The sequence below is a fragment of the Pavona decussata genome, unplaced genomic scaffold (genome assembly GCF_977016875.1).
Source record: "Pavona decussata unplaced genomic scaffold, jaPavDecu1.1 SCAFFOLD_324, whole genome shotgun sequence".
Lineage (NCBI taxonomy): Eukaryota > Metazoa > Cnidaria > Anthozoa > Scleractinia > Agariciidae > Pavona > Pavona decussata.
The window spans coordinates 1,993,675-2,137,244 of NW_028145713.1; the positions used below are offsets into that span (position 1 = coordinate 1,993,675).

Sequence of the window (143,570 nt, forward strand, 5' to 3'; positions counted from 1 at the left end):
GGCCTCCATAGCGTCGTTAATGGCTTGAATACGCCGGCGCTCCCTGTTGTTCGCCCTAATCCGGCGTAACCGCGGATCAAGGGTACAACTCCTCGTTGCCTTCCTCAGGGAGTTGTCAGTAATTCCGGTCTGGTAGAAATCTTCTTCACCGCAACCTGCCAAGGAAGACGTCCTAGGTATCCCCGCGTCATTTTCCATTTGCAATGATGACCCTTTTTCGTCACTAAAATGCCATTGTGTTTCCACTGCGATTTCCTTCTCCATGGAAAATTGACGCTTCCTTTATCTGATACAGCAGAGATGTCCAAATATGCGTACCTGCTGAATTGAAAGAAGGGGGAGCGTAATTAAATCTAAACTAATATAACCCCAAAAGGAAGTTCACTGAATTTAATCGAGTTCCTTAAAATTGGAAAGAGGGACCGTGCAATAACTCAAGAATACGTAAGTTCTCTTTAAAACTTGAGGAAAAAATGTCACCTTACAGTTGTGTGTTATAATTTGTTGAATCGAAGGTAATCCGAGAAAATACCTTGTAATATAAACACAAAGAAACTACGACTTACCCAAGCTTATTGGAAAACGGAATAGTGAGATGGCACCTCTTCTTGGATGACGGCAAATATTTGAATTGCGTATTTCAGGTTTGGATGTTTACACATTGTAAACCAATTTTTGAGTCTCGAGCGCTTTTATGGCGATCGGACAAAAACGGGCTCGTGCGGCCAATCAGAAATCTTTCTTTGTATCAAACTCGGCTCCAAGACACCGAGTTGCAGCGACTAAAGAATGACAGCCAAGTCAAAACATTTCATGGCGAGTGGCAAGCAATTGTCTTGAAGCATTTTTGTCTCCCTTTAATAAATTTTCTATTCGTCGTCTAGAGGCTTTATTCATTAAGACTGTATCGTCTATTGTTACCTGCCGCCACATGCAATGTAAATCAATTCTCAAGTGTATTCCAAATCACTTATCTTAGCAACCGCTAACGAAACAGCTCTATATATTAAAAAAAACCTGAGCTGCTTAGCTATTTCTTGTAATTCCTTTTAGACTAGAATTAAAAAGAGCCTGGGGGATTCGCTGATGTGTGAAATTTCATTTAACTGAAATTTTCAATGAAAAAGATTGACAACTTGCGGATTATAAAAAAATTACAAACAGCCGAACCCTTTTAGCCAGTAATAAGGCTGCAATAGTGCTTCTTTGGCCGGCGTTGTGTGTTTCGATATGCGAAAAGGTTACAGGCTTCTTTGTTGTGTCTCTACCGCATAACAAGGCAGTTTGATTTGAACAAAAGCAAGTTACAATCCCCGCAGCTTCGTAGCAGGCAGGTGGCGTCTTTGCTCCTGATTGGTCACTATCGAACGGCAAAGGGCTGTGGAAAATTTCCCACGGTTGATATAGAAGATCATTTTAAGACACATGGTCTGAACAAAGGATTCCAAATAAGCACATGCTTACGTTTATTTGACATGGAGCCTAGACAATGCTCCCAAACTCCTAAATAAGGATGGTGGCTCTTTTAAAAAAGGATGCGTTACGAATTCACGCTGTCACGGTTTGAGTGAATTTGCCAAACTTTGATTAGCGTTGGCAGGGCCATAGTCACGCTCTTTTCAGACTTGTGTTCTTTCTTTCACCCAATGGATATGCCTTTGTTTCAAACAAATGATACTACCTCAAAACACCAGTGGAAAAATGCCAAAAAGATGACTAAGGGACACACAAGAACAAGAATAGCTAAGATTAAGGCAGTTAAAAACAGCGACCTATACAATTCTGCTGGCATATTCCTTAATCTTTTCTCCAGTACACGCAGCTGATCTTCATAGTAGAGTCTTGTGATTTGGTTCGCCCTTGTGGATGAAACTCTACGGTGGAACCATGAATTCATTTCAAAGGTCTCCAGCAATCTTACCTATGTTGTTGTTTGTTTTAGTGTATTCTACATTATGAATACTGAAAGAGACCGCTGAATCCCCAGAAGAGCTTCGAGAATCACATAAATGTATTCCAAACGTTCCTGGTGTGTGCGAAAAAATAAATGGAATTCAAATTTAACAGCAAATGGCTTCAACAGCTTAACTAAAACAACTTCAGAAACAAACGCCATTTTACAAACAAAGGGCCAGTAAATTAAACAAAGAAACATCACAACAAAGTGAAGGACGAGAAAATATTAAAGCCTTGCCCATACAAAAGAGAACTTAAAAATAACCTCCACGATGAGTAATTATACGCTTCCTTACAATTTAAGCGAATTAAAATCCAATCAATCAAAATATGCATGCTACAGATTTTCCACAACTGTCAGAGACTGAATAGCCGTCTTGGTCAATATACCGGCAAATGATCAATTCAGTCAATCCTTTAAATTCTTATTATGTCTTTCCTATTCTTGTAGATCAAAAGCAACTTTTTTTTTTTACCTTGACAAAAATTTGATACGATTCATCGTCAAAATAAAACACTTAACCTTTGACTTAAGCTCATGAGGTGTGCATGTTATGGATGGAGGACAAAGGGTTTATTTTAGCACTAGACGAATGATGCCTTAAGGGAAAAGCAAGCTTAAAGAGTCTCTGTCAACCAGTGCGCTTTGCGGGCGTTGATTCGTTTGGCGGCCATTTTCGCTTATATCGAAATTGCAGTTCTCAGAGTCCTGGCTTTTTCTGAGGATCTTCTGCGCTATGTGAACGATTTACGGTCAGGTGTGTGAAGACATCATTACATCATAGAATTTCTATATATATTTGGGGTTTTTTTTATTGAATTAAGTTTGTGCCAAAAAAAACACCGATTTTGTTGTGGTCGGGCCAACTGTCGCGATCTCCGCCAAAACGTGGTAGGCCGCCAAAGAATGAAAAAAACAAAACGATTCTCTTGCGAGAGAGCACTTTCAACCTCAGGAACCAGAAGACGATTGATCTTGGTTTTCAGCGAAACACCAATAGCGAATTTGGGGAGGTTTCTTGTCTCCACGCTTGCAAGTTAAGTGGCATCGCAAACCTTCATCTCGACACGGACAGCCGCGGTATTTCCCAGATTTCTTTGAACACATTGTTGAACAGCTGCGAGTCTAAGAGGCAATTGCACAATAAACAAGCTTACATATTTAGGGATATTTTCGTTCAAGATGTCGTAAATAAATTTATCTAGTTCTCTACTCACCACGCGGTTTAGTGGGACCGAAATTGGCTGACTTGTCGCTGAATAAGTCGAAGCAGCTTGTAATCTTCGAGTTGCAATTGCAACCGGAGAGCCATAATCATTTTCCACCATCTCTTCCTCTGCCGAATCCTCCATTTCTACTTCACGACTTAGCTCCACCATCTTTGAAAGTGTACTCAACTGATCCTTTGACAAGAAGAACTTCGAGAGCTTCCAAACATGGCTGCCGCGTGGCGTAAACAATAACACACGCTCGCAAAGGCCTGTGGTTGGAAGAGACTCTTTAACGCTTTTAAGATTTACAGTCCTCCATTCTGTGTTACTCTGGATACCAAATCGCGCGAGTTTCAATATAAGCTTTTACACAGATGTATAGCTACGAATGCCTTTCTATGTAAAATCGGTATTTTATCATCACCAGCATGCTCGTTTTGTGGAGAAACAGATGAATCCCTCGAACATCTCTTTATATCTTGCCATTATACTAGCCAGTTCTGAGTGGAAGTTATCAAGTGGTTTAATATAAATAAGTTGTCATATAAAAACATAATGCTTGGTATTTTAGACTGTAAAGATGATTTATAATGGTAATTGAACTGAGTGGAGTGCAATTTGGTCTGAAATCATACGCGTGATTTCAAAATCGAACGAGCGCGCAGCGCGAGTTTGATTTGAAATCACAAGTAAAAGAAAGGATGCGATTTAGAGCAAAAACTGGTGCAATTTGGGAATAAATCGCACTGTTGAGAGCCAATCAGATTGCAAGGATCACCAATGATTTCAAAATGGGTGTAATAAATTTGTAAATCACATTTTGTTAATAGTATAATTGTGGAATTATCGAAGCCAGACATAGCTTTAGAGTATTTGTTGCGAGGGTTAAAATAGTTTATCAACTCGAAACTAAAATCGCTAAATCATCACGGGATAAATCACCAATTAACTTAGCTATTCATTTAAATAAATGGGGTACAGCAAACATCACGACTGATATTTGGTGCTCAAAAAAAAAAGAACAAAATAATTATGATAGCCATAATAATAACGCGTCGTGGCTCCCTAATTACTGTCCTTTGAAGATGGGCGTGCGTGTGTGTGTGTGTGTGTGTGCTGTACTAGTATTGTTTTCATTTGTGAATCTGTAACTTAATAAAATGGAATAAAAACTATTAAAATACAAAACAAGTTTAACGCTTAATGCTATAACGTATGCTAGACAAGACGCTTCTCATTTGCATTTAATACATTAAACAAATCATTCATCTTTGCAGGGCTCAGTCAAGCTTCAACACAGTTTTTACAGGTACTTGAGTCGTTCTTTTCCCTATTTGGGGCAACTTAATCAACTTTTGTACACAAGGTCCTAACCCCAAATCCACTGTGCTGCAACCACGCCTTCGAATTGTCGCATAGAACGTAACCGATGCTACATAATAACATTTGAGTCTACACATTGTTCGACTCAGTCCATTCAGGACTCGAAAAAAAGAGTATCATTTTGGCTTAGTGACTGCAATTCTTGCTGTGTTAGTGTGGCGAGTTAACTCCCTTCACGCCACTGAAACTTATGCAACGTATAAATTGGCTTCATTGAAGTTTTTGTTTTTGCCCTGACAATGTCTCAATAATATTATCTTCTTATCACCAAATTCAAAACGTTAAATTGACGTTCTTTTTTCAATTTAAAATGCAAAACAAAGATTACCTCCGAAGCGAGACTTTCGCATTTTATCCAAAACTAAAAGTCAGAACCAACCTGTACAGGCCTAACAAGCAGCATGAAAGCATTGCTCAGTTAGCTTTCATTTCAATAGTCACGCTTTGGGATTTCATCCACAGACTCAAAAGTTAGAGCCACCTTCTAATCATAACATAAACGGCACCATAGGAAAGTTCTACTCAGTAGCTTGCTTTCATTTGAATGGTCACACTTTAGGATTTCATCCACACACTTAAGTTAGAACCTCGGCTTGTACAGAATAAAAAAACAGCGTCACAGTAGTTTTCATTTGATTGGTCAAACCTTGGGATTTCATCCACAGATTTTAAAGGTGGAACCTTCTTTTGTAGAGTATTAAAAAAGGCATTAAAAAAATACTAATCAGTAGCTTTCATTTCAATGGTCAAACCTCAGTATTTTATCCACGGACTTAAAATTACGTTAAACCACTTTGGAGAGTATAATAAGCACCACCACAGGAAAGTACTGCTCGGTAGTTTTCATTCAAATGGTCACATTTATGCGTTTTATCCAGAGTATGAAAGTTAGACCATTCTCTGAAACGCAGCTTTCATTATCGAGGTGCCACAGTCTGGAACGCCCTCCCCTTTAAGACCAAAATTCAGTCCCCTCTGAATTCTTTCAAAGCTTGATTGCTAGCGCAGCCTTTGTCTTCAGACTTCCCTTGTTCTTAAATTATTGCGCAGCTTTCGCTAAATTTTATTGTAATTGCCTATTAGGAATAAATAGATGAATTAATACCGTGTTAGAATCAAGCTCGTGCACACGGCATAGTAAACAGCAGCACATGAAACTACTGAACATTATGGCTTCATCCACATATTGAGAAGTTTCATATACAAGGAGAAGTCAAGGTTAAATACGAAATATTTCATTTACTAAACACCATGCATTTCTTATAAACAGACTACCTCGAGGGTTCAACAACTGCTCTTTCTACATCACCAGTAACTTAACACAAGAAAGAGTTAAAAAAAACTATGAAGCGGGTGTTACTTGGCATGGCCTCGTGTACAAATTAAACGTTAAAACTTGAAAGAAATCCACGAGATTTGTTTGTTCTAAGACTTAACTCGCCTTGGGCGACCTGGCGTTTACAAAATGTCTACCCCATTCAAGTTCAGAATGATACCACTTGTCAGTGCAGCTATCCATTTTCACGGTTTTTGAATGCCGCCACACGTTTCCCCAGAATGAAGACTTCACTTTGGCAAGGTTCGAATGCGACGTAATTAGCGAACACTTTTAATTGAGTATCTTTTATTTTCTCTTGTGTTTTCGTTCAATATGCCTTTTGATTTTTGTACCTTGATCGCAATGAAGGCTTGGAACGGCGTTAACATTTACTGGGCCTATGTTGCACCGCTGTTACATTGGCGCCACGTTTGAGCAGCATCACTCCAATATTTTCCGAGATATTCTTGATTTTGTGATTTATCTTTGTAATTAAAACCATTTGTGACGTCATCAATTTTTGAACAAAAACGTTAATATCTCTGGAACAAGAGAAGATATGCATAAAAAGAAAACGCCATTCTTGTTTTCTTTGAAAGGCCTTTTAACGAACCTGTTTTCTAACATGAAATTGCTCTTACAACACCGGGAAGAAAACATTAAGGCTTTTCCCCCAGAAAGAACATTATAATCAATTTTTACCGACTTCACTAAAATACACAGGAAGAACTTGAAAAAATGCTGCAATCCAATTCCATCCTAGCCATCCACAGCCAAACGCAACTAGTAGGGTTATTGCTAAAAAAATCTGGACCATTATTTTAACGATTCCATTGAAATAAATTCGTTTTTTGGCTATTTTTAGTGACACTAAAAATAGGTGACACTGCCCCTTTAACAACCCCTGTGAAACAATTAACAAGAAACCTCCAGACGCCGCAACGCGCAAGCAATTTAAGAGCGAACACAAAGGCTTTTCGTACTTCATTGTGAAAACAGGCTCGATTCAAGTATGCACACGAGCCATTACGGATTACCTGATTTTTAGACCTTGTGTTGGCGTGCACGCCAAAAAGGAACAAAGCACAAGCTTGAGGAATAAGCAGCGACTCCGTGGTTATTTTGAAGATGTTGCGAGGAAAAGATTGCGTAGGTCAGAAAACCGTCTGTCGAAAATTATTTTTGAGCTTCTGTGCTGATCGTTGAAGGTTAAAATTTCGTTTACTGCAAATTGAAGGGTCACATTGCGAAAACTGTTAATTTTATGATCGAGCGAAAATCAAATTATTCAGACGCACAGGTTCCAATTTAAATAGTCACACCTTAGAATTGATTTTAAGAGCAAAAAGCTACCTTGCCTTGTTACTCAGGGCTCCTGGTTAACGAGGCTTCTTTTTTGGCTCTCTCCAACCTTCTGTGCGTTTTCGTCATCCAAAATGGCGGGTTGAACACACTGATTCACTCTCTCACTCTACACTGGGTCTGTCTTCGAACGCCACTTGCGGGTGTGGGGTGGGGGGATGACACAAACTGTTTGCGAGCATTCATAACTTTTTTAACATCACAGCAAACGCCACCAAATTTTGTGACTTGAACTAAAATTTACCTGGCAACAATCTAGTATAATAGTTCATTTCAGGTGTAACTTGATGTTTCCATGGCAACAATAGTTTGACTGTCAATTTTTCGAAATTTGGATTTTCTTTTTTAGTTTTAATAGGAATTTAAATTTTTTACGCTCTTTAGTAGCGTTCTTTTACTGGTTTTGATTACTTTTGAGTCAATTTTCTCGGTATTGTGCGCTTTGAGAGAAATCGAGAAATCCAACATGGCGGCACTTACAGTCCGTGAACTGAATAAACAAGAAACCCTTTGTAGTTTCAAAAGACCTCGTAGAACAAGCGTGTATTCGTAGCGGTTAAGAACTATAAATCCTGCCTTATTACGCCGGTTCTACGTGAATTACACTGGCTGCCCATCAGCCTAATTGATTATTAAAATACTCCTAATAATTTTTAGGGTCAGTTATTTAAAGACCACGTTCTAAGCCATTTTCAGTTTTGCCAACAGTCATATTTACAGCGGTTACCAATAACACACGACCTACGGCATTCAAAAGAGTCGGATAAAGTTGCGTTTTGTGGACGGCAATCAAAGAAAAGCCGTTGAAATTATTTTGAATTCTGACAAGGTTCCAAGGTAACCCGCGAAGTAACTAAGAATTTTACCTCGCTAAGAGAAGGTAAACTTTATTTAAATTGATTTTCGAGCCAGATCAAGCGCAAATAAAAGGTATTGTTGAATTAAGAATTTCAATTTTCACTGCACGTGATAATTTACTCACTTGCACGCATCGCTGATATATTATCAGGAGTAGCGATTTCAAATGTTTCATAAAAAAAATACGGTTTCGTCTAAACAATGCCCATTTTTTTAGATAATCTGGCTTGGAAATCAACTTTTATAAAGTTTACCATCCGTCAGCGGATAAAACTGTCAATTTCTTGGTTCTGTTGCCTTGAAATGGTCTCAGAATTCAAAATAATTTCAACGGCTTTTCTATGATTGACGTCCACCAAAACGCAACTTTATCGGAGTCTTTTGAAGGCGATAGGTCGCGTGTTATTGGTAACCGCTGTAAACACTGTCTGCTGCTGGCGGTAACAAAAATGCTTGCATCCCAGACTAGAGAACTATTTATCTACTTAAAATAAACCACTTATAAACAGATTTGAAGGCCCACTGCTTGTCTTAAGCCGCGGCCTAAGTTAGACTCTGTTAAATAACTGGCCCTTAAAGTTTTACATGATTTTGCACCTGCATACCTGTCAGACCACATTTCAGTTACTAAGGGTGCGTTCGTTTGGGAAAATCCAAATCCGGATTTTTGATCCAAGATCACCAGAATCATGGTGCATCAAAGGAACCGACGAACCCTTACCTTGAGTGGATTCGTCGGTTCCTTTGATGCACCATGATCCGAGTGATTTTGGATCAAAAATCCGAATTTGGATTTTCCCAAACGAACGCACCCTAAGTCGTCTTCACCTTAGTAACAGTGACGATGGAATTTTACATAGTATCCTCGAACAAAGTCGTATAAAGCTAAAGGTTATGGCGCATTTATGTTTGCCGCTCAATCCTAACTTGTGGAACGCTCTACCTTTGGTCATTCGGTCTGCCACAAGTCTCTCTTCCTTTCAAGTTAAAGTTGAGACTCTTTTATTTAGGAAAGCCTTCGACAGTGACTGATTTTACACTGAAAAGCTCATTAGAACATTTAATGGATAAAATGCGTTATATAAGTATTTTTTAAACGGGGTGGAGCGGACATGTGCGGAGATAAATGGGTGGCGGAAGCTTGTCCACAATGGCGCTACGAAAGCAGAATCAAGATGGCGGGTGAGAGGGCAACCACGCGGGGAACAGGCTTTCTTGGCGCGGACGGCTTGATCCCGGCCTTGGATCTGAGCGGCCTATATAAGTACTTTTAGATCTAGTTTTAGTTATGAAACTGTCAAACGACATTAACGAGAAAGTAATGGCAGAGCATGCCATGCTCAACTTATATGATGACTGAAGACCTTGATTTTGATTGCAGTTATCATTATTACACATCATGCGCGCAAAATACATGCAAGAATGAAGGAGCTCAGGGAAGCAAATGAAGAGCTGGATTTTAGCTTAGGTTGTTTATTATGCTGTCAGATCGCTTGATGGTTACCATCACTGACTGAGTGTTGCTCAGCAGCGCTCATTTGAATGGTCACGCTCAGTTTAGGATTTCAATCACAGCCTCACAAGTTAGACCCACCTTGTGCAGTATACGTAAACAACAGCGTGGGAAAGTACAGTTAACTGCTCAGTAGCTTTCATCTGAATGGTCACACTTTTCATCGGCCATAGCCGAAAAGGTTAGAACCACCTTTTACAGCATAATAAATAGCACCACAGGAAAGTACTTCTCAGTAGCTTTCATTTGAATGGTCACATTTTTCATCGGCCACAGCCGAAAAAGGTTAGAAACACCTTGTACAGCAAAATAAACAGCACCACAGGAAAGTACTGCTCAATAGCTTTTAATGGTCACACTTTAGGATTTCATCCACAAACTCAAACATAAGAATCACCTTGTACAACATGATAACAGTAGCACGGGAAAGTACTACTCAGTATTCTGGGAAAGAAGTGTGATAGACTAAGACGTTTGGTACTTCGCTACACAAGTTTGATTTATACTCATTGAATCTGTTCGACTATGGATCAAAATAGGCCTTATCACCATTTTTGACGCCATTTTAACGAGTAGGCAAACACGTCTGAAATAACAGTGTTTGTATGGAAATCCGATGTCAAAAAATTTTTATAAAACATCGCTTCTGAAAAATTCATGAATTGGAAACTTTTGGTACTAGGAAAATGATTTTACGCAAAACATTGGAGGGATGTAGCTGTGCCAGAAAGCGTCCAGTCGTGTTTTGAACTTTCCATACATTTCCCTGTATTTTTTCCCGCGAACTATTTTTAGCAGCAGTTCACGGCTGGTTCGCTATACAAGCCTGTTTGCCTACTCGTCAAAACGGCGTCCAAAACCGTGATAAGGCCTATCAGCTGAAAATATTGCATTCAAGAAAACAGCAAAGAGTCGTATGACTAATTTAAAACTTACTATAATTTAACGTTGTATAATTTCATTTCATAATGATTTTAATTAATTAAAACCCAACGAGAATATTGAAGCAACTGAAACACTTAAAATGCTATCTCCTTTATTTCCAGATCGTTTGGTGGCGTTTTAAAGGCATAATTGTGTGAAAGCTAATACAGTATTATCTGTTTGAATGATTTAGCTGAAAATGTGAGTCGCAAAACGGTTTAGGAAACTAATCTTACTTTCCGAATTTATGAGCTGTTGTTGACTTGACTAAAGCTTACTTTGCATTTTCATCGCGATATTTGCCCCTTCAGCCAATTGGTTTTCGGCAGTGTCAATTACGAGATTTTGAGCTCACAGTTTGCCGAACAGGAGAAAACTTAAGATTTTGTTTAAAACTAAATGCGAATTTCTAAGGCGATTAAGGCTAATTCCGAACACATATCCACCCAAATAAACCATTGGGTTCCCCTGATTATAGATGCACTATTTCAAATAATCTATTGTCAGTAGTTTTTGTGGCGATTTAAGGCGATTTATTGGTGATCAGTTTTGCGATTCTTTTTCGATCAGAGCAAATCCAGGCCACTTAAACGCAAAGGAAAAGTCAAAGCCTCCTTGGGAACCTTTCAGGCGACATCGCATGCCTGCACTCTGCTGTCAACCGCGCAACAAATCGTAGTGAAATCGCACCGAAAATCCGGCTTAGGAAGTTTTTACGCGGCGACATGTTATATTGCCTTACAAAAATCAACGCAAAAAATCGCCATCAGAGTTATGCAGAATGGCATTAAAAATGTAATTTGTATATAGCGGCACTTTACAAAGGCAAACTCACAAAGTTTGTTGTGTCGCTTTCTTTCATTTCAGCAGACTTCCAACTTATCCAAATCATTTCTATTACAATGCTTGGTTGATTTTGATGGATTAGTGGTCATGAAAATTATCTGAACAGGTTTTACCACTATTTTTATCACAGTTTAAGAAAAGAGTTCATTGTTGGTTTATAATTATCCAAGCCGATAAGAGTTCCTAGTGTAAAGCATTTTCAAATTTCTTTCCTTTTAAACTTCAGACCTCCTCATTGCATGTCATATCATTTCTTATCGGCACAGTTTTAAAAATTTGTAGCAGAAACTTAAAACAACAAAATTATGAAGGCCTCCTTTTTTTCCGTCTCCGCTCGAGTTTGTTTACCCATTTTACCTCCTATTGCGACCACGCGGGCAAATACAAAAACAGGGAGAAAATGATCAATTAGTTTATTATTATGATACATCTGAGCTAAAAGACACCGAACTGATTTTTAATTAGTAATCTTTGAAAATTTAATAACAACTGATCAAAAAAGAACCATGTAGAGCCATGACCTCATTGAAATCAGCGAGTGAGTTGTTTGACCTCATTAAGAAACGAAGATGGGTGATCGATCGACAAAACTATAAATAAAAGTGACAACGTATGAGAAAAAGTTTACTGTTTGTCTAAGGCACACCGTGTGCTTAATTTTGAGAAGAAGACAAAAGGAATGAACGTGGACAAAAGGCATAAGCATATACAGCAAGAAAGATTGCTTGTCTCGCGAGAACACCGTGGCTTGACACCGTCCATCATATTCTTAGCATCTTAAATAAAAATTTTCCCTTACCTTCGCTCCGATTCATTTCTTTAGTTTCCGCGCCTTCTCTTCGCTTTCACACTTTAAACCTATTGACGAATTTTATATCATCCAAGACCCCAACAAGATAATAATGGAAAAACGCTTAACGGTAAAAAGATTTATATAGAGGAACACTTTTAGGCGGGCGACGACCATATGTGGTCCAAACGGTCGGTCTCTTTAGCATGAAGTAACTGGGAAAATTAGTGCTTCCCTTCTGTATGAAATGTTAGCCCATCGCAGGGTTACCAATACGTCGCCAGTACCAATTTTTACACCTGGGTGAAGACAGACAACGTAGAGTAAAGTTTATTGTCTAAAGATTACAACGACAACTGCAGAGACCAACCCAGCCTCGAACCAACAACCCTCCGATCTTCAAACTGAAAAGTTCGATAGAAAGTCCAAAGTGCCAGCCATGACAACAGCGCGACTCCCAAATGCTTAACGGTAAAACGATCGTAAGGCCTGGTTCACACTTGTGAGAATAACACAAGCACAAGTACGTATACAAGCAAAAGAAAAATTGTGTGAGCCAGCATGAGACACGCAGTGCTTTTGATTTTCTTGAACCACCTTCGTTTGTGCTAAGCCCACACTGGTTCCCACTTATGAAATAAAAATAAATAAATAAATAACCTTTATTTACCCTCAACAGTGTTTATAGCACATTCAAGTGCATGTGGGACCGAGCATTAAACTTGTAGTTCACAAAGAAATAATTAAATTGAATATAACATGGTTGAAAATCTCAACTTGAAAGAGGCAGACCAGCTGGCCATTTACAATTACAAGCGCGGCCGAGGAGTTAAACTCGGGGATACCAAGAAACAAACAACTTTAGCTAGCAGTCAAAGCGGGACTTGAACCCGGGACCTCCAGATTTCAAGCGAGGCGCTAGAACCGCTCAGCTATGCTGTCTCCCTAAACACAAGCACACCGCGACATAGGCATGCGCAGTACTGCTGAGTGAGTCCTTCTGGTTTTCTGAAACCGGTTAACACTTGTCACATAAGCACAAGGGCTTCTGAAATAAGCACGAACATAACAAAACAAAAAAAACCAGTCTATTTTCTTGTGCTTGTGCATATGCCTGCACTTATCTCCCACCGGTTAGGACGCGTTTAAGACGAGTTTCAAAAGCGTTTGCAACGCGTCTTAAACGCGCTTCAAATACATTTGAAACGATTTTCTAAACAAACGCATTTCAAACGTGTTTAAGACGCGTTTCAAACGTATTTAAAGTGTTTGATACGCGTCTTAGACGCGTTTTAAACGCGTCTTAAACGCATTTAAGACGCGTTTGAAACGCGTTTAAAGCTTAAACGCGTCTTAGACGCGTTTGAAATGCGTTTTAAACGCGTCTAAAACTAAGTGTGAAAGTATGTGTCCGCTGATTTTCCCATACATTTTTATGATAAAATTTGTATATTTTCTTGCAAAACTCAACACGGTTTCAACCCACCAACTGGAGATATTTCACAAACATAGAAAAGTTACTCTCCTTTTAGTACAAGGGAATCTTTTTCGGCCCAAAGGTCGTAAATTCTCACTCTTTGCTGATGAACTTGAACCCCACCGTTTATAGAAGGAAAAGTATCATGAGAATTGGGAACCTCGCCTTCACTTTCCTGCCTCCCCATCCAAGATGACGTCGTTTTAATACTATGAAAAGCCTTTGCATATGTTTACAAAAGTAAAACGCCACCGCTTTGACAGAAAAGGTCTATTGGTTTTGGAAAGGCTACGCTTTAGAGCTGGCTCCAGTAATTATATAACACCTCACAACTTCAATGTCGGATAAAGTCGCAAGTCCTTCTATTGTAGTGGAATCTTATCTCCATATTCAAAACATCGCAGACATTTGAGCCCGTGAAAATGGGGTATTCCGATATCTTAGTGATGTAGTAAGAATAAGCTGTGCTAATACGTCCGCTGTCACTGTGGGTTCGCCTGTAGTGCAGTGGTTATCACGTCTGCCTTGAATGCAGGAGACCGGGGTTCGAATCCTCGCCGGTGAACCATATTTTCATGTATTTTACACGGTTACTTACTTGGTTCCTTTGATATAACAGATCATTACAGTGATCCTATGTGACAATATGGCTGATTATTCCCTGCTGGCTGTTTCATGTATTCCGATACCCACGAAGCAAAATGGCTAAAAAGAACCCGTATGAACGAAATGTATGGGCTAATAAATATAATTGTTCATTAATGTATTTCTGAACTCACCTGTGACACCTTGCAGAGATGGTTTTTACTTGTAGAGATGTTTTCACTCGATGGAAACATGTCCTGTTGACATGAGCCCGGGCCTCGCTGTAGCGTACAGCGGTGTACACCATTACAAAGGGATGTCGATGTAAGCCGCACAACAATTCCCTTCTGCCATCCTGCAAAATATTGCTCCCAAATCACGACAGTAAGTTTTTTCCGTTTGTAAAGTAATGTTAGTTTCTTTCCTGGCGTCTTAATCTTTCTAACTAATATCTTACAAAAATGCTCAAATTAGCAATCTTTGGTCGTTTCTATCTAGCTCTACCGACTGGGAAATTTTCCGAGATCTTTAAGCAAAATAGACATTGTCAAAGCAATAGGCCATTTTCACCCCGGCGACATTTTACTACCACTTACAGAATCCTTACGTTTTTTGCTTTCTTGTGTTAACAGAGGCCTTTTTTGTTATTTATAAACCTCACAGAAATTACAAGGAAAAACGAAATGAATTAAAATTGTAGTAAATGACGCTATCGTGAAAATGTGCTTATTTTCGAGGAGGTTCCGGGATATTAAAACGTTCCTTGTTAACAAAAAAATTACAAGGCTACTATAACCACGGAAATATTTCCGAAATCTGCTTTCTACTATCTGCAATATCTCTCGGCTCGATTACCAGCCGCTGTTCGGGAAATGAGCCCACGCTCACCCCCGAAGAGACTTGGGGAGGAAAAGCCGGACCCGAGGGGGCGGCGGAAATCGAGCCTACAATACCTTCGCCTTATAATTAAGCCGGGTTCTCATATGCCGCCGAAGTACCTGCGACAGAATCACAGGCAATTTCTAGTGTCTGTGAAGAGTCCCAGTAAAGAGCAATAAATACCCTTAGATAATATAAATTGATAAATACCCTGTAGAGAGCCACATACCGTGGATAAATTAAAAGTTGGCTTCACACCTTTTGAGGCCGTGCTCCATGATCTCAGATGCTTTCCCTCATTTTGGGATAGATTTTACGACTTAGGTATCGCAAACTACGGAAGAATCGGAAAAACTTCGCAGGAATCTCGGATGTCTTCTTATGTCGGCGTCTCATGTTCTCATATGCCGAAACAGTATTCCAGCTAGTATCGTTGCAGTTTTGTCGACGGCTGATGAGAACAAGGCTTTATGCCGTTTAAATCTTGTCGAAAAGGTTTGGATGAGGAGGTCTTCTCCTCGCGCCTTTCTGATAAGAAACAGCACTTTTACTCAGTGGCTTCTATTTTAATGGGAATAAACTTCATTGCGTTACCTCTCTATCCAATCTCGTACCCAGAGTTTACCCAGAGTCCTCTGGCTTTTTGATCAGCGGATGCTGGCGACCAACCGCTGACCAAAACGCCAGAGGACTCTGGGTACGAGATTGTCTCTCTATTTGTGACAGTGTATAGCGGTATCGACCTCTGAAAAGAGATCCCGATGTAAGCCACACGACAATTCCCTGTTATAATGCCCACGATTTCTTACCATGCGCTAACAGCCACCCTGTTCTTAAAGAATTTCCCCTGGCATTGACTGTCATTAATATTACGCTAAGTTTGAATGCATCATCTATCATAGAAACGTTAAATTAAATCTGTTGATTGATTCTGATCAGATTGCATGTGAGTAAGGTTGAGGCACTGTTGTCTTCAGAAAATAATTCACATTGTTGACAAATGCTTTTATTCGAAAGTCATTTTGGTTTAAAAATATATCAATTATCATGTTTCAGCACTTTACTCTCATGAATGAGTTCGGTGATCCACTCATTTTATCAATTATTTCTTGAGCAAACACAGAATTAAATAACGTAGCAAAATTCGACGAAATCCTATTGATACTTGAAATTCAGAGGAATGTTCTGCAGACTTGAGCAAGGGTGCTGAATGGGTAAAATCAGAGCTGGGATCTGCCCCTTTTCTAAATGGGAAAATGAGATTTGAACAAAATCCGGGAAATGGGATTGATAATGGGATTTTCAGTGTGAAATGGAAAGGCTTTGTTTCCATTCATTCCAAAATCGCAACGTTATTGGTTGATCAAAGATCTTACTTGATGATGCAATAATGCTGCAAGAAGAAAAGCAAAGCAAAGTAAATTTATTTGTACACGGTTTTATTTAAAGCTAGAAGCTAGTGGGGCCGTGTAATCAAACAAATATTTTAAACAGAACAGAAACTCTTTAAAAATCCCAACAGGCAGGGAGGCTTACCAGTTGGCTATTTACAAAGCATGGCCGAGGATTTAAACAGGGGACTACCACGAAACAAATCCAAGGTAGTGGTTAGAGAGGGGACTGGATCATGGGGCCCAGCGTCTCTAACCACTCGACCACGTCGCCCCGTGCAGAAGACATCAAGGTGGAAGCGAATATTTTGCGCAAATAGAACGGTAATTTACGTTCCGACTGGTTGGAACTGAAAAAGGTGGAGTACCTCCAAAGGTCGTCCGTTTGTTCCGGGAAATTTCTGTTTGATCTGCGCGTACTATTTGCATTTCAACTTGTTGAACCGAAAATTTTGGCCAAACGGAAAGCTCCCCTGATCGGATTAAAACACTAAGCTTACTAAGCTTAAATCTAAGCTTACTCCCTATTCCCTAGTACACTGAGGTAGCTTCCCAACTGTCACTACCTGATGTAAATATTTTTTTCACCACTGCCATCAAACCATGTAAAGAAAACGGCTGTAAGTCTTTTGTTGTATGTGTCGACTTTTTTTAATTAATGTTAGTTATGCCTGATGTAGTTGGTACTTGCTGATATTTTTGTAACACTGTTGGTTTGAAAATTAAAAAAATGCAGTTGCGAAAAATAAATAAATAAATTAAAAAAGAAAAAAGAATGATCGGATTAAAACACTGTGCTGTGTATATCAGTTAAACGTTAATAGATTGGCGCCATTTGTTGCCGGCATCACTTATAGGACGGGATAGGAATACTTTGTGTAACAGTGAGTCTTTAGCGGTATTAATTACGTTTGGGCGCCACATTATGATTAAATAAGAACAAAAATCGAAAGTGTCGAAAACTTTTTCCCCAAAAATGGTGGGGTGGAGGAAGGCTAGAAACACTATATCCCGGCCAAAATCTCTAAACGTTCCAACACAAATCTAAACACTCGTACTTTTCGTAATGGCATTTGTATACTTTTTATTTTGCTTTCTTGTGCCCAGTTTTCACTAGCGACGCCGCAAACACAGGCGCAAGTACAAACACAAACATAAGAGGTTTACGTCAAATGAGAACGAACGCGATGCAAACACAAGCAACAAGCAAAAGAAAAGGAAAAAATTGATCCTTGTGCTTATGCTTGCGTCGAGGCCGTTTTCACGGTGAAACAGGCACTCTATGCTTACGCCTGTGCTTGCGTCGCCAGAGAAAACCAGACTTTATATTACACGTGGACTTTGATCCTTTTGTCGGCCGATGAAACAGTGACCCAGGCCCTTTGCCCGTCTTGTAAACTTTTGTTTGTCCCGATTTGACCCGAGAAATCTTCGTCTCTTCCCTACCTTCTGCCCATGGCTCTCCGAGGATGGCGTTGGATGTACATTAAAAAGGTCGCCACCAAATTTTGCTAGCGAGAAAATTTGCTTATATTTAGTTAAGAGATCACCTCTTGCAGTTTATTGTAGCACAATCTTTTACAGTCGTACTAGTAAATCCATTTTTAACTGAGTTAAGCGAGGTTTTCATCTCACTCGTTGAAAAATCTTTAAAAGCTAATTTTAAACTACATTTTAAAGAAAAGTTTGAGTCAAAACTGAACGGGAAAATGTCTTTTGGAAAGATGTTGTAAAAACTGGTATGAAAGTTTCGCTTGTCCTAGTTTATAGCTTAATCGCGCTTTGAACAACTGGATGCAGAAGTGTTTCTTTCTCAATTTCTTAATAAATTGATGTTGCGACTGCTTTGTGAGGTTGGGTTTTTACTGAGCGTCGAGTATAGCATATTCACTGCCCAAAACAAGTGAAAACGATAACGTAGTGAAGCCACTAACATACATTTTAAACCAAACCTTTCCGACAGGAATCATCCCTAATGAATTTAAAATGGCAATTGTTACACCAGTATTTAAAACAAATGATAAGGAATCATTTTCAAACTATAGACCCATTTCCGTGCTCCCATGTTTTTCAAAAATATTAGAAAAGTTGATGTATAAGAGAATCATAAAGTTCCTAGACAAACATAATATTCTAAACGAACATCAGTATGGCTTCCGTAAAAAGCATTCAACAAATCATGCAATATTGGAACTAGTAACTAAGATAACAAATGCAATTGAAAACAATCAATACACGATGGGTGTATTTTTAGATCTGTCTAAAGCATTTGACACAGTGAATCATGCTATCTTGTTGCATAAACTAGAACACTATGGAATAAGAGGAATAGTGCTGGAATGGTTTAAAAATTATCTACAGTTTCGAAAACAAGCTGTTAAATATAAAACAACTTAATCAGATAGCTTAACAATCAGTTGTGGAGTGCCTCAAGGCTCTGTGCTGGGGCCTCTTTTGTTTCTAATCTACATCAATGATATATCCAAATGCTCCCAAATATTATCTTTTATACTATTTGCAGATGACACAAACTTATTCCTGATTCATCATGATCTAGAAACTCTTATCAGAATTATGAATGAAGAACTAAAAAAGGTAGCATTGTGGTTAACTGCCAACAAGTTATCACTTAATGTAAATAAAACACATTTAATGATATTCAAAACTAGGAAAAAGAGGCTAAATTATAATGCACATGTAATTTTAAATGAAAACCCCATTAAAAAAAGTCAAGTATACTAAATTCTTGGGAATAATCATTGATGAAGAACTCTCGTGGAAATATCATATTAATCATATTGCAACGAAAGTCTCAAAAATGGTCGGCATAACGGCAAAAGCAAGACATTATTTATCCCTCAAATTACTCTTAACACTTTATAACACCATGATTTATCCATATTTAATATATTGCAATGTTATTTGGGCAAATACCTATTCTACCAGGCTAAAGTCTATTTTCATGTTACAGAAGAAAATTGTTAGAATTATCACTTTCTCAAATTATACAGATGACTCGAGACATCTGTTCAAGTCTTTAAATATACTCGATATCTATGAATTAAACATATATTTAACTGGGATTTTCATGTATTGGTATTACCACGGTAATCTTCCAGCATATTTCACAAATTTTTTTACCAACAATGAAAGCATACATTCTTATAATACACGATCCGCGACAAAAATACATGTTGAATTTAAAAGAACAAATTATGCAAAATTTTCTCTCAGGTGTAAAGGAGCAACTATGTGGAACAGTCTACCTGATGATATCAAGAACATTGATTCTTTTGATCGTTTTAAAAAAGGCTTAAAATTATATATTCAAAATCAGCCGTGTAATTAATAGTAGAACAAATATGGTTAATTAGTAAAATTATACCTACAATGTAATTAGTTTACTTGTCATTAGTCCGCCTTCTGTAATTAGTCTTAGTAAATTGTGTTAATACTGCGGAGATCTTTTAAAAATTGCTGGATCTCCTGCCTTATCCGATACTACATGTATATGATTATGATGTATATGTTTGAATGAAAGAAGGCGAATAAAGAAACTGCGTATAATCATGCATTGATCACCATAAATGACAGACAAGTTGAGGATGGTACCATTTGATACAATATTACATTTCCTGATTTTTGCCTAAGCTGATAACATTTTGCGACAGATGCATGTCGAACTATATTTCTGCGAAAAAAAATGGTTTGCCAGAAATTTTAGAGATATGCCTTGTGCTTCTCACCCATGAGCCTTACTTTGTGCAAGCTTCGATTTAAGACGTCACAATATGAGACTTTTATGATGACGTCACAGTCACTACTATCAAGAAAATATTGAAACATGATCCCTAAATATCGTACCTGAATTGGACCATGGGATTGAATTAAATGGCTATACGGCATGTCGCGCTTAATCCCAGTCCTCAGTGAATCTTTCAAGGATTGTATTTTAAGGATGGTGCCTTCCTTTGCTACTACGCATACGTTTGGCGCATCTCGAGACGTGGCTGTTTTGCATGGTTTATGACTTTGCGGGGAAAGAAGGTATTAGTAAGGGCTATTGAAATCCTAAAATAAAATTTAATTAAACAAAAGCAATACAATGTGATGTATATTAAAGCTTTTAAGGACTGAAAAATGGCTAGTTACCCTCAATTTTCTTTTTTTATTCCAAAAAACCTTGCTACGACTCTGCTTTTCCCCAATAATAATAATAATAATAATAATAATAATAATAATAATAAAGTGTCAAATATATATTGCATAATCAAAGGAGGATGCTAATTGGGCAAAAAATACCTCTGCATTTAGGAAGAACCATAATTCTTAACACAGTTATGCTGAATAATTCCACAAATATAACTCAGGCAAGACAAGACACCTTAAGTTGATCAAATGAACAAGTGTATTTATATTTTTACATATGTACAATAATTGTTCCACCGCCTTTGAGCTACCAGAACTCTTCACCTATTAATTGATTGTTACATTTAAACACTGCTGGTTATAACGAAGTAGTGTCTATAATTCAAAATGGAGTCCCGTTCTCGCATTTCAGTGACCTATGTTTCCACTCTCAGTACACTCAAAGAATGCAGAAAAGCCATTGTTTACTTACACATTCTCACTTTCGGGAATAAACAACTGAGAGCACATACCACTACTCGAAAATCCATTCAAAGGATTTCGCTAACACAGTCACACTAACGAAAATTTTCTCTTTTCGTTTTCACTTTTTGCGCTCTCAAGAATTAATAAAAGGATTTCAAGTGAGTTGAAATCAATCATGATTTTCTGCTGTACAAAAATTTGATTTGGTTTTCTTTTGTACGCCATCGATCCTGACGAAAGAAGCTGTTCGGTTAAAGAATTAATCAAAGTAATGATCCTGAGCCCGGTCAATGTTCGAAAACCAAACAACCAAAGTAATGATCGTGAGCCCGGTCAATGTTCAAAAACCAAACAACCAAAGTAATGATCGTGAGCCCGGTCAATGTTCAAAAACCAAACAACCAACGCGAACCAGCTTTGCTTGTGTTCTTGTCCAAAAACGACCCTCACTTTTAAATTGAAGTTTTAGGTTTAGATAATAGTCAAGTCCAAAAAATAATACAAAATACTAATATACTTCCGCCAAATGTCTTCAGTGGGATCTAACGCTAACATCTCGCTTTTGCCTAAAGTAGGCGCCGCCGATGAGTCAGCGGTAATAGCGTAATTGTGCTTGGAACGGCCTAGTCCTATTTATAAGTCATCACCGATTAATACATTGCTTTAAAAAAAAAAGAAAATTTTTTCTTTGTTATGAATTGTTTCTTTTTGTTGAAAACCTCGTAAAAAAGTTTTGCAAAAAGGTAACTAAAGAAAAGGTTTTGAAAGCAAAACAAGTAAAAAAGGACTTGTAAATAAAATTAACAAAACTCATTCATACTTGTGAAACTCATGTATGAATGGAAAAATTGATGGTAAACTAGAATAAGACTAAGCTAATAACGAATAAAACGAGACAAACAAAGGAAATTCAATCCTTAGAGCCAACTTCGATCCCAGACTTTTTCGGGTTTCTAAGTGAGAAGGCCCTGGGAACGAGGCTGCGTTTGAGTTTTGTGACTATTTCTAACTTTTTTTTGCCAGTTAAGTCAGTATGCTATAAATACGAAGAAAATGAAACTGCTCTGGAATAAAACCAGAAAACGGAGAAAGTAAATAAATAATTGCTTGGCTTCGAATGTCATTCAGTCATAAGCTGTATGACTGTTAAGAGTTTCTCAGATCAGAAAAAGAAAACATTTTCGGTGTTTCTATCAATTAAACGTTTGTTAGGGTGAGAAGACCTCTGGGAATATTGTTGAAACACGAGTCTTTTCATTGTATAAAAACACAGAAAATCTATCTTCTGATTCCTTTGGGGAAATAAGCCCCGAAAAATTAACAATGTTCCGAAAGATTTATAGAAACACGGCACGACTTTTGACAATTCCAAGCACGTGTTTCATCAGCAGTTAGGTAATCAAGCAATGCCTGTCAGTTTTGCAATCCACTGATCTTGACCTTTTTTTCTCTGTCGTTGATCAAATGTCGTCATTTACCCTCGTGTTCAAGAGTTCACTGCCAAGTGTTGTTTGAATCTCTTGGGCGAATTTTTGTCCTCCGTTACGCATTATTCTTCCTTTGAACTCGAGAGCACCGTAGAGACGATCTAGCGCGTCATTTTGTCGTCATTTCATTCACCCACCATTTCACTTTCTCGTCTTTTTTGGCAGATGCATGCGTCTTTTCTCGATTGAGCCGATCCACAACTGTAGAAGAATTTCCACACACGTTCCACGCATTAAGCTGATTTAAACATATCAGAAAGGAGTCTTTCCATTGGTATGTTGTCCAGCGTACCACGGAAAAACATCTGTTCTATGCATTTTGAGGACAGCGCTCTCAATGAGGGCAGCATCAGCAGTAAACGTCCAAAGCGAACCTGTTGGCTGGGGTAAGTCTGACGGTCATACTCTCCCAGCATGCTTTGAGCTTGGTCCTGAAGTTGTTCCACTTGATGTGGTGCGCGCAGCCCTCTTGTATCTGGATGATTAGAGAACAAAGAGTCTGAAATTAATATAACGCTTCTTAATAGCCAGAGAAAGTGGAAATTCTATGTTTACAGACTTATTTGTTTGCTTAGTACCACCTTGTACAGCATGGTAAACAGTACCAAGGAAAATATTTCTCAATATCTAGCATTCACGCGTTACGGTTTCGTCCACAGCTACAAAGGTTAGAAACACGTTTGGAGAAAGCTGATTTTACCTTGCCGTGTAGTGTTATAAAACTTATCATGCAACTTTTCCCATTGTTTTATGTTCCTCGACATCACCACTCGGGAAAAAAGACGTACCGTATTTCTATTTTATTTTTTTAATATAATTCATTGCCCTAATGCTCAAACACCAACTTTGCATTTTCCACTTCTTAAGCTTTTCTGAAAGCAAGATTGAAATGATAGCTCAAATTAATCGTTTGTCTCACGATTGTGTCACATAGGTGTGATGTTTTGACCGCTACACTGCTGATCTTCATCAGGCGATGGTGTCGATTGGCTCTGTCTCAATATAAGTGGCACGATTCTAACATCTGCATGTATTGCGGACCTCTTAGATGTTCGTTTTAAGATCTAGCGTTTCCAATACAATGGATTTATTTACGAACAACAAGAGCTAGGGCACAGCCATGGGGAGCCCGCTCTTCACACTGATAGCAAACAACTACATGGAGGAATTTTGAGGAACAAATCTTTTCTTTTAATTTTTTTCAAAAAAAAGAATAACTCCAAATCTCACGTTTACCGTTTGCCGTAAATGCCTTTCTAAATTTCTTTATCATATTATCTGACAAGAGCGTTTGAGAAAGAAAAGTGTCATTGCATTTGCAAGAATTCCGGAAGAGCAAGACACTGAAAATGCTTATTTTGTTCCTACTGCCAAATCTTCAGAAATACTGCAGTTCAGCATTTTGGTAGGGGATCAGGAGTATGTCCCAGTGAGTCGCATTCTTACTTTTATGCTTAACAGGTGAATTGCGATTTACATAAAATAACAAACCTGGTTTAAAGAGGACAATGGCTTTCAGGCATGCGTATTCCGTCTGATCAATGTTCGCTGCTCGAAACCTCTCCACGATGTTTTTTAAAGTCTTGATTTCTCCCATCCCGCAAATCACCTTCTCTGACCCGTCCCGCTCCGGGTTCACGCCCGCGGTCGCCAGCAACGTACTCATCTCCACTGGCAAATTCCACTGCGCAATGCTCAGAAAAAACAGCTCGCTCCAGCCTTCCTCGAGCAGGATCGCCTGATCGCGAAATGGAAGATCAAAGAATGTCGGGATGTTGCGAACCCACTTCACGGTCATGAACAAGATTCGCACGGCTGACTCATGGAGCATTTCCGGAGAGCCGAGGTACATGATTGGGTAGGGTACCTGCTGTCCATGCTGAGGGGTGTGGGGTGGAGTCATCGTCGTTGCCACGGAAACCGACACCGAAACATCTTTTGGGCTCTCTGGATTGACGTACCCCACTAGGAACCTAGGGGGGCTGCTTCCATAGTAGACAGGCTCCGGCGTAACAGGGGATTCAATAATTTTTTCTTTCTTCGGAGTGACATGTATCTGGTTCTGTGGCATGTCAAGGTTGTCCTGCTCAAAGTTGTTTTGTTTCCTTTTCAACGGCTTACAACGGATCTCTTCGTTTGTTGCTTGCTTGAACTGGTTCGTGCGTGGAGCTCGCTCGTGTTGCACGGCTGAAAAAATAAATAACGATATTACCGTTGATACCAGGCTGAGAGTTTGCTATAAAAAAAAAAAAAGATGCAGTTTTATTATGTTTGTAAGTGTGGAGGCGGCGTGGTCCAGCGGTTTAGGGCACCGGACTCGCAATCCGGACGTCCTGGGTTCACAAGCCCCGTCCTCGGCCACGCTTGTAAATAAAATTAACCAGCTGGTCTGCCTCCCGCCAGTTGGGATTTTTAACATGTTGTGTTCAATTTGATTATTATTTGTTTCCTGTTATTTCTGAGTGGAATACCTGTAAACTAGTTTTGTGTAGCTCAGTGCATTTCCACTATAAAAAATACATTTTTTACGTACATGACGAAAAAGGTATCCCATTCGAATTATTTCCTATACTATCGTTAGTTTAACTGTCCAATCACACTTTGAAGGTAGTTTATAGAAAGAACTAGCGCGACACGAAGGACGTTTTTTTTTTCTTGGCTGCATAGGCGATATCATTTTTCGAAACATTTCGTCGCCAGCGCTACAAAAATAGCAGCAGCACAGGTGATGCGGCAAACCTGCTGCCTCATCTCCAGGCGCCAACGCATTTCGTGGAAAGAACAGGAAAACAGGGGCGCACGGCTTGATGGGAAGAACTCCAACTAGAACACCCTGCGCACCACGTTAGCAAACCTTTAGCATCTCGCAACTAATTTAACTCGTTGAATTTTTTGCCGAGCTTCTTCTTCGGCAACTTTTTAGCTACTCTGTCACCTTGATGAGGTCACATAAGCTTTGAAGTATTATTTAAAGCATTAATTAAAAGCTAGAATCTGGCGGCACCAAGCCAGATTTGACATTGGACTGAAATGATTAGATCTCAAGGTATAATTGATTGTAGAATTAATCTAAACAGACGTCAGTCAGTGGAACCTGATTCAGTCCAAGCTAAAATGAACCAATTGTTTTGTAACCTTTGTCAGAAAGACAACTAAGTTGACATCTTCTGACCGTTCTATGTTGCTTTGCTTTGTCCTCATAGTGTTCAGGTGAATGTTCAAGCTGACACGAATATTAACTTTTTCCTTGTTTATTAAAAAAAAGGCTGGCTTAATCTTTGTTTTTAGTTACAACTGAATGGACAATCAATGTTATTCAAATTTCTCGGCAGCCTTAACAGTTATATTTGTCAAAGGATTACTACTTATAAACCAAAAGTGTTTTTTTTTTTATGTATGTTTTCTTTTCTTTGCAGTGACTTGCGCACGGTGCATATGACAAAAATGGGCGAACTAAAACTTGATCACTTCTTCGATTTAAATTATTTCCGGTTCCTTTGTTTTTTCCGCAGTCGTTTGATCGGCCATCAATTGATTCAAACAAAGGTGGGCTTTGATCACAGTAATTCAATAACTTTAATGATATTCGTGTTTGCATTTCAAACACAAGAGCGTGCACTACGCAGAAGTAAGTTCCGCGGCGGTCAAAAATTGTCTACCATTGTTAAACGAAGTAATGTTTTAGAGCGTTACTATGAACGCTCCAAACGGGTGTTCAAATATGTGGCAAGATACTACACTCGTTTCGTTTCAATCGTAACTTCGAGCTTTGGAAATAATGTGGAGACAGGTTTGGCTGATAATCACATGTAGGCAATTTTTCTCAGAAAACGATACACGTATTCTTGTAAAGCTTCCATCTCTTTCCAGACTTAAATGGGTGAGCAGACTCAGTCCTGACGGGTAATCATAACCAATTTTCTTTGAATCGCTGTAACAAGAAGTAATAACACTCGGACAAGTTGAAAACAAATGTGGGTGGCAAAGACGAACTCTAATTGGTCAATAGCAACCCCAGCACTTATGAGATGACAATAGGGGCCCTGTTTAATGTACATATGCCCTAGGGACTTCGGTTATCGTGGTTTTGAACTGAGTCGAGTCAGCTGCCGTTCCTAGAGATTAAGTCAAAGCACGCCCTGATTGGTTGATTCGTTATTAAGTTTATATCGTGTATTGAAGACTTGATTTCAATCCCGGAGACAACGAGAGCATTGAAATGTTTTTGTTTCGGAAGCTAAACCATTTCTAAATTCCGCAGGATAGTTCGTTCTCATCTTGCCATACTTAACGATAAACTGGGAGATTGAAAAGCATGCGCGCTCGTTCGTCAAGCTTATAAAAGTTTGTTTGTTCAATTATCGTTAAGGTACAAAAGGTAACAGATTTCCAATGAAAGAAGTCGTGTGTGTATTGATGGAAAATGGATAAGAGGATACTTTCAAAAGCTAAAAAGGGATTCACAATAAAACACACAAGAAAAATAACACAAGAGTGCAAATTCTTCCCGATTTTCACACACTGTATATATTTGATTAGCTTCTACCCACTGAACGAAGTACAGAATGGTTAAAGATTTTCGTTAAATTGACAGACGTATGCAACTCTCTTTCAAAAAACCGCTCATTAACTTTTATTTGAATGGTTACACTCAAGAATTTCGCCCACAAACTTAAAAGTTAAAAGAACCTTCTACGGCATAATTAACAAGGCCAAAGAAGAGTACAGCAAAGCAATTTTTACTTGAATGATCACACTTTAGGATTTTCATGTCCAGAGTCTCAAAGAGAAACTGCAAAAATCATCGCTAAATGAATATCAGTTTTGAAGCAGAAATCGCAAAGGCTTCAAATTTTGTATCAATTAATTAAATTGATTTTATGCTTTGGAATCTAGTAACATTCAGTCACCTGTTAATTATTTGCTTTATATTTTTAAAATATACGCTAACGCAAACGAAAATGTTTATCTTACGGTCGGGCAATCGTCCAAGTGGCTAACGGCCAAAACAGGCCGGCATTGCTGACCAAGCATTGAAGATTATAATCGCGTCGACATTTAAATGATTTCTAATCTTATAAATGCTGCCCGGCATGCCAAAACAAGAAAACTTTTATTACAATGCTCAAGCTTTTAAGAGAAAAATAATCCAGAATTCATTGAAGCACATCATTATTATTCATGTGCAATGTAGTTTGCTGTTTGTTAAAAGCATGGGCAGTTAATTTTCGTTGTGGTGGAGAAAAATCACAGGGTTCTTTAACGTCAAACGATTCGGACAGGAAAACCGGTCCGTGGACGCAAACAAAAGCACGACACGGTATCCTTTTAGGTAGCACTCAAAACAAAACGCCTTTAAAGTAACTTCTTTGTATTGTATATACGATTTGTTTTACGGCCGGTCTTTTAAACACAAGAATGAATTATTAATCCCTAGGGTTCGTTACAACGCGCGCTTTGCATAAGACAGCTTCACGGAGGGTCTTTAAAACCTCCTTCCTCGCTTAGTAGGCAATTATAACCACATATCGCTTTTGGTGTTCCGAATACATCAGCCATATAAGCCCGACTAACCGTGCTGACATGAACTGTTGTTAACTTTATCGTTGGTACTGTTTGGGTTTAGTGGACATAATAAATAATAAATTACTTTCAAGCGAAGGGCAAAATCTTTTAGTTTTGCTCAAAGATTTCGTAAGACTCGAGCACTGAAAATTGAATCCAAATGAGAAAAAGGAGCGAAAATCATCAAAATAAAACATGCAAGCAGCAATTAATACGCTATAAGGAGCTAATATAGAATGATACGATACAAGATGGCCTGGGGCAGATTATATTTTTGGAAGGTTAGCTTGAAGCATGTGAGATCAGGTATTCTTCTCGGAACTTCATGGAATAAACAAAGTTGCGTTTCAACCACTTTTAAATCGATGATTTTCTTGACCGTTTCCGAGCATCCTCGAATAACTACAGTCACTGTGCTAAAAGTGTCTTCGTTTGATTGTGATTTCAATGGCACACAAAACAAGTCGCTACAACATAGGCTATCCTGCTGATCATTGAGAATACATTAAAGAATTTTTTTGATCTAGTAAGCTCTCTCACTTGGCGAAAGAACTTGATTTGAAGAAGACATTCCCAGCTTTGAGGCGTTTTCTTCAACTTTTTTGGCAAATTTTTCATCCTGCGGAATTGCGCTTAAGAAAACTGCTATGTACAAATTGTGCGATTCTTTTAAAGATATTCGCTTTCTGGGTGAGTCCAAATCTTATATGACAGGTGGCCGCGAATATTTAGCACCCCTCTAAACATTAAACGCTACAGAAATAAAACGTCTTGGAGTTTGGAAATTTCAGCTTGAGACCTAAATTCGCATATTTCCACGTCGATGAGAAATATAAAAGAACAGCGAGTTTTAATTTAGGTGTAATTACTCCAGCTTTTTAATAGCCCTATTGTCATGTAATTGTGCATTCTTTACGAGCAGAAGTTTCTCGCTTCCCATTTCAAGCGAGCTGAATTAAGATCTCTGCTCGCGTGCAGGTTTTCGCCATTTGAGTGTTCGCTGAACAAATTCATTATTTTAAAGTTATTTGCTTACCATCACGGTTCATTCGCACTTCGAAGCATTTTTTCAGTCTGCAGGCTTGGCACTGGTTACGCCTCGCGACGTCTATTGGGCAGGAATTGCTTTCTTTGCACTGATACGCCAGGTCTCTTCGAATGCTACGCTTGAAGAATCCCCGGCAGCCATCACATGTCAACACGCCGTAATGCTTTCCCGAAGCTCTGTCGCCGCAAACTTTGCAAAGAACATTTTGCTTGGCCTCTGTAGAAGGAATCAAAAGAAATGTGTTCGCGATTTTCCCTGTATGACTTTTCGACTTCGGCGATTCGGCAGATTAGCTTTGTTTGTGCCACGCGACTGCGCGAGCCAACTCAGTGAAAGAGATCCTCTTTTGATCGCAGAATTTTACAAAGCTAACAACCTTTCTTTTGCAGGATTTTACCGAGCAGGCGAGGTACTTTTTGTCCGCGTCTGTTCTTGTATAAACAATTTACTCTAACGCAATCTGTTAAACAAGGCGTAGTCTTTGCACCTGGTCTCAAATCTGCAGAGCATCATTTTATCCAATAACTTTTAAGTTTTTAATTGCACTTTACTGTTTTCTTTGCATTACAAAATAGTGCTGAGCTGCAAATATTTGCTGAGCATTTAACTCTCCAATTTCACTTCTCGTGAGTTAAAATCTCCGCACCTTTGCATCGAACCAAAAGCGTGGAACGTATGACGAAAACCCTCCGGGATCATTTTAATTCCAGTGTTTTAAACTTAAATTACCTGTCTTTCCTCGTCTTGCTGCAATGACATCCGCGTCTGACATTTCGCCGCGAGTTAACTAGTTGTAGCAACGGATCAACTTCTGACAGACAGGGGATGAAGGCGTCGCACTCTGCAGTGTCGAAAAGATTGCGCTCAGGTATTTAAGGCCGACAAAATCTTGTACGGCAAGTTGGTAGCCAATTTTGTACTTGCTGGTTGCGAACAGGTGCATTAATCAAGCGCGCTCTGATTGGTTGGCGGTCAAGGCGCCGGAATCTGATTGGTTTCGAAGTGATCGCCGATTCGCATGGGTAAGCACCTAATTAAATTAGATTCTTTTAAATGGGTTGGCGCGATCCTACATGTTCTGCTCAAGTGGGTTTTCTCATAGCAACTGACTAATGGGAGGGCAAAGAATGAAAAGTGCAAGCCATGTGTGTATTTACACGGTGTTTAAACAAGAACAATAGGAATCCACATTGCTTTACAATCCAATGGAATTAACGCTCTTTAAAACTAACATACCGCGGCACCGAATTAGAAGGAATCCAATTTAAGACCCGTTGCTATGGCAGTTCTCGTGCAATCACCAAAAATGAAATACACCGCAACTGCTAAATGGTCAACAAAGGCGCGTGCTTAGCTCACCTTCTTTCAGTTTGCTTTGCAGCAACCGGGATCGATAATTATCTCCCAAATTCTAGCCACCGACTAAGCACGTGGTTAAATTTATGTATGTTTTCATGCCTGAAAGACCCGCCTGCTTTAAAAAGATCCTCTCTCCTCTGAATACTGAGTATTAAATGGACTTTCTCTGAGTTTAATCAAAATTAAAAATTTTCGGTGTGGTTATCTTGTCGTGAGGAAGGAAGTAATGTCTTTCACACCGACCAGAGCTTCGTATAGGCTCCTTTGATCCGGACGCGAGCACGTACTCCAAGGACTTCATTAAATTATCCCGTTTTGTAATGGTAATATTTTAAGCAATTCAGGGAAACCGCAAGTGTGATCGTCTATAGAGCTTGTTTAATTATCTACAAAGCTTAGTTGGTCGAGATCACGCTTTACGCCATGAGCAAAGACTTGAGAAATGGTTTTTACTGATCTCATTGAACGTACGGGCGGCGAAGGATTGCAGTGGGAAACGCTAAGTAACACTAAAAGGCAAATTAATACGAGCTAAAGTTTGTTTTGTCTGATTGAACGGGTTGAAAGAAAACAATAAAATACCTGCAGTAACGAGGTTTTTACAAGCAATGTGTTCCTCACACGGAATCCACCCATTTCAATATTGTTTAGAAACCTTATAGCAGATAAAAAGAACAATTTTCTATGACCACTCAGACGAAAGCCTTTGCTTTATAAGCCCTCCGTGAGTCTGCTTGGCTTGACCTTTTTTCGGGTATTTATTTTATGGTTTTATCTCTTTGCATGCTACAGTGTTTGCACAGGCGACAGCTCGCCGTGTCAGCGGACTGTTTACCTGTTTGCTCAACAATTGTCTCTTAGGAAGTAATGACCGGCTGACATCACACCAGCAGATTTTGTTATGATTGCAGTTATTCATTCACAGCCATTCTTTTTCATTTCAAGATCAAACCCTTCAATACTGAATTGTCTTTCTCCAGACATTTTATTTTATTTTTTGAATGATAGATTGGTTCTGAAAATTTACAGGTACATTAACAAAGTTTCTTCTTTTCACTGCTCATCACAATTCCTGCCACCAGCTGCGGTTTTTCTCAGATGAATTAAATTTGTGTGGAGAAATTGAATTTGGATCTTTGCGGTGAAACCACAAATTAACGCGATTTTAAACCAAGCTAAATGTTAATTTTTTACTTCATTTACGTTTAAATGTTATGCTCTGGGTATCTTTTTAGATCCAACTTGTTGTGGTGCCAATTTATTGCATCTCATAACCGGTTTACCTAAGTTATCAGATGCCATGAGGCTCGAGCCATTTGAATTAAGCGTCGAAATGTTTGCTTAACAATTGTATCTTAGCGGTGGCCGTAATGTAGCAATTCCAACTGATTGGCTTTGGGAGGGATAGTACATTTAACGATGAATATTTATGTCTTTACGAGCCAAAAAAAAATCCTGTAAATTACTTTGTCATAAGGTAGCTTGGATTTCGGACAGCCAATGTCCAGTTGTAACGAGTTGTGCAATCACGGCTGGCAAGATTGATACCTCGCTTGCGATTCTCGAAATTAAAATGATAAATCAAAGCTTTTCCAGGACGCCTAGTAACTATTGTTTGAACATTTCCATTAACTGTCGGTTAAATAAATCGACAAATTAACTTCCAAAGAAAACGTTTTGACCCTGTGATAAAGAGAGTAATACCTTTTGTTTCAAGTCATTTGCACTCTTTGTTGAACGCCTTTTAAAACCTTAAGCTCATTCAAGCAAAAACTTTAGCTTTACCGCATTGTAATAACATTAAACAGGTAATCAAAATGGAAAGTAAATGGCCAACGACTTCTTCTATTTGGATGTCAAATCATCGTTCGTCCGCGAAAAAAAATTACTAGCTTCAGTTAAAGGTTCTCAGAAGAGGACTTTTATAGCAACTCTGACCCTTGGAGTTTCACATTGGCATTGTTTTTATTTTTATATGAAAGGATACAAAACAAAAGTCAAAAGTCAAAAATAAAATGAGTGAGTTCATTGGACGTTCATAAATAATCTGTGAATTTAAATTTGCCCACGAGGTGGGCGTCCTAAGTTATCTTACCCACGAGGCTACCTCACGTGTATAATTTACCGGTCCTACTTTGTTAAAATAATGACTATACTGATATATATAGCAGAAGTTTTGAAAATATGGCAGTTAAAAATTTGAATGCTTTCCGTGAAACGAGACCGATACACGGGTTTTATGGCCCAGAAAAGGTTTAGAATGATGTAATTGAGACTTTAAAAGAGAGAGGAAAAAGGATTATGCAACCTTTTGTTTTTATATTGGCAACTTTGGAGTAAAGAAACATTCGCACCGTAACGCCAAGGAAGCATGATTAGAGTGGACCGTTTTTAAAATCCGGGAAGATATATATACCTGCGCTAAAAGTATCTTTCACCAGAAGTTTCGATGATATGTATGTTGCGTTCTTCACCGGAACGTCTGGTAGAAAATTTTTCGGCGCAATTATTTAGTCAAAACTATTTTAATATCTTGAAGCTCTTACTCAAGCATTTGCGCTACGCGGCTTTGTTGATAGCCGATCACACGCGCGATCAATTTTGCGGATGAAATTATTAGTATGCTGAGTTCTTATTACAAGCCTGAGCATATGACGTCAGTATTTATGTTATGTGACTTCGTGTCGCCTCACAGCAAATATATTGGGGGCGTTTACAGAAATGATTACTGGGGCATGAATTTGGGGGGAAATTTTGAATCCCCTGTCACTTTATTACGAGGGATTTTCGTTGCGGTTTTAAAGAGGATTTAATGGCGATTCGGTCGCGGTTAATAATAATAATAATAATAATAATAATAATAATAATAATAATAATAATAACAATGGCTAAAAGCAGCTGGCCTCAAGGCAGAAACTGAGGGCTTTATCATCACAGCCCAAGATCAAAGCCTTCCAACCCCTTGGCACTAAAACAACATCCTAAAGAAGCCTGACGTGGGCCCAAAATGCAGACTTTGCGGCCGGTTCGACGAGACCATTGACCATCTTGTCTCTGGCTGCCCTGAACTAGCTAAAACTGAATACATCCTCCGTCACAACAGGGCAGCTGCACACATGCACTGGAAGCCTCTGGAAAGAGTTTGGTATCGAGGTGAAGGAACGATGGTATGAGCATGAACCCAAAACTGTCACCGAGAAGGACAGCGTCACCATTCTGTGGGATATGCCCATCCACACTGACAGGACCATCGCAGCTAATAGGCCTGGCATTGTGCTAAAGAACAAGAAGGACAAAACCTGTCTTCTTATTGGCATGACTATACCTCTTGACTCTAACACATCAGCCAAAACCATGGAAAAGCTTAACAATTAAATACAAAGACTTGGAAATCGAGGTTGGGCTCAAAACAATAACAGTCCCGGTGGTTATGTGAGCCCTTGGCACCATCAAAAGGACATGGAAAACTACACCTACAAAATCCCTGGCAACATCAATATTCACAAAATCCAGAAAATAACTCCTTTTTCTACAGCCCACCTTCTTAGGCGGGTCCTTTCCATCAAGTAGAAACCCTAAATCTGAATACATCCCTTGTCTCAACAAGGCAGCTGCACACATGCACTGAAAGATCTGCAAAGAGTTTAGTATTAAGTTGAAGGAACGATGGTATAAACATGAACCCAAAGCTGTCACCGAGAAGGACAGCGTCACCACTTTGTGGGATATGCCCTAGAGGACCATCGCAGCTAATAGGCCGGACATAGTGCTAAAGAACAAGAAGAACAAAACCCTGCCTTATCATTGACATGACTTAGGCCCGGTTCATACGTCGAATTTCTGCCGTGTCGAATTCAATTCAATTAAGTGCGGCAGAAATGCGACTGTTGATTCAGACGTCGCACTTGTGCCGCACTTAATTCAGAGTCGATACTGCAGTGTCTGTCGGTCAGCAGAAAATATGGCGGAGGAATATACGCGTGACCAAAATATTCTCCTTACTGCGCACTTCTTCATCAATGCTGCAATAGCTCTCCTGCAATACTTCCATGTAGTTTCCTGCGAAGATTTTCTCTACTTCAGATGAGCTTTCTTCTTCGATGGAATCGCGCGGGTGCCATGACGCCATTTTGGACGGTCAGTCTTGATTTACGCATGCTCAATGCATTAACATAATGTATGTAAATGGATGAATTCGATTCAACAAAGCAGAAATGCGACGTTTGAATCGGTGCCGCATTTCTGCCAGATAATGCGACAAGACCAGTCGAAGGTACGGCAGAAATTCGGCAGCTGATTCAGACGTCGAATTTTTGTCGAATTTAATTGAATTCGACACGGCAGAAATTCGACTTATTTTTTAACCTAGATGCATCAAATGTGCTGTTATATACGCTACGTTATGTACACTAGTTTACCATTAACCGTTTATGTTTACGTTCAAATTTAAACTTTTAAGAGCCGTTAGTTTTTCTCACTGTAACCCTGGCCCTGAAAAAGACTAGTTCTACTAGTCGAAATATTGCCCCAAATAAATAAGCCCTTTGCCGTAGTGTCAACCCTGCAATCAGTTTGGTTTATTTACTATTGTCATAGTACGTTATATCTTACTTTTACTCGTTTACTTAATTTCACAAATTAGTTTAATGATGCGCCGGGTAATGCACTTGTCAGCGGCTTCCCCGAGGGGGACCCCGGGCCATATGTGCCGGGGGGGGGGGGGAAGGGGAATTTGTTGGGACTTTGCAACAAATGCAAGTCCTTAAGGAAGGGGGAACAGTTGGGACCATATGATAAGTAGACAAATGAATGATGATCTTGATTGAATTCCGATCATCGAACCGATGAAGCGCGGAACGATTTCTGTGTCGATATTAACCCGTTCACTGTTGAACGGTACAGTATAAATTCCCATACATACGGCTGGTACTACCTGGTGCTGACCAAAAGGAAAGCGGGCTCTGGAGCTCAGGTTATGCTTACGAAGCATCTCTTGACAAAACAATGCGATAGCGCGGTGAAGGGACAAAGAGTGACCAAAATTATGTTGAATCGCTGAACTTTCGACGCAATTTGTCACTCCACAGTTGTAAAAAGTAAGTACAAATGCGATTTTCTGTTTTGTTTTCGTGCGAAAGGAAAAATTTGCAAAATGTTTGCGTAATGACGTGATGGTTCGAGTTAGATCGATGTCACAATAGGTCACATACGTGTTTAAAGAAAACCTCCCTCCAAAAGCTTTGGTTGATTCGGTAAGCCTTGGAGAATGCTTCTAGAATTGTTATTGTACTGGCATTTTACCGTGAGGTTATCAATTTAATTTCTCTAACAAGGCCTTCACATTTTCGATCGTAAACAGCATAAGCGCCGGTGGGAATTAATACAGCCGTTTGTGTCTGCATTCAGCTGACGTGTGTGTGAACGGCTGAACAAGAATCACGAGATCGTAAATGGACCGTGGTGTAAATTTACTAGCTAGATGAACTGCTTAGTCATGTAGACACCGCTCTATCCTACGCAAAACATCACATGCAGTTTTTAAACCCGCTCTCAAGGGTCACCATTTAAGGTTTTGTTTTCTACGACTACTTCCTTTAATATCAATTCTGGAAATCTGTGAACATCTTGAAACAAGTCTCTTCATAAATTCTGTTGTTTCGAACCACTAGATTACTAAATAGATCGTGAATTTTGTGTGTCAGGACCAGTCAGCAACTGAGGTCAGTTCTGAAGAAGGTAGAGATATGAATTTTTATTTGTTTGTAACAATTGCTACAAGAGTATTTCAGTAAGGCTCCTGTTCTTTAGGCATTTTATTCTAGGAGTAACTTAATCTGCTTTCGAAGCAACTTTCACCTCACATATAAAGTTTACTTCTCGAACCATTTCATTTTCTAGCTTCCATCACTGAAAAATGTGTGTATTCAGAAACCGAATATTCACATAACTCTTTCAGTTGATAGCCACCATACATTCAAGAAACCCATCTGAAAAGTTCTCAGTCAAACAGCAGTGAGTAACCCGTCTTTCTGAAATCCCGTTTGAATTATAATATTTCTCGATCTGAACACTGTCTTAAGAATTTCCTATCAGCGATCACGTTTATGAAATCTCGTTTGAATCAGTCCTTAGTCATAAACAGTCATGTTAGAATATTCTGTAAGTTTAAAGGCATGTTATTATATGAAATCCCATTTGAGTCAGTTCGTAGTATGTAGAATCTATCTCAAGCAACCATCCCCTGCAAGGTACGATTTTCCTTTTTCTGATGCCAGCGAGGGTGGTTGCTTGCGATAAATCTTGGTTTATTAATTTGCGGTGACAGGTTTGATGTAGCTGCATGAGTTTATTTTCACTGTTGTGCCATCTGTTGAGTTTGCATGCTCATTAGCAAAAGTACAAAGGTGTACTAATATGCAGACGCAAGCACAAACATGTTAGTAGAAAGTGAGAGGTTGATTAAGTCTTGGGCGGTTTGTCCCTTTTTTGGTTTAGATCTCAGCAGATGTGTTTTCCTGTTACGCTGAGTCTCGCTCTAGCCTCACTTCCTTGAATTCAAGGAACGCTTTAGGGTGCTCCAATTATGGAGTTACAACACTTGGTTCGGTAGCTTCTATTTGGGGAAGGTTTTGTTATACAAATTCGTAAAACAATGAAGTTCAACTCCATTTTCTTACATGGCACCAAAACTCCACCTTTCAATGTAACGAGGACTTCGAAACACTATTCTTTTCAATAATTTTGTCGCTCTTTTATCCGTAGCTTTTGTTTTAAAAATAGCTGAATCGCGATAAAAGTAGCCTGCGAACGCAGACGCATTTCCGGCTGTCGCTTCTCTTCGGCGGAGAGAAGCGACAGCCGGCTTTCGCAGGTTACGATAAAAAGGACCTTTACAGAAAAAAACTGAATTGTCAGAGTTGTTGAAAATTTCGAGTCATATGGCGAAGAGTATCCGTTGCAATAACATAGAGGAACTGTTTAAATTAGTTCGAGTACTTAAACGAGAAATCGAGTTATCGACGTTCTACTATTCAGCCGTACAACAACACTTTATGCCCAATTGATGCAAATGTGCTTACTCAGCTTTTGTTCTTGTCACGCAACACAGCTAAACATTAATACCAAAACTGATGGAAGGGAAGGCTCCAAGTGATCAAGCTCGCAGAAATAATGAACGAGAAAGAGGCCGAGTTCCTCCATATCAACAGCTAGCTGCAGACATAGCTCGACCTCTAGCTGACCTCCAAGTTCTCGGAAACACGGGAAACGATGATGAAAGAATAGAACGTGACGCTAGCATTAATGTCGATAGTACGACTGAAAATACGATGGATATTCGCCAAGAACCTCGCGAGGAAGCACAAGAGAGGAAGCAACGACAAGGCAAAGCCACCACATATCAACAGCTCGCAGAAGATATTGCTCAACCCCTGGCCGAACTTCAAGTTTCTGGGGCCAGTAATGAAAGAACTACTCAACACGAGGCTGGGCAAGAACCTAACGAGCAAGGACAAGAAAGGAATCAACTGCAACAAAGTGTTCCACCAAATCAACAGCTAGCTGAACGACGAGTTCCTGGGGACAACAATGCTAACCGCGAAGCTGCCACAACCGTAGATGGAAGAAATGAAAGTGAAATCGAAAGTCGTCATAGGTCAACAGAACGCAAAGAGGAAGTCCGAGGAAGCAAACATTACGCCGGCATAGCAACAGACATATCTGGCCAATTAAGAGTGCTTCGTGTACCGGGAATAAGCGACGAGAGAGATTTGCGTCGAGAGGTGAGGACGCAAGCACAGCGACAAGCTTCTGAGTCTATTCCACAACAGCAATCTCTCTCGGAATACGATCCCGACGCAACGTGCGGCTCAGGCTATGAATATGAAAGCTGTAGACGTTTGAGTGAATACAGTGCGGGAGAGATACAAAGCGAAAGTGATCAAGGCCTGCAATTGGCTTCAATTGGCGAAGGGGAGTCTACAAAGTCTTTTCCTCAGCAAGAGTCGGTTTCCGAATACAATCCAGATGCAACTTGTGGCTCAGGCTATGAATATGAGAGCTGTGGTCGTTTAAGTGAATACAGTGCGGGAGAGATGCAAAGTGAACGTGATCAAGGACTGCAATGGGCTTCAATTGGCGAAGGGGATTCGACAAAGTCTTTTCCTCAGCAAGAGTCGCTTTCCGAATACAACCCAGATGCAACTTGCGGCTCAGGATTTGAATATGAAAGCTGTGAACATTCAAGTACTCGCAGTGAGGAAGGGATGAGAATTGAAAGCGGTTATAAAGAAGGGTGGCCTTTGAGTAACCAAGGCGAAGCTACAAAGTCTGCACCACAACAAGAGTCGATCTCAGAATACAACCCAGATGCAACTTGCGGTTCAGGCATTGAATATGAGAGCTGTAGATACTCAAGCGGACAGCCAAGTGAAGCAGGAGAGTCGATTGCAGACCAAAAATCTTTTTCAGAATACAACGAAAACGCCACATACGATACGGGCAGTTACAGGGGTGAATTTGACACCTTCGCTGAGTATTCAAACGTTCAGCCAGAGACTGGGAGTTTTGAAAGTAGCGACCAAGGAACTGGTGGGAGTGGTGGCTTTTTGTCTAAGCTTCCAGTTGAAAGAGAGACAGATCTAGACGCATGCACTAAAGAAGAGAAAAACACGCAACTGGACAGCTGTTATTCTCAGCCAGATGGAGAACCTACCTCGAAACGAATTAAACCCAACCCGGAAATGACCGATCAACAACTTTCACTTTCTCGTCATGAAAGGAGCGATACACAAACGGTTCCCATTGATGGTGTTGAGTTTCCTCGGTCACACGGGTCTATTTCAGGGATGTCATCGGTAGAATCCGAGCATTACGAGCCTTTTGCTGAAGCAGAAAATCGAGAATCTGCGTTACAAAATAACGTGGTCCACGCAAGAACTAGAAATGATGAGGCTCTGAGTTCTGAATTTGAGCACATGAATCTAGAAGACAACAACAGTGTCGAAAGGAGTACAGTTTCCGATTATTCGATTGGCTCTCAATCTAATCAAGAGAGAGATCTGCGTGAAAGGACTCACACCCTTCCCAAAGATTTGGAAGATGGCCGTGAACGATCTAATGATGTAGGTTCTGACGAAAATGCTTCAATGGCTCGCAGATATCCTCAGGGCGCTAGACCAAAGACAAACGTAAAGTTACCAAAACGAAACAAACCCAAAATACCGAAACCGAACACCAAGAATGCTTATGCTGAGCTTGCTAAAGATGTTGCTGGAGACTTGTCCGCCATGAACGTACAGCTAGGGGATACAAAGCCTAGAGATCGCAGAGTGACTGATGAACAAAACGGACTAAGACATGAAGACATGGTCGATGGTAGCGCTGTTCAAGCTCAACATCAACAAGAAGACACACAACAACAACAACCGAGCTTGACAAACAGTGAGCGGATAACAAGAGATGTTCGCAGCGAGATGGAAGATACCTCGATGACGGACGGTACACAATCTGAGGACTCAAAGACGCGCGCAACCTTGCAACAAACGCATACCGCCTCGCGACGCACGCGAGAAACGCGGGAAGCCGCGGAGCGTCGAAGACAAGAACTCGAGGAGCAACAGAGATTGGTAGACAACATGGGACCTGAATTACAAGCATTGGTAATTCAGATGATGCTGCGTGACGAGGAAGAACTTGGAGGGGGTCATGTACTCCATGGCACAAACTTAAATCCTCCTGTTCCACCTAGACTGCAATATCAGAGACGTGGTGAAGGCAGAAATCAAGGGGGAAGTGTTCAAGGTGCTTCGCAACAACCTGGCGGCAGCAAATCTAAAAAGGGAAAGAAGAAGAGCAAGCGGCATTATGTAGACATAGCTGGTATAATAGCACCAGAGCTCGCGGCAGTTAATGAAGCGCTGATGAACGGGCACAGTGAAAAGCCGGAACAATCAACTGAGCTTGGAGAAAGAGAGGAAGATTCTAATGCAGCAAATCAACTCGCTGGCGGTCGTTCATTGAGCCAAGAAAGGGCCCCCCATCGCGGTGGCGCTCGTAACGTTGACGTTAATTCACGTGATCAACCGTTAGGCAATGGAAGGTCGTCACGTGACGAGTCTCGTAATCAAACGTCCTTACCTCCATCAGCGGCAAATCAGCGACAAAGACGAGGAAACGGCAATCGACAGCGTGGTAAGTGACCGTGTTAAGAACACAGACTTAAAATATGGTTGCTCTCTTTACTGGCGTCAAAGCTTAAGTAATGAAATACAGTACATGAAAGCAGTTATAACGTTTGCGACTGGAGCCTAGAACCCTAGAGCGTTAGCAACCTAGTCTGCGTAGTAGGCCCAATGAGGGAAGGGGAGGGGGAGCGAGAAAAAAAGGAGGACTGGGGAAAGGAGCTCTCTTTCTCTTTCCTCTCCCCTCCCCTTTCTCGCTCTCCCTCCCCTCCCTAGTTACGCCTGCTACGCAGGTTATCAGCATCCAAATGAAAGCTATATCGAGTTGACAAGTTCAAGTTTATTAAAACTCTCTCTGGCAGTTGAAAAAAACTGAATTAACAAGCTAAATTTACAAGAGATAATAAAATAAATAAACTAATCTAATAATACTAACAACTAACTAATTGAAATATTTAAATGTAAAAAATTCCTCCGCTCTCCTGGTTCTACAACTAATTAAGTTTTTGAACAAGTAAAATTGCTGCGGGGTTGTCCTTAAATCATAATGGCAGCTATCTATCTATCTAAGTCTCAGCCTCTGGGAAAATTATATTAAGCGCTCTTTTGTGGACTGTCTCGATTACATCAGACAGGTAACCCGGAATAGACTGCCACACTGGTACTGCATATTCCAGGACTGGTCTCGCTGTGGTTAAATATACCTTTTGGATGTTGGCATGATGAACACCTGCTCTACGCAATACCCTTGAGGAAAACAGTTTCTTACAAGCTTTCTTTTAAAAAAAAATGTACTCGACGTGGCTATTCCACTTGAGGTCACTGTCCATGAAAACTCCCAAAATCTTGTAACTTGTAACACGCTCTATCACATTATCGCCTATTATGACTGGTTTTAGCAAAAAAAATTGAGTAGTATTCACCTGCAGTGCATTCCTGTTAATATTGCTTACTGAAAACAAGCTAAAACCTTAGCTTTTGGCAGCCCCTGAAGAAGGTTAGTATTGTCTAACCGAAATATTGGGCAATAAAAATTGGGCAATAAAATTATTTTAGCTGTCCGATCAGCCTTGCGTTTGATTTTACGTTCTAGCTTTGGGGTCTGAATGAAATCTAAAATTGTGTCCTTTCAAATGGAGGTGCATTTCTGCGGTACAGTTACTATGCTGTGATGTTATGCCGTACAAGGTGGCTGTAACTTTTGAGTCTGTGGATGAAATACTTAAAACACACTTTCATGATTGGTCACACCCTGTGGTGCTGTTATTATGCTGCACAAAGTGGTCATATCTCTTGAGTCTGATTAAAATCCTACGGTGTGACCAGTCAAACGAAAGCTACCGACTGAGTAGAACTTTCTGTTGCAACTGTTTATTATGCTACACAAGGTGATCAGTTCTAACTTTTGAGTCTGTTAAATTCCTTGTTTCACCTGCCGAGCAGTGTTTTCCTGAGTTACCCTTCGTCTTATTGTATTTTCCAAAGCGAAATTTTGCGGGAAGTGTGTGCTGTTCCGAAAGTGTACGCCCTTTAGAACAGGACTTTCCCGGGGAGTAGATGACCTCGCAACTTATTTTCTGTTGCCTCGTTTTCAGGCGCTGGTGCCGCTGCCACAGGGCGGGGGCCTGGAAAGGAGAACCAAGGACAATCACGGAAGCAGAAAAAATCCAAAGAAGACGAAAACAAAAGCGGTTGGTCCCAGATGGCCGAAAACATGGCGGCATCTTTACAAGATTTAAACGCTCGTCTGGAAGAACAACAGCGCCAACAACGAGCTTCTATTAATGGAGCTGCCAGCAGTTCGCTCGAGGAAAGATCCGACGAATCCTTGACACGTAATGCGGCCAGTGTCGTTTCGGATGATGGTACTTCGTCACACACTCCCTCGAAGAATGGTTATAAGTAGCCCTCATACACATATTTACAGGGGTTATTATTAAATAGCGTTGTATTCTAACCTTACCTGCGATTACGTCCGATGTTTTTCTTTATGAGTCCCTCGAAAAAAGTGTGTCTCGAATTATAGCAAATGAAATAGAGTTCTCTATTCAACACGTCAGCGACCACCCATGTATTTGTAGTTTATCTAACTCATAGTTTTGATCTCAAAATCACTAAGAGTGTGAAACCGACCCTATGTACCCACACCGCATGCCATAGGCATCTGTCTGGTTTCGTCTAGAGTTCCTCACTGCCTTTCTTGTGTTTTTTTTGGTGATGGGTAACACCCCAACGCCTTCCCCTCCCCCTCCCACCCCGAAGCCACTCCTATACTAATCTTTGTGTGTAATTGCAAAAACAGCCGTGGAAGAGACTTTACTGCTTCTTTGGTTGGGTAGCTCCTTACGTAAGGAAATAATTTAGCTTAGTGTTTGGCATAGGAAAGACCACTGATCTTTATATCCAGTGAATAAAAACTCATTTCGGTGGCAAAAAGCGTGAAAACAAGGACGTTTTTGTGAAAAATAAACGACAACTCTGCCTTCAGGAGGCTTGCCTCTAGAGAGTATTCAATTCGTTTTATTTTCCATGTTTCTATGATGTTATGGCGACAAGAATGGACGTGTAGGAGAACAAAAAGTTGTTGTTTAGAAGCTATCCGTTGTCGAGTCTTTCCTCTGCTACTTCAAGTTCTCCCACTTTACTTAAGGAGTGGGTCACGAACTGTATAAAAACACGGGGAGAATGATTTCCCTTAGCATAGCCGAGGAGAAATTGACCTTGATTTTAGAGAGTTCTAGACAAACAGCTTTCAAAAGACCGCTCGACAGAGAACGCAATAGCTGGATTAAAAAGAAAGCCGATCAAAGTAAGCATTAGCAAACGAGTTCAGTCGTCTGTGAAACAGCTCTTCTGTTTTGGTTGTTTGTGAATGGTAGACGGAATTTTTTTAATGGAATGGGACGATGCGACACAGTACCACGTGCATTTTTAAAATTCTTCAAAACGTTGAAGTATGATAGTGAATTGAATTGTGTTAGTAAAAGTTATTCTACAAATTAGATTGCCGATTGACTGTCGTAAAGCCAAGACCACAGTAATCACTCTGGCCAATCAAAACAGATGCATACAGGGCAACGAACCAATCAGAATTCAAAACAAATACACGTAACCGGCGCCAAGCGCGGGAAAACACGTGCGAGTAAGTCACCACTGGTTTTGGTTTTTCTTCTCATTGGTTGAAAAAGTGGCTCGAGTTTACCTAACCAATCACAAACGCACAGCAAAGCAAACGTGAACATATTGAATACCGTCCCCCTCCCCTCCCCCCTCCTCAGTGTTACGGCAAAAAACTGAACAAAATGACTACGCCTTGCTAAAAATTAGTATTGTATTGAAACTGACTCAGTAAAAAAATATATATAAACGTTTATTGTATAAAAAGCTCTTATATTCGTTGGGTTCTGTTGAAGGAATAAGTTGCTGTTCGTCCTTTGCCTTCTTGCACGGCTAAAATTAGAGTATTTTAAACATTCGCCATGCATGTTGTCTCCGCTTGATGGCCCCCGGCTTTTATCGAGGCTGTTAAGAAGTTCTTGCACGTTTGAAATTTTAGCGTTAATTTTTGAGCTGAACTAGAATGCCTTTAGTGAATCTTTTTTGCAAATTGCAAAGCTTCTTGGAAAAGTAAAGAAGGTTGGCCATCGTATGTTCTTGAGATGGAAGTTTTGCTAAACTAAATTCATGTCGTACCGCAGTCGTAAGAATAGTAGTTCCATGCTTGTTTTTGACGTGATATAGCTTTATTATTATTACTGTTATCGTAATCATTATTATCACTATAGCGAAAATCTGATTGGCTATTAGCAGCCATGAGTTGAGCATTAATAGGACAGTGTACGCGTCATGCCTAAGCAATAGACCATTTCCGAGTTGCTTTGAACCTCATTTTGAAAGCGAGGCTAAGTGCAAAGTTTTTGTTATGAAAATTAGTTTTCATTCATATGCAAATATAACTAATTTTCAAATGAAAAGTTTTGCACTTAGCCTCGCATTCACAGTGACGTTCACGGCAACTCGCAAATGGCCTATTGACCAGCAGGCGCCATTGCGCGCGCTGTAATAGGACACTTACACTTCACGGCGTGAATTTGTTTTGTATATCACATCCATTTGTTCTCGGAAATTGTAAAGGCTTGTTATGATTAATTGGTAACAGGATTTGTTGTCGTCAAATTCAGTCTGTACGTAATCATACTTGAAACACTGGGAACAAATCGGACTATTATTAACATTATTATTAGCCTGGGTATCGAACGAGATTGATGGTTCACTTGCCGTCAGCAGATCAGGCTTTATATTACGAAGGGTAAAACATTTACTTTGCACCAATTTAACCCTCCTTGCTGTAAATACGCATGGTTCCGTTGTAATTATGTTATGTCTCGGTATCATTGAGTGACAAAACACGGCAAAAACCATGAACTGTTAGGCACATTATGTCTTATGTACTAGTAAAAACCCAAAGATTAGGTAGTGCGTCCCAGGCTCTCTCTCCTTTGCTAAGTTGGTGATGATGTCATCCGCCCCTGCAAAATCTGCGGGGGATGCCAGATACGTGTTCCAAGCGATTCATTTATTGTCCCATACAATCTGGACTCCAATCTGTATCAGGTGTGCGATCTTTCTACGTCGAACGCAATTAACTATGTAAAAAGGTTAAGTTTTGTAAACCTTGCAAATAAAAACTGTTTCCATTGGGAATAATAACCTAAAGCATATAAAATATACATGTAGCGGACGGTCTTTTAACCTGAAGGTCACTTATCAGTCGAAAACGTTCGCTTTTTTTTCTTTTAACTTTTTTAGCCTTGTTATATAGTATTGTAAATTTTAAGCGAATGTTATGGAGAAACCTCCCTTTGTTCTGAAAATAACAACAAAAAGAATAAAAACGATTTACCCTCCCATTTCCGTTATCTGTATCCCCGTTTCCCATCCTCGCAGTCCGATTTCGCCCGAAAATCTTCGTCCTCTCCCGACTATCTGTCCCTCGGCCTCCGAGGTTGCCCCTTTCCAATCATTTGCAATTGCATCCCAGTTTGCAGTATGACTAGTCCAAACGGGTCCTCATCAGCTCCAATTCTTTCTTCTTCAAAGCTTGTGGTTAGTGACTCAAAACTTGAAATCCAGAACTCTGTGTAAAAAGTGAAGCCGTCGATGCTCGTTGCTCACTTCTTAAAATATGGCGTCGCCCGTTTCTCATTTGTGGCAACGTTGGGCGTGTCACTCTGAACGGCCGCTACATTGGCTGGGAAACAAGGCGACGTCAGTGGAAGGTACATTAGTGAAGAAACTTTTGAAGTCCTTTAAAAGGCGACTGAATGTACTACATTGTGACTGGGATGCCATGACCGATTCAAGGGTTGCATGTACTCGGCTTTCTAGGGCTTAACCCGATTTATAAAATTAAAATCGTCAACTTGCTGTTGTTTGTTTCGTTTCATTTTCCGTTGTGTACCGTTAACATCAAGTTGCTGGATGGACGCTACTGGTTCCCTTTTCATTGCGACCTCGGTATTTTTCTTTACCCATGTCTGCAGCGTCCACAGCGGTGGATGACATTTGCAGACTGCAGACTGTAGACTGCAGACTGTTAATTGTAAAATAATACACATTGAAACATAAGAATAAAGGTGACGCCATCATAAATAAAGCAACGTCAAAAAAAAAAATGGAAATCAGCCTTGGCCTGGGGCCCTGGGTACGAGGTTGATTTTTCCCGCGTAAACTAGGAATGTCTTTTCCTTACTTAGTATGCTTCCTTCAGAAAACAATAGCTCGGGTTCCCGATGAGACAAAGAGAAACGAGCCATACCATCGCCATGTTTTCTTTTACTTTCTTAGAAGCCTGGGAATAAGGGTGCCACAGGTAACCACAGTCACAAAAGCCTCCTCGAAATAAGGATTTCTACGGGAATTAATCGTACGATTCATAAAACGTTGAAAATTCACGTAAACTGCCATTTAATATACATACCTCAGAAAGACATGTAAAAAACGTCATTTTTAGCAAGTTTTGATGTTTTATCGATAAACTCCGGTCCTCATACTAATCATATACGTAATTTAGCTTAGAGGCTGTTGTGAGTCTAGGTGCTCTGTACGCAAATTACAACTGGTGAAAACAATTTACAGTCTGCAGTCTGCAGTCTGCAGTCTACGGTCTGCAGTCTGCAGTCTGAAAATGTCATACACCGCGTCTACAGCCCGTTACCAGCGCAAAGAGCGCCCCCCCCCCCCCCCCCCCCCGCTTCCCACCCCAGACCTACCCTGGCAAGTTGAAAAGGGGGTTAATATATGTCAATATGGAATAACAGCGCTCATCTAAAATTTCGTTCAGTTTTCCTTACCCCTGATCTGAAGATACGGTAAATGGTCCACAAATACAAACTCTAAACGCTTAATGAAACACTTTTACAACTAAGAAAACGTAAGCGGCCCTCGAATAAAAACGTCCGCGCCCGCTCGTGTTCAGAGCTTCAGATACCAACTGTCCCCGCCTGTCTTACCCTGATTCTCCTCTCCTTCTCCCTGCTTGCCGTTCTCGGGTCGCTAAGTTCCATCATCATGTCGCAACCCCCGCGTTCCGACCTCCCACCTCCCCACATGGCTCCTGTCCTGTCCTCTTCCTAAAATCACAAGTCATTCCATCCGGGGCTTACCCTGTCCAAATATGGCATGTGTGACGTAACGCATCCCGAACTTTCGATGTCGTCATTTTTTGTTTTGGTGCAAGGAAGTGCTGACTTGCTTGTTTCTAGACGATTAGTCAGCGAGAATAGAGCTTTTTCTCTTTGTTGTCACTTTTAAAAGCGGATTTCAAGTTCTGGTAAAGACCCTAGCTATTCAAATGACCAGCACGGTCAAAGTGAAAGCGGGATCTACTTCAATCACTCGGCGATTCGAGATAAACTCGCGCTGTTCTTGGGAAGAGCTGAAATATCAAGTTAGTTGAACACAAGATTTCAGACTGTATTCTCGAATGATGTCTTTGGATCTTAGATTCACAATTATCTGCCTTGATTTTTTCTATGTTTAGATAAGAGAGTTTTTTGATTTGCAAGACGATTTCACTTTGAAGTACATCGATGACGAAGACGAATTGGTAAGCATGTTCTGTGTTTTGGAAGAACAATAAGCTTAAAGCATATTAAATCTCATGAAAATGCAATGCTTGTAGCTGCAATAGAACTATGCATTTAGCTATGAATTGAGTTTGTGCCGATGTGAACTTCAAAGTAAAACTAAAGATCCATGCTTGGCGTGTTAATGCTATAAAATATGAATGTTTCTGTTCGTTGCAAAATAAAGTTTACATGCGTTTACAGTATCATGACACCTTTTAAGCTTTGTGTTTCATTTCCCCCTAAACTTTAGGTCACATTGGGAACGCATGGTAAGCATTAGAATAACGAATAATATTTAAAATAAGCTTATTCCGTTATGAAATTTTAGTGTGCAGCTCCTAAAGAAACTCTTGTACTTCAACTGGATTTGATCCTCACAAGTTTTGTGTCCTCACTGTATTTTCATTTTCGTTCCATTTATTTGTTTACCGTTGAACTTCGAGGTGGTTGGCTTAATATCAAAAATAAGCACTGCTGTGGTTTTGTTTGGCTTTAACTACATTGTATCCTCGATCTTTTGCAGCGATATTGAGGTTTCTTAGAGCTTAAGACTTGTATGAGCTGAATGTTATAAAATTTATGATTTGATTCGATACTAAGAGATCACAGGAAAGATGCAAATTTTTGTGTACAATACTGTATCATAGACCCTTTGTGAAAATGGCTATATTAATATTCTTTTGTTTGCATTCAAATTAGCCCTGCTCACCTGATTCTCTAATTCAAAAATGGAAAGAATATTTTACCTTGAACGAGGCTAGTAGAGCTAATTTGAATGTACACAGCAGAAAATTATGTCAGCAATTTTTGCATAGGGTCTACGGATCTGACTTAACCACTGAGTTGGACAATGTACATACTAGAAAACTGTTAATTATAAATTTGTCTCAACTCATCAAAATAAAGCAATATGTGGCACAATTTTCAGGAAACATTGTGCATGCTAACATTAATCTTGACTAACAACAGATCCAGCGGAGTCAATCTTTGGCCATTATTGTTATGAGATAGTCAACAGCCATGTAGCCATTCTTAGAAAGTTGCACAAAATTTTAGCGCAGAGTCAAACCTGCTGTAACTCACTTCCATTGGTTTTCCCATCGTCTTGATGCATCATTGTTGATTAAAGAGCCAAATAAAAAGGACATAAAATTGTAGCTTTGTTGTAAGCTTAGAAGTGAAAGTATCAGTCCATGGTTTTGAGTCATTCTGTATTCTATTCAAGATGAAAATTACACTTTTCATTAGTTTATCATTATAATCATCGTCATCATTGTTAAATTACTAGTAAACATTAATGTGACAATTCCTTTTCTTGTTTAGGTGAACTAGAAGAAGCACTTAAGGTAAGCTATTAAGATGAAGGAATTGTTAGCTATTGAACAAGGTGATTTTGATTTTGTTGTTGTTGTTGTACACAGTATCAAAATCTACATGAAGAAAACAGTATAGAGTATTGTACGTATACATGTAATGTTATTATGAAAAATTATTTCATGTCATTGTTAGATACATGTACTTTAGTTAAAGAGGAGAGAAATACATTTTTTTGGTTTAAATCTAATTCAACAACTTGCTCATTGGTTTATACACTGTAATTTCTTTCTTTCCTTATTTCACTTCAGATTACACAGAAAACAGGGTTACTTAGATTGCTTGTGGAAAGGTCCTCTGATCAAACATCTTCAGCAGGAATTGAAAGTTTCCGGGACTTGTTAGCCGATTCTCCGAGAGAGACACCTGTCGTAAGTATTTATTACAGAAACACGTACTAAGTGTCAGAGGATAAGCAGTACTCCTGGTCACTTCATGCTGCGTAAAAACTTTCTATTCAAATGTGTACTAGGCTTTTTTTTCCATTTGTTTGTTCAAATTATTCCTTCTTTCCTTCCTTCCTTCCTTCCTTCCTTCCTTCCTTCCTTGTTCCTTCCTTCCTTCATGCAATCAGTCATTCATTTATGGTAATGTATCCATCCATCTATCCATCCATCCATCCATCCATCCATCCATCCATCCATCCATCCATCCATTCAACAATTTATTTTACTTTCTGTCTTCAGGCTCCAAAACGCAAATTTCTTTTCAACTCCCCTGCTCAGTCAGAGCCAAGAAGCACCTTCAAAACAGCAAGAATGGATGATGCAGATCCCTCAGCAGCAACCTCAGCCTCAAGTGAACCCCAAGAAGCTTCTATTGGTGCAGTGAGTTGTGATTTAGAATCACCATCCAAAAAGAACAGAATTCAAGAAGCAGAGAACAGTGCTGAAGTGAGTAATGAGGGTGCAGATGGCACAGATGTCATGCACATCACACAGAGTCCTTCCTCTTCTGGTCCAGCTCTTATTGATCAGCAAATTGACGAGGCCATGTCAGAGGGACAGTACATTCCTTTGGTACAACTGATGGTTCCACCACCATCTGGTCCACCACCGCGACCTCCACCGCCTTCCATTAAACCAAAGAATGTTCCCAAAGGTCGAACGGGCAAGAGCCATTACCATCAGCTGGCTGAGAATGTTGCAGTTGAACTAGCATCTATGAATGAAAGGCTACATCAGAAGTTGCGTAGCTCATTTGAAAAGCTGCAGGCGAAGGAAGAGCTGTCCAGTGATGTTCAGCCACTGGGTGAGATAGAAGAAGACTCCTATGTGTTTGTTAACCAACAAGGTAAGTAAAACTATTGATCTATCAATAAATTGGCACATTTTGATTTTTTTTGAAACTCCCTTCCATTTGTTAATCATAAAAAATGTTTTATTTCATTTGTTTATTTTTTGTTTTGTAACCTGTGATCTTGTGTTCAGGCAATTTGATGGCATCTGACGAAGACATGAAATTGGAGAATGCGATTCTCACTTCATCTCCTAATCAGTCTCAAGAAGCAGAAGAAGAAAGCGTTGACAACACTTCTGGTTCTCCAAAGAATTCCCTGACTTTTGATTGCAATAGCACCGATGGTCGTAATGTTGATCATGCAATGGTAGAAGAAGCTGTTCACCGCGTTGTGCAAGAGGTATGTACATGTAGGACAGATTATTTTTAACATTAATTTATAAACTAAGATAAACTAGTGTTAGATAAAGATTGAAGTATTTTCTTAAGAGCAGTACATGTACAAAAAAGTCATGTAACTACCTATTGTCCAGTTAATTTTACTGAGTCAGGGCTTGAGACTAACTTTTAAGCTTACCAGCCCAGTTGTTTCCTTTTAGCTGACTTATTGTTTATAATTAATTAAAGCAGTGAAGTAGGTCCATGAAATCCCCTTTTAACAATCTTTGTTTTAATTAGTTTCTCTTCTCTCCATTGCCATTATAAGCAATTGTTTATTTTTAGTTTAACTTGAAGTGCTTTTCAATTATTACTGGCCAAACTGCAGGTTAGTGAAAGGGCAAAACATTTTAGCCAAAACTGAATTTGTACAACAGTGTTGTCTGTGTTTAGTTGGCTACTGTTAGTTTCGAGCCCTGTCTGTGGTTAGCTGGCTACTGTTAGTTTCGAGCCCTGTCTGTGGTTAGCTGGCTACTGTTAGTTTCGAGCCCTGTCTGTGGTTAGCTGGCTACTGTTAGTCTCGAGCCCTGTCTGTGGTTAGCTGGCTACTGTTAGTCTCGAGCCCTGTCTGTGGTTAGCTGGCTACTGTTAGTTTCGAGCCCTGTCTGTGGTTAGCTGGCTACTGTTAGTCTCGAGCCCTGTCTGTGGTTAGCTGGCTACTGTTAGTCTCGAGCCCTGTCTGTGGTTAGCTGGCTACTGTTAGTCTCGAGCCCTGTCTGTGGTTAGCTGGCTACTGTTAGTCTCGAGCCCTGTGAGTGTAAAGATACAGTACATGTACATGTACTGTATCATGTACATGTAAAAGGGAACATTTTAGGAATTCTCTGACTTGTTTATTTAATTTAAGTTGTTGATATATATTAGCTGTCATATGTGTTTGGAGGGGGGGGGGGGGTTCCTACTGTAATTGTGTTTGATGTAGAAAGAATGCGCTCCTAATTGCATTTGGAATCAAGATTGTATGGGACAATGAATAGATCTAGTGGGACAGATTTTGCAGGGGCGGATGACATCATCAACAACTTGCCAAAGGAGAGAGAGCCTAGGATCAAGATCATTGAACTCACTCCCTTATCTCTTATTTACAGAGGTTATTTGTTTATTTCATTTCATTTTCTATTTTTTATTTTGATAGTCTCTACCACTCATGGTGGAGCAGACCTTGAAAAATCTTCAAGGACTTCATTTAGCTGATCAATCATCCAGTTCTTTGCCAGTTCAAATGCTAGGAAAGCAAGCCAACTCTAAAGGTGAATCATGAATTAAAACTAAGTTATTTCTTCAATTCTACTCCATGTTTTTACCTACATGTACCCAATTCTAAATATTACTGTAGTCCTGTGTATGTATTAATTAATATTAATTGAAGGGTCCAGTGGAAAGTGCGCTTAAGTGATGATTTGGCCTTGAGAATCCAAATTGGTTTCTCGGACAAAAATGCTCCACTTGTTATCACATTGGAACCTTTGTTTTGCTTTAAACGGAGGAAAGGGAAATCATTTCAAGCGTCACTTTACAGTTACCCCAGTATTTAGCCTAAGTCATAAGTTTGTTGGGGGGAATTCAAGCTGTTAGTAAATATTTTAAAATCACAACGTCAGTATCGATCTACAGTCATTTCTGAAACAACAACAAGCATGCAGTCTGCATGCATGCCAATTCAATTGGAGCAAATTTGTAGACTTTTCACTGGGTGCACATCAATTAAGTCTCTTTTTGGAGAATTTACAAAAATCTTGTCCCTTAAAATGACATACGTACATTATGGTAAATCTCAGCAGGAAAATAATTTTGAGCTATTTTATACCAGCCTGTTTCTTTCATAATATAGAGTTAGTTTTTCTTCATGTTTGTAAGTGTTATAAAATTACATTAATTTTATATTAATAGTGAAAAGCAGGCTTTTTGCCAGCATGCTAAATTGGAGAGAGGGGGTAGCACAATGGTGAGAGCACTCGCCTGGTACTAACTTTGATTCCCAGACTTGGCGTCACTTGTGGGTTGATTTTTTTTGTCCTTGCTCCACAAGGTTTTTCTCTAGACCTGTGTAAATGGTTTTCCCCTCCCCTCGAAGACCAACATTTCTGAATTCCAATTAAATTTGGAGAGTGTGACCCCAGTTAGTGCTCTGTGCTAAAGAAATGCATTTAACACTTGAATCAAGTGATTTTATTTTTTACATGTACCTTGAGCATTTAAATGGCCAGTTCGATTTTCTTTGAAAGGGTTCACATAAAAGATTTCCATTATTTTGGTTTGTACCCTCTGAGTACGTACAAGTCCCTCTGGCTACTGTGTAAGCTTGTTAAAAAAGAAAACAAACAATTTTGGAATTTCAGTAACAAAATGTTTTAAATTTGCTGGTATTCGTAAATGAAATGAAGAGCAGTTTGTTGATTGGCTGATGTCTAAAAATTCTCTGCTTGGATTTTTGTCAGGCTCAGTTGTTCACAAAGGGATCTTCTGTGCTGAATGCAATCAAGCTGTTATTGGAATCCGCTACAAATGCTGGTGAGGATTAAATAGTGATGTACATGTATAACTGTGTTCATAATTTTTATCTGTCATTCCTCGTAAATTGGTTTAAGGCCCATTATTGTTTAGGCTCCAGTATACATAATGGGTTATTCCAGAAAAAATCCACACACCCCCCCCCCCCCCCCGACGGATGGGGTCGTTTTTTAACCCCCCCTCTCACCTGGATTTCCTGAAGCACAAGACCCCCCTCCTGTCTGGATTTCCAAAACAAAAGATCCCCCACCCGCCTGGATTTCCGGAAAGAAAAATATTTCATTTCATTTATTTTAAATATAAAATACGCACAACCACGCCTAGAAGATGTTCTTTTTCAATTTCTAAAGCTTTTGCTAATATTAAAAACTCTATCGCGTGGAACTCAAAAAAAAAAGGAGGAACAATGCGAAAAAGCGAACGAGTTCATCCTTTGTGCCCAATGGACAACACCCATGGAATCTTAAAACGGCACGCAGAAAACGCACTGGCTGCTTGTTCAACTGTGCTACGGACGATGGGACTTCAGAGAGGTTACCACTGTATATGTTGCAGGAACCGTCCAAGAACTTTCTCCTTCTGTTGCTTTCGCAATAACTTACGTTTCCAAAAGTTTTTTCGAGGTACAGATGGCTACAAGTTCCTCTCGAGTATTTACGACGAAGAGGGAATGTTTGGACCAAAATTCTTTGGAATTATCTTCTTCAGCTAATAGCTCTGCATCCTTGCTTGCACAAGTAAAAAATTCTTCCGCCTGACGCAGTGGAATCCACGCTAAGAATGCAATGGCGGACGTGAAATTACACAACGGTGGCGTGCTGGGTCTGGTACGAGTAGAAATGTGTCAGGCGTTTCAAACTCTTCGTTGCAACAATGTTGCGATGGTTCCTTCTTTACTATCTTGTTGTTCGCGTTTTCTGCTATAAAAGGACCTGCGAAGGACCTTAGATTATCATTTATTTTAGGTGAGAAATATGTGAACAAAATATTTCTATTATTTTCAGGGTCTGAGAGCGCTGAAGTGTCACCGAACTAAACGTTCGAATTGCGAGAACTATCGGTCGAAATGACTCCTGCAGAAGACTTTCTTAAGTTCAACCCCCCCTCCCGCCTGGATTTCCAGAGTCTTTGACCCCCCCTCCAGTGAGAATTTCCAGAATCCCATCCGTCGGGGAGGTGTGGATTTTTTCTGGAATAACCCAATAATAATAATTAATAATAATTCAAACATATTCATACAGGATTGCTGTATCAGTTTTAAGAAGAAAACCACCATCAATGCAGGTCCTGTTTACTATATTTTATCCTGGTCAAAGGTCAAACAAACCGTGTCCCACAAAGGCCTGCATTCACATACTGTAGATAAGAATTAAACTCATCACCAATAGATGAGTGTGGAGAAGGTGCCTGTAAGGTCTGTGGGGGAGCTGCAAGCATGCGCGAAGGGTAACCAAGACAACCCTGTGAGCGGCAACCACCCAGGCACTGTCACACTGAATACTCAGTGGAGTATTGAATACTTACCAATACTTACCCAGAGGGAGGGGAGGGATGGGAGCACAGCTTTTTCCTGTGATTGTACATGCGGCACAACAGGAGCAAAACGGTTGACATCAACAGGGGAGCTGTAAATTTACTGAGGCCCTGCAAAACCCTTGGGCTGCCCCACCTAAATTAAGGGAATAGACCGCTGGCCAGCATTGTCTTGAGTTTAACCTTGCCTAAATTACATTTAGCCCCATATAAAATTGCCAAAAAATTAAGACCATTTCTCTCAATTATTTTATCTGCAGTTTTTGCACAGATTATGACCTTTGTGAAGGCTGTGAAGGAAAGGGTGGAATCCACAATCCAGATCATTTCTTCGCAAAACTGCGCAATCATGTGCCTGGCATTGGGCGGAAAAATGGGGAGATGGTACCAGTGCTGAAGAACTTTGTGTATCGGACAGCCCTTAAAGAAGAAAGCAAGAATGAAAAGAAGGAAGGGAAGAAGAGAGGGAAAGAGGAAAGAAAGGATGAGAAAAGAAGGGATAAAGAAGAAAGGAAGGAAGAAAAAAGAAGGGATAAAGAAGAAGGGAAAGAAGAGAAGAAGGAACGGAAAAAGGACAAGAAGCTCTCAAAGGTAGCTAGACAGGAAGAGAAGGACAAGAGAGAACTGAAGAGAAAACTTAGACAAATGTAAGTTCCTTCAAGAGCTCTGTAAATGTCACAAAGTGACATTTATTTATTTCTATTTAAGGATGGTGCCTACTAATACTGAAGTATTATTGCGCGGTTTATGACTATGCAGGAAAAGCAGATCTTAGCAAGGGCTATTGGAATCCAAAAAGACAAGTAGGGGTAACCATGCATTTTTTAGAAATAATTAAGCCACAATTATTCTAAAATGCCTTAAAATTCAAAGCAATGTATAGCGGTTTTTTTGTTGTTGTTGTTGTTGTTTTTTTTTTCCTTCGAATTGAAGCTCTATTATCTCTCAAAAATGCATGGTCACCCCCAATTTTCATTTTGGATACCAAGAGCACTTGCTGAGTTCTGCTTTTTCCGCGTAGTTTTAAACTGCGCAATTAGTAGGCATCACCCATAGGAAACCCGAGTATCTCGAGATGCACAGAACGTATGTGCAGTAACAAAAGTAGGCACCGTCCGTAATGAAGTACACTATACTTGTAGGTATTCCCTTACAACTACACAAAAATATTTTTAGCCTCCTAAACAGACACATGAACTTGGTTTTGTGGGTAACCACTTGCATCAACAGCGGGTTTGACTGTTCCCTTTTCAACTCTGTTAGTCAAAGAATGTTAATTTGAATTTGTTCCTTTTAGACATGCATGTAAATGTAAATTGATGGGTTTTGCTTCAGCCTTTTAGCCAGGAATTGACAGCTGGGCTTCCTAGAAGCATGTGTTCTGTAAAATTGTTAATTGATTTAGTGAAGATTCACTCACTATTTTGTTTCAAAAAGTGGACATCTACATGTACAGGACTCCTGGGCATTTAGCTGTTTTGCTTCCCCATTTTCATGTTGAAGGCAATGTTTTTGATTTGTACAGTAAGCGGTTTCTTTCTAAATGGAAACATTGTAGGTTTGAATGATTGGCATGATCATGCTGTACACTTCTCAACAAAAAACACGAATGATTTGAAAGGGACATGAAGTAAAAAAAGAAACCTGATTAAACATACATGTATTAGGACTTAAAATTAAGTTAAGGTAGTGATACATTGTATGCTCTTTTCCCTACAAAATCACAATTTCCTTCCCATTTCTTAACAGCCGCCATGAGAGAGAGTCGGCCACTGCCCTAGAGAGACTGCAGAACTGTCTGAATGCTGAGTTTATTGCCGATGCAAGCATACCTGATGGAACAGTGTTGAATGGAGGACAGAAGGTTAGTCAACAGAGAAACTTTTAAGGAAGCCCTTCAGAATTCAATAATGAAAAATCATGAATAACATTGTGATTTCTACCTTATTACTATTAAACATCCGTACACCTTTTAACTAACTTAATTATTTGAAGGCAATACTTGGGGAGGCCAGAATGACACTGTTTTCTTGTAACTATGAAAAATCATGAATGTTTCGGTTCAGCAATTCTCGCATGTGTCAAGGATCAAGTTAACATTTGAGCAGTTAAGTGTACTGTAAGCTTTCTTACAGCTGTACTAGTTTCTTTTCGGTCTCCACACCACTTTTTCTTTGTAACTTTATTTAAATTATTTGATTGTGTCTTGTTTGTAATTTCTTTGTGTGGCAAAATAATTAAAAAAGCGAGTTTCTATAATTATTGTGCTTGACATGTTGGGGCCCTTCATGCTTTAAAGAAGCTGCTTTCTAATCGGGAACATACATTGTAGTTAGTCATCAGGCCCCAGTTGTTCAAAAAGCGGATAACTTTATCCACTGGATACATGTAAGTTACTATCCAGCGGAGCAAATGTACTCCAACTAACGCTTTTGGCAAGTTTTCCACACAATCCCATACTTAAATTTGACATATGCTTCTACTCTATCCACAAACTATAGGGCTACCGTGAAAATCTTGCACACATTTCATTCTGCCAGATAGTGAACTATCCAGTGGATAAAATTATCCTGGCAGTGACCTAATCAAGAAAAGGCTTACCAGGATGATCCCTTGTAGCTGCATTCAAACTTCTATTTACGTGTTAACTAATGAAAGCTGGTGGTCAGATAACAGTTGGTTATAATCTGTCTAGTAATGAAAAGTAATATTCTTTTTTGATTCAGTTCTTAAAGCGCTGGATTGTGAAGAACAAAGGGCGTAGATGGAATGCTAGGACTGTGGTAAGTAGATGTCTTTTTTTCTAAACCTTTAAAACTATGAGTAAGTAGAAGTCTTTCCTCCCCTCAAAAAACATCGGTATTTCATTGTACAATGTATATGTATTATACACTTACCAAATTATGTTAATTCACCACAGCTGCAGTGTGTAGAGGGTAACATCATTGTAGCATCAGGAGAGAATGTGGTGGAGGTTCCTTCCCTCAAACCTAATGAGCAAGGTGAACTGGCTGTACCCTTCATTGCACCAGCGGCACCTGGCCATTATGAGAGGTGCGTGCATATGTATTTTTAATGAAAATTTTCTTTGTATTTGCCACTTCTAGACTCGTAGAAGGAATTTACAATAGGTGAAACAGTCGGACACCAAACGGTTCATAGACTTTCCTCAAGTCATCTTCTTATGCACCGAAAGATTCACCGACAAAAACAGACTTTACGAAATCTAAATGGTTCATTTCAGCGGAGATCTTTGTGGATGTCCTCAATCACCTCAGAAATGTCAGATTTACATGTAGTCGTAAAGGAAATCTACAGTTTTCTTGGGCAAAATGTCAGCTCAAGGGCAATACATCCTTAACGGTGCAAAAGGTCAGCTGTAGTAAATTTTGGGAATAAAATTCAATTTCCTAGAACTTTGTGCAACTTAAATTTTCAGCTAGGGTATCATCCAAACAGATCAAACTTTAAAAGGACGCAAAACAATCTGGAAATGTATACACAGGCTACAACATTTTAAATAATTATTTTGCTTAAAACACTCTTGTTGCTGAATAGTAATGTGCAGCTGGCCATTGATTGAAATGATATTGGGCCGTTTTCAATATTGTCTACTATACTGGATTAAGAAAAATGGATGAAATCCTAAGGCTACGATCTTGGTCAGTTAAAATGAAAAATTAACATCACCACCCCCCCCCCCTCCCAAACTGCGGGTAATTTTTTTTTTAATTCCCTCCAAGATAATCTTAGACAGTTGAAATGAAAAATTAACACCACCACCCCCCCCCCTTCCCCCCAATTTCAATGATGTAAAAATGGCACGTTTTGCTTTGCTCAGGAATTCATCATTGATTTTGGGGGTACTGGGGGGGGGGGGGGTTAATTTCTTTATTTATTCCGTCCAAGATTGTAGGCTCAGGTATTGAAAAGCACTGTTTTTGGTACTATTTGCATTGTTTTATGCTGTTGAAGGAAGTTGCTGGACAATTATTTGAAATGAAAACTTTGAAACTTTGTGAAACTTGAAAAACTCAGTGTTTAGAGGTGAAAATGACAATTGATTGCATTATGTACCCAAGTGGGTATGCTTTTTGCAAGTAAATTCTTATCATAATTTGTAAATTTGTTTGTAGCAAGTGGCAGTTGTGTCACCACAGTATTCCATTTGGTCCTTTGTTCTGGTGCCAGATTACAGTAGAAGGAGACAAGGTGCAATGTGAATTGGCACTGAAGGAGAAGTCACCAGGTATTGAAAGAACAGTGTAAACGTAAACTTATTACCGCTTATAAGCCAAATGAAACAAATACAAAACAATGGATAATTGAGTAAAAAGAGGAGCAGTGTTCAGTTCAACAAAGAGTTTCGCACAGTCAGAGTCAGCCTGTGTAACTAAGTTGACTTTATGACAGTAGCCTTCCTGTAGCGTTCCTCTTTAAGCCTAAACATGAATCTATCTTTTTTCCTGTTTAGAACCAGCAACGTATGACAACACCTCCCTGGTGAACAGCGCATTCACAGAACACAACACCTCCCCTGTCAGGAGACTTGTGGAGGATATAGTTCCCCAAGGGGTGGTGACTGAGGAGGCAGCTGATGCTTCAGGATCAGATGCGTACCTGAGTTCTGAAGATACCACGGAGTTTGAGAAGATCCCAATGCCATTGGAGCCTGTGCTGGTGGCAAGTCCAGCTATTCAGGTGGCGGACCTTGAGTGGGATATTACTGGGTGTGATCTGACTGCAGAGTCTAGTGACAAAGCTGAGATAGAAGAGCTTGTGGTTTGTGCAAATGAAGGTAACTGCCGGCTGTTGTGTTGTAGTACCAGGGGGGACTATCATTTAAAAATGACGGGTTGAGAGCACTGTTTGAAGAGGCCCACAAGGTCAGAAGCCGTGCAGTTAGGAGCCCAACGTGTGAAAATATTCTAGGCGCTGCTTCAAAAAAGGAGCAAAAGCTTTTGTGTCCCAAGGTTTCCGGGCTCCTTTTAGGGTTCATTGTCAAGCCTTTTAGGGGGTGAAATTTGTAAATTGGTACTCCTTAGGGTATTGATATGACCACCAACAGCCAGAAGTCAGTGGGATTTGCCATGTGCTGGGAAACAGGTAAAAACCATACATGTAGGTTAGAACAATCTATGCTGTCATTTTTGTATGGTAGCCCCTTTCCCACTCATTTCCCCAGTTGGGAAGTTGGCCCAACATGTAGATAATTGTGTGGGTAAATTTAACAGTACATCTATATCCCTAACTCAATATAATATTCTTGTTTGCAGATGGTGCAAGTGATGCTGAAAGTATTCTCAGTGATATGTCCGATGAATTCATGGTAGTTCCCGTCCCTCCCTGTTTTGATCCAGAGGCACCCCTGACTGCAGACCCTGCCCATGTGACTGTCAGCATGACAGAGTACAAGCAGATGACAGAGAGTCAACAAGGTTCTTTCTCGTTGAACCTGAGTGGTCACACCTCACTTGAAACTAATCTCAGGAGTGGCCCTGCCAGTGCTTCCTATGCTGACCAGAGTATTGTTACCAGTGTTGCGACAACATTAGAGGTTGATCCTGATGCAGTTGAAAGAGGTGCCACCAGTGTTGGGATAACATTGGAAGCTGTTTCTGGCTCTGATCAAAAGGGCATCTCCAGTACTGAGGCAACATTGGAGATGAATTCAAGAGCAAGTATGGAAGAGGAAAATCATGTTTTTGATCTGGCCAATGAAACAGTGCCGCTCCTTCCTGAACCGCTGATTCCTGAACCAGGACAGGACACCCCTGCATCAGTGGAATCACAGCCTGCTGACTTGAGCTGTAGCCCAGTAGAACCTCCCATCACCCATGAGCCACTTCCTGCTCCAGAGTCAACACTGGATGGTGGCAGTGATGATGACGATGACGATGATTATGATGACGACGACGACGATGACGATGATGATGATGATAACGATGGCCCAGCACAGCCAGAAGTGAGTCCACAGCCAATCGCAGTCCAGCCTGTGGCAGGACCAGATGAGCCGCCTCCAGTTGCCTTGCAACCGGAACCTTCAGCCGCAGTCAATGTAGTCCCAACCACCGTAAGGTCCAGTGTAGAGGTCTACCACGTCCCCAGCAGTAGCGGCGATTTTCCATCCAACGTTGTGTCTGATGTACTTTCCACTGCCATAGATGCTGTAGCTAGTGCTGGCAGAGCTGTCATGACCACCATGGAAAAAATGCTTGACAGTGGTCCAAAGCCCCAGACCACTGCCTCTTACAACCCCGATCAAGGCTGTGAGATTTCAGTGAGTTCGCCAGCAGAGAGTGACGAGGCTCAAACAAGGGTAAGTTGGTTTTTGCCAGCGCTTTTCTGCACCTCACAGTAAGAAATGTAAACTGTGAAGTGAACATTAGAATATAAGCGATGTAAGATTGTGGTGCTACATATGTTTGGTACTATTGTGTTACTTTGTACTGTTGAAAAGTTGAGAGTATCTGTGGCTGTCCACTTTTCTTTTTGGCATCTTCTCCAAATCTGTGTCTAATATAAGAACGTACAGTGTAGTGACGTTGCGGCAAAAGTTCCTACTTTATTAATTTTAATTTCACACTTCAGAATCAAGGGTATTTTTATAGACGTGGGGAGGTCACAGACTCCAATGCACCTAGGCAGGTTTTAGGGACCTGGAGACTGAGGGTTTCCTCTTTAACCGCAAACGTCGGTTTGGAGTTCGCCACTTGTACATAAACCGTACTTAAGATTGAGTGTTACTTTTTACCTATGCATCATGGAATACTCGCGGGAAAACAAGATGGCGGCTGCAAGGAGGATAGTATCGATGCATGCACTAATGAATCGGAGTCAAGTGACTTTTAGAGGTTTGCGGGAAACGAGGAAAAACTTCAATCTTAATGTCCCCTTTGATAACATTTTGCAAAAACTGAGCACCGTTTTTCACAGTAAAATCGGGCTTTCAGCCCATGCAAGAATTTTGTTTAGTCAAAACGGATAAACGTATGATGATCTAACTTGACTTGTGGAGAATTTGGGATGGTGCATGTTTCTCTCTCCAGCGTTCACTGTCCCTGAAGCTGTTAAATTGTGATTTTTAGGAACAAAAGAACAGTAGAATCTGGACGACTCGAACCGTCCGGGGAAACACAAAAGTATTCGTATTAGCAGAGAATCGGGTAAGAGAAGTTCAATTAAATTACCGTGACAAATCGATTAAGTGTTGTAGGGGCATTTTTACCTTGTTTTAGTGTCACCCTGAACATCAATACTTTACTGTTGCGTAGAAACTAGTTCATGTATAGATCATCTTTGGCTGTAGATAGTAAGGATGGAAATGGGTTGCAATTGAAAAATTGGTCATTTTTTGTCAAGTGTTTCCCTTGTGTAGTGGGCAAAAATCGCTAAAATTGACTTCGGTTTGTTGTTCCTTTAATCATTGATCAGTTCTGCTTCTTTTTTCATGTATTAGCAAAGTTACTTTGTGAAAGGTTTGTGTAGACTAATTTTGACGAAAACACAGCAAACTTCTCCGTGACAATGCTCTTTTAATCTGCAATAGAGTGAAGCAACGACACTAAGAACCTTCGACAGCATTCAAGAAAGTCATCATTTATTTACCACACTCCTTCATTGTGTTGCCTAAGACTGACATGTATCTGCTTAAGATGGCAATACATGCAAAGCGTTTGTTTGCCTTGCCGTTGTTTCCGGAGGGGGGTGGGTGGGGGTGAAGGATCTTGTTCATAGTTCAAAACAAGAGCGAAAGAAACAAACTCTATTAACAACTTAAGTTAGGGTTCGAGTTTTCAAGATTCTACTGTTATCACGATAGTTTTTTTGTGAAAAACATGCCCTTCCCATTAAAAGTGCTTGAACCAGTGTATATTTAAGCTGCATTGCACCCACAACAAGTGGATGGCTGTGTATTGCATGTACGGTACTTCCTTTCATCTAATGATGTTTCACCCCTCCCCTCCACAGGATTCCTCTGAGGTAGAGCCGGTAACCTGGCCTCCAGGTCGATCCCCAGCCACGTGCCTGGACTGTCTCATGGAGATGGGCTTCTGTGATCGCAAACTGAATGAAAAGCTACTTCAGAAACACAACAACAACGTGGCTCTTGTAGTCAACGAGCTTCTGTCTTTGACTGATAACGAGTGGTCCACAAGAAGGCACTAGTTACACGATTTGCTCGCTCTGGGAAACAGCTTGCAAAGCCAGCCGATCTCTCGCTGCATTTTGTCTCGAAAATTATATTGTCACGCAATTGTGTCACATCAAGTAACGTGTCGTGTATTTATCTGTTATGAAATTTTATCAATTGATGCTATTTGGTCACATCTTTTTGTCATGAAACCTGTTGCTTTATGTAATAAACACGAGGAAGAGTGTTTCCTCCGATTTCCAAACACCGAGAAATAGGTTGGAAAAGCGAGGCGCAGCCGAGATTTTTTCACCAACTTCGAGGCGTTTGGAAGTAGGAGGAAACACTCTTTCGAGTGTTTGATATAGCTTCTCAAACTATTGATAATTCTTGGAAAAAATTCGTAGCAAAAGTTCACAAAATGTTATGATAATTAAGATCGCATTTCCAAACCTCCTTCACGGTAGTGATTTGCTTTGTTTTGGCTTGATGAATTATTAATGATTTGAGAATCTGTTTTATTACACCTTGTATTCTGGGGTGACAAACCAGCGAGAAAGGAAAGGCTGTTTTGCATGTTGCTGTCTAAGTCTTTTTTCTTTACTTAAAGGTGTGGTGTTTTATTCCACTAGCTATCTTGAATTCGGTGTTCTTTTGGGGTGTGCATTTAAATTTTGTGGTTTTCATATGGAAACGTATCTGCAAGTAAAAGAAGTATCGAGAGATTTCAGACAAACATTCTTTCGAGTTTGGGTAGGAGAGATCGGGGAAAGCTGTCAACTGACTTGGCGCTATAAGAAAACCAGCGCTCTGTTTACACTCAAAATCGTTTGTTACCAAGTGTATGAAGTAAAATTCGCAGTAGTATGAATGGAGTTGTTTGTGGTGTGGGTGGTCTACTGACTTCCAACAGGTCAAAAGGTTTTCTCTTTTATTGCTTTACTTGCTATCGAATTAAGTATATTCACGATTTTAATTCAGTGTGCACGCTTTTCAGAACTTGATCTTAAATGTATTTAAAAGTAGATTCAAATATAAATCAATCAAAAAATATCATCTAGGCAATCTAAAAGGTGGGACGTCACTGCAGTTTAGAAACTGTGTATGTTTAAATGGGCCATGTTAATGGAAAATTGTAAATAAAGCTTAGAAATTTGGGAGTACTGTTTCTGTCTTCTGTGCTTAACAAAATCAAAGTGCACTCGTAGCGAAACCGCACTACCATTTTTTTTCCCTAAATCCTACATTTTGGACTGTGATGCATGTTCCTCCGTGTTGCCGGAGCACTTCCTAAAAAGAGCGACGAAACTTTGGTTTGATCCATTCGTGTGTATAAGCTAGGTGACTGTTTGAACATCTAAGGCTTCGTAACTTTGTACATGCCGTAATGACCATACAGCGGACAAAATTTATAAGAAATCAACGTTTACCTCTTGGTTGTTCACTGTCAATTTCCTTAGGATATCATGGTGTTAATTTCGTGGCAGATCATCCAAACGTGCTTCTTATGATTAAAGTCTCATAACTTTCAGAGCTATTGACAATGGCAATAGTTCCATTCCCTTTAGCAGACATTTCTGACTCACCAGTTTGTAGAAAGGAAAGGAGAATAAAATTTGAATCTCTGGTCATTCGTGCCCAATCACCATTGATTTATTGATCTTGATTTGAATGGTGCCATTAGCTGTTTCAACTGTGACGTTTTGATCAAGATGCATCTGAGCTGTCTTTGACTCCAGTGTATTTACCTTGGAATGGGTCAATATGGCACATTTTGTTGAGGCCGTCTCCACACTGTTTAACCACGACCTGGGTAGACAATCAGGATTCACATTTAAAGTTTTTGGTAAAATGCATCCTCAACACAAAACTTGTCCAGAAGAAACAGGATTTGTTCACTTTTTGGTCTGGTGTCCTCAACTAAGTTGCTGTACTTAGAGCCATTATTGGACGATTTCTCCTAGGGTTGCCCTCAAACCTTCAAATGATTGGTCACATCTGTGTCACATTCTCTGACACTGAGGGTATCCAAGACAATCCCAAAAGACCGCTAGAAAATTCTTTGTCAGGGCGTTATTTGCAATAAAAAAAAATGATTCCTTAGGGAGTTTTTCGACACGCGGAGATCCCTAGGGACATCAACGGGTGGAAAATGCCGAATTCAAAATTTGGTCATTTTTTACCAAAAACCCTGGACTTGCCCCTAGGAAAAAAGTCGACCTTTGGACCCCCGTCAAATATTATTTAAAAATGAATCAGTGTGTCCGAAAACGTCCCCCGAGACACTTTTTAGGCCTCCCAGGGGACCAGGGACAAAGAAATAGCCCACAAGAGATGAAGTCAGGGTGAGGGTTAAACAGAAAGTTCTTTGTCAGAGCGTATTTGCACCAAGAGAGGATGTACCTTCATCCTCTCTTGTTTGCACTTAAGAATGACTCTAAAGGGATTTTTCGACACGCCGAGATCCCTAGGGACATAAGCATGTGAAAAATGCCAACTTCACAATTTGGTCATTTTTAACCAAAAACCCTGGACTTACCCCTCGGAAAAAGGTCGATTTTAGGACGAAATACACATATTCTTTTAAAAGCTTTCAATCGAATCAGTTTGTCCGAAAACGTCCCATGAGAATCTTTTTAGGTTCCCAAGAGAGTTTAACGACACGCGGAGATCCCTGAGAACATAAACAAGTGAAAAATGCCGACTTCAAAATTTGCTCATTTTTGACAAAAAAAAACTGGACTTACCCCTTGGAAAAAAGTCGATTTTTTGACGACATACAAATATTATTTTAAAAGCTTCCAATCGAATCAGTGTGTCCAAAAACGTCCCCCGAGACGCTGTTTTGTTTCCCAAGGTACTTTTAGGACACGCGGAGATCCCAAGGGACTTAAAGGAATGGAAATGAAAACTTCAAAATTTGGTCATATTGACCAAAAACCCTGGACTAACCTCTTGGAAAAAAGTCGATTTTTGGGCGAAATACAAGCATTCTTTTAAAAGCTTCCAATCACATCAGTTTTTACGAAAACGCCCCCGGAGACACTCTTTAGTCCTCCCAAGGTACCAGGGACAAAAACATAGTCCACCAAAGATGAAGTCAGGGTGAGAGCTTAAAAGAAAATTCTTTGTCAGGAAGTTATTTGCACTTAAAAATGATTCCCAAGGCAGTTTTACGACAGACCGAGATCTCTAGGGACATAAACAAGTGAAAAATGCCAACTACAAAATTTGGTCATTTTTGACAAAACACCCTGGACTTACCCCTTGGAAAAAAGTCGATATTTGTACTAAATACAAATATTCTTTTAAAAGCTTCCTATCGAATCAGTTTGTCCGAAAACGTCCCCTGAGAAACCTTAACGGTTCCCAAGGGAGTTTTACGACACGCGGAGATCTCTGAGAACATAAACAAGTGAAAAATGCCGCCGGACTTCAAAATTTGCTCATTTTTGACCAAAAGGCCTCTCAAAAGAGTCGATTCCTGGACGAAATACAAATATTATTTTAAAACTTTCCAATCGAATCAGTGTGTCCAAAATCCTCCCCTGAGACACTCTTTAGGCCTCCCAAGCAACCAGGGACAAAGAAATAGCCCACAAAACATAAAGTCAGAGTGAGAGTTAAACAGAAAATTCTTTTTTAGGGCGTTATTTGCACTTTAAAATGATTCCCATGGCAGTGTTACGACAGACCGAGATCCCTTGGAAGATAAAGGAGTGAAAATTGAAAATTTCTAAATTTGGTCATTTTTAACCAAAAACCCTTGGAAAAAGGTCGATATTTGTACAAAATACAACTATTCTTTTAAAAGCTTCCAATCGAATCAGTTTGTCCGAAAATGTCCCCTGAGACTCTCTTTAGGCCTCCCAAGCAGCAGCGACAAAGAGATAAATGAAAGTGAAAAATGCCGACTTCAAAATTTGCTTCCAATCGAATCAGTGCTTCCAATCGAATCAGTGTGTCCAAAAACGTCCCCTGAGACGCTGTTTTGTTTCTCAAGGTACTTTTAGGACACCCGGAGATCCCAAGGGACTTAAAGGAATGAAAATGAAAACTTCAAAATTTGGTCATTTTTGACCAAAAACCCTGGACTAACCTCTTGGAATAAAGTCGATTTTTGGGTGAAACACAAGCATTCTTTTAAAAGCTTCCAATCACATCAGTTTGTACGAAAACGTCCCCTGAGACAGTCTTTAGGCCTCCCAAGGTACCAGGGACAAAGAAATAGCCCACAAAACATGAAGTCAGGGTAAGAGTAACACAGAAAATTCTTTTTTAGGGCGTTATTTGCACTTGAAAATGATTCCCATGGCAGTGTTACGACAGACCGAGATCCCTTGGGAGATAAAGGAGTGAAAATTGAAAATTTTAAAATTGGGTCATTTTTAACCAAAAACCCTGGACTTACCCCTTGGAAAAAGGTCGATATTTGTACGAAATACAACTATTCTTTTAAAAGCTTCCAATTGAATCAGTTTATCCGAAAACGTCCCCTGAGACTCTCTTTACGCCTTCCAAGCAGCCAGGGACAAAGAAATAGTCCACAAAACATGAACTCAGAGTGAGAGTTAAACAGAAGATTCTTTGTCAGGGCGTTATTTGCACTTAAAAATGATTCCCAAGGCAGTTTTACGACACGCCGAGATTCCTAGGGACATAAACAAGTGAAAAATGCCAAGTTCAAAATTTGATCATTTTTGCAAAAAAAAAAAAACCCTGGAGTTATGCCTTGGAAAAAAGTCGATTTTTGGACGAAATACAAATATTCTTTTAAGGTGACTCGGTCCAGTTATATTTTGGTGGTACCACCCTACTTTGAAGCTCTCTGGTATCCCCACCTTTACTTTTATCGTTAGTCTAACACATAGAATGTATAACATATAGATCAATCTACAATATAGCAAAAAAAATTTGGCGATCGGAGTAAATGTCACGTGGTTATAGTGCCACGCCCCTTTGAGGTCTGAGTCGAAATTCTGCTGTTGCCGGCTTTTTTTCCTGAGAATCTCTCGGCTACACATAGTGCGCATTAGTGCCTTGCACTGAACAAAGTTTCAACAAAATTGCAAAGATCCAATTCGAGAAATTTAGCGCTTTCCAAATTTAGGTCATAATTTATGTAAAAATGGTAAGCAAACTTTACACGATTATATCTAATCGGTATGAGATTTATTCCTTTATTTTGGGGATTTTTATAACAGGTGGACCCTTGCACGTCAGCAGAAAGCTTTAGGGTCTTGTAAATGCGCCCGATTTCGAGCAATGCAAACATATAGATATTATAGTTTTAGCTATTTGTTGACGCTTGTCAACGTTTCAGAGTCCTTCTCACAAAAAAAAGCATTTTCTTAAAAATTCGTAGTTTTTTTTCCTTCAAATTTTTTCAGGGCTACAATTGATTAACTAACTACCCGGATTCCGAAATTCATGGTCATTGAAAAACTGTGACATTATCTTCTATAAGCCCAAACTTGAGTAAACATTGAATATTTTTAGCGTTTTGGCTGAGACTGTGCTTTGGGAGTTTTCCATTGTTTCGAGTCTGTCATGATACAGCATTCTTGTTCAGCACGCGTGCAATGACCACGCTTGCCTGAGTTCCGAATGCACTCATTGGACATTGAACGCGTGCTGAGCAAGAATGCTGTATCATGACAGACTCGAAACAATAGAAAACTCCCAAAGCACAAACTCAGCCAAAACCCTAAAATCCTCAATGTTTACTCAAGTTTAGGCTTATAGAAGATAATGTCACAGTTTTTCAATGACAATGGAATTCAGAATCCGGGTAGTTAGTCAATCAATTGTGGCCCTGGAAAAATTTGAAGGAAAAAAACTACGAATTTTTAAGAAAATGCTTTTTTTGTGAGAAGGACTCTGAAAAGCTGACAAGCGTAGACAAGTAGCTAAAACTATAATTTCTATATGTTTGCATTGCTCGAAATGGCGCGCATTTAAAAGGCCCTAAAGGTTTTTGCTGATTTGCAAGGACCCATCTGCTATAAAAATCCCCAAAATAAAGGAATAAATCTCATAGTGTATTAGATATAATCGTGTAAAGTTTGCTTACCATTTTTACATAAATTATGACCTAAATTTGGAAAGCGCTAAATTTCTCGAATTGGGTCTTTGCGATTTTGTTGAAACTTTGTTCAGCGCAAGGCACTAATGCGCACTATGTGTAGCCGAGAGATCCCCACGAAAAAAAGCCGGCCGGTGATCTCTCCGTGGAACTGAAAAGGCTTTTTTTAGTGGCCATATTGTTTTAATGTTTTAGATTCAAATGTGCTGTTTACAGAAATAAAGTTAACCCTTTTGAAGCAGTAAATCAAAAGGATAAGTTCTAAGAAGTACTCGAGAGTTTAAATGATAGAAAATGGTATTGACTGGCCAAGTTGTGTTTTGCAATGCCGAGAGGAAAGGTCAAGCTTAAGCGTAAAACATTACCTGTGCTGCAGACTTTGTCGAACTGATGCCTAAACGTTACTGGAAATCCACTTCATTCAAAAATTTAAGGTTTGATTGTCAATTTCTACTTAAAGTTTTTGTGTTCATTTACGAAAGCTTTTTGTCTGTTTGTCTTTTTGTCCTCAACTATGATGATCTGCCCCGGGTCATGACGTTTTCCGAAAGCAATTTCCGGTACGTTCTCGAATAATGTAATGCAATAGATAAATAGGAAATATAGATAGCCCTGAATAGCGCGTGAGGCAGATACGTATCTGCCCCTGTCATGACGTTTTCAGAAAGAAATTTCCGCTATCTTCTTGTGTACCGTAACGCAATATTTCAATTGCGAAGGGAGGATGGCTTTCAAAATCTGCGAGGCGTGCAATGAAAATAAATCAGGCACAGCTTTTCGCGTAAATGCCAGTATAGGCACCTTGTTTTATTCGTAGCTTCAGAAAGCTTTCTTCCTTTGTGTGATGCTATGCCAATTTTCCCATCAAGGGTTTCGACATAGTTCTCAAGTTCCTTGTTTGATTTCTGAAGCTCGTCAGAAACTCTTCTGTCTCGATTTGGTGCCACAGCTTCAAACCTTTAACAGCTTTTTTTCTCCTCGTCCAGTTTTTGATGCTTGCTTTACCACTCCTCGATTTCTTGTCATAAATTCAATTTGATTATTTAATTAACAAGATGCCCCTAATGGCGTTTTCGCGGGATGCTTAATAAGGCCGCATTTATTCCCACTGTATGCTTCGCAGATTTTTAAAACAATCGTAGCCAATGGAATAGGTTGAGTCATAAAGATAGCTTGTGGCTTGTAAGCAAAGCTCTTCAACCAAGAGTCAGGGGAAGTGGTTGACAGACTGTGGTTTGGTAACCACCTTTTCTGTGGACTTGAGGGCAGTCTATAAGTTAGCTTTCCAATGCACAAGAATTATTAGTTTAATCGTTTTTCAGTTTAAGCTTCTACACAGAAGAATCGCGACAAATGATTTTTTATTTAAAATAGGTTTGCACGAAAACGACCATTGCAGCTTTTGCCAATCTGAGACAGAAAGTCTGATTCACCTTTTCTGGTTCTGCCGCAAAACTACTGCTTTTTGGCAAGTTTTTAGGAATAATTTGATCCAAGAAAAACTTATGGAAGAAGATTTCACCCTCTCCCCTGCAATGGTATTGGGAATGCAGCCAGACACTTTAACCTTTAAAGAACAACTGAACTTTGAATTTTTGGTAGCTAGGTTCTTTATATGGCACTGTAAAGTACGGAAGATGTATCCCACAATAGATTATTTCACGCGTTTCTTGGCCTACTTTAAAAACTGAACTCAATATGTACTGAATTTGCAGGAGGTTGGAGGCAAGGACCCTGTTCTTTTTATTTATTTATTTATTTATTTATTTATTTATTTATTTATTTATTTATTTATTTATTTATTTATTTAGTTAGTTAGTTATTTATCTATTTATTTATTTATTTATTTATCTATTTATTTATTTATTTATTTATTTATCTATTTATTTTTTTTTGATTAAATGTCTGTCATGTCCGCATATCTTTTTCTCATCTTTGTCTTTTTTTAAATTAATTAAACAATGTTTTTGAGACGTAGACGTAGCTGTAGCAGTAGTGGCGATGTAAGTAGTTGTAGACATAGTTTAAGTAGTAGCAAGATGTTGCTTTTAGTGTAGTAAGTGTAAGATTTGTAAGTGTAAGTGCTGGAATCAAATAAAAAAATAATAATAATAATAATAATAATAATAATAATAATAATAATAATAATAGAAATTGCATTACGATAACGTGGCCTGGCTCACGCTTTCTATTCTGGTTATGTAATTTCAATAAAAGTGTAAGATTACAAATTGTTCTAGTTTCACCAAAAAAACAGAAAGAAAAACAGACAAAAAGCTTTCCTAAATGAGAACTTTTATTAAAAATTGACAATCAAACCTTTAATCTTTTTGTGAAGTGGATTTTCAGAAGCGTGGCACCAATTCGACGAAGTGATGTGACGTGTGTTCTAGCTTATCAATGACCTTTCTTCCTCGCATTGTGGTTCTACAGCTGTCCAACAAAACATGATTCCTTCGCCAGGAACTCTCCACCGTTTTAACTGTCGAGTACTTCTTAGAAGTTATTCTTTCGATTAACCGCTTCAAAAAGGTTAATTTCCTTTTTTGAAAACGGCATAGTTGAGTGTGAAAGATGTAAACAATATGGTCACCACAATGGTGGACCAAACCATCCCTTCCAGAAGAGAGCAGAATTTAATCCAGGTTTAATGAGTAAATCGAATGATGATTACTTGACGTCAAACAGGTAGGGATGAGGGGGTCCCCTCCCTCGTGTTATACGCACCGATAATAGATTGTGATTGGGCCGTTTTGATGAAGACAATCAGAACAATAGATCCCTTCTAGGAGAGAGCAGAGTTTAATGAATAAATTATTGTGTAGATTTGAAGCAAACATGAATAAAAAAAAAACCCAGCCTAATTTTAGACACAGGCTGCCCTCAAAGCGTTGCGCTTAAAATATTTGCTGAAATCGTCCGACATTCTACTTGAAAGATATGGTATGACGTTACAATACGCAGACGTTCTTTGACTCGTCACGTCACGCACTCCTCTCGTGGGGAGGAGTGCGTGAAGTGAAGAGCCAAAGAACCTCCCGCGTGGGGTCCACGCAGGAGGTCAGTCAATAGGGAACTTAAGCGCAGACGTTTTTGGGCCACGGACGGCAACCGGAAATTGAATTTTTCTCTTTTTGGAGCGTTTTCACACCATTGCATTTGTAACTTCGAGCCACAGTCATCAACAAGAGCTTTTCCTTCCCGTGGTAAGGAGCAAAACCACGCCGTGCGTGGCTCGCGAAAGTCTGTGCTTTAGTTCCCTCGCTGACAAAAAAGCCAGGGGACTCCATGTACAAGATTAAAAGTTTATAGTATGGAAGAAGCCAGGCCCATTTTCAAGGCTATTTATAATTTACACGGCCTTGGATATTAGCCAAAACAGATTTTACACTTAAAGGGAGTTTCGGATGTAGACAAAGCCATTCAAAGAGATTTTTGGAAAAGACGTGAAAAGCTACGAGTACCTTCTATCTGGATCCGAGAACTAAAGGACCTTACTTTTGACAACATTGCGTGATGAAGACAAGCATGTATGGCGGAGTTGAAGCTTTTATTGCTCTCAAAAAGATCGAAGATGGGAACCGATTTCTTCGCTACGAAAGGATTTAACAACTACATTCATGAGGTAAAGGACATCTCAAACTTCATTTAAATTTTTTTAAAGCTCGATTTTCTGCTGTAACTAAGATATTCTGACGGAAAATACAACAAGGTAACTAAAACTTGCCCTTTCATTCACAACGTCGACGATCTTTTACAATCACTGATGGTGATTCATGCACCTACGCTGTGCTTTATCGGTTGCAGTTTCACTTCACTGCAGTTAAGTCGACTCGCTACATTTTAAAATTGACATATTCTCTAATATTTGAGCTTAATTTTCTCCTCTTGCAAACACTGTGAAACGCAGAAACAGCTAAGATAAGTTTTCACCCGAACTCACTATAATTAAGAACGTGGAATATTCACAATTTCGTACTTAACGGTGTAGCAAAACGATCGTGTAACGAAACTGCCGAATAACTACGCTGCTATTTGTATGTGTAATCGCGTGAGGCCCCGTAGAATTAAGGCTGGATTAATTTTTCACGCGTATTTTCAAAGTTTTCCCAAAATGCCCAGCGAAGAGTGTAATTTGCGAAAGCGTTAAAAGCACAAGTGAAAATGAATCCTTATTTCTTCGACGACTCATTGCGAATACGTGTTTATAACATACTTGGAGGACAACTGATTTTCTTAAAACCATCGAGGCACTTTATAAAACACAGCCCCAGAGTAAAAGCACTCACCCGTAAGCAAAGGGAACAAACAAATAATTGAATTGATTCGTAACGTACAAAACAAACAAAACTGAGGTGAAAAGTTTATTGTTATACACATGTAACCGAGAGAAAAGTAGAAGATAAAGTTCAGGCGCAAACGAACAACGATGGAACCAAATGTTAGGCATCAATAATTAATTGATTCACCAGCGCTGCGAAGCTTTCCACTGCTTGAAAATCACGAAAACACAGTTTGATAAAATTAGCAAACGGAGGGTCCAAAGAAGGAACTTGCAGAGTAATTTCTTCCCCTGAATTTGACCAGCTCCTTCCTCCCATCAAAAGGGCACTGTTATGTTCGGTTATCATTCGCTGGAAGAAGCCGTAGCGAGGTGAAAGCAGGTGGTCGCCATGACTGATTTCAGTCTTTACGTATGTAAAAATATGTAGAATACAAGTAAACAGTGAATACAAAATAGTTAAACATCGCATATGACTAACAACAGCAACTACGTCTTACAATCAACGATCAAAACTACTGGCACAAAATCTAGCAAAATGTTGGTTAAGAAGGTTCTTAAAATTAGAGAGCGACGTGGCTTCTTTTATTGTTTTTGGTAATTTATCAAAAAGGACCAAACCTGATTCCGGCCATGTTCATATATAAATGGTTACCAACCGTTTTTGATAAAGTTTCCGGGAAACGTTTTGTTGAACTTTAAGTATGCTTCATGCTGTATTACGCGTGCAAGTTAGTTGCAACTCTTGTATGAGTCGGCCAAGCAAAACGTTTTGTAAAACTTTGAACCCAGAACCAACGCTATAAAGTAAATTATGTTTATAAGAACTTGTCGTAGTCTAATAAAATGCTAAGAAACACTTTCATAGGAGGATAGAAGTGTGAAAAAGCATTATTAGAAGGCTTGCGTCTACCCTTGTGCAAAGCAAACGGTGAGCGACTTACATGGGGCCATTTTCATTGACCAAAAGTTTGAAGAACATGATGAACTTTAACTGTTGTTTTTCCGAAGGCAAGCATCTGAGTACGAAAAAAGCCCACCCGCTTGACTGTTTTTAAACTGAATGCTGGCAGTGTACTAGCTAAATCGCATGCCACTGCAAGTCAATTCCGATAATCAATAATTATTCAGTTAACCTGTTTTATTTTTTATTCAGGTGATCCAAGATCTGCTCTTTGTTGCTTAAAACCAATGATGGCCTTAAGGCGTTACAGGGATGAGGAGTTAAATTTCTTCAAGTTTTCTTCCCTCGTTTTAAATGACTTCCCAAACGCGTTACGTGGAGCTTTCAAAGTCATGTGGGACAACACCTTTGGACATCGCCCTGAATTCCAGCTCTGGGATGACTCCCTTGCTGTGAGAAATCTGTTTGTGTTCACAGAGGGCGGTACAACCAGAGTTCCTACAGACCTGTCATACAATGAATGGGATTGCACCGCCCTACTCCAGGCCACCATCTTTGCGCAGTCCTTCGCCTTACCAGATCGCTCAGGTCGCCACAGAACACTTAGTGATTTGTACGTAAAGCCCCGTGGTGAACCTCATGGTAGTTTCCATGCATCCGTAGTGAGCCCAGGTGGAATCGATGCTGAAACCTTCGCCCTTGCGATTGACCAACTTCGACTTCTAAGTAACTCGCTGTGCCATTCGACAAGCTCGGAGATGGACAAAATAACATTTCACCAACGTGTGCAACACGCTAAAGATGCATTCAAAGCTCTTGGAGTTACCACGGCTGTGATTGATGCCGTTGGAAGTCTGACCGAGTCAGATTTTCCAACAAATGAAGTGCATAAGTTGGAACAGCGTCAAAGGAAGGAGACCCAGGCGTACATCAAGTTTCTGGAAATTATAAGCGCAGATATCAGTGAGCTGGGAGCGTTGTCAACTGTCATAAAGCGTAGAGTTGAAAGAGACACTGCTGACGAAGAAGACATCGCTATGTTGGAGCAAAAGATCGATGAGTTAATAAAAGCGAAAGACGAAGCTGGTGAGAGGGATACTCGTGCAAACGTTACATGTTAGAAAAAAACTGTTTGGAGAAGAAAATGCAGACACAGCCGATAGTTACCATTCACTTGGGCTCACACAACATCAGCTTGGTGACTACACCTCTGCTCTCCAGTCACACCAGCAGGCGTTAGATGTTAGAAGAACACTGTTTGGAGAGGAACATGCAAAGACGGCTGATAGTTACCATGAGATAGGGATGACACAGTATGAACTTGGAGACCACACCTCCGCTCTTCAGTCACATCAGCATGCCTTAGATGTTAGAAGAAAACTGTTTCGAGAAGAACACCCAGACACAGCCGATAGTTACCATTCACTTGGGGACATACAACATCAGCTTGGAGACCACACCTCCGCTCTCCATTCACACCAGCACGCGTTAGATGTTAGAAGAAAACTGTTTGGAGAAGAACACCCAGACACAGCCGATAGTTACCATTCACTTGGGGTGACACAACGTAAGCTTGGAGACCACACCTCCGCTCTCCATTCACACCAGCACGTGTTAGATGTTAGAAGAAAACTGTTTGGAGAAGAGCACGTAGACACATCTGATAGTCACCATTTAGTTGGGGTAACACAGTATGAACTTGGTGACTACACCTCTTCTCTCCAGTCACACCAGCATGTGTTAGATGTTAGAAGAAAACTGTTTGGAGAAGAACATGCACGGACGGCTGATAGTTACCATGAGATAGGGATGACACAGTATGAGCTTGGAGACTACACCTCTGCTCTCCAGTCACACCAGCGCGCGTTAGATGTTACAAGAAAACTGTTTGGAGAAGAACATGCAAAGACGGCTATTAGTTACCGTGAGATAGAGATCACACAATATCATCTTAGTGACTACACCTCTGCTCTCCAGTCACACCAGCACGCGTTAGATATTAGAAGAAAACTGTTTGGAGAAGAACATGCAGAGACAGCTAATAGTCACCATTCACTTGGGCTCACACAATATCAGCTTGGTGACTACACCTCTGCTCTCCATTCACACCAGCGCGCGTTAGATGTAAGAAGGAAACTGTTTGGACAAGAGCACGCAGACACAGCTGATAGTCACCATTCACTTGGGGTCACCCAACATCAACTTGGTGACTATATCTCTGCTCTACAGTCACTCCAGCACGCGTTACATGTTATAAGAAAACTGTTTGGAGAAGAAAATGCATACACAGCTAATAGTCACCATTCACGTGGGGTAACACAGTATGAACTTGGTGACTACACCTCTTCTCTCCAGTCACACCAGCATGCGTTAGATCTTAGAAGAAAACTTTTTGGAGAACAACATGCAAAGACGGCTTGTAGTTACCGTGACATAGGGATGATACAGTATGAGCTTGATGACTACACCTCCGCTCTTCAATCATACCAGCGCGCGTTAGATGTTAGAAGGAAACTGTTTGGAGAAGAACATGCACAGACGGCTGATAGTTACCATGAGATAGGGATGTCACAGTATGAGCTTGGAGACTACACCTCTCCTCTCAAGTCACACCAGCGCGCGTTCGATGTTAGAAGAAAACTGTTTGGAGAAAGGCATGCAGACTTAGCCGATAGTTGCCTTGCACTTGGGTTCACACAACATCAGCTTGGTGACTGCACCTCTGCTCTCCTGTCACACCAGCACGCGTTAGATGTTAGAAGGAAACTGTTTGGAGAAGAGCATGCAGACACAGCTGATAGTCACTATTCACTTGGGGTAACACAGTATGAACTTGGTGACTACACCTCTTCTCTCCAGTCACACCAGCACGCGTTAGATCTTAGAAGAAGACTTTTTGGAGAACAACATGCAAAGACGGCTGGTAGTTATCGTGAGATAGGGCTAACACAGTATGAGCTTAATGACTACACCTCCGCTCTTCAGTCATTCCAGCGCGCGTTAGATTTTAGAAGAAAACTGTTTGGAGAGGAACATGCAGAGACGGCTGATAGTTACCATGAGATAGGGATGACACAGTATGCGCTTGGAGACTACACCTCTGCTCTCCAGTCACACCAGCGCGCGTTAGATGTTAGAAGACAACTGTTTGGAGAAGAGCACGCAGACTTAGCCGATAGTTACCTTGCACTTGGGTTCACACAACATCATCTTGGTGACTACACCTCTGCTCTACAGTCACACCAGCGCGCGTTAGATGTTAGAAGAAAACTGTTTGGAGAAGAGCACGCAGACTTAGCCGATAGTTACCTTGCACTTGGGTTCACACAACATCATCTTGGTGACTACACCTCTGCTCTACAGTCAAAACAGCACGCGTTAGCCGTTATAAGAAACTGTTTGGAGAAGAACATGCATACACAGCAAATAGCTACCATTCACTTGGGCTCACACAACATCAGCTTGGTGACTACACCTCTGCTCTACAGTCACTCCAGCACGCGTTAGATGTTAGAAAAAAACTGTTTGGAGACGAACATCCAGACACCGTCAAAAGTTACCATGTACTTGGGATGTCACAACATAAGCTTGGTTACTACACCTCTGCAATTCCAGTCACACCAGCGCGTGTTAGATGTTAGAAGGAAACTGTTTGGAGAAGAACATGCACGGACGGCTGATAGTTACCGTGAGGTAGGGATGACACAATACATGCTTGGTGACTACAGTTCTGCTCTCCAGTCACACCAGCGCGCGTTAGATGTTAGAAGAAAACTGTTTGGAGAAGAGCACGCAGACTTAGCCGATAGTTACCTTGCACTTGGGTTCGCACAAAATCAGCTTGGTGACTACAGTTCTGCTCTGCAGTCACTCCAGCACGCGTTAGATGAAGTAAAAAAACTTTTTGGAGAAGAACATGCAAACACAGCTGCCTGTTACCGTGACCTCGTGAACAATTTAGGTGACTTCCACTCGGAACGCCAATCACACTTGTGCGGAGGGTGTCTTCAATGTACACTGTTTTAAGAAGAACCTTTCAAAAGGACCAATGAGAGCCACTATTAAAACTTATGCGCTGTGTCTAAGAAACGACTGATGATATAAAAATCGCCTGATTCTTATCTCCCATGTAATGATTTTCTTTTCTTTCAGTTTCGCTTTACTAGATCCAAAAATATCAACCCTCAAAGTTCTGTTCTCTAGGGGCGGCCAAATCAGGTGTACAATACACCCTTTCGATAAGTGGTGCATAATTTATTATCGCAACGCATAATAATAACAAAGAATAGAAGAGCCTTTTAATCCAATATCATTCGATAATCATCGAAAAATTGCCGAAGGGAATGCACAATAAATAGTTAAATATTGCATTCTAAATTAGAGAGGGCGTTAGACTGAGCTGATGTTAAAACAATTATTTCTCAAACGGTCAACGCTATATAGGGCAATCATACTGAGAGATCGCACTCGTTGTAAGGCTTTCAGTGTGGGTGTAAAAAAAACTGTGCCGTTTACTTTAGCTTTGCTTAGCCTTACTAAGCTTTGCGAATTTAGAGAGAATAGGGAGCAGGTATGGCGCAGTGATGAGAGCACTCGCCTCCTACCAATGTGTCCGGGTTCGATTCCCGGACTCAGCGTCATATGTGGGTTGAGTTTGTTGTTGATTCTCGTCCTTGCTCCGAGATATTTTTCTCCGGGTACTCCGGTTTTCCTCTCTCCTCAAAAACCAACATTTCTTAATTCAAGTTCGACCTCGAGAATGTCCCCAAATAGAGCTCTGCGCTAAATATATTGACCCTTGAAATAAAGTGATTTATTTATTTTATTTCACAATTTTTTTTTTGGCATTCAACTAAAAAAGTGCTTGGTAGCTTTACTGTGTGAACATTTTAACCGCGTGTAATGGATTCCACTATAATCTGGATATCGTCGTGAGTCATGAGTAGTCATTTTAAGTTTTCGTTAGCAAAGCTGAAATGTAAAAACAAACACTAACTGTTCTGTTTACATGGAGAGTGGGTGAACCGTTTTTTTACCTCTGGCGTTCGCCCATTTGCTTACTAGGAGTAACGCTCAGCGGAAAACTCATTTGACATTTGACATTTTTTATTTATTCCTTCCACTCTTACCGTTACATAAGCGCAAAATACAAAAGTTGAAGGTATTAAAGACATAGACTAACACGCAGCTCAAAAATACAATTCAAATAGAGGAGAGGAGAGAAGAGGGGCACCTCCAGTAAAACGAATACTGTGCCCCCTTAATGGAAGTAAATTGATAAGAAAAGTAACTAATTAAGTAGTATAGAAAAAAATAAGAAAGATATAGGAGAAGCCGGAAAACAAAAAACAAAGGGAAACGAAAATAATTGGAATATAGTATCATTAATAATGAGGAAGGAAATGTATCATCAATATTGAGCAAGGTAATATTTATAGAGTGCTTTTCTAAACATTCTTTTAGAAAGTTTGGCTTAACTGTCTGAGGAATGTTGTTGCAAAAAAATTCCTATTACGGTTGGACAAAATCTCCTTAGATTTGTTCTGAAAGAAGTTATGAAAAGTTGATTGGAAGATGCTCTGCGGACATTATAATTATGAAGTTCAGATACTAGTGAAACAGGTAAAGTAGCAAATTTGTCGTTATTAAAATAATCATAAAAAAGCAAACACGAATAATAATACAATACAATAATGTTTATTTGTGCTTTTTTTCTATTTACATGTTGATTCTTACAATCTCTTAGTGGTGTTATATAAATTAAATTAATTATTAGTTAAATTAATGTGCAAAGCAAGGAAGCTAAATAAACCATTAGGTTGTCTTGTTAGCTCCCTGGCTAATTTAGGTTCTAGATCGCAGGCAAAAAAGAAAGAAAAAAAAATTAAAAAGCAAAAGGAAGGAAGAACTTATTAATTGTAAAAAGTTAACGTATGTTACGAGGTCAGCATAAAAGAAAATTAGTTCTTTTGTTGTTATGACAGTAAATAATGTATAATTTGTTTCGGAAAGGCAGACACACTTTGTATGAGTTTTTTTAAAGGAGTTGGAAGGTCTTTCCAAATATCGGTTGCCATGAAGGAGATTAATTGTTTACCTACATTAGTTCTTACGTTCGGCTTATAAAGATTATGCTTAGCTGCATATCTTGTGTTGCAGCCATGTATATTACTAGCATGTTGAAACATGTTGTCGAACACTTCAGGCAGGAGGCCTTTAGTTTAACAATATCAGGAAATTTCAGTAAACCTTAAGATCCATAGTGAGGGGTAATGGGTTCCATTAATGGAACATCATTAATTACGCGAACTGCCTTGTTCTGTATAATAGTGTTACTATTTGAGAGAGAGGAGCGCTGTAATTGTTACCCCAGATTATATTGTACAGCCATAAGTAATATAACGATAAATAAGAGAATAAATAAATACTAACTGAGTGACGTAGTTGATACATATTGCTTAAGCTCAACCATGATATTTAGGTTTTTACTGATTTTGCTACAAATAAAATCGGGAAACTTATGGGTTCACTTAGCACTTTTTTAACATACACCGCAGAGGCAATTCTCTGATCCATCATTTGCGACTCGGATGTCCTTGTTCGTCACAGCCGAGCTAATACATAGCACGCCTTTACACGTAAAATCTCAAGCCCGCATGGCTCTAGTATGGACTGGTGACGCAGTCTTACTGTGTAATAACTAGCAGTTCTCATTGAGAAGTGAGTACTGCCGTTAAAGGTGTTTTCGAATGCAAATACGACAATGAGAATTTCAACAAAAATATAACTTATTTTATTTGCAAAATGGCATGGTTACATGTATGTTCTTTGAGTATAACGTTAACAAGTAACTATTAGTGTGGCTAAGGTTTTTGTTGGGATTATGCTTGTAGTGATTGCTACAAGTGGAAAAGAAATATATTGGTTAACGAAAACGGATAACGAATAACACTGTCTAACGTAACATGTAATAATAAGGGCTTTTTAACCGATTCTTTAATAAAACAACAGCAGCTCCATTTTCATCAGGAATTCCCAGCGAATTTCGTGCATGTGAATCAAATAGGTACAAAAAATCTGATTTTTTGATAACAGCCATCACATAACCATCAAGCACTAACATTGCATTTGAACTATCCGAAAATGCATTAATCAAAACCTGCTTCAGTGAGCAAAATGGCCCATCGATACAAAATGAGCGATCAATGCGCCCTTAATAAAATTTGTTGTAGTTTAAACGGTACTCAACATTGTTCTGCGAGGTTGCCACCTTCGGCAACTCCTCTATTGAAAGACTATCGGCATCGAGCACCATTTTATTGATTAGTGCATGTAAATACATGCGATCTCCATGACATAAGATGTCATCTATATTTGTTTGTGTCCATAAATCGACCGGGTCGAATTCGATCGATTGAAAAGCAAAGCTGCAAGTGACAAAATGCACACTGTCGGTCTCTAGAATGCTCACTGAAAGCTTCCTGACCTTGATAAATGCTTCCTCGAATAGAAGTAATCATAATAGATCAGCGAAAAGTGCCAAAACTCAACAGCGAAACCTTGACTCTGATCAACTGTATTTATAACTTGCTGCGAGCACATGCGATTTTCCGCTGAGCAAGCACATGTCAATTTTTGTTGTAAGACAGCTGCTGATTGGCTAGAACTGGCTAGACTGCGCCATATAACAGGATAACTGATTGGCTGTTTCTTAATGCGAACGATGGGTCGAATCGTCGAACCAAAATTTCTCGATGGCTTCAAGAATATGAAGGCTGCCTATCGACAGCAATAATGATGATAATAATAATAATAATAATAATAATAATAATAATAATAATAATAATAATAATTTGTTAATTTATAGTGCGCTTTTAAACATGCAATGATCAAAACCGAATTACAATATTAGAATATACTAAAATGTACGTAAACTAAATTTAACAATAATAAAGTAATTTAAGCACTTAAATCCAAAAGCTAACTTAAAAAAATATGTTTTAAGACAAGATTTAAAAGTAAAAGTGATGTAAGTAAAAGTGATATGTAAAAGAAACATGTGTAAAGAAGCATTTTTCCCCTACTCTTGAGCGTGCAGTACCCTGAATATCCCACAATAGGTGGTTTACATTGTCACCATGTTGGTAGAAAAAACAAAATAAAATTTGCTTACATAGTTTGCATAAAAATGGAAGTAAATTCCCAGAGGAGAAAGTTCTTATTGTTCCTGTCCACCAACATGGCCGCCATGACGTCACATGCAAACCATCAATACTTATTTTATTTATTTAAAAATGTTTGGTTCCGGAAACGAGCACGATCAGGGTAACTAACAGGTCACGTGTCACGGTTTCAAACATAGAAATGACTCGCAAAATAAATCTGACGTTATAATTCAAGTCTGGTGAATAAATGATAGATTTTTTCATTCACTGGGCTTAATTAAAACATAACATCATATTTCTTTCACAAATACTACTCATCGATTTTCAAAACCCTACAACACTGGCCAAAATGTTCGGGACGAAGGCCACTTTGTTCCCCCCTCCCTCCTCCCTTACAATGTTGATTAACAATGACGAATCTACGCGTGTTACATGGGGGCGGCGCGGGGAGTTACATCAACGGAGCGACATATAGAAGGTAGTGACATATAGCGACATATAGCAAGATGTTGATTCTGTTGAGGTAAAGTTGAGTGGGAAAATCTTTCAAAAAGAGCCAAGTGTCCGTTACTCAATTGGCCAGGAGCGTAGCGGAATCACATGAACCTGTAGTTTAATAGCCAAGCTCCCTTGGGTCTTACGTAGCTTATGTAGCTTAGTGGTATAGCCTCAGAATTCCGTATTAATAATCGGAGGGTCATAAGTTTGACTCCTGTTAGGTCAACTAGGATATCCTTTTTCCGAGTATGACTTTTTTCAAAGCAGAGTTATTTTCTGTACTCCGTAGTAAAATCTGAAGCTAAGACTTTTTCGTCTTAGAAAATTCCGTAAGGCATCTTATTTTAAGAAGGAGCAATGTTACATTAATCTTAGATGATGGGGTCCTTTTTTAAGACGTGTTTTGACCTTGTAGAAATTTTAAGATGTTTAAGAAGGCTTTAAGATATTACCATCTTACATAAGATGCAATACATCTAAACTTTTTTGGCTGCTGCGCATACCTCCTGCGCATCTCGGGATGGTCCGGCGGTGCTTGGTAAAACAGAGATAGTTTTGCGTGATTTTTAACCGCGGTGGAAAAGCAGATGTTAGTAAGAGTTATTGGAATTCGAGAAGAGAAGAAAATTAGAGTAACCACGTTTTTTTCAGAGATGATTTTCAAACACATTGTTTAGTATTTAGCGCTTTTTAAAATTATTGTTAAAGGACATCCCGTGAAAAAAAAAAGAATTCAAATTTCAACTTGCGACTAGACGATAAAGAAAAACAAGGACAGGGGATCCCGCGTAATTAATTAAAAGAAATTATAACTATTGACTATGATGAAGAAAAACAAGAAAAATAAGATACTCGACCGAAATTTTGACGCGGTCTGCACAGGGCATTCCGCGTAAAAAAAAAAAGATACTCGACCGAAACCTTGACGCGGTCTTTAATGAGTTGGACCGCTGGGCATTTGATTGGCAGATAGTGATTAATAAAGATAAATGCACCATTTTAACAGTATCGCGTTCACATCAGCCGATAAGTTACCCATGTACAATCGGTGGCTCGCTAGCTTGTGCCAGTGCAACACCATAAATATCTAGGAATGAAACTGTCTAAGGTCCTCAAGTGGAACAATCATGTCACTAGCATAATCTGCAAGGCTAACCGCGCTCCCTGGGATTTACTAGAAGGATCCTGCTTCAATGTACCGAGGAGATAAAGAAAGAAGCCTACTATTCGTTAGTTAGATCCCCAACTTGAATATGCGAGTAGTGTATGCGATCCACATACACAAAAGCAGATTAATGACATCGAAGGAGTGCAATTCAACGAAGAGCCGCTCGTTTTGTTAAATATTGTCATGACTGCACACCAGAGTCTGTGACCCGTCTCTTAAACGAGTTACAGTGGCCGTCCCTGGAATGGCGTCGTAAGGAAGCAAGGCTTATCTTGTTTTATGAAGCTGTCAATGGGAAGATAGCCCCTCAGTTTCCTGGATATGTTATGACCAAAGCAGAAAATAACTAGAGAGATTCAAGAGATTCACACAATTAACCCCTGCGAGTAATACAACTGAAGTCAGTTTTTAGCAGAGCTCTGCGCGCCGGAGGCGCGCTGCGGAGCCCCATAGCTAAGAGAATTTGGTAACCCGTGAAAGCGAAAAATGTTGGTTTCGTTATGACGTCACTTCCGTCCATCCGACCGTCCGACCGTCCGTACGTCCGTACGCAATCCTACAATGCTAATGCGCCCGTGTTTGTTTGGCGGGAAGTTGCATGGCGAGGTGCGTTTACAACAGAAATGATAAAGAACACAAAATACAAAGTCAATTTATATGTTTTCGTTGGATATGTTGACAAACGTGGAAAGAAGAGAAAGAAAGAGTAAGTTTAAAGAAGCCTCACATTTGTCTATATCACCCGGTTTTGATCAGTTATGGCAACTTTCAGAACTCTAAGATAGCTTTACATAGACACTTTAATCGCTTTCGATATCACTAATTTTCGAGGAGAAGTTAAGTTTTGAAAAATATATTTCGTGGCCGTGTTTTTCATTTGCACCGCACGGTTCTCATGTGATTGTAAACACACACAAGTTTCAAAGTTCTTAAAATAATTCTACCAAACACCAAAGAGTATTTTTCTGTATTCTCCTTTTGTTAACGTTTATTTAGAGACTAGAATTATTAATAATTAGGAGCAGAACGGATACAGTCTTGAATTTCCAAACATTTTTCCCCTGCAGCTATTTTAATAACTTGCTCTCGCAAAAATACCATGTTTATACGTAATTCCGACGGCCGTTTAAACAGATCATTTGTAAATTAAAATAATTTCTTCCAGGCAAAAATCGATAATTTATTGTGCTAAGTGTTTCAAGCTTTACACAGATACTTTAGTCGTTTATTAAATTCTCGATACCTTTGATATTCGTATAGAAATTAATTTTTGAACATTTTGTTTCATGACCGTTTTTTTTTTTCATTCGCTCCGCACGGCTCTCATGCGTTTGTAAACATACACAAGTTTAAAAGCTCTGAAATAATTGTACCAAAAGCCAAAGACTATTTTCCCGTATTCTCCATTTGTTAACGTTTATTTAGATACTACAACTATTACTATAGGAGCAGAATTGACACAGTTTTGAATTTCCAAACATTTTTTCCCGGGAGCTACCTTCCTCTCGCAGAAAATATCATGTTTACGTGATTCGACGGCCGTTTACAGGTCATTTGCAAACGAAAATGCTTTCTTCCAGGCAACAATCGATAATTTTCCTTTATGTAAGGCTTTACTGACAGATGCTTCACTTGATATTTGTTTAGAAATTATAAATCAGTTTTGAAAAATGTTTTTTCGTGGTCGTGTTGTTTTCATGGCACCACACGGCTCTCATGTGTTCGCACGCAAGTTTAAAAGCTCTAAAATAATTCTACCAAACACCAAAGACTATTTTCCAATATTTTCCATTCGTTAAAGTTTATATAGAGACTAGAATCATTGCTACAGGAGCAGAATTGACACAGTTTTGAATTCCCAAACATTTTCCCCGGGTCGCTCAGTTGCTCAGTACACCAAAAATATTATCATAACGTGTAATTCGACGGTCGTTTACAAATCATTTGTAAACGAAAATGCTTTCTTCCAGGCATCAAACGATATTTTTTTCTTTATGTTATGTGCTTCAAGCTTTACACATTTTACCCGTGATACCACCAATATTCGCAGAGAAATTATTTTTTGAACATTTTGTTTTTGAGCCGTGTACATACAATGCATTTGCGCCGCTCTGCCTTCATGCGCTTGGACTGTATAAACACGCACAAGTTTTTTTTAAAAACGCTCTGATATTTCGTTCTATAACCAAGCGTTAAAGTGTTAAAATTTTTGTAAGGTCCAGAATTATTTTAGTAGGAGCGATATTGTTATGATTTTTCAAACATTTTTATCCGAGCGCCAAATAAGTCTGGGAACGCTGTTACATGTAAGCAACGACGACGGTAGCAACAACATTTGAACAAAAACAATCACTCCGCAATTAAATTTTGCTACATTTCTTTGCCGTCCTCCGCAAAACAACAACGTGAAATGACCTAATTTAAGGAATTTGTGGAGAACATGAGCAAACGACGGTGAATTTTTCTTTCTCTGTTAACATGAACGCAACACCTACCAATTTAGGTAACTTGCTCGCTGTTTACTAGTCTATTGCGTTTCTGAGCAACAATCAATGTTTTTCACTTTATTTTACGTGTTTCAAGCTTTACAAATATACTTCAATCGCCTCGATAGGATAAATATTCGTAGAGAAACTAATTTTTGAACATTTTGTTTCGGGGCAGTTTCGTTCGCACCGCACGGTTCTCATTCAGTTGTAAACACACTACTGAAAGATCTGTGCCAAGCAACCAAGAGTGATTTCCCCGTGTTCTCCTTTTCTTGGCGTTTATTTGGATTTCAGTAGAAGCAATATTGACTGAGTTGTAAATTTTACACATGCAATGAAGAGAGAATATAAGTTTAATTCAGGAGTAAACTAACAACGATAAAACTTAATGTCAGGCATAAATTTATTGTTCACCTGCGCTGTGAAGCTTCCTACCGCTTGAAAATCCGCGAAAATAGATCGGTAAAAATAGCAAACGGTGGATCTAAAGAAGGAACTTACGGAATAATTTCTTCCACTGAATTTGACCTGCTCTTTCTTCCCATCAAAAGGACATTGCTATTTTCGGTTATCATTCGTTGTAAGAAGTAGCGAGGTGAAAGCACTTGTTCGCCATGACTGATTTCAGGTTCTCAGCTAAACAAATGTCAATCCGATCAAAGTTTTTAGCTTTGACGCAAATGATATTTTGCTGTTTCTTGTAAGACACGAAAACTTAACGTTTAGGAATTTTCTTTCTAGCTGCAGCACTTGATTTCCATGTATTTCTGGTACAAACAACTCGGCTTAAACAGTCAAACTCCAAAGAACTTGAAAGAACTCGTTATTTTTGGACACAAAATGAAGAAACCAACGAAATGTAGAACAGGCGTGCTCAGCCAATCTGGAGCGAGTATTTTCGCCGCTCGACCTATCAGGAGTATGTAATTTTGCCCTCTGTAAATTACATTGCTGTTGTTATTGTTGATGGACAGTTTTTGCTGCATATGCACTAAAAATATATATAACTGCAGAAAGAATGAGGAAGTAGTAACGTTATTACGTTCATACGCTAAGCAGATTTCTATAAATGCTATGAAAAAAATTGGAGTTCCGCTTTTAGGCTTGGCTAAATATATATATTATGCAAGAAAGACTATACCAGGAGAACTCGCTTCCGAATGAAGTAATAGTCCAACCAAGCGTTGAGGCATTCAAGACCCATCTCACGTCTTTTTTTATCCCGGCAGTGATTTAGTTGGTTTAGACGTTGATTTTACTTAGTTAGTTAGGTTTTTTTTCCAGTTTTGTATTTGCAGTGATCGGCTTATCCCGTTGCGAATTATCCTTGAGGTTAATAGTATGACATAACTGCCAGGCCCATTTTCAGGGCTATTTATAATTTACACGGCCTTGGATATTAGCCAAAACAGATTTTACACCTAAAAGGGAGTTTCGGATGTCGACAAAGCAATTCAAGGAGATTTTTGGAAAAGACGTGAAAAGCTACGAATACCTTCCATCTGGATCCAAGAGCTAAAGGACTTTACTTTTGACAACATTGCGTGATGAAGAGAAGCATGTTTTGCGGAGCTGAAGCTTTTATTGCTCTTAAAAAGATCGAAGATGGAAACCGATTTCTTCACTACGAAAGGATTTAACAACTACATTCACGAGGTAAAGGACATGTCAAACTTCATTTAAATTTTTTTAAAGCTCAATTTTCTGCTGTGACTAAGATATAGTGACGGAATATACAACAAGGTAACTAAAACTTGCCCTTTCATTCACAACGTCGACGATCTATTACAATCACTGATCGTTTTACATGCACCTTCGCTGTGCTTTATCGGTCGCAGTTTCACCTCACTACAGTTTAATCAAATCGCTACATTTTAAAATTGACATATTCTCTAATATTTGAGCTCAATTTCCTCCTCTTGCAAACACTGTGAAACGCAGAAACAGCTAAGATAAGTTTTCACCCGAACTCACTTTAATTAAGAACGTGAAATGTTCACAATTTCGTACTTAACGGTGTAGCGAAACGATCGTGTAACGAAACGGCCGAATAACTACGCTGCTATTTGTCTATGTAATCACGTGAGGCCCCGTAGAATTAAGGCTGGATTAATTTTTTCACGCGTACTTTCAAAGTTTTCCCAACTTACCCAACGAAGAGTGTAATTTGCGAAAACTTTAAAAGTACAAGTGAAAATGAATCCTTCATTCTACGAGGACTCATAGCGATTCCGTGTTTATAGCATATTTGGAGGACAACAATTTCTTAAAACCATCGAGGCACTTCGTAAAACACAGCCCCAGAGTAAAAGCACTCACCCGTAAGCAAAGCGAACAAACAAATAATTGAATTGATTCGTAACGTACAAAACAAACAAAACTGATGTGAAAAGTTGATTGTTATACACATGTAACTGAGAGAAAAATAGAAGTTAAATTTCAGGCGCAAACTAACAACGATGAATCCAAATAATAGTCATCAATAATTAATTGATTCACCTGCGCTGCGAAGCTTTCTACCGCGAACACAGTTTGCTAAAAATAGCAAACGGTGGGTCCAAAGAAAGAACTTGCAGAGTAATTTCTTCTGCTGAATTTGACCAGCTCCTTCCTCCCATCAAGAGGACACTGTTATTTTCGGTTATCATTCGTTGGAAGAAGCCGTAGCGAGGTGAAAGCAGGTGGTCGCCATGACTGATTTCAGTCTTTACGTATTTAAAAAATATGTACAATACAAGTAAAAAGTAAATAAAAAATAGTTAAACATCACATATGACTAAAAACAACAACTACGTCTTATAATAAACGATCAAAACTAAGCAAAAAATCTAGCAAAATGTTGGTTAAGAAGGTTCTTAAAATTAGAGAGCGACGTGGCTTCTTTTATTATTTTTGGTAATTTATTAAAAAGGACCAAACCTGATTTCCGGCCATGTTCATATATAAATGGTTACTAACCGTTTTCGAGAAAGTTTCCGGGAAACGTTTTGTTGAACCTGAAGTACGCATCATGCTGTATTACGCGTTCAACTTAGTTGCAACTCTTGTATGTGTCAGCCAAGCAAAACGTTTCGTAAAAATTTGAGCCCAGAGGCAACGCTATAAAGTAAATCATTATGTTTAGAAGAACTTGTCGTGGTCTAATAAAATGCTAAGAAACACTTTCATAGGAGAATAGAAGTGTGAAGAAGCATTATTAGAAGGCTTGCGTCTACGCTTGTGCAAAGCAAACGGTCAGCGACTTACATGGGGCCATTTCCATTGACCAAAAGTTTGGAGAACGTGATCAACTTTACCTGGTGTTTTTCCGAAGGCAAACATCTGAGTACGAGACAAGCTCACCAGCTTGACTGTCACTAAAGTAAATGTTAGCAGTGCACTAGCTAAATCGCATGCATGCCGCTGCAAGTCAATTCCGATAATCAATAATTATTCCTTTTTGACCTATTTTATCTTTTATTCAGGTGATTCAAGACCTGGTCTTTGTTGCTTAAGACCAGTGATGGCTTTAAGGCCTTACAGGGATGAGGAGTTAAATTTCTTCAAGTTTTCTTCCCTAGTTTTAAATGAATTCCCCAACGTGTTACGTCGGACTTTCAAAATCATGTGGGACAACACCTTTGGACATCGCCCTGAATTCCAGCTCTGGGATGACTCCCCTGCTGTGAGAAATCTGTTTGTGTTCACAGAGGGTGGTACGACCAGAGTTCCTACACACCTGTCATACAATGAATGGGATTGCACCGCCCTACTCCTGGCCACCATCTTTGCGCAGTCCTTCGCCTTACCGGATAGCTCAGGTCGCCACGGAACACTCAGTGATTTGTACGTAAAGCCCCGCGGTGTACCTCATGGAAGTTTCCATGCATCCGTAGTGAGCCCAGGTGGAATCGATGCTGAAACCTTCGCCCTTGCGATTGACCAACTTCGACTTCTACGTAACTCGCTGTGCCATTCGACAAGCTCGGAGATGGACAAAATAACATATGACCAACGTGTGCAACACGCTAAAGATGCATTCAAAGCTCTTGGAGTTACCACGGCTGTGATTGATGCCGTTGGAAGTTTGACCAAGTCAGATTTTCCAACAAATGAAGTGCATAAGTTGGAACAGCGTCAAAGGAAGGAGACCCAGGCGTACATCAAGTTTCTGGAAGTTATGAGCGCAGATATCAGCGAGCAGAGAGCGTTGTCAACTGTCATAAAGCGTAGAGTTGAAAGCCACACTGCTGTCAAAGAAGACATCGCTATGTTGGAGCAAGAGATCGATGAGTTAATAAAAGCGAAAGACGAAGCTGGTGAGAGGGATACTCGTACAAACGAGATACTTCAAAATGGGAGTTCAGATATCAACAAGTTAAGGTCGAACTCAGCTGCGATAAAACAGAAAGTGGAAAGCGATGTTCCAAAAAAAGAACATGCAGACACAGCTAATAGTTATTATTCACTCGGGATCAAAAAACATAGGCTTGGTGACTACACCTCTGCTCTCCAGTCAAAGCAGCACTCGTTAGATGTTAGAAGAAAAGTGTTTGGAGAAGAGCACGCAGGCACGGCTGATAGTCACTATTCAGTTGGGGTCACACAGTATGAACTCGGTGACTACACCTCTGCTCTCCAGTCACACCAGCGTGCGTCAGATGTTAGAAGAAAACGTTTTGGAGAACAACATGCAAAAACAGCTGAAAGTTACCATTCACTCGGGGTCGTACAACGTAAGCAAGGTTACTGCACCTCCGCTCTCCAGTCACACCAGCACGCGTTAAATGTTAGAAGAAAACTGTTTGGAGAGGAGCATGCAAGGACGGCTGATAGTTACCATGAGATAGGGATGACGCAGTATAAGCTTGGTGACTACACCTCTGCTCTCCAGTCACACCAGCATGCGTTAGATGTTAGAAGAAAACTGTTTGAAGACGATCATGCAAACTCAGCTGATAGTCACTATTCAGTTGGGGTCACACAGTATGAACTTGGTGACTACACCTCTTCTCGCCAGTCACTCCAGCGCGCGTTAGATGTTCGAAGAAAACGTTTTGGAGACCAACATAAGAAAACAACAGAAAGTTACTATTCACTCGGAGTCGCACAACGTAAGCAAGGAGACTACACCTCCGCCTTTCAGTCACATCAGCACGCGTTAGATGTTAGAAGAAAACTGTTTGGAGAGGAGCATGCGAGGACGGCTGATAGTTACCATGAGATAGGGATAACACTGCATGAGCTTGGAGACTACACCTCTGCTCTCCAGGCACACCAGCACGAGTTAGATGTTACAAGAAAACTGTTTGGAGAAGAACATGCAAGGACGGCTGATACTTATGATTTACTTGGAGTCACACAACATCAGCTTGGTGACTACACTTCTGCTCTCCAGTCAAAGCAGCACGCGTTAAATGTTAGAAGAAAACGGTTTGGAGAAGAACACGCAAATACAGCCTATAGTTACCATTCCCTCGCGATCACACAACGTAAGCTTGGTGACTATAGATCTGCTCTACAGTCACTCCAGCACGCGTTAGATATTAGAAAAACACTTTTTGGAGAAGAACACCCAGAGACCGCCGATAGTTATCATGTACTTGGGATGACACAACTAAAGCTTGGTGACTACACTTCTGCTCTGCAGTCACACCAGCATTCGTTAGATGTTAGAAGAAAACTGTTTGGAGAAGTACATGCACAGACAGCTGAAAGTTACCGTGAGATAGGGATCACGCAACATCAGCTTGGTGACTACACCTCTGCTCTACGGTCACACAAGCACTCGTTAGATGTTAGAAGAAAACTGTTTGGAGAAGAACATGCAAACACAGCCTATAGCTACCATTCACTCGCGATCACACAACATCAGCTTGGTGACTACAATTCTGCACTCCAGTCACACCAGCACGCGTTAGATGTTAGAAGAAAACTGTTCGGAGAAGAAGATGCAAACACAGCCTATAGTTACCATTCACTCGCGGTGACACAACATCAGCTTGGTGACTACACCTCTGCTCTCCAGTCAAAGCAGCACGCGTTAGATGTTAGAAGAAAACTGTTTGGAGAAGAACATGCAAACACAGCTGATAGTCACCATTCAGTTGGGGTCACACAGTATGAACTTGGTGACTTCACCTCTTCTCTCCAGTCACATCAGCGTGCGTTAGATGTTAGAAGAAAACGTTTTGGAGACCAACATACGAAAACAGCTGAAAGTTACTATTCACTCGGAATCGCACAACGTAAGCAAGGTGACTACACCTCCGCTTTCCAGTCACACCAGCACGCGTTAGATGTTAGAAGAAAACTGTTTGGGGAGGAACATGCAAGGACGGCTGATAGTTACCGTGAGATAGGGATGACGCAGTATGAGCTTGGAGACTACACCTCTGCTCTCCAGTCACACCAGCACGAGTTAGATGTTACAAGAAAACTGTTTGGAGAAGAACATGCAAGGACGGCTGATACTTGCCTTTTACTTGGGGTCACACAACATCAGCTTGGTGACTACACTTCTGCTTTCCAGTCAAAGCAGCACGCGTTAGATGTTAGAAGAAAACGTTTTGGAGAGGAGCATGCAAGGACGGCTGATAGTTACAATTCCCTTGCGATCACACAACGTAAGCTTGGTGACTATAGCTCTGCTCTACAGTCATTCCAGCATGCGTTAGATGTTAGAAAAAAACTTTTTGGAGAAGAACACCCAGTGACCGCCGATAGTTACCATGTACTTGGGATGACACAACTTAAGCTTGGTGATTACACTTCTGCTCTCCAGTCACACCAGCATGCGCTAGATGTTAGAAGAAAACTGTTTGGAGAAAAACATGCAAAGACAGCCTATAGTTACCATTCCCTTGCGATCACACAACGTAAACTTGGTGACTATAGATCTGCACTACAATCATTCCAGCACGCGTTAGATGTTAGAAAAAAAATTTATGGAGAAGAACACCCATAGACCGCCGATAGTTACCATGTACTTGGAATGACACAACTTAAGCTTGGTAACTACACTTCTGCTCTCCAGTCACACCAGCATGCGTTAGATGTTAGAAGAAAACTGTTTGGGGTGGAACGTGCATGGACGGCTGATAGTTACCAGGAGATAGGGATGACACAACATCAGCTTGGTGACTACAGCTCTGCTCTACATTCACTCCAGCACGCGTTAGATGTTAGGAGGAAACTGTTTGGAGAAGAACATGCAAACCATTGTTACCATTCACTCGCAATCACACAACATCAGCTTGGTGACTACAGCTCTGCTCTACATTCACTCCAGCACGCGGTATATGTAAAAGAAAAACGTTTTGGAGAAGAACATGCAGACACCGCTGCCTGTTACCGTAACCTTGTGAATATTTTAGGTGACTTCCACTCGGAATGCCAATCACACGCGCGTAGAGGGTGTCTTCGATGTACACTTTTTTGAGAAGAACCTTTCAAAAGGACCAATGAGAGCCACTATATTATAAAAAAGGCTTTGAACTTGTACGACGCTGACGACATTAGAACTTGGAGAACAATCTGTCCTAGGTGTAAAACAGCGAGGTCTCTCCTATGCCCGCCAACGTGCTCAGTGCTTCTAGCAATTTGATCTCCCGCCTTGTCTCCTCTCAAGTTTTATGCTTACATATTAGTAGTTTTAGTTATTAAGCATTTTTTTATATAAATAATTAACGAGGGATCCGCTGCCTAATTATTATATCTTTGGTTTTTTTTTTTTTGTTGTTGTTTCTATTTTTTGTTTCCATTCTGTTTGTATTTTAGTTAGGCGAAGCTAAATAAATAAACTATTAAAACTGGGCCCTGTGTCTAAGAAACGACCGATGATTTCCGTCTTAAATATAAAATCGCCCGATTTTCATCTCCCAAGTAAAGATTATCAAATACTATTTTAAAATAATTTTCTTTTCTTTCAATTTTGCTTTACTAGATCCAAAAATATCGACCCTCGAAGTTCTGTCCTCTGATGGCAGCCAAATCAGGTGTAAAATGCACCCTTTCGATAAGTGGTTCATAATTTAAAATTTCAACGCATAACAATAACAAAGAAAAGAAGAGCCTATTAATCCAATATTATTGATTATCACCGAAAAATTGCCGAAGGGAATGCAAACTAAATATTTAGATATTGCATAGTAAATTAGAGAAGGCGTTAGAGCTCATGTTAATAAATAATTATTTCTCAAACGTTCACCGCCATATAAGGCAATCTATGGAGAGATCGCACTTTCAGTGTGAGTGTCATAAACACTTTGCCGTTTACTCTAGCTTTGCTTAGCCTTACTAAGCTCTGTGAATTTAGAGAGACTAGGGAGCAGGTATGGCGCAGTGGTGAGAGCGCTCGCCTCCCTCCATTGTGTCCGGGTTCGATTCCCGGACTCAGCGTCATATGTGGGTTGAGGTTGTTGTTGGTTCTCGTCCTTGCTCCGAGATCTTTTTCTCCGGGCACTCCGGTTTTCCTCTCTTCTCAAAAACCAACATTTCTTAATTTAAGTTCGATCTCGAAAGTGTCCTCAAATTGAGCTCTGAGCTTAATACATTGACACTTAAAATAAAGAGATTTATTTATTTATTTTATTTCACAATTTTTTTTTTTTTGCATTCAACTAAAAAAAGCGCTTGGTAGCTTTACTGTGTGAACATTTTAACCGCGTGTAATAAACAAAAGCTTGCTTTAAAGTTGGATTCCACTATAATCTGGATATCTTCGTGAGTCATGAGTAATCATTGTAAGTTTTCGTTAGCAATGCTGAAAATTTTATGTAGACAAACTCTAACTGTTCTGTTTACATGGAGAGCGGCTGCACCGGTTCTTTACCTCTGGCGTTCGCCCATAATTATGAACATAAACTAAATTTAACAATAATAAAGTAATTTAAGTGCTTAAGGCTAAAAGCTAACTTAAAAGGATGTTTTAAGACAAGATTTAAAAGTAAAAGTGATGTAAGTAAAAGTGATGTGTAAAGAAATATTATTCCTCTGCTCTTGAGCGTGCAGTACCCTGAAAATCCCACAGTAAGTGGTTTACATTGCCGCCATTTTGGTGGACAAAAAAGAAAATTTGCTCACATAGTTTGCATAAAAATGGAAGTTAACTCACAAAGGTGAATGATATTATTGTTCCTGTCCACCAACACGTTATGGCCGCCATGACGTCACATGCAAACCATCAATATTTATTTTATTTATTTACAAATGTTTGGTTCCGGAAACGAGCACGATCAGGACAACTGACAGGTCACATGTCATGGTTTCAAACATAGAAATGGCACGCAAAAGAAATCTGACGTTATAATTTAAGCCTGGTGAAATGTTTTTATTCACTGGGCTTAAAAAATAACATCAGATTTCTTACACAAATACTGCTCATCGACTTCAAAACCCTACAATCCTGGCCAAAAAGGTCGGGACGAAGGCCTCTCTGCTGCCCCCCCTCCCCCCTTACAATGTTGACGAACAAAGACGAATCTAGGCGTGTGATATTCACATGTGTTAACGTTTAACATTAAATGGAGGGGTGGGGGGAGCAGGCCGAAACCTTGACGCTGGGAATTTGATTGGCAGTCTGCACAGGGCATTCCACTCAAAAAAATAAGATACTCGAACGAAACTTTGGCGCCGTTTTAAATGAGTTGTACCGCTGGACATTTGATTGGCAGATGGTGATTAATAAGGATAAATGCACCATTTTAACAGTATCGCGTTTACATCAGCCGATAAGTTACCCGTATACAATCGGTGGCTCGCTACTTGTGCCATTGCAACACCATAAATATCTGGAAGTGGAACTGTCTAGGACCTCAAGTGGAACAATCATGTCACTAGCATAATCTGCAAGGCTAACCGTACTCCCTAGGATTTAGTAGAAAGATCCTGCATCGATGTACCGAGGAGATAAAGAAAGAAGCCTACTATTCGTTAGTTAGACCCCCATCTTGAATATGCGAGTGGTGTATGTGATCCACATACACAAAAGCAGATTAATGACATCGAAGGAGTGCAACGAAGAGCCGCTCGGTTTGTTAAATATTACAACAACAACAACAACAACAACAACAACAACAACACTTTATTAAAAACAGAGAGTCACAAGTTAGGTACATAACTACCCGCAAATAGCTAAAGCTAGCCGAGGCGGGTAGGTATGACTATATTAAGCTAAATCAGACAAATAAATTTTGGTGTTTACAAATTGACATTATTAACAAAGTTTACAAAGCATCAGCAGCAACTAAAATAAAACTTGAATAAGTAGTAAACAAATAAGTGAATATACAGAACAAAAAAGGGTTCGCAAGCTATATTGAAAGAAGTTACAGGATTGTTACAAATTTACAAGCTTTTGATTATTTCAAGAATCAAAAAGGAAAGAAGTTTAGGGTCCGTGTTACCCGTCTCTTAAACGAGCTACAGTGGCCCTCCCTGGAATAGCGTCGGAAGGAAGCAAGGCTTATCTTGTTTTATAAAGCTGTCAATGGGAAGATAGTCCCTCAGTTTCCTGAATATGTTATGATCAAAGCAGAAAATAACTAGAAAATACCATCCCAAGAGATTCACACAATTAACCCCTGCGAGTAATACAACTGAAGTCAGTTTTTATGCAAGAACTCTAACAGAGTGGAACTCACTTCCGACTAAGGTAATAGTCCAACCAAGCGTTGAGGCGTTCACGACCCATCTCACTTCTTTTTTTATCCCGGCAGTGATTTAGTTAGTTTAATTAGACGGTGATTTTACTTAGTTAGTTAGTTTTTTCCTTTTGTATTTGCGGTGATCGGCTTATCCCGTTGCGAATTATCCTTGAAGATGTAGATTGCCAACTGCGAAGGCTGTGTAACATTTTTTTCACAGGCAAAATAAAATCACAATGTGCAATAAGGGACCGATCGTTTATTACGTCCTACGGCGGGGGGGGGGGGGGGGGGGGGCGAGTGAATGAAAATTTTACCCCCCCCCCCCGGTTGGCCTGGTGGTTGAATTGTTGAGAAGGAGCTGGGCACAATGCTTGGTTACATTGTATTCAATACAAGGTTACGAAGGCTACTTGAATTTCGCCTAACTTCTAATCGTTTCTCTTGCCAGTTCAGATTCAGAGAGCTAGCGACTTCCGCACATATCCGCACATATTATTTGCGGATATGTGCGGAAGTCGCTAGCTCTCTGAATCTGAACTGGCAAAAGAAACGATTAGAAGTTAGGCGAAATTCAAGTAAGGGAACCCCTCCCCCCCCCCCCCCCTCCCGAGGACGTAATAAACGATCGGTCCCTAAGAGCCATGATAATACATAAAATGCAAAAAGCCAACTGCGATGCCGTGCTATTTTAGGGAGGAGTCGGCATCTGTAATGTTGTATAAATGGTAACTGGTTTGTTGGAAGGCAAACTCACAGGGAGACTTAGATCGAAACCGCATACGCGCGCATATTCGGTCAGAGTGAGTTTTAAAACTGCGAAAAATATGGCATCACCTCCCGATAAACGAAGGATATGATCCAAAATGAAACAAGCAGGATAAAAAAAAAAAAATACTTCCGAACATGTAGACTGAGATGTGGCGGTAACATTTTACAAGTTTGATAAGGGAGAGATAATGACCACTAACATTCCTCCAAATCAAAGAGTTTTCGATCTAATAACAGAGTTTTGTAAATCTTGTGTGGCTTTCGCTAACAGTAGATCCGGTGAAAAGCTAAAATTTTGCCTAGTTCCTAGGCCGCTCTCTGTCTTTCATCTCCGTCAATCTCAGTTTCGGGTCACGTGGTTCGAGGGGAAAAGTTCGCCTCGGATACGTCACCCAAAAAAATTGACCGTGAGGGCCTGGGAGAAACGGAACTACAATAGCTATAGGCCAGACTAAAATCAGAAAGCAAGCTCGAGCCTTTCGCAGGCTCTACTATCTGAAGAGGGAAGACCTGAGAAGCAGATGCTACAGACAGCGCTGAGAGAAAATGGCCCGGAAGAAACTGATCGAAAACCTTACTCTTCATGAGGAAAGACAGAAAAATGATCATGACGATGACACTGACTGTAACGGTGACGATGACGATGACGTAACCTCGTGCAGAGGGACTCTGGGGACGAGGGTGACAGTGACGATGACGTCGACGTTGACGACTGGCCTTCTTTTGATACATTACAAACAAGCGTACATGAAGTATTATTTCGAGGTTGCCAACATGGCAGCCTCAAAGTTAGAGATAAATTTTCGCCGTCTTTTAGAGCGTTGTGAGGCAATGGCGGCGGAATTTCAGGACAACAAAGAGAATGTTAGTTGGAGATTAGAAAAGGTAGGTGGCACTTTCGATCAACGGGTAATTGAGTAATTTTATCTATTCTTCTGTTTGTGATTGAGATCCAACGTAATGCTTATTACAAGCTTAGAAAGTTGGCTTTTTGAAAGCTTGAATTAACCTTATTATCACTTGTCGTGAACTTATGTCTTAGGTTTATAATGGGTGTTTGTCTCGTTGAACACTTTTTTAACCTGTTTAATAAAATGGCTTGTTTTCCTGAGCCTTGCCAACATTACTACCAAATTTACTATCGATGTGTGGATATGATCGTATGAAATACTATAAATGTATTAAATGATTAATGTTATTATTAAAAAAGTGATTATTGGATAATGCATTTCCAGAGTTTTGGCTTAGTAGACATGGTATGTGGTATGTGAGCCACTATGCCATGCCCGAGAAATAGCAGCCTTTAAATTGTTTTCTGGTTGTTCCTGCCAATTTTTCTTGGTTGTTTTGAATAAAACAAATGAATGTTATTCCACTTACACTTGTTGGATTTGATATGGTTATTACCAACTTGGTGCTACACACCTTGTTGGCTATCTTTCAACTCATATCCAACATGCACTCATCATGGAATAATCATTGATTAGACTCTATTTGCCAGTCTATTTCTTGGAGAATACCTTTACCGTATCATATGTATTTATTCCCACCCATCAATCAGTTGATCTTTGAATCCACCAGTCAGTCAATTAATCGAAGGGGTGCGTGGAATAAGGCCCTAAGTGACTTTTGATGTAAGGTCAAATTCTCCTTTTCTTTCATAACCGAATACAATGAAATTTGGAAGGAGAATCTAGCAATTTATCGAAAGTCACTTAGGGCTTTTTTCCAGGCACCCCTTCAATTGAACATTTATCTGTGTTTCGCCAAGTTTTACAACTATTCACTCAGACCATCCCTTTTTTTCCCTCCATTTCTCTGTTTATGCAGTTTTAAATTATAGGGTTGGTCAGTTCAGGAGTGAACAAAATAGTTGAAAACAAGTCAGGCTGTGAATACAGGGTGTAGGGGAAGGGGGAAGGGGAGAGGGAGAAAGGAGTAGTTAGAAACCATCATCTCTGGGGTTAAACAACTGTGGATGTTGTTATCCAAGCATGTAAGAAAGCACCGATGCTTAATACCATTAAGTTTCCAAAGTGCAAGAGAGTACTTAACAGTACAAGAGTAACAGTATTAAAAAAAAAAAAACACAAATATTTGGGGAAATCAACTAAGTTGAGAAGGCGATGTTTTGAGATCTCAATTTAAAAACTTAACAGCAGGGTATTCTGATCCATTATATCGCATTTACAGCAAAGAGCACAATTATGTGAAATTTGAATAGTTTATGTTTTCTTGAGAAAATGAGCAGGGAATAGCGCAAAATAATTTTTGGCTTCTGATGATAACGCAAAACTACTCAATTTTACTGAGAAAATGAAAACTCACTCACTGGTGCCCATTACGCCGGGTGGCGTGTAGGGCATCAACACGATCCCTCCACTTCTGCCGGTCCTTTGCCATGACTGAAATACTACTCCATGTCTTTCCCATCTGTTGCATTTCTTTCTCCACCGTCCCTCACCATGTGAGTGATCTTTGGACGACCCTTCCATCGCTTTCCCTCTGGTGTTCAGTGCAAGGCAATCTTGGCAAAGGAGGCTTCTTGCCTGGTGACATGGCCAATCCACCTCCTGCGCCTCCTATTGAGGATAGTAGCCATGGATTCCGTTCCGCACCTTCAAGCAGGTCTTTGTTTGAAATGGTCTTTGGCCAAAAGATGCGCAAAATTTGGCGGAGACTTTGGTTACATGTATGGAAAGTGGATAGTTTGGTTATGTTAGAATGAAAACAGTGAGCAGCAAATGTAGGATGAACGAGATTGTAGTCATTTCTGTTGTTTGCGGTTTTCCATGAACATAATTCCAAAAATCTCTTATAATTTATTATCAGAATTCTAACTAAACCCACTCTCCTTCCCAGTATGATCTTGCTTGAGATTTGAACCATAAAAATACCAGTGAAGATCATTTCTTCAAGCCTCATTGTCACTTTTTGACCCAACTACTGTCTCTCCCTAGCCTTTGGGAAGGAAGTTATATACCTCACCAGAACTATATGTTTTTGTCTTTCCTATCGCAGTATGTTTCAACATTACAGAGACAAATAACTGAACTAAAGAAGTCAAGCAGGTGAGAGACACAGTTTAATAAACAAAAAATGAAAAAGCTTACGCAGTACTTAGATCCTTTATAATTGTCAAACTGTAAGTGCAAAGAGCAAATCCCTGGGGCATTACATGTCCAGGCACACCCTGTTTTAAAAATTGTTGTTACCTGCTTTAGCACATGCTGCTATAAATATCACCTGTTTCAAATGTGGCTAAATATATTCAGGCAAAATTAATTTCAAGCCATTTCAGTCAGCAGTCACCGTTTCTAGCATATGTGATCTGCAGGGTTATCTCAGGGACTTGCAGCTTCTCTAACTTGTAACTTACATCGCGTGCACATTGGCATTTTGAGCAGATCTTTGCGGATCTCTAGTTGCTTTGTGGTATAGCAAATCTTAGCCCTAGCCCTCCCCCTCTCCTTCTTTGGTTGTGGTTTTTGGCAATTATTGGGTCAGGAAAGCATTTTTCACTGAACTCCTGTCATTGTGATGGTGCCTGTATGGTTCCCACTTGCAGGGTTGCCATAGAGACCTCCCTGCTATGCCTGAGTTGCCCAGGGCCCCTGTCAAACTTAAAGGTACCAGCCTGACTTCCCAATGTCATCTATTGGTAATGGTTGAATGCTCTGAATCAAATTTCTTGACGAATGTTCTGTTTTGATTTTGTTTTTGTGTTTGTTGTTATTTATGGGCTAGTAATTATAATTAGTTTTCTTTGTTCACAGCAAACCAAGTGCAGATACTATGAATGAATACAACAAGAAAGTAGAGTTCCTTAAAGGTCTCATTGAAACGCAGAAATTGGTAAGGACAAGGTTATGACTTTCACATCTGATTTCCAGTAATTAATTGATAAAGTTGACAGTAAAACCCTGCCTTAAGACCAGCTCATTACTGATGCCACAAATTAGCTAATGTCCCAAACAAAACCTCTTACTGTCAAGCCCCAGTTAAGGTGTGTTAGTAATTTAAGGGTTTTTGGCAAGACTGGCAAAAGAGCATTTTTGCCCTAAAATCAAAATTGCTCCAAATAAACCCTGTTTGGCACAAGATTCAGTTATCATCTGATGTACAGTGCAGGCCAGGATTAAGCGAACCAAAACAGACCTGTAAAAAGCATCTGCTGTGATATAGTACAGACCTTGACTTATTTCTTTTGTTCATGTTACCACCAATGCTTAGCTCTTATACTTTGCTTGACTTGGTTCAGTCTTGGACACAATTAAGAAATCAGTTAAGCATCTGTATCTCTTCTGTGTTAGTCGCTTGCATTTTCTTGAAAAGTAAATTATGTCTATTTGAGCTTTTTCTTTTTTTCTTTAAGGCATTTTGCTTAAAACAATTAAGCACACAATTAAGTCTCTTGCATGACAGCTGGTCTCCTGTGCTAAAATAAGGCTTATTGAAGCAACTCCACTGAATTTCAAGGAAGAAAACACACTACATGTAACTTGTGTTAGTCTTGCCCAAAACCTTTCAATAATATTATCTCCAGCACACCTTTACAGTAATAAAGTACGAAAGTAACTCCGAAGAACATCCTGCAGTACTCAAAATTTGAGTCAACAACCAGGAGATATATTTATAGAAACGTAATATTTCAGTTCAATTACACCTTACAACCCTGGGCATTGTTGTTGTTGTTGTTGTTGTTTTCTTTCTCTCTCTCTGTCTCTTTTTGGGAAAATCACTAACCCTTGGTCTTTTGCATACAATAAAAGGTGCTTTATAAATTTAGTTTCAATTTCAGCACACAAGTGTACAAATCAACCTTTTTAATACAGCTTCCATATTTTTGTGTTCCTTCTGTGCTGTTACTAAATGGATTGTACCATACTTCAAAAGTTTCCAAAGGCCTTAACGCTAAACCTTTTCTTACCGTAGAAATCTCCAACAGAGAAACTAATCGCCAGTCAACAGTTGGTACGTCCCTTGAGTCAGACACCTGTACAAACTACAGCAACAGACAAAGGAAGGCCAACAAACAGAGCACAAGAACTACACATCAGGGCAAAATCACAGATAAATAAAGAAATGAGAAGTGAACTCCTGGGAGATGGTAAGGTTTCATGTAAGCTACTTGTCACACACATGTAGCACTCTCGCAATGATGGTGGTGTAAAAATTTCTCAATACAGGTCTCATGCCTGTCCAATACAGTGGAACCTCGATTTAACAAACCTCTATATAACGAAGTTCTCGGTATAACAAACGATATTTTCCAGCCCTGCATTTTGAAATGTTATGTAACAGAACCTTGATATAACAAACCAATTTCCCTTGTCCCTTGGCAGTTTGTTCAGTTAAATCAAGGTGTCCGTGTTAAATTAGACAGGTGTGAGATTTGTTTTGCGAATTCTTTTTCTTTTTTTTGCATGGTGGTGATCCATAGAAACAGTTGAAAAGTCCACCAATGCAGAGAAAAAGACAAATCTATTCCCAAAATAGTGTGTACAAACCAGTTCAATAAAGGTTTTGTTATGTTTTTTTCACTGCTAGGTGGCCCTGTAAAAAAGACAGTGAAAGTTGAGTCAAAATTGGACAATGTTTGACTCAATACAAATACCAGTGACTATGAGTAAGCAGATAGTGCAATTTAGACCTATCAGAAGGTCAGATGGAACTCGGTCCCCGGCAGGTCTGACCATGGCAGATTGTGAAAGGGGTAGAGGCCTGGGGCCTGTATCTCCAAAGTCACGGTAACTTACCAGGCCCGATGAGTGTCTTTGGTGATAAATGTTTCTTAACAGAAGTCAAGCTTTGAATAACCAAATTTTAAAATCTTATAATTCTATGAACATATTGGCCAAGTACCATGTCTGTACTCACTGTATAATTGGCGAAAAAAACTTTTAAAAATTTACTTATCAGGCCCGCAAAGTTACCGGGACTTTCGAAAAACGGGCCTCTGGGGCCCGCTAAGTTACCGGGACTTCCAAGAAACGGGGCCCTGATGAGTTTTTCTTTTTTAAAATTTTAAAAAAAAAAATGTTTTTTCACCAATTACCAAGTGATTACAGACATGGTTCTTGGCCAATGTTTTCATAGAATTATAAGATTTATTCAAAGCTGACAAAGAAATAAACTAAAGACACTTATCCGGCTCGGTAAGTTACCAAGACTTTCAAGAAATGGGCCCCTAATTAGCAGCAGCCCCTGGCCTTCCAATACTAGGTGTTTGGAAGGCCAAATCCAAGGCTTCAATTCTGAAGGCCAGATAAATGCAAAACGTCTTGGAAGTCCAGTGTCTGCAGTGCCTTGTTTGAGAGAGACAACTGAGTGGAGGTTCTTTGACCCATTTGGGTTAATCAAAGGTGGATACACCCGGAGGCCAGTTATAAATTAAACTAGTGGACCCAAAAGAGACCCAGTTTAAGGTGATTCCACTGAAAAAGAAGGAGTATTTAAAATTGTCTAAGACTTGGTCCAGTTCATGACTATGTTATGAGCATTACAAAAATGCAATAAAAAATGGGGTCACCGTGCTCGTTTTTGTGCAACCTGGATGGCTATTATAGTAAATATATGACCCACGAGGTTTATGTTAGGAATGCTAGTAATCAGAAAAGGGAACTATCATCTCTAGAAAAATTAATTTCTTACATTAAAATATCGAAGCAGTTCAACAAAATTTACTTTAATCTTACATAACAAACTATTTTAATTGAACTGGAATTAAGATTATGAAAGAAATTAAAGATTTTGCTGCGTGTGCACGTAAGCAGCACTACCTACTGTAAATACAGTACGTGCTTTTTAAAGCATTCAAATAAAAATATCTCAAAGTAGAGTATTGAACTTTTCTTTAATTGCGATATATAGCGGTCAACCGTATGACATTTAAATTAATGTATTAAAAAATGGGGGTCAGCATGCTCGTTTAGAAGAAAAGGACCATTTATTTTTTAACCTCAAGGAAATCCCGTAATGTTGTGTGTGTGCGTGCTCGTGCCTGTGCTAAATGACACGAAAAATTATGTGCAGCAAGGATGCGCAATGCAATTCAGTGGAATCACCTTAAAAAGGCTTCAAAAACTCATTGCACACCATTTGTACAATTTTAATAATATTGTTGTTACCTTGGAAGTTCTGTCTGAGCTCCATGAAGAGGAAGGTTTTAGGCTATATATTACATAGGCTCCACAACCTCAAGACAATGTCCCCGCTTTCCACTTTGCATGACCTTGGCTGTTAATATCATTTCCTTTCAATTTATAAGGAGTAAGGGGTACTGAGATGTTAAAAAGATGACATCTTATTTTCGTTTTTTTTTTTCTGTTGCTGTCTCTTCACTACAGATAATAAGAAAGATTCTCAAGGATTGAGGAATAGGTAAACAAGCTTTATATATTTTAATCTATTAAATGATTAATAGTCTTGCTCCTTGAGATCAGTGTGTACAGATGTAGGCCTTAAAAGTTCCCTTAAATGGTTTGAAGCCAGGAGTCATGTCATAAGTATGTAAATTATGATCATCCCGGTGAGTGTACTCGTGAGAAGGACTGTTTGTGGTGACATTGACTGACGTTTCAACAACCTGAGTGGAAGTCATTTTCAGAGTCAAGTAAATTGTTAAATGTCAGTAGATGGTATAAATTTCTCTGGGGGTGGGGATGCTCGTCATCTCGCTTAGAGGGTGTAAATTTCGGATTTTGGGCTCACTTAGAGTGTTATGGGCAAAACGCCATTACAGCCCTGGAGGTCTCATTTAGGGTTGCACGTGAAGAAATGTAAAAATATATATGTTTAATATAATTGAGGTGATCTGATCAACTGAGGAATCTTCAGTTGATCAGACCACCTCAATTATAAACGCTCTAGTCCTTCTATTGAGCACTCTTGCCAACAGGAGTGCATATCAACTGGTTTGTACAGGTGTATGTTTAATATATTTATTTTTAATTCGTTTTATTTATTCGATGATAATGTCTTTGCTATCATTAAAAGTCACTGTATGTTTTAGTTGTCTGTTTTAAAATGGTCTCTTTTTGGTCAAATAATGCCCATATTGGTCTCCTTTAGGGGTTTAATTCAAACAAATTTTCTGACGAGCATCCCTGCCCCCTATCATTTGAGAATACGCTCCCTGGGATTGTGACATCCACTGCTATAATAACCGGAGAATTTCTATTTCTATAAAATTGTTTTTATTTCAATCTACTGGGCCCCTATATCATGCTGTATAAAGATTGCTACCAAGTATTAGAAATCGTGCATTCTCTTTATGAGCTGCATGCTCAGTTTGGGCTGGACGTTCTGGCAAATGAAAAGCAGATCCTAAATAATTTTGTAATACATTTGAATGATTTGTTTCAGGCTGACAGGTGACAAGAAAGGAGATGGAAAAGATGAGAGTATAGACACAGTGTTAAAATATCACCAGAATATGCAGGAAAACATTGCAGAAGAAATGATCAAGATGGCACAAAACTTAAAACATACTTCTGTCATGGCCAGCAACATTATAAAAGAGGACAACAAGGTCAGGAGCTTTTTGGTTTGTAAAGTATGAAAATAGAGAGTGCACCCAAGACTTACGCGGCCTTGCCAAAGAAATCAAGGATCTCCAGACCAACTTTATCAAAAAAGTTGAGACTGTAAGAACCGTGGAATTTTGACGAAAATCTTGGAAGGTGCATGTGTTTTAAAAGACCATTTGCCAGTCCCAAAATTTGTGGAGAGTAAAAGAAAGACTATCTGCTGATCTAGGAACAGAACGGGAACGTCAATTGAGGACGCGAGAGCCGAGCGCGTGGAATATTCTGGACGCGAGTCTATTTCGACTATCTTATGGATATTCTTGATGCGCGCGCCGTTGTCAACTGACGTTCCCGTTCTGTTGCTAAATCAGCCTCTGTGGTATGGAGCATGAATTCGATGGGATGCTAGTTCATCGAAGGGTTACCTCCAACCAACCATTCAGTGATAATGAGCAGTATCAGGGCTACACTGCAAATACAAGAACGTACATAACTTCAATTTATGTAATATTTTCTGTGTTCTCATTTTTAGGCCCTGGAGCAGTCGACAAAACTTGCAGACTCTAATTTCGAGAAACTCAAAAGGGAATCCGAGAGACTTGAGGAGTTAACTCAGAGACCTTGCTCATGGTGGATTTGGATCATGTTGATCACTGTCTGTGTTGTGTTCATGTGGATGATCATATTTATAAGACTTTTTCCAAAGAAATAAAAGAGCAGCATTTGCCTTGAAGATAAAGATAGATAGTTTATTCAAATTTTCATAAAGCAGCCCACTACAGCTGAATAGCCCTTTCACGGTTAACTCTGCTCATTTGCATTACAATGAAATCTAGCATGTATGTGAGGCAATTTCGGGCTATTTTGTAGTTGTAGCCCAAAATTGCGTCGCATCCACGTTGGATAACATTGTAATGCAAATGAGAAAAATCAACGGTGAAAAGGGCTATTGCGTAAAAATTTACAACCTTCAAATAACTATAGAGCGTTTTCCAATTGAGTGTCGTTAAACCAAAACCAAAGTCATTACTCTGGCCAATCACAACAGACGTAAACAAAGCAATGAACCAATCAGAGCTCAAAGCAAATACATGCAACCGGCGCCAAGCGCGCGAAAATGCGTCCAATCGAATCACGATTGGTTTTTGGTTTTACTTCCCAATATTTGAGAAAGTGGCACGAGTTTGTCAACTAATCACAGAGCGTAGTAATGCAAAATCAAAGCAAACGGGCAATTACTTTCGACACTCAATTGAAAACCGCTCTATACACGGGCTAAAATGCTAAAATTTCTACCAAAGATTAATGATTTGGATGGAAAATTTTGCAAAAGGTTAAAAAAACTGATTGAAGAAAAACTCAAGCATAACAGACTCCAGCTACACTTGACTGATATTGCGGGAATGAAAGTGTCCTTAAAGCGATTAGTACGACGGGTTGGAGGGTTAAACGTTCGCTCCTTCCTTAAATTATAACGTTGTGGGATGTGTCTTGCTGGTAGCAAATGGTGAAGGCTTACAAAATAAGCTCTCTCGATGAGCAGTCGATGCCCTGAGAAAAAATGTCGAGTTTGAATTATTGTAGTTTTTACTGAAAAATAAAGTAAAAATGATAGACCAATACATAGCAAATACATGTAACTGCTGCCAAGCGCGGGAAAACGCGTGCGGCCAAAACACGATTGGTTTTGGTTTGGATTCCCATTGGTGGAGAAAGTGGCGCGAGTTTTGTAAGAAGGCTTTTCTCACTATGTCGGTCGGAGTCGAGAATCACACGACCATGAGAGGTATACAGAAAGATGAAGGAATGGCTGGCACAGAAAGATCCTATTGACGACATCAGGGGAAAGATGCAAGGTATGACTAATTTTCTTACTTTGCAAGAAAAATCATTTTGATTTAAACTCTAAACTTCAATCAAGATTTACAGACCAATTGCTGTCTATCTCATATCTGTCATCTCAGACAGATATTTCCTTTTTAATACTTTTATTTATTTATTCACTGTTTGCATTAGGGAAGATACGAGAGCTGACAAGTACCGTTGGCCGGACAAAATTTCGGATCTACAGAGAATGGCACTCTAGGCGTTATGCAAGGATTCTAAAGGCATCTACAGAAGAGGCTAATTGTTATCGACGACTATTTTCAATCGACAACTATTGGTGATTGGAAATGAGGTTTCCACACACAAAAAGTTTAGTTGTCGATAACCTGTATGTATTGAGTGAGCCTGGAAACTTGCTTGTAATGCGCATGTGTGCATCGTGCAGAAAATGGCGGCTGACACTGTAGCGAAAAATGTCAGTGACATTGAGCAGAGTTACATCAAATTGAAATCAAAGAATTTGTTTATTTTTCCTGGACTTTCATCATCAGTGACTTATCAATGACCAATCAAACTTTGTACAATTAAACTTTAATACGCTCTGTGATTGGTTAGCAAATTCCTCAACCAATGAGAAGAGAGACATGAACCAATGATGAGTTAAATTACGTTCACACTTGTTGCCCGAGCATTACAGTGCCTGGGCACCGGGCACAAATCCAAACGCGTGAAAGCAGGGAACCGTTGCCTTCCTTAGCGCCCGAATTCTTGACCCAGAATTCGGACACAGCCGCGAATTCTGGAGTGAATACTTGAGAAAATGGTGCGTTCACGTTATTTCCCAGTGAGAATCGCACTCAAGCACCGTTCTCGGGAACAAGGTGTGAACATAGTTTTAATCGCACGCCTTTCTTTTTCCGCGCTTGGCGCCGTTTACATGTATTTGCTTCGAATTCTGATTGGCTCGTCGTGTTGTTTACATCTGTTGCGATTGGTCAGAGTAATAACTTTGGTTTTGGTATCACGACACTAAATCAAAAACCGCCCTGAAGTTCTTCTTTCCACTTCAACGTCCGATTTTCCGAGGAGGGTTACAAGCCAAAAACGAATTTGGTTTTACATTTGAACAATTATTCTAGTTTAAATTTGAAACTATTTAAGTGGTAAAAATGACAGCAGAGTTCTATTTTGGTACATGCAAGTACCTGACAAAAGATGAGAACAACTGAACAACTTATTCTATTCAGCAACAGCAATTGCAATCCCAATGCATCAAAATTTTGGTCGTATCAAATTTTGGTGTGAAAAAGGCAAAACTTCTTGTGGTTTACCCCGATTTAAACACTTTTTTTCTTCAGGCCGCCAACGCGGGCGAATTCAGGTGAGACTTCGACTGTCATTTTTATACGACGAGAGAAGAGTGCATGCGATGTCAACAAAAAGACTGCGTTCAGAGATCCCTTTGAAGACACGGACATGCCCAAAACCCAGACTCGGCGAGCTGTCTCTTATATTATTTTTCTCAATGGTGGTGGAAGGAAGAAAACACGCGCGAGCGAATCAACTCCCGCGCGGTCTCGCGTATTCACTTTTGGTCTGGACAAAATCGCGCACAAATTATACATCGCAAGCGTTCGCTACCGAAATCGCATCAAAATTCGCCTGTGTAAACGGCCTATTCGGTGGTATGGAAAGGAAACAACACTGATTATTACCAGCAAAGTTTATTTTAGGAAATTAATACAACAATCGTATATATTCTAAGAAGTTTTACACACTGCCGGCTCAAAAAATTAGTCTGTACATGTCTGTTTAAAAATGTTCCTTGCAGCTAAGTAAAACATGACAATGACGCTACCCATTGCAATTCGCTTGAATTTATATTACAAAAACTTCAATATCTTTTCTAAAGCATGAAGTTATAAGGGCAGCATTATTTGTTGCATTATTGGTAAAATACTTACATATTTTTGTTTATAGAGCGGATTTCAGTTGAGTGTCGAAAGGATTTTCGTGACCGTTGAGGCTCTGCTTTACTGCGCTCTGATTGGTTTTCAGAAATCGCCACTTTCTCAACCAATGAGAAGAAAAACCAAAACCAATCGTGAACTTGTTCGCACTCGTTTTCCCGCGCTTGACGCCGGTAACATGTATTTGCTTCGAATTCTGATTGGTTTAATGTTGTTTTCGTCTGCTGTGATTGGCCAGAGCAATGAATTAGGCTTTTGGGTCTACAACACTCGAATGGCAACCGCTCTATACACCAGTGAAAGTCTCAAAAGCTCGTCCAGACTCAAGACTTCTGCGTTGAAAAGCTACCCAACATACTCTTAGTAAGTAACATAAATAACAATAACAATCTATCGCTAACTGCAAAGAATGAAGTGGTAGCATTAAAATGAAGTGTGTGGACGAAATCCTTAAGTGTGACCATTCACATCAAAGCTATTCAGCGGTACTTTCTGTGGAAGAATGATGAAACTATTCGAGTGCTCCACTTTAATGCTCTCGATTTGTTGTTTCTTTATAAAAAACAAATTAGGCTTCTTACCCACATTTGGTTTAATTTATACACAAAACAACGTCACAAGTATGAGCAATGTCTCTGCGATTTCACGTTCGTTTTGTTTCAAAGTTTACAAAAACCAAATTAGGCTTCTTACCCACATTTGAGTTTACGTAACTTTTGCTGTGAAATGTTTTACGAGGGACAAAGTGTCCGTTGACATTCAAAACGCTGTGTCCCTCAATGGTTTAACAGGAACATATGTAATGGCATTGTACATAATTAAAAATCTATACAAAAGTTTATACAGAATACAACTTTGTAAGGCCACTCTTGGATGAGCTATGTCTCTGCGATTTCACATTCGCTTTGTTTCTTCACAAAAATCAAATTAGGCTTCTTACCCACATTTGATTTCCAGCTATTTTGGTTGTGAAAGGTTTAATGAGGGACATAGTGCCAGTTGACACTAAAACCGCTGTGGCCCTCAATGGTTTAACAGGAATCTATGTAATGACATTGTACACATTTAAAAATCTATACAGAACACAACTTTGTAAGGCTACTCTTGGATAAGCCAAGTCTCTTCAATTTCACGTCCGTTTTGTTTCATTACAAAAACCAAATCAGGCTTCTTACCCACATTTGATTTTTAGTTACTTTGGTTGTGAAATGTTTAACGAGGGACAAAGTTTCAGTTTACACTAAAAACGCTGTGGCCCTCAATGGTTTAACAGGAATATATGTAATGACATTGTACATAATTAAAAATCTATACAAAAATTTATACAGAATACAACTTTACAAGGCTACTCTTGCATACGCCATCTCTGCGATTACACGTTCGTTTGTTTCTTTACAAAAACCAAATTAGGCTTCTTACCCACATTTGATTTAAGTTACTTTCGTTGTGAAAGGTTTAACGAGGAACAAAGTGTCAGTTGACACTAAAAGCGTTACGGCTTTAATTCATACAGAATACAACTTTACAAGGCTACCCTTGGATAAGACACGTCTTTGCGATTTTACGTTCTTTTTGTGTCTTTACAAAAACCAAATTAGGCTTCTTACCTACAGTTTACACAATACAACTTTATAAGGCTACTCTTGGATAAGCCAAGTCTGCGATTGCACGTTCTTTTTGTGTCTTTACAAAAACCAAATTAGGCTTCTTACCCACATTTGATTTTCAGTTATTTTGGTTGTGAAAGGTTTAACGATAACAAAGTGTCAGTTGACACTAAAAGCTGTGGCCCTCAATTTAAATAGAAAACAACTTTTTAAGGCTACTCTTGGATAAGCCATGTCTCTGTGATTTCACGCACGTTTTCAATCCTTAAAAAAATCTAAATTTTAAAGAATGCTTTAGCAACAAACAGTACCTACAGTAGGACGAATAATGACAATATTCAAGAGCTCATGACCTGGAGCCTACATCTCTCATACTAAGCCTTATAGTCAACCATTTCCCAAGTAGGTTTATTTTTAGAACGAGTCTCAAGGGACCTTTGAACCGCCCACCCAATCAAAGAAAAGCGATAACAATTGAATTGTCATACGTCATCCCTTTTCGCGGGAAAAGCAGTTCTAAAACATAGGTCTACTCAGGAATAGATTAACTCGAGGAGTTACTACAGATAGAGGCTCCTGTTACCACTGGGGTACAAGCCAAAGTATCCAATCACTCACGTTTCCAGAGCTCCACCTTTTTTGCCTTGCTTACCAATGTAATGTCTTCGAACAAAACTGGTGTAATATGATCGTATGATGCTTAAATGTAAGACATGCGTAAACCCAGATGTTTGGGCTCACCACTAAATAAGACCTGGTTTTCACAAAGACAAAATGATAAGCATACAGATAAGCAAGTGAGTACATAAGCATAAGGGCAGAAGCACGCGCAGAAAACAATTTCTTCCCTGATTTCTCGATACCAGCTTTCCTCGGTGTTGAGCAAGATGGCGGACGAAAAAGCTAACTGCCTTGTGCTTGCGTTTATGCCGTTCCTGTTCTTATTAGAAAAACTGCGACATAAAGATAAGCATAAGGGCAAGAAGAGCGAGCGTGTTTGTTCCTCTTGTACTTATGCTTATTTTTGTGTCGCAAGGTATTCTCACTTGCTTTATGCGCGGATCATTGGGGGATCAAACGGAGATTTTCCGGTACAAACGGAGATTTTACGGACCAAACGGAGATTTTCCGGTACAATCGAAGATTTTCCGGACCAAACGGGTCTTTCTGTGGTACTTCAACCGGTTGGGGCAGAAATTACCGTTCCATTGGTGCAAATTGCTATTTCTTCTTTTATCATCACGTAAATTTCCTTTTTTATCTAACAATGTGGTTTCAAGTTTGCGACATATAGCATTTGCTGTGGAAAGTAATGTAATGTAATGACTAAAGATTACCACGAGATTTTTTTTACTTAACTCCTGCATGTAGCCTATATTGATTTTAGTAACAGAGCTACAAAAACAGCTCATCTTCACGTCAGAGTATTTCAGTATATACTACTTTTGACTTTCCCTTAAAAAAAAAACGAAGCTTTGTTTAAATGTTGAGTCGCAAGAATAAGAATGTGGCCAATAAATTTGAAAGCCTAGAGAAGACTAGGGACGCTAAACATTTGGGCGAGAAATCGAATGGAACTGAAATTTTCTTGAATAAAATTACGGAAATTCGGGTACACGTCGCGAAGTTGGCCTCATTTTCCGGGAAATTGGAGCCAGAAACTACCCTTCCATTCGGCAATTCCTACTCGGGCAGTCCGCTTTCTCCGACATAAGCTGATTGGTTACACACGAAACTCGTGAATGGAACGGAAAATGCTGTTCTAATCAGCATCTATTTTTTTCCAGACTTAACATGAACGTTTGGCCGAATGAAAAGCGCCCCAAACCACCCAACGGCTAACCTTGGTTTTAACAATTAACAAGACAGGTTGACACATGTGAAGGAAGCATAAGGCTATAGAGCATAAGCACAAGACAGGCTTGTGTATGCGATGTAGCTTCACCCGTGTGTGCGGCGAAAACGCAAGCTCGCTTCGAGCACAGAGTCGTCACCTTTAAGTGCAAGCGGTACCAAGTTACAAGAGGCCTTAAGGACGGTAACTACCAATACAGAAGTATTTTTGCGCAGTTTATGACTCTTCTTAGTATGGGCTACTGGAATCCAGAAAGAAAATGGCGGGTAACCACGCATTTTTTAGAGATAATTAAGCAATTATAATTCCAAAAAGTGCTAAAATACAAAGCAATGTAATTGGCATTTTATCCCAAATTGAAGGTTAATTATTTCTGAAAAAATTCATGATTACCCCCAATTTTCTTTATGGATACCAAGAGCACTTGCTAAGTTCTGTTTTCTCTGCATAGTTTTAAACCGCGCAAAATTATCCCTGTATTAGTATGCACCACCCATAGGAAACCCGAGTATCTCGAGATGCGCAGAACGTATGCGCAGTAACAAAAGAAGGCACCTTCCTTAAGCGCTCTGTAAGGCTTTGTATGAGGAATAACAAATCGAAGCTGTTTGGCGCGTTGGTGGCTTTTTCGAATCGCGCTTTTTCGCACTAAGATTTCACCGATTTCTTTGAGTTTTGTTTCAACTATAAGAAAATGGTATCTACTAGTATGTTGTGGCTCTAAAACATTTGAGATATCATATTTTTGAAAGCATGTTTTTTACAAAAAATCAGAATAACTCTGAAATCCAACGACAGATTGTTTCCTTATTTCACCAAATAGGCCTCAGAGCTCTCAAGTTTCAAAGGTGCTGTTACACTAGTCAATTTTTCTTGCAACTTGTCTCGCAATTTTGTTGCGACACAAGTTACACGAATTTTGCCTACTGTAACATGCCCTGAGACGAACATGTGTCGCAATTTTTTAGTTGTCGCAATCGTTGCGAGAAGTAGAAGGCCGTTCTACTAAGTGCGACGGCGACTGCAACAAAAACGTTGCAAGGCATGTTCATTTCAGGGCATGTTACACTAGGCAACGATCCGTGCAACTTGTGTCACAACGGCGCAACAAGATTGCGAGACAAGTTGCAAGAAAAATTGCTTAGTGTAAGAGCGCCTTAAGGCAATCATGAATAAACAACTCGCTACGCGGAAAGATGCCGGGCATTTTTACTCTAAAAATGTTATGCTAATGCATCTGTAATACTAAGAATGTTTGGAAAATTAAAAGGCAAATACGCCATAATTCTCATGAATATAAGATACATTAAGCATGCGACTTAAAACCATGCCAGTTGTTCTGGTGCTAGCTGTGGTCGCCTTTTGGTTTCTGATTGCTTTGTTTCTTTTACTAAAGCTCTGGGTGACATTAGCCTTCCAAATGAGAGATACTCCCGTTGCACTGTTCCATAACATGTGTGTCAGCTTAGTCAAATGCATTAACATAGCAATTTCAAAGTAAATTTAACCAACTTTCTGCGTAGCGAGTTGTACTGTCATTATTTCCACGAAACTTGCAAATGTGAAAATTACGAGGTTGAAAAATTCAGAATTTGATGAAATACTACAAAAAAATCTGTCATCGAATTCCAAAATTGTGGACTTTTTTTTTGGAAAATAAGGTTTTCAAAAACACCTGAGTTCTCAAAAATTTCAACTGCTACTACAAAATAAATAAAATCTTCTTAGAGATCAAACGTTTCTTATTGAGGGTGCCAAAACTCAATAAAATCAGTTGAATCTTTCCTACTAAAAAGTTCGATTCAAAAATGTTACCAACGAGCCACTAAATAGAAGCGGACCACCTTAAATAAAACTAACGAAAGAAATAACTGGTCTTAAAGAAAGCTCAAAACGGTGGAATAAGCCCCCAGAACACAAAAATTTACTGAAGGGGAGTATGATTACTAGTCTCCTACGCAGCCGTTCGTAGTGTCGTCACGCAACGCTCCTCCGAGAAGCGCTGCGTAACGACACTAAGAACGGCTGCGGAGGAGACTATATGATTACTTAATGGTTACAGAGCGCTAAATTGTCAACGGCCGCTTGTAATCCAGACGTTAATTTCTCTGCAGTGGGAACAGCAGCTGTTTGACAAAATTTTCTGCATTACTTTTGACCTGCCCATGAAAGTTTTCTGCGCCAAAACATCTTAACTGGTGGAAACCTCACTGTGTCAAACTCTAGAATAAGCCCACTGCTTCTCATTGTTGGTCTTAATTCGATGAACTTTCCGTCATTCCATAGAAGCTTACTGTTAAATCAATCGAGGACAATGATTTGCTCGTCAACGAAAGCTTACTTAAGTCGTAAATATGGCCTTCACTTGTTGCACAATGGTCACTCACTTGTAACCTCAATGTTTTCAACGAGTCGCTTTGAGGCAAAATGCTACGAAGTTTGTGTAACCAGTCTTCCCTTACTTCATTGCAGATGTTGACGGTCAGATTGAATGTCGTTATTGATGTGTTGTGCTCCAAATCACCAACCAGCCAGACTAGCCACTTGCAATCTGGGACACTGTACTCATTCACTGTCAGAGTGAATGTAGTCAGTGACTTGTTTGCTGCAAAAGCCGAACTTGAAATAGGTTCGTAAACTGGGTCTACTACAAGTTCTTCAAAGTTGTTAATGGTCAGAGTGAGTTCACGTAGCGATGTAAGGTCCCCCAAACTATTACAAAAGGATGTTTCCGTTGTTTGGAAAAAGCTACTATAGTTGTTGATTGTCAGACTTAATGTTGAAATCAATGTATTAGCCAAGAAATCGTGCAGACCGTATGCCAAAAAATTCATCGCGGAATTCCTGCGCCTATGAAACGTGCGTATGGTGTTGTTAACTGTAACATTGAGCGAAGTCACCGATGCGTTTTGAATCAGAACATCCCGAAGATAGTCTTGCCGGTCTTCGGACTCGTAATAGTTGATTTTAAGACTGAGCTCGTTTTTTCCGTTGTCTTTAACTGGGGAAGAATTATTGACAGAGCAATCTAGCCCACTAAACAATTCATCTGAAACTACACACGAGTCGTTCACACTTAACAGAACTGCCGGGTTGTTTTGTGACATTTCGTGAAGGACATCCTTTCCCTTTAAGCTCATCTCCCCCCAGATGTTCAAAGTAAGGCAAGACAAAGCGTTCGGTGGTTTAAAACGTCTCGCCATACAATCAGCAAAATCATCAGTTAATCTGCCGTGGATATTTAAAGTCAGACTAGAAAGCGGGAATTGTCCCAATACATCACATAGACATTCACTCCCTTCTAAACTGAACTCGCCCCAAAGGTTTACGGTCAAGTGATGTTTTGGAATTAGCCCATTCGCAAGGATAACAGGACGTAGAGAGGCCACATGATTGGCTGTCACTTTGCTGCCAATGTCTGGGTGAAAATCAAGGACAACTGGTGCCCTCTTTGAGAAACGCAGATTCTTCAAAACGGTGTGCCAGTTTTTTGGGTGCTGTCCATAGACGAATGCTCTGAAACAATTCAATGAACGATTTTTGTCAAGTCCTCTTTCTAACAAACTGGCACAAAAATTACTCAGATTTCCACTGACTCGAAGATCAAGAGAGTTTAAAAAGGTTGGACCTTCAAGTCCTTTACAAACTGCAGCAGCTAATGAATCCTGCATGTCACCACAAATAATTAGAGACACCGAGGTTAAGGATTTGTTTGTAAAGAGCTTTTCTAAGGCCTCTATTGCAGTTTCAGTCATTGAACCATAAATCTTCAGAACAACAGACGTAAGTGGTGTAACAGCAGATAATCCGTCTTCAAGAGCAGCGGCCCAAGCCTCACGCCACTCTTCCGACAATGCAAAAGTCACTTTTCTTAAGGTCTTACTTGCAGCTAAACCTTTACCAATGATAGCAGCCGCATCAGGAGGTATGTCGTTCGACACTGTAAGGATAAACTCCAGTAAACTGGGGTTTGCAGCTAACCCATGAAACAGAATATTGGCTTCTTTTACCGTCAACTCACGGTCAGAGAAGCTTAGAGTCGTAACGTGCGAGCAGGATATGAGGAGATCTGTGAGAGTTGCAATTTCTCTCTCGTCAAGATTGTTTGAGTCAGTCACAGTAAGTTTAACAGGCTGCTGTAAAGTTGAAAAGCTTTGGCAGGCCTTCAAAACATTTACAAAGTGCTGGCAAATCAAGTCACAGTCTTCCGGTTCCCCAATAGGGTAAATCGAGATTTCCAGTGGAAAAGGTATGAAAGAACAAAGAGTAGCCGCCATTCGTTCAGCATTTCCACTTTCAACAAAGCTCTCAATGAAGAAAGTTGCTTCCCGATAACTGATATTGGGCCAGTGGTTCCCCCAACAGCTGCACCGGTTCTCGCCAATCTGAGTGAATAGAAGGATTGCTTCCTCACCAAGCAGACCAGCTACAAATAGAAATACTTGTGGATATTTTCCTACCAAATCAGCATAGCCTAAATGCTCAAACACGTTAAACTCGTCTTTTCTTAGCTTGTACGCAATATATGATGCAGCCAGGTGCTCCTGAAAAGACTTATGAAGAAAGCAGTATTCATGTTGTGGATTTAATCTCTTCAAACTTTCCTCCTTGTAAAGAAGACCTAGTCCACGAGCAACCAACTTCTCATTTTTCCTTTCCAATTCTTTCAATTCGTCTTCACGAAAACTATGGCGATCGTTCAGCAAGCATTTCCAAGCTAGCATTCCAAGTGCAAGGATGTCCTTTTCAAATTCTTTCTCTAAATCTCTGTCGTCTTCATGGGCCTTTCGACCGTGTTTTGTACAATATCTTCTCAAAAGGCACCGTACAATGATTTGGTAAAGCTCAGTACGGGAAGATGGGAGTTTTCCTGCATAGTCTTCATAAATAACACACAGGAGAAGTAGATTTAGTGGATTGTTTCGGAGGGCATGTAATAAAGTGTTTTCTTTTATTTCTTCTATGAGTCCCTCTCCTTTTGTACAATGTTCTGGATCAACACTCTTAAAATGTTTCCTGATATACTCGAAAGCATCGCTTTCAGTGAATCCTTCGATCTGTAAAAGAACGTCAAAAACAAACTCCTTTCTGACGTCAATTCCTTTCTCTTGTCGACAAGTGGCCAGGACATAACAGAATGGCAGAATTCTTCTGTGAAGAAGTTCATCCACGTAATGCTTTGACTTTTCAGGAAGTTCGTCAAGACCGTCCAAAATAATTAAAATTCTCTCCTGATTATGAATGTCCCTCAAGAAATCCAACAGCTTTTCTGTGGTATTTCCGTCAATATCCTTTGGCAGAAGTTGTTCTATGATGGCTTCTGTGATATTTCCATCGATGTCTCGGCATTTTAACAACAGCACAAGTTCAAAACTGGGAGAGGTGAACGTTGTTGCAGTGCTTTTATTTGCCCAGTCATGAGCAAGTTTGAGGCTAAACGTCGTTTTACCAATTCCGGGACTTCCCTCAACAAGCGTCATGACATCTTCACCTTTGTTAAGAGCCGTGAAGATGTCATACACGTTCACCTCATCACCTTCTGCTCGAACGCCACCTTTTGGTCTTGAAATTATTTTCAATCTCGTGTAGACATCTTCAAGAGGTAATTGAATAGTGTTGTCCCAAAGAAGCGGCCTTAAGTGAGCGCGTCTATTGTACTCTGCTCTGAGCAACTTCATAACAACTGAGTTGTCGGTACCTACAAAAAAGTGACAATTGTTTCTTTCAGCTGATCCTCAGGTCTTAGTCGCTTAAATAAGGATTTCTGCCAAGACAAGACGAAACTATCACAAACCCTAAGTTAAGATATTTTTAGTTCCAATTGCTGCACCATTCCTCGTTAGTACACCAACCCACTCCCCTCCCTGAAACCTGCAATTTTGTTGACTATGTATGGCATGTAAAAACGAAAAAGTTAACAAGATTTTATTCAATTCAGTTTAATGTCTATTGTAAAGAGAGAACGACGTTTTTCAGTTTGCAGACCATGTTTCCGTATGTCAGTAAAATGCCATCGTCAGTTACAATAACGATACATAAGGAAAGAGGTGTTACACGGACAACGACAGATTAGCACGTCTAACTTGTTGATTAAGAATACGCATTGCCCACTTAATGTGCATTGCTTCCTTTATTTTGAGTTAGAAATAAGTGTAGACAGAATGTACAACAGTAAAACAATCCGACAGGGACGCAGCGTGAAACCTACGGAGGCGCCATCTAACTAACAAAAGGGGCCCAAGATAAGGCCCCTGGTTTAGCGATATTGCACTTCTGTCAACATCACGAAAGTTTGTTGTGCTTGAAGGCCTATTTAAACGGTTTCAACATTTGCTTCAACATGCGTTCAAAACAGTTGTTGAACCAAATGTCGGGGGCCTTTGAACAGGTCGTTCAACATTGTCGAAAGCGTCAAAAAAATGTTGAAAGCTTGTTGAAAGTGTGTTGAATCAAATTAAATTGGATTAAACTTTCATTCACCATCGATTCAACATTTCCTTTGTTCTTGAAAATGTTGAATGGTATTGAAGCCGTTTGAACGCTTTCTTCATCCAACATAAGCCTAACTCCGTTCAACTATTGTTAAACGAATGTTGGGCGAATGTTGAAACCGTTTAAACGGGCCTTTAAGCTACAAAATCCGGGACTTTGCTCACACGTTATTACAAATTTACTTGCACTGGCCTTAATGCCAGCTATATTGGTGAGACCACCGCCGCATTACCACGCGCGTCCGTGAGCACCTGTGCTGGGACACATTATGAGACACTCATGAAAGATTCAGCACCTTGTCGCACTGCTGGCTCCTCGAATTGCTTTCCTGTTGTAGACTCTGCCTGCGTTAATTTTCAACGGCTTCAACCGAAGAAATGAAACATGTTTGCAAACCAAAAACCATCGTTCTCTGTTTTAATTGTCAGTCTGGTGTTTTTTTGGAATGTCTATTGTAATGTAATAAAGTACCGGTTAGCAGTGGTTTTCTTGTTACCTTCAGTAGTTCTGGCTTATTTCTTGTCAAGGAAGAGAAATCAATATTTTGCAAGAACTTGTTTTGACAAACCGTTAGCTGACACAGTTTAACAAGGACTCTTGAGACTAGTCACCATAGCAATCTGAAGATCAAGTAAATTTAAACAAACATACAAACTACAATAGCAAATGGCATGAACTGAATGACAAAACTGACATGCACAGTCCTTTCCCCAGGCCTACAAACACAACTGACTCCCAAATCACTTTTCACAGCATTTCCACACTTTCTGATCTTTGCTTTGGGGGATTAAATACCGTAAGAATTACCTGTAAGACCTTCACTAGGTGACAGCTTGGCCTGCTTTGGAGCTGAAGTGCATGTTGTGCTTGGAGATAATGGTCTTTTGCCCTTTGCTGAATCCACCTTCTCAGATGAACCTGGGTGAAAAAAATACTCTCTTTAACTGGATGTGTGACTCCTTCCAAAAGAAAAATTCGTTTCTGAAAAACTGGTGTTCTGTTCACAAGCGACAATGCCCTTCACAGTTTTCAGAGGGTAATATTTGAGTGTCATGACTTTGGCTGGGTGATAGTAAGACTAAGAGCTCCCTTTATTAAGAACGGTGCCACCTAATACCAAGTTAGTTTTGTCTGGTTTATGACTATTAAGGAAAAGCAGATCTTAGCAAGGGCTATTTGAATCCGAAACGAAAATTGGGGGTGGCCGCTCACCCTTCAGAGAAAGCTTTTAAATATGCAGCAATAAGGAACTTCCTCTAAACCCTTGCAAAATGTCTACTTTTCCAGCAGTCGTAACCTTCCCAAAAATTCTTTTAAATTGTCTATAAGAAATCGAATTACCTAATCGGAAATTCCTGAGATGCGCAGAATGTATGTGCACAAACAGGAGGCACCTTCCTTAAGCCATCTCAGTTATAATTACCAAATACACTATGCAAGGAAGTGAAAAAAGTGCAATGTTACCATAAACTATAACTTAATAAGAAGACAACATGTTCATCCATTTATCCATGTTCAGACATTTAACAAGATATGTGATCGTACCTTGTGGAACCTCCATAACAAGTGAAGGGTCCTTGTTGGCTTCAGCGATTACCATGTGCCTTCCATCTTCGTCACTGGCATTGCTCCCTGGGGAAAAAAAACTATATATAAAAACACAGGTCCAACCATTTTTATTTTTCTCCTTCTAGCAGCACCACTCAGAAGTACCTTGTCAGTGCCACTACCTCAGTGGAAAAACACCAACACATCCACTAACGATGGAATCTATTTTACCTGTCATAATTTGGACACAACTGGTATCAGTTTAAAGGAAATTTGGTTTGCTGTTGTGATCCTAATTTATGCTGCTTGGAAACCAGAAACTTTGTGTTACATGATAGACTTCTTACTAAATGTAAGCACCTAAAGAAAACGATGGTTTCTTTCAGAACTGGGCCACCCTCTTTTGAGAAAAAAAAACAGTGGACATCCAAGTAAATAATTATTAAACACCATGTACTAATCACCCACTAATGTGCTTACTTTGCGTAATGTCCATCATCCTTTCTACAAGTCTGCCACACTGTTCCTCCCAACTGTATTTCTGTGCATATTTTCCACAAAGATCTTTGGTCTCTCCAAGCCGTACATCCCTGTTTTTTTCACAAACAGCCCTGATTGCCTTGGCCCACTCTTTAGGATCTTCTGAATTCACGACACTGTAAGAACCATACAGCACATTCTTTAAAGCTTCTCCAAGACCCGAGTTACCACTGACAAGCACAGGAAGACCAGCAGATAAAGCTTCAAGAGCAGCCAGCCCAAAGCCTTCAGTTCTTGAGGGCATAATAGCAAGATCTGCCTCGGGAAACTGTTGAGCTAGCTGCTCTCTTTCCTTAAAACTACGCACAGTTAGTTGAGTAGGAGCAATGCCTTTCTTGAGTAACATTTCTTTGACTTTCTCTTCTTCTCCACTTGGTGCACCAACAAACACAAGTTTGTAGGGTTGCGACACGTCTTTTAGCACAGCAATTGCCCTGGCAGCAATATCATATCCCTTCAGGTGAAAGTCTTCGTTATCCCCACGCCCAAACACTAAAACACGAAATGTTCTTCTTTCTTCAGTGGCTTGCTTCACATCAGCAAACTCAGAGAACACCCCTGGGGTGAGATTAAGAACATCTTGGTCCTTTCCACAGGAACGGAGGTAACAGGAGAAAGCGTCAGCCAGCTTGGGTCCGACTGCTACGACTTGATCAGCTAATTCACAGAGTTTAACCTCTGCCTGGTGCTTTTTCTCACCTTTGGAAATGGGGTCTGCATAGCTCTTGAACATTCCAAGTTCTTCAGGGTCGGTATGAACAACCTGAATCCATTTACAATGACAATGTAGACGTTTTATAAGGGACACTTGGCGACCAAGATGGACTCCATGGCCTATCACACAATCCATGACATGATCTTTTGGAATAGTGGCCAACCAGTCAATTGGATCATAACCAGGAATCTCCTCTGCTTCAATAAGATGGACATTGTGACTAGCAGCGACCCTTTTATCCTCTTCACTACACTGAGGGAGATACATGCTGACCTCCACATTGTGGTGTTTTGCTAACTGGATGGCAAGCTCTCTGTTAATGGTTGACAAGCCTCCTTTTGTAGATCGCCATTCACTACTGAGTAGAGTAACTTTCAGTGTCCTGTTGGAAGCCAAAGTTGACCCACTTTCTAGGCATTCCTGTGATGTAGAGGCTGACGTGCTAGGCAAGGAGGAATCCTAAAACAAATGTGTAATTGATTTCATGAAGGAAACTCAACATGTTAACGGCTAACACCGGGCAGTTATCAGACGTCATGGTCACCATGAGTCAAATCTATTAAGCTTGCTACATTTAAGAGGAGTAAATTGAATTTAAGGAGGCTGCCTAATGGATCATTTAAGTTGAATGTACGGTACATTCCACATTCAACATTCTACTTTGGGGAGGGTGAACACCTATCCCCAGATTAGCTATTGTTTGGAGGATGGGGCACCTCATAGGAGTAAGGTTGGTTTAGTTTGGGGAGGGTGAACACCTGCCCTGGGGTTAGCTATTTTGGGGGATTGAGCATTGCATAGGGCTAAGGTTAACTTAGTTTGGGGAGGGTCAACTCCAGCCCTGGGGTTAGCTATTTTGGGGGATTGGGCATCGAATAGGAGTAAGGTTAACTTAGTTTGGGGAGGGTCAACTCCAGCCCTGGGGTTAGCTATTTTGGGGGATTGGGCACCTCAGAGGAATAAGGTTAGCTTAGTTCTGGGAGCGTGAATTCCCCTGGGTATAGCAATTATTTGGGGTATTGGGCACCTCATAGTGGTACAGTTTGCTTAGTTTGGGAAGGGTGGACACCTGCCCTTGGATTAGGTATTGCTTGGGGGATTCGGCACCTCATAGCGGTAAGGTTAGCTCAATCTGGGGAGGGTGAACACCTACCCAGGGTATAGCTATTGTTTGGTGGATTGCACAACTCATATGGGTAACGTTCACTTAGTTTGGGGAACATCAACTCCTACCCTTGGTTTTAGCTACTGTTTGGGGGATTGGGCACCTCATAGGGGTAAGGTTAGCTTAGTCTGGGGAGGATGAACATCTTCCTTAGGTATAGCAGCTATTGTTTTAGGGATTGGGCACATGATAGGGGTAAAATTAGCTTAATTTGGGGAGAGTGAACAGCTGCCTTGGGGTGAGCCATTGTTTGGGGTATTCGGCAACTCATAGGGGTAAGTTTAGCTAATTCTGGGGAGAGTGAGCACCTGCCCTGGGGTGAGCTATTGTTTGGGGGATTTGGCTCCTCAAAGGATAAAGGCTAGCTTAGTCTGGGGATAGTGAACATCTGCCTAGGAGTAAACTATTGTTTTGGGGATTGGGCACCTCATAGGGGTATGGTTAGCTTAGTATGGGGAAGGTGAACATCTGCCCTGGGGTTAGCTATTCTTTAGGGGATCGGGCAGCTCATACGGGTAAGGTTAGAAAAGTTTGGGGTGGGGGGGCAGGGGGGAACATCTGCCCTGCGGTTACCTATTGTTTGCGGGATTGGACAACTCATAGGAGAAGGTTGGCTCAATCTGGAGGAATGAACAAGTACATCGATTGGGGTTAGCTATTGTTTGGGGAATTGGGCACCTCATAGGGCTAAAAGGGTAAGGTTAGCTTAATCTGGAGAGTGTGGACACCTGCCCTAGGACTAGCTATCGTTTGGGGGATTGGGCACCTTATAGGGGTAAGGTTACCTTTGTTTAAAGGGGGTGAACACTTGCCCTGGGGTTAGCTATTGTTTGGGGGATTGGCCACATCACAGGGATAAGGTTACCTTAGTTTGGGGAGGATGAATACCTACCCTGGAGGAAGCTAATGTTTGGAGAGATTAGACACATCACAGAGGTAAGGTTACCTTAGTTTTGGGAGGTTCAACACTTAATTTGGGGTTAGCTATTGTTTGGGGGAATGGACACATCACAGGGGTAAGGTTTAGCTTACTTTCGGGAGGGTGTACAACTACCCTGGGGTTAGCTATTGTTTGGGGGATTAGGCACCTCATAGGGGACTTTTTAGCTTAGTTAAGGGAGGATGAATACCTACCCTGGGGTGAGCTATTGTTTGGAGAGATTGGGCACATCACAGGGGTAAGGTTACCTTAGTTTGGGGAGGGTGAACACTTACTTTGGGGTTAGCTATTGTTTGGGGAATTGAACACCTCTTAGGGGTAAGGGTAGCTTAGTTTGGGGAGGGTGAACACCTGCCCTGGGGTTAGCTATTGTTTGGGGGATTGCTAGCATCTCATAGGGGTAGGGTTAGCTTAGTCTGAGCAGGGTTAAAACCTGCCCTGGGGTTAGCTATTGTTTGGGGGATTGGCCACATCACAGGGGTAAGGTTAGCTAAGTTTGGGGAAAGTGATCGTCTGTCCTGGCGAGAAGTATTGTTTGAGTTTTTTTGCATCTTGTAAGCTTAGTTTGGGGAGGGAAACACCTGCGTTGGGGTTACATGTAGCTCTTGTTTGGGGTATTGGGCATTTCATAGGAGTATGAGTAAGTTAGTTTAGGGAGAGTGAATAGCTGCCCTGGGGTTAGCACCTCACAGGGTTAAGGATAGCTTTGTCTGGGGGGGGAATGGACACCTGCCCTGGGGTAGGCTCTTGTTTACCAGATTAACAATGCATATGCACAGCAAGGCCCTGGAAGAGGCGGGTTTGAAAACACTCTTCCATAGACGTGAGGAATTATGTAGCAGTCTGTTTAAACAAATAGTAGAGAGTGACCAGCATAAACTAGCTAGCCTGCTGCCCGCGCACATTGACAGTGGAAGATATAACTTCAGGACTAGGCGTATGTTTTCAATCCTGAATATGAAAACAAAGAGGTATGGAGACACTTTTATGATGCACTTTGCAAGTAAACAGCAATTGTAATTAGTGTAGTTAGGATTGTAGTTAGTGTAGTTAGGGTTTTTATTTTTTGAAATTTTAAACATGATGTATGTAACGCAAGTAATTCAGCTTATAGCTGCAAGTCGTGGTTTTTTTTTTTAATAAACGATTTACCTCTTACACACATACATGTAGTGTGTCTTGACTGTACAATATTCACGATAAGCATTATCTATATCAGTCCAATTACCGGAGACTGTACGTTACCTTAACTGTCAACCTGGACATCACAGGAAGCCTTTAGAAACAATCTTCAACTCTGGTCCTAAATTAAAACTGTAAATAGAAATAAAAGCTTGTTTCAGGAGGGTGGTTGCATGTGACTTCATGTTTGCTTGACCAATATTGTTTTCAAATAGAAATCCTACAACATGCAAGGTTTTATTTTTTCCCCATGTACATGCACAGTACTAGCCACTGGATTAGCAGCACCTACATAGAATGTTTGGAATATGATGGATTTACAAGTAAACTACATAAAAAAAATTATCCCTATATCATGTGTTAAATTTCAATTTAAACAAACTTATGCAAGAGCAGACTTAATGCAGCCATAACTTGTATCCATACTGAGCTTGTAGTCACTGGGAAATTAATTGGGACAACTACAGTGGCATTGCAAACAGCTTCTCAAGAAAGGGAATTACATGGACCATAGTTTAGCTACATGTAAGTATGGACTTGCAAATATGGGTGATTCATAGAAACCAAAAGAATTTTCTACATAGGTTCTTAGATGCACTCCTGAATAACACTTATGTGAGATGGCATCACACATTTTCTTTCGTACACCAAAGCATTAGCCTTGCTAGTAATCTGGGACTCGTAGAGGAATATAAGAAAGGTTAAGGAATGTTATTTGTTTGTTTGTTGTTTAAAACGTGCAGTTCCAGAAAGCATCCACACCCACTCCAAGGAAGGTGGTAATCAGAAATTCCTAGGGGGAGGGAATTAAAAAGCCAAGAGGTAAACTGAAATTTCCAGGGGGGATGGGGAGATGGGGAGATGCAAAAAAAACCCTTCTGTTGAGGGAGATATTTTCCGGATCTGTACAATGCCTCACTGATGCATTGCTTATGGGTGTAAATATAATTCTGCCATCAAGAGAAACAACATGTATTGGCATCGGTTAACATGGATGACCTATAACTTCTTTTAAAATGGCTTACAAAGATTGTAAGTTAAGAACCTTCACAACAGTGAACAAATATTTGAGGATTTGAGGCAATCACTTTAAAGCTTCCTGTTTCATTTAACGCTCAGGTTCAATTGTTAGAATCTATGAAGTGAGTCTGTACCGACAAAGTTTTGCTTTGTTCTGAAACAAAAACCAGCAGGAAAGCCACCAGCCAATTAAAAATTAATCGAAGAAAAGCAAAGAAATCTTCCAAACATGATGCACATGCAACCGAAAAAAACTTGTAAAGATGCTGAAGAATTAAAATTTTTTAGCCGAAAAGTGAGGAAATGGCGTGGAACTATAATTAGAAAGTTGAACTTCTCATGGGAAATAGCTGAATCTGCTTTGGAGGAAAAAAGGTTCTCAGTTCCCTTTGAATACCTAAATCTTTTCTCTGAGCCCAGCTTTGAATAACAGGTTAAGTGATTTTTGTACATGCTTAAAATCACCGGCAATTTTTCCATCACATACTTTTCAAATAACAAAGGACGTCATCATGTTGGGCAAAGAAAATTCAGGTAGGGAGGTTCGACCATTGGCGATTCCCTTCCACTGTGAGCAGTGTAATTAAGTAGGAAACATGAACTCATCATGGACAATATCAACATTACCAGCATTAATACCAAGAATGACATCATCATGTATAAGACACTATTGGAACAGAAAGTTTAGTTAAAAAAATGTAATGGGAGAGGAAGGTTTGTCTGATGGCTTGTATGGAAGGTGTTAAGGGTAGTTTTCTGTGCAGTGTGACTGATTTCAAGAACCAACAAAAACTTACCAAAAGTTGCTGCAGAGTAAACCATCAATGACATCTTGAATCCACGTAAAGCAACACTAGGACACTGGCGAGGCCTTTAAAATTACATTAAAAAACCAATAAGTGAGTAGAAATTACCCACTAACTTTTACGTATAATGCATGAAGCTGGGATTTCATTGTCGCATAATTTTGCATACATTTACAGGAGTAAATTCATGTGCCTAAATCAAACTAGAAAAAACAAACAGACAGCTTAATTACCCTCTTATGTAAATTCAGATCCATTAAAGCATGAAAAATTACATGACAGTGAAAATTCACCTTGAGTAAGGTTTACCCTAAAGGATTGGGACATCAGTCTTAAGAATAAAAACTCCAATTTATTACTCCAATTTCTCATGTATGCATTACAAATATGACCTATATTTAACAATATCGACGGCAGTTTTCTATGGTCCTCTTATAGACCATAAAATGACGTCAAAAAATGTTCAACACTCTAGTGGAACCACGAGCCGCAGGCGAGTGGTTTCACTGCCAAGTTTTGGACATTTTGAGAAAGCGCGCGCATTACATCTGACGTCATTTTTTTTGTCTGTACTCTTATAGACAATAGCTACAGGCCAATTAGCGCGTGGAAATTTGGGCAGTAATTGTAAAATCAACTATGGACAATCAATAAATCCAAGATTTTGTATAAAGTACAGTAGGTTAGGAAAATTTTAGCAGCTGAATTAACGTACTGGAAGTATGCTCTTCAAAACAGTATCTGTGTTGAAGGATTCCTGTAATTTCTGACAGACCATCAAGTTCATCTAATTCACAATCTTAGGACACCTTCACAAAAATCGTAGGAGATTATATCAACACGGCAAATGAGTGTTGAAAAAAGGTTTTACTGACTGTAAACCATGACAAAAGTGTCTGCAATGATCACTCATCTTTCCTAGACAATTATCTTTTCACTTAATATCTCATTTGCAAGTAAGGGCCCAGTTGTACACAGTAAGTTCATCTAAGTTTATGTACGTTATTAAAACAGTAAGTTTTTTTAGACTGGACTGGGGGTTAGTTATATGAAATCTCCACTGATCTCACAGTTGTTTTATATTAATTTAATATTTTGCTGTTGGACCTGAGAGATTTAGACAACAACAAACAAACAAACAAAGAAATAGGGTAAAATCACAACGTCAGCTTTTTTTGTAATGACATAAATCAGACATTTTCCTGTAAAACCCGGGGTAGTCAATCGATAAAAATTGATATCGGAAAATCATTCGATAAATCGATATCTATCGATAAATTGAATTTAAACGATATCGACCTCATCGGTCAATCGATAAAATTTGATACTCACATCCCGACGAAGTGTTAATGTTATCGATTGTATCGGCTTCATTGATCGTTATTGAATCGATAAAAATTATCCTGTTTCCGTTGAGGGAGCGCTTGATTGTGACTCTTTAAATGTGGATTTCAAAGGCGGCAATGAAATGATTTGTTGACAAACACTGTACAAGAGACCAAAGAGACTGCATTACGATTTTCTTCCTGATTTTATTGTTCGATTAACCAGGTTCAATTACAAACGTAAATTATTTTTCCTATTCCGGCTTCAACGTTGTCGTCTAAATTTTCTCTTTTTCCTTTGTTCCGTTGGTTTTGAAACTACGTTTTAACCTAAGAAATATGGGGAACAAGAAGAATTTAGATTACGAGCCCGGGGGCGTCCAGATGATTTGTTCATAATATTCTTTACTCAAAAAATCACGAAAATCTTTCCCTTTAAAGACTGGGTGAAAGAGCAACGAGCATGCGATTGTGTTACATAAGCAAATAAATAAAACAGTGGAATAATCAATCAGGGATCTATATCGGATTTCAAATACAACACACGCTGAGTAATACTTAAAGTTTGTAGAAAAAATGAAGCAATTTTTATCGTTTAACGAATAGGGAAGTTGTTATAAGTGTCTCTGCGAGTTCTTTAATTTCTTTTTGTGTTTCCATTTCGAAAATTGGAACGATAATTCAGTTTCGATAAATTCGACATTTATCGATAAAATCGATAGCCTTGATTCAAAAATCGATAATTATCCATTACTCACAACGAAATCTTTTATCAATTTTTATCGAATTTCGAAAAAATTAATCGATTTTTATTGATTATTATCGAATGCTATCGATTATCGATATTATCGATTGACTACCCCGGGTATAAAATTCGCAGAAGCATGCAAATGAAATGATTTGTTGACAAACACTGTACAAGAGACCAAAGAGACTGCATTACGATTTTCTTCCTGATTTTATTGTTCGATTAACCAGGTTCAATTACAAACGTAAATTATTTTTCCTATTCCGGCTTCAACATTGTCGTCTAAATTTTCTCTTTTTCCTTTGTTCCGTTGGTTTTGAAACTACGTTTTAACCTAAGAAATATGGGGAACAAGAAGAATTTAGATTACGAGCCCGGGGGCGTCCAGATGATTTGTTCGTAATATTCTTTACTCAAAAAGTCACGAAAATCTTTCCCTTTAAAGACTGGGTGAAAGAGCAACGAGCATGCGATTGTGTTACATAAGCAAATAAATAAAACAGTGGAATAATCAATCAGGGATCTATATTGGATTTCAAATACAACACACACTGAGTAATACTTAAAGTTTGTAGAAAAAATGAAGCAATTTTTATCGTTTAACGAATAGGGAAGTTGCTATAAGTGTCTCTGCGAGTTCTTTAATTTCTTTTTGTGTTTCCATTTCGAAAATTGGAACGATAATTCAGTTTCGATAAATTCGATATTTATCGATAAAATCGATAGCCCTGATTCAAAAATCGATAATTATCCATTACTCACAACGAAATCTTTTATCAATTTTTGTCGAATTTCGAAAAAATTAATCGATTTTTATTGATTATTATCGAATGCTATCGATTATCGATATTATCGATTGACTACCCCGGGTGTAAAATTCGCAGAAGCATGCAAATTTGGAAACTTTCTTCGATGTGATAACTACAAGTAAGCTTAACGTTAAGATGGCCAAAGAAAACAACCGGCTGTTTTCACTCTCGATCGTCGGCCCTATCTGTAAATTAACTACAGTGATAGCCAGCAAGAGTTATGAGAGTTCACAAATAAATCAAATTAGTTTCTAACAAACAGATTGTACATGTCACGCGATCCGTCTCACAAACTTTACGTGCGGTTACTTCGGAACAGAAGTGTGTACGTTCTGCTAGATTTAAGCTCGCTGTTTGTGGAAGAGGGTAAGTATGACAGCGGTGCACAGAACTTGACCTTATTTTATCTCGACGTTGAGTTCCCATAAACTTGTCCCAAGCTTACCTTCTGGCATGCCGAAAATCTGCAGGCAAATTGAGTTGCACGTAAACGCCAAAGCGATCACGCTATTCCCAGCAGCCTACATATTGCGACTCTTGTGACTCGATGAAGTCAGCCCATGGTTACACGATTGACAACAGATACGAAAACGCGAAAATTCAAAGATAAAAGATACAAAACAATTTCAAACTGCACCCTGATGAAGAACTCTGTGGCTGCAATTTGGTCCTGCGCTCCCTGGACTTCCGCGTTGCTCCCAAATATGGTAAAGGGCTTATTTCATTGGTCAAATAGTGTCACATGGTTTGTCATATGAAGCTGGAAGAACAAATTCTACGCTGGACAAGGAATCAACGCTTAAGGACAAGGAAATGGATTTTTAAGGGCATCGAAAGAGAAAAACCCAAGTATGAAATCAAGAACACCCAACCTGGATGACTTAATCCCCAGTCTCATCAAGGCCCTACTCTTTACTGTTTATGAGTCGTTTGCTTTTGTATTTGTTTTTTCTCTCCTTGGGCAGAAGACTGTGATCTGGATACTAAGGGGCTATTTTCATGGAGGGAGATCCTGGCACTAGGAAGATCCTAAAAGGCAGATCACCCTAGCGCCATATGTTTTCTCAGTTTGTACTTGGCCCTAGCGATAGGATCTTGCCGGCTAGCTGACGACTTTGCTGAGAGATAGGAAGATCCTAGCACCATGTAAACTAGATTCGCTTGGAAGATCCTAGTACTAGGGAAAAAAAGAACAAACATGGCGGCAGCCGAGCGTTCAGCTGCTAAAGGCCGACAATTTTTCTTCTTTTCTTTCTCCACTTGGTAACTACTCCGACCGAAATTTCTGCACATGAAACAATGGAAACGTTGATCCACCTTCTTGGATCTTTCTTGTGCTAGGATCCTCCTCCCTCCATGTAAACAGCACTTAAGCCTTGGACACTTTCCTTTTCCGAGTAGATGTATTTTTAGAACAGTCCTCAGGGGACCTTCGGACCGTCCACAGTTCAATGATCCAATCTAAGAAGAGAAATGACAGTTAAATTGTAATACATCATACCTTCTCGCTTGAAAAGTAGTTCTAAAAATAAACTTTATTCGGGAATTTTTTTCATTCGAGGAATTAATACAAAACAAACAAGACACGGTCATTGGCTCCTGACCAGGGCTGTGATCTGGCTTAAGAGCTATGCCGACGGCGGCTCAAGCACCTGGCAGGTCCAACAGGAACGGAGAGCGAGGCTTCAGGGAAAAGACTAGACAACAGATGGTCTCTGGCTCTTGAGGTTTGGGGTTGGGAATGGGGTCAACTACTTCACCCTATAGAATAGCTCTGTTACGGAAACCGCTACAATTGGGCTTCAAGCACAGACCTTGTTGAAGCTCTAACCAACCAGCCGATAGGATGCTACTTCTGGCAAAAACCTTCTGAGGGACGCTAAGAGTGTGAGTGAGAGTTTTCTGAGGTCCGAAGCAAATCATGGAATGTGAGCACCATGAACGAAACAGGTTATTAGAGAGATCAAAAGGCAGAAACTGGACATCATTCGTCCAACTTGGATGGCCTATCTCATGCACATAAAAAGACAAGGGATTTTAACACATACTTCTTCTTTCTTCTCAGCCAAACTGTTTCTATCGATGAAAAGTCAACCTGTTTCCAATCTCCTCTCGCTTTTCATGATGGAAAGTCTCCACCCTAAGGTCTGCCCTAAGGTCAGGTCGTCATAAATCCCCACATTTCCCCCTCCTCAATGGCTCGCATTTGTTGCAAAGTCCCGACAAAGTCTTCAATTCTCCCACATATGGCCCAGGGACCCCCTCAGGGAAACCGATGACAAGTGCATAACGTGGGGGCGAAGAAGGCAAACCATCGCTTGAAATCCCACGGAGACTACATAGGAAAATCCCTTGGAGAGAGAGAGCAGGTTATGGGGATAGTTACGAATTTACGCCTCACTGAGGGGCGAGGAGGACGAGAGTGAGTTACGTTTGTATTAAAGAGAAAACTGATCTACGTTATCTGCCACAGGGTAATAGGTTACAAATCAAAGAAATTTCAGTAGACCTGAATCTTTCAAAAGCTCTTATATCACTGGGCCCGTAAATCTTTCAGCATCGATGTTTTTAAGTTAGGGCGCATTGTTCTGTTGTTCGTCCTTGTGTCGTCTCGACCAACCATGTAACACGTCACAAATGGTGCAGATCGCTCCAAAAATTCGTGCAAATTGGCGGCTAAAATTGGACTAGTAAAACTCCTTGAATATCATCACAGCCCAATTTTTCAATATTACGTGCATGGCGAGAAATAAGACTAAGCCCCCAATAAATACTTGGCAGGCTTTGTCGCAAAAAGATACTTCACAGTTCCTGGAGAGGTGGGTGGGGGGGGGGGGGTAACCTAGAAAACTTAGCCCTTCAGAGATGCCTTGTACACTTTTTCACTGACAAAAGTAGCAAAGATCAAAACATTGGAGCAAGTTGATGAGCTCATGGTGCAATAACTATCGCATATTGCTTGACTGGATAAGAAACAATGTACGGCATTTTTGTTCAAATTGAAACCAATTTCTGAAAAACGCATGACCACCGCAAATTTTCTTTTTGGATTCCGGTAACACTGTATCACTTGCTAAGATCTCTTTTCGCGGATAGTTCAACACGCGCAAAAATACCTTAGCGTTAGTAGGCACCGTCCTTAACAAACCCTTGTTTCTTGGACCATTCGTTGCAGAGAACGCATGCGCAGTAACAAAAGGCGACACCTTTGCCAAATGTCATGAAACCGTCACTTCATAAAACCCCATTCCGCAAAATGGTAAAGATAATAAACTCAATACTTTCGCTCAACAGCAAAGTTTATTTCTTCCAACTTTACAAAGTACATATTTACACGTCATTTGAATAAATCAAAAAATATTTGTACCATGCTGCAAAACTAATCTCAATAAATCTCTTTTAGAAATGTTCCTTCCAAATGACGCGGGAGAACGCCACGCCTTACCAAACCATAAATTTACTAATGGTGAATATGATACGGCATAATACAAGTTACATGAATTGAGGAGTATGTAGATAGATTTTGCTTGCATGGAGGTTATAGCTAAGACCATCAACAAACTGAAAACAAGCTTAAATTCAAGTGAATGAATTTAATCAACCCCTTCACTCTTTATGTCATGTCACTGTGGTTCCAAATTTTCAGTCCGTAGATCGAATCCTTAACTATAACCATTCAAGTTCAAAAGCTTTCGAGCTGTACTCCACGGCCCCCTCCCCTCCCCTCCCCGTTACCTATTCGTTTTGTACATTGGTGCCAACGTGTTGGTTTGACGTCAGCATTCAAATGAAAGCTACTGAGCTGTTCTTCACTGTAGTACTGTTTATTACGCTGTACAAGGTGGCGGCATCGTTTGAGTCTGGATGAAATCGTGAGGTTAAATCAGTTATATTCAAACATTATATGGCAGAACTTTCCACCTGCACTAATTGCTATGCTGAAAAGTTTTTAGTCTGTCAATAAATCCTTTCGTGTCACGTTACAAGAAATCCTGCTCTTCTTTTATTTCTTTACAAAATTAACAATCAAATTGGGCTTCTTACCCACATTTGATGTTATTGAACAGTACTTTCCTGTAGCAGTGTTTATTAATCTGTACAAGGTTCTGACATGTTTTTAGTCTGGATCAAATCGTGAGAAGATATCAATTATATACAAAAAACTAGTCTGCTGCACTTTCGGCTTGCACTGTTTGCTGTGTCACACAAGGTGGTCACAACTTTTTTTGTCTGTTGATGAAATCTTGTGGTAACCTTAAAAAAATGACCAGTACACTCCTTTGGTGCTCTTTTGTTTAAAATTTCTTTACAAAAATCAAATTGGGCTTCTTACCCACATTTGATGTTGTGTGCTTTTCGTGGCGAGAGAAAACGGTGATCCACTTTTCCACACTCAAAACATTTTGGCCCTCAATAGCAAAAACATTTCAATAACATTACCTCAACAAATATAAATCTATGCAAACTTGCATAAAAAATAGAAAAACGCTACTCTTGGATAACCACGTTTCCGCGATTTCACGTAGTCAACAATTGCAAAGAACGTTAATAAGCATTATTTGTGGCCCTCTCAGGATGTCGCCATAGTAACGACCAGTGAAATATGGCCAGGCAAAGGTCCTTGTTATGGTGACTTTTGGAAGCGTCCCACTGGAGTATGGGTACAAGAGCAAGATCTGGTTCTCACAAGTCACGTGACCAAAGCTCTCCTTCCTTTTGCTGATCAGTATCAAATGATAGCACTCTGGGATAGGAGCTCATGACTCTGTATCACTTCCTTGAGTCAATCCTTTTCCGAGTAGATTTATATTTAGAACTTTCTTTCCCGCGAAAAGGTATAAAGTATGGAAATTTAATTGTCATTGCTCTTCTTTGATTGGGTATTTGGGCTTTGGGCGTTCCAAAGGTTAGGTCCCTGAAACACGCTCTAAAAATAGAAATCTACCCGGAAAAGGGTTGATAGTCACACTAATGCTCATAGCATCTGACTCCAACGTGGCTTCCTATTAAAACAATCAAAACGGATCAAAGGTTGACTCATTGTAGGGCGCACAATGTTTTGACGTCGCTTTAAGCCGAAAGGACTGTTATCTCAGTTACCCACAAGAATTCTACTTGCTTACCTAAATACAGTCTGTGGCAAGGAACAAAAGCTAACAAATGCCTCACTCTTAGGCAAATTGCGCCTGAAAATGCAAATAAAAATTTGATTCCCCATGAAACACCATCTTAATTTACACTACTTGCGTTTCCATTTCCATCTCACTAGAGTACTTCACGGCAACTAAACAACGACACTTCTGAGATTCGCCAAGAGTGTAAGGGTAATGCAGTAACTAAAGACTACAACGAAATCTTTTTTCTCAAAAAAAGTATAGTAACATATTGATTGCATTGACAGAGCGAGAAGTGTTCATCTCGGAAGAGTATTTCAGTATATACTAGTTTTAAATTCCCTTTTTAAAACAAAACGAAAATTTGCGCAAATGTTGAATTGCAAGAATATAAAAGTGGCCAACACTGAGGGCCAAGAGCTGAAGACGACAAGGGCCGCTTTCCATTCAACCAAAAAAATCCGGAAACTTCGTCTGAGGAATAGCTTCCTACGCAGGCGTTCTTTGGCTGGTCACGTCACACAATCGTGGAGGGATTGCATGACGTGACGAGCCAGAGAATGTCTGCGTACGAGGCTATGTGAGCAACCGAATGGACAGCAATTTTAACAGTTAAATTTCAGAATTTTCGATGTAACTCTCACGTTCTGTTCCATTCGTCCCAATCCTACTTGGATCCAGTTTCTCTGACGTATGTTGGTTGTGTTATTTCGGTTTACTTAGAATGGGTTCGTTTTTAAGTCGATTGCAGTAAACTGAAAATGCTGTTCTATGCAACACCTTTTATTTGAGTTGATTTTTTTTTTCAAATTTCAAATCGGAACGTTCCGCTAAATGGAAAGCGACCGAAACCACCCAACGCTAACCTAACTTAAACTATTGACAAGACAGATTACTGAAAAAGAGCGATGGAAACATAAGACAACGACTATAAAGCACCAAAAGCACAAAACACACTTGCGCATGCGTTATAGCATCAACCGTGTGTTCTGCGATAATGCCATCTAACTGCGAGCAAAAAGCGCGAAGGTCATCTTTGAGTACAACCGGCCGTTGACAATTTAAGCGCTTTGTAAGACTTTGTATGACGAGTAACAACATACCGAAGCATATGGTAATTAAATAAAACTAACGAAGGAAAAAATAGTTGTCTTAAAAAAAAGCCCAAAATGGTGGAATAAACCCTCAAAGCACATCAAAATTTGCTGAGGGCGAGGAACGTGTTTCCTTGATTTCACTGAATGAAAGTTGAAAATTAGTTTTATTTAACATTTCTCCATACAAAGTCTTACAGGAGCACTCAAATTGTCAATGGCTACCTGTATTCCAATTGTCAAGTTCTCTGCAGTGGGAACATTGGGTAACTTGGAAAAAAATTCTCTACTGCGTTTGACCTTCCTGTGGAACTTTCAAGCACGAAAACAATTTTACTTGAAGGAATCTCACCATATAGACCTTTTTCATAAATGGCGACTGATAAATTACTCTTTTGTTTTCATGAAAATTAGCCCTACTAGCCTCGTCAGCATGTGCAAAATTCAAAAGAATTTTTACTCTGAAATGAGGTTAGTAGGGCTAATTAACATATATTAAAAAGAATAATAAATCGGCCGCCATTTATGAAAAAGGTCTATTGCACACTGGAATGAGCCCTGTGTTTCTCACTGTTGATTCTAACCCGATGAACTACCGTAAAAACTTACTGTTAGATCAAGTGTGGAGAGTGATTTGCATTCTAACATAAGCTTACTGAAGTCGTAAATACGGCCTCCACTTGCACAATGGTCACTCACTTGTAATCTCAATGTTGTCAACGAATCACCTCTGGTCAAAATGCTGCAAAGTTTGGGTAACCAGTCTTCACTTATTTCACTGTAGACGTTGACAGTCAGATTTAATTCAGTTATTGATGTGCTGTGCGCCAAACAATCAACCAGGGAAAGTAACCATTCGTCACCTGAAGCACTGTACCTATTAACTTTTAGAGTTAGTGAAGTCAATGCTTTGTTTTTCGCCAAAGAACTCGATAAAAGATATTTATATCGATGGTCTTTTCCTGGCCATGGGCCTTCAAAGTTATTAATGGTGAGAGTGAGAGCACGTAAGGACGTGTTGTTACGCAAACAGCGACAAAGGTCTGTTAGTGCGTTCTCTTGATACTCACTACAGTGGTTGTTGATCGTTACACTTAATGAAGGAATCGAGGTCTTTTTAGTCGAAATAGAATAAAAACCGAATTTTGTTGTGAAGTTGTTGAGTGTAACATGGAGTGACGTCAGCCATGTGACGTCTGTCCACACGACATGTTTCACAACAGAATCGTCAGATTCGAGACTGAAGTCATCTTCTCCGGTACCTTTCACAGGAGAAGAATCACTGATGGAGCAAGGACGACCACTACACGATTCATCTGGAACTTCACACAAGTCGTGCACCTTTAGGAGAACCGTCGGGTTGTTATCTGAGATTCGTTGTAGAACAGTCTTTTCCTTTATGGACAACTCGCCCCAGATGTTGAAAGTTACCTGCAGTGGCAAAAAACATCTCGCTATGCAATCAACAACGGCATCAGTTAATTCGACGTGGACATTAAAAGTCACACTATACAGGGAACATTGTGCCAGTACACCACATAGACCTTCTGCTCCGTCACAACTAAGTTCGCCCCAAAGGTTTACAGTCAAGTGCTGTTTTGGAACCAACTTGTTTTCAGAGCCAACAGGACGAAAATCTACTAAGTGATTAGCTGCCACTTTGCTGCCGGTGTCTGGATGAAAATCAAAAGAAAACTGTGCCTTCTTTGATAAACGCAGATTCTGCAAAACAGTCGGCCAGTTTACAGGGACCTCTCCATAGACGGACACTCTCAAATTATTCAATGAACGATTTTGTATACAACCTCTTTCGAACACAGAAGCTCCATAGCTGCTCAGTTTCCCATTGACTTGAAGATCAAGAGAGTTTAAATAAGTTTGTCTGGCCAGTCCTTTACCAACTGCTGCAGCTAACAAATCCTGCATATCACCGAAAATTATGAGAGAAAGAGAGGTTAGGGATTTGTTTGTAACAAGCTTTCCTAAGGCTTCTATTGCAGTTTCGCTTACTGAGCCATAAATCGTCAGAGCAACAGACGGTGAAGGTTTATCAGCAGATAATCCACTTTCAAGAGTACTGGCCCAGGCATTGCCCTTGTTTTCCAACAACCCGATCGATACTTTGGTCAAGGATTTACTGGCAGCTAAACCTTTACCAATGATAGCAGCAACATCATCAGTCATGTCATCCGACACCGTGAGGATAAACTCTTGTAAACCCGTCCCTTCAGACAATACTTTAAACAGACCATCAGCTTCGTCTGTCGTCATTTGAAAGCTAAAAAGGCTTAGAGACGTGACCTGAGAGAAGGATACCAGGTTACCTACGAGAATTGGCCAGTTCCTTTTATTGGGGGAAAAACTATAACCACTCAATACAGTAACTTTCAAACGCTGCTGTAAATTTAAAAACCTTTGGCACGCCTTCAAAACCTTAACAAAGTGGCGATAATGTTCGATGCCAGGCAGAAATGTGTTGACTTCAATGTGCAGTGGAAACGGTATAAAGGAACAAAGTGTGCCCGCCATTTGTTCGCCATTTCCGCTTTCACTGAAGCCTTCGATAAAGAATGTTGCTGCTGCTTCAGTACAATTGCACCAGTCCCACTTATCCTTCAGCTCCACCCCAATCTGAGTGAATAGAATCCTCGCTTCCTCACCCAGTAAACCACAGACAAATAGAAACACTTGTGGATATTTTTGCACCAAATCTTTAAAGTCTAAATGTTCAAATACATTAAACTTGTTTCTTCGTAACTTGTGCGCAATATATAATGCAGCCAGGTGCTCTTGGAACGTTTTGTGAAGAAAGCAGTATTCATGTTGTGGATTCAACTTCTTCAAACTTTCCTCCTTGTAAAGAAGGCCTAGTTCGCGAGCTACCAATTTGTCATTTCTTCTTTCCAATTCTTTCAATTCATCTTCACGAAAACTATGACAATCATTCAGGAGGCATTTCCAAGCAAGCTTTCCAAGGGCAAGGAGCTCCTTTTTAAATTGCTTGTTCAAATCTCCGTCGTCTTCATGGGCCTTAATTTTGTGTTTTGCACAATATCTTCTCAAAAGGCACCGCACAATGATTTGGTAAAGCTCAGTACGGGAAGACGGCAATTTTCCTTCATAGTCTTGATAAATGACGCACAGGAGAAGTAGATTTAGTGGATTACTTCGAAGGGCATGTAATAATGTGTTCTCTTTGATTTCTTCAATGAGCCTTTCACCCTTCAATGAATGCTCTGGACCAACATTTTTAAAATGTTTCCTGATATACTCGAAAGCATCACCTTCAGTGAATCCTTCGATCTGTAAAAGAATGTCAAAAACAAACTCCTTTCTTACGTCAATTCCTCTCTCTTGTCGACAAGTGGCCAGGACATAACAAAATGGCAGAATTCTTCTGTGAAGAAGTTCATCCACAAAATGCTTTGACTTTTCAGAAAGTTCGTCCAGACCGTCCAAAATAATTAAAATTTTCTCCTGGTTATGAATGTCCCTCAAGAAATCCAGCAGCTTTTCTCTGGTATTTTTTTCAATATCCTTTGGCAGAAGTTGTTCGATGATGGCTTCTATTATATCCCCATCGATGTCTCGGCATTTTAACAACAGCACAAATTCAAAATTGGGAAAGGTAAACGCTGTGTCGGTGTTTCGATTTGCCCAATCGTAAGCAAGTTTGAGACAAAAAGTTGTTTTGCCAATTCCGGGGCTTCCCTCAACAAGCGTCATGACATCCTCACCTTTCGTAGGAGCCTCAAAGATGTCATACATGTTCACCTCACCACCTTCTGCCTGAACGCCTGCTTTTGGTCTTGAAACAATTTTCAATCTTGTGTAGACGTTTTCAAGAGGTAACTCAATGGTTTTGTCCCAAAGAAGCGGCCTCAGCTGAGCCCGTCTATTGTACTCTGCTCTGAGCAACTTCATAACAGCTGAGTTGTCGGTACCTGCTGAGGAAAAAAAAATCAGTGACAATTATAGCGCCTTGAAAGCTGGCAGTTAACGTCTCGTTAAGCTGGCGTTACGTTTTGGGTCATGGGAGGTTAAATGAGGGTTTTTGCTAAGACTGAGATACGAAATTATCCAAAAATCTGAAATCAGAGATGTTGCACTCCCGTAGCCTATCAACCAACACCACCCCCCCCCCCCCCCCAACACGTAATTTTGGTCGACAATAAATGGCATAGAAAAAGCAAAGAGCTTATTTGCTTTATTAAATTAGGTGTATTCTTATGTAATGCAATACCAGGATTTCAAGATGAAAGCAAAGTTTAGGGGTGCTTGTCATGTTAACTTACTTTGTTCTGGCTTACTTCTTGTCAAAATTAAAATGACAGAGCAACTAGTTTTGACAAAAAATTACCTAGCACAGTATAGCAAGGACTCTTGAAACTAATCACCATGATAGCAATTCGCAGACGGTAACATTCTAGAAATCTAGAAACTACAACAATTGTAGGAAATGACATGAGCTGAATCACTGAACTGAAATACACTTTCTTCACTCCAAAATTACTTTCGATAGCACTTTCATAGTCTCAAATACTTGCCTTAAGAAATTAAATACATGACTGAACGAATTACCTGTAAGACCTTTACTAGTTGACAGTTTACGCTGCTTTGGAGCTGAAGTGCATCTTGTGCTTGGAGATAATGGTCTTTTGCCCTTTGCTGTATCTTGCTTTCCAGATGAACCTGGATGAAAAAAAAAGTATTGATTTCTCTCACCCCTACCAAAGACATTTTAAAACACTTTAGGGCTATTTGAATACAAATCGAAAACTGGAAGTGACCACGCAGGACAACCTGCACTGTTTGCAGTGTCTCGCATTACTGGTCGCAAGATCAAAGGAACAAACAGCAGAAAAATGTTCCAAGCCCTAAAAACAATGCAGCAGCAGGTTATCAGGGTCCAGGGAAAATAGAGTTTTAGGGCAGGTACAGGCTAACTATTCAGAGATTACTTCAACAATAACAACTCTAACAGGCTTTACAATATGTAACAATAAGGGTGATTTCCCAGATTGACACTCAACTCTCTCTAAAAATGTGTCATCCTTACTAAAGTTCTGCTTGTTCCATAAATTAAAACGCCTCAAAATTCACGGACAATCCCGAAATATATAGAGCGTACCAAAACATAGCGCAAGTGAGCTTACCCCAAGAGGGAAAGTGCGCCACGAAATAAGAAGTTAAAGAAATAGACAAAAGAACTATGTGAAGAATGTACAAAAAAATTTCCACATTTCTCAGTATAAAACTCCGGCACTTCACTGTAGCCAAAGATAATTGCCAAAGTACTGTTTGATTAATGAATTGATTGACTGACTGATTGATTGATTGATTGATTGATTGATTGATTGATTGATTGATTGATTATCATGGCGACTAATATTGCTAGTCTTCTTCACGATCAATCCACTCATAGATACTAGCACAAATTTGTCACACATTATTTCAAGAATTAACATGATCCACAGCATCTGACATTACCTATCTCATAAACAAAAAGGCTAAACCCAAGCCTCAAGCAGGACATTTTACACACTACTAAAAATGTTCCCATAAACCCCTCCTCAATTACAACTTGCAAATTATTGCAGCATACAAGGAAGTGAAAAACAGCGCAATGTCACCCTATAATAATAATAATAATTTACCAATTTATATAGCGCGTATTTTACATGCGCTGATCAATAGCGCTTTACAATCATATGTTTAAAAGAAAACGAAAATACATTACCGTTAGTATTAAAATAAACTAAGTTACAAACTATAAAAATACTTCTTAAAAAGATAGGTCTTAAGTCGAGGTTTAAAACTGTCAAGTGATGTTGCTTGACGAAGCTCCAAAGGTAGCTCATTCCAGAGTTTCGGAGCTGCTGCTGAGAATGATCTTGCTCCCAATGTTGTAAGCATCTTTCCCTTGGGATGGTCCAATAAGAGCTTACCAGTAGACCTAAGATTATAAACTAAACTATGGCCTGATGAGAAGACAACAAATTGGGCTTTTTCATTTTGATAAAAATCTCATTTCAATCTTAAAACATTTCAGACATTTTACTACGCACCCACCAGGAAAAAAGTTTCATTCCCAAGTCTCCTACCTCAACAAAATAAAAAATAAAAAATAAAAAACTAAATAAATAAAAAATGCTCACCTTCCTGAATACAATTATTTCTCAATCTGC

At 39.8% G+C, this 143,570-nt stretch overlaps 7 protein-coding genes, 3 long non-coding RNA genes and 1 pseudogene across 14 annotated transcripts in view; 4 read left to right on the forward strand and 7 right to left on the reverse strand.

Annotated features, from left to right (window-relative positions):
• Positions 1-579: 579 nt before the first annotated feature.
• Positions 580-3,664, reverse strand: LOC146453758 (uncharacterized). Its single transcript, XM_085096384.1, has 2 exons — positions 3,175-3,664; positions 580-3,082 (listed from the first exon to the last, which is right to left on the reverse strand). The coding sequence occupies exons 1-2, from the start codon at positions 3,334-3,336 to the stop codon at positions 2,909-2,911; spliced, it is 336 nt and encodes a 111-aa protein (XP_084952510.1). The 5' UTR covers positions 3,337-3,664; the 3' UTR covers positions 580-2,908.
• A 17,776-nt stretch (positions 3,665-21,440) lies between these two features.
• Positions 21,441-30,592, reverse strand: LOC146453759 (nuclear receptor subfamily 2 group E member 1-like). Its single transcript, XM_085096241.1, has 4 exons — positions 29,938-30,592; positions 29,197-29,424; positions 24,087-24,782; positions 21,441-23,070 (listed from the first exon to the last, which is right to left on the reverse strand). Exons 1-4 carry the CDS (start codon positions 29,978-29,980, stop codon positions 22,829-22,831), a joined length of 1,209 nt encoding a protein of 402 aa, XP_084952367.1. The 5' UTR covers positions 29,981-30,592; the 3' UTR covers positions 21,441-22,828.
• A 4,938-nt stretch (positions 30,593-35,530) lies between these two features.
• LOC146453760 (uncharacterized) lies at positions 35,531-42,804 on the forward strand. Its single transcript, XM_085096235.1, has 3 exons — positions 35,531-35,663; positions 37,676-40,758; positions 42,344-42,804. Exons 2-3 carry the CDS (start codon positions 37,698-37,700, stop codon positions 42,652-42,654), a joined length of 3,372 nt encoding a protein of 1,123 aa, XP_084952361.1. The 5' UTR covers positions 35,531-35,663; positions 37,676-37,697; the 3' UTR covers positions 42,655-42,804.
• A 4,660-nt stretch (positions 42,805-47,464) lies between these two features.
• On the forward strand, positions 47,465-64,267 carry LOC146453761 (uncharacterized). Of its 4 annotated transcripts, XR_014859433.1 has the most exons (19): positions 47,465-47,697; positions 47,791-47,856; positions 48,129-48,147; positions 49,202-49,224; positions 49,504-49,623; positions 49,939-50,545; positions 50,683-50,891; positions 52,065-52,179; positions 53,368-53,440; positions 55,234-55,620; positions 56,723-56,837; positions 57,700-57,756; positions 57,894-58,027; positions 59,110-59,222; positions 59,448-59,771; positions 60,250-61,292; positions 62,062-62,139; positions 62,945-63,802; positions 63,856-64,267. XR_014859433.1 is itself a non-coding variant. In XM_085096262.1 (18 exons), the coding sequence occupies exons 1-18, from the start codon at positions 47,602-47,604 to the stop codon at positions 63,140-63,142; spliced, it is 3,777 nt and encodes a 1,258-aa protein (XP_084952388.1). In that variant the 5' UTR covers positions 47,465-47,601; the 3' UTR covers positions 63,143-64,267. The 4 variants fall into 4 exon arrangements, 3 of the variants coding, with proteins under 3 accessions (XP_084952388.1, XP_084952389.1, XP_084952390.1); XM_085096262.1 differs by having other exon boundaries at positions 62,945-64,267; XM_085096263.1 differs by lacking the exon at positions 62,062-62,139 and having other exon boundaries at positions 62,945-64,267.
• Positions 63,250-64,762, reverse strand: LOC146453762 (uncharacterized). Its single transcript, XR_014859448.1, has 2 exons — positions 64,322-64,762; positions 63,250-64,276 (listed from the first exon to the last, which is right to left on the reverse strand). It is a non-coding gene; the product is annotated as an uncharacterized LOC146453762 (long non-coding RNA).
• Positions 64,763-74,668: 9,906 nt separating this feature from the next.
• On the forward strand, positions 74,669-94,145 carry LOC146453763 (uncharacterized; annotated as a pseudogene).
• Positions 94,146-98,826: 4,681 nt separating this feature from the next.
• Positions 98,827-107,337, forward strand: LOC146453764 (vesicle transport protein USE1-like). Of its 2 annotated transcripts, none has more exons than XM_085096361.1 (7): positions 98,827-98,979; positions 101,116-101,165; positions 101,871-101,949; positions 103,030-103,216; positions 105,444-105,477; positions 106,462-106,627; positions 107,158-107,337. In XM_085096361.1, the coding sequence occupies exons 1-7, from the start codon at positions 98,842-98,844 to the stop codon at positions 107,335-107,337; spliced, it is 834 nt and encodes a 277-aa protein (XP_084952487.1). In that variant the 5' UTR covers positions 98,827-98,841. The 2 variants fall into 2 exon arrangements, with proteins under 2 accessions (XP_084952487.1, XP_084952488.1); XM_085096362.1 differs by having other exon boundaries at positions 103,030-103,204.
• A 2,823-nt stretch (positions 107,338-110,160) lies between these two features.
• LOC146453765 (uncharacterized) overlaps positions 110,161-143,570 on the reverse strand; it is an 88,339-nt gene continuing 54,929 nt past the window's right edge. The window contains exon 2 of the long non-coding RNA XR_014859453.1: positions 110,161-112,029. This is a non-coding gene — a long non-coding RNA (uncharacterized LOC146453765). The remainder of the gene's footprint in view (positions 112,030-143,570) is intronic.
• Positions 113,242-126,551, reverse strand: LOC146453766 (uncharacterized). Its single transcript, XM_085096358.1, has 5 exons — positions 126,530-126,551; positions 122,405-123,638; positions 121,922-122,008; positions 121,184-121,294; positions 113,242-119,582 (listed from the first exon to the last, which is right to left on the reverse strand). Exons 1-5 carry the CDS (start codon positions 126,548-126,550, stop codon positions 116,140-116,142), a joined length of 4,896 nt encoding a protein of 1,631 aa, XP_084952484.1. The 5' UTR covers position 126,551; the 3' UTR covers positions 113,242-116,139.
• Positions 134,455-143,570, reverse strand: part of LOC146453768 (uncharacterized) — a 27,841-nt gene continuing 18,725 nt past the window's right edge. The window contains exon 3 of the long non-coding RNA XR_014859454.1: positions 134,455-135,394. This is a non-coding gene — a long non-coding RNA (uncharacterized LOC146453768). The remainder of the gene's footprint in view (positions 135,395-143,570) is intronic.
• Positions 134,455-143,570, reverse strand: part of LOC146453767 (uncharacterized) — a 20,009-nt gene continuing 10,893 nt past the window's right edge. The window contains exons 6-7 of the mRNA XM_085096359.1: positions 141,964-142,074; positions 134,455-141,329 (exon numbers count right to left, since the gene is read on the reverse strand). Coding sequence (XP_084952485.1) covers positions 137,962-141,329; positions 141,964-142,074 — 3,479 coding nt within the window. The 3' untranslated portion in view covers positions 134,455-137,961. The remainder of the gene's footprint in view (positions 141,330-141,963; positions 142,075-143,570) is intronic.

What these genes read in the sequence shown, in the direction of transcription:
- LOC146453758 (XM_085096384.1), bottom strand. Translation starts at nt 3,336, where the DNA reads ATGGTGGAGCTAAGTCGTGAAGTAGAAATGGAGGATTCGGCAGAGGAA. An exon ending in CGGTCCCACTAAACCGCGTG is followed by an intron (nt 3,083 to 3,174) that starts GTGAGTAGAGAA and finishes ATTGCCTCTTAG; the next exon opens with ACTCGCAGCTGTTCAACAAT.
- LOC146453759 (XM_085096241.1), bottom strand. Translation starts at nt 29,980, where the DNA reads ATGTCAGACGCGGATGTCATTGCAGCAAGACGAGGAAAGACAG. An exon ending in AGCAAGACGAGGAAAGACAG is followed by an intron (nt 29,425 to 29,937) that starts GTAATTTAAGTT and finishes TTCCTTCTACAG; the next exon opens with AGGCCAAGCAAAATGTTCTT. An exon ending in AGTGCGAATGAACCGTGATG is followed by an intron (nt 24,783 to 29,196) that starts GTAAGCAAATAA and finishes TTATTTTTTCAG; the next exon opens with CCGTGCAACACGAGCGAGCT.
- LOC146453760 (XM_085096235.1), top strand. Translation starts at nt 37,698, where the DNA reads ATGGAAGGGAAGGCTCCAAGTGATCAAGCTCGCAGAAATAATGAACGA. An exon ending in AAACGGCAATCGACAGCGTG is followed by an intron (nt 40,759 to 42,343) that starts GTAAGTGACCGT and finishes CCTCGTTTTCAG; the next exon opens with GCGCTGGTGCCGCTGCCACA.
- LOC146453761 (XM_085096262.1), top strand. Translation starts at nt 47,602, where the DNA reads ATGACCAGCACGGTCAAAGTGAAAGCGGGATCTACTTCAATCACTCGG. An exon ending in AAAGCAAGCCAACTCTAAAG is followed by an intron (nt 52,180 to 53,367) that starts GTGAATCATGAA and finishes GATTTTTGTCAG; the next exon opens with GCTCAGTTGTTCACAAAGGG. An exon ending in AAGAGAAAACTTAGACAAAT is followed by an intron (nt 55,621 to 56,722) that starts GTAAGTTCCTTC and finishes ATTTCTTAACAG; the next exon opens with CCGCCATGAGAGAGAGTCGG.
- LOC146453764 (XM_085096361.1), top strand. Translation starts at nt 98,842, where the DNA reads ATGAAGTATTATTTCGAGGTTGCCAACATGGCAGCCTCAAAGTTAGAG. An exon ending in TCATTGAAACGCAGAAATTG is followed by an intron (nt 101,950 to 103,029) that starts GTAAGGACAAGG and finishes TTCTTACCGTAG; the next exon opens with AAATCTCCAACAGAGAAACT. An exon ending in GGGAGATGGTAAGGTTTCAT is followed by an intron (nt 103,217 to 105,443) that starts GTAAGCTACTTG and finishes TCTTCACTACAG; the next exon opens with ATAATAAGAAAGATTCTCAA.
- LOC146453766 (XM_085096358.1), bottom strand. Translation starts at nt 126,550, where the DNA reads ATGTCCAGGTTGACAGTTAAG. An exon ending in GATGATGGACATTACGCAAA is followed by an intron (nt 122,009 to 122,404) that starts GTAAGCACATTA and finishes TTTTTTCCCCAG; the next exon opens with GGAGCAATGCCAGTGACGAA. An exon ending in TGTTATGGAGGTTCCACAAG is followed by an intron (nt 121,295 to 121,921) that starts GTACGATCACAT and finishes TTTTTCACCCAG; the next exon opens with GTTCATCTGAGAAGGTGGAT.